At 46.5% G+C, this 143,816-nt stretch overlaps 2 protein-coding genes across 6 annotated transcripts in view; both read left to right on the top strand.

Annotated features, from left to right (window-relative positions):
• The first annotated feature begins 30,247 nt into the window (after nucleotides 1-30,247).
• SYT17 (synaptotagmin 17) lies at nucleotides 30,248-115,483 on the top strand. 4 transcript variants are annotated; one of them, XM_020879062.2, is made up of 8 exons: nucleotides 30,248-30,664; nucleotides 34,213-34,230; nucleotides 34,863-35,011; nucleotides 41,200-41,348; nucleotides 44,592-45,211; nucleotides 80,316-80,436; nucleotides 82,610-82,765; nucleotides 114,015-115,483. In XM_020879062.2, the coding sequence occupies exons 1-8, from the start codon at nucleotides 30,650-30,652 to the stop codon at nucleotides 114,209-114,211; spliced, it is 1,425 nt and encodes a 474-aa protein (XP_020734721.1). In that variant the 5' UTR covers nucleotides 30,248-30,649; the 3' UTR covers nucleotides 114,212-115,483. The 4 variants fall into 4 exon arrangements, with proteins under 4 accessions (XP_020734721.1, XP_070317040.1, XP_020734720.1 ...); XM_020879061.2 differs by lacking the exon at nucleotides 30,248-30,664 and adding an exon at nucleotides 33,775-34,061 and having other exon boundaries at nucleotides 34,208-34,230; XM_020879063.2 differs by lacking the exon at nucleotides 30,248-30,664 and adding an exon at nucleotides 33,971-34,061.
• A 5,856-nt stretch (nucleotides 115,484-121,339) lies between these two features.
• The window catches only part of CLEC19A (C-type lectin domain containing 19A), a 23,732-nt gene continuing 1,255 nt past the window's right edge, over nucleotides 121,340-143,816 (top strand). Inside the window, exons 1-4 of one of the 2 annotated variants that reach the window (XM_020879048.2) lie at nucleotides 121,340-121,776; nucleotides 134,148-134,313; nucleotides 139,822-139,915; nucleotides 143,120-143,252. In XM_020879048.2, coding sequence (XP_020734707.1) covers nucleotides 121,689-121,776; nucleotides 134,148-134,313; nucleotides 139,822-139,915; nucleotides 143,120-143,252 — 481 coding nt within the window. In that variant the 5' untranslated portion in view covers nucleotides 121,340-121,688. Of the gene's footprint in view, nucleotides 121,777-129,694; nucleotides 129,806-134,147; nucleotides 134,314-139,821; nucleotides 139,916-143,119; nucleotides 143,253-143,816 lie in introns of those variants that run through there. The other variant, XM_070460764.1, reaches the window with a different exon arrangement.

The following is a 143,816-nucleotide window of genomic DNA, read 5'->3' as shown; positions in this document are numbered from 1 at the left end:
ATATGCACATTTTAATAATAAGGTTTATTTCTATGTCTTTATCAATGTTACATCTGGATATCATTGCCAGATATAGCAAAGAAAAATTCAGGTGAATTTGAATTTCAGATGAAAAGAATACTTAAAAAATGTATTTATTGCCCCATGCAATGTTTGGGGGCATATTTATACTAAAAATCAGTGCTTTACTGAAATTAAAGTTTAGCTGAGCTTCCTGCATTTTTTTTTTTTTCTCGCTACCCTACACACAGACTCACCTTGCTTTTATCACCTGTAAAATACAAACCTGGGGAAACATCACTTGTTTTAAAAAATCTTTTGTAATAATTGTATATTTATGGAAAGCTGCAAAGGCAGCATAGAAAGTTCCAGTGTACCCCTCACCTAGTTCCCCAGTATTAAATTTTCCAAAACCATAGTGCATTTGTCAAAACTGAAAAATCCACATTGGCACAGTGGTATTCACTAACGTCCAGACTTTATTCAGATTTTACCGAGTTTTCCACTGATGTTCCTTTTCTGTTCCAGGATCCAATCGAGTGTAACACATTATATTTAATAACTCTGATTTTCTTTTAAAGTTGCATGTTTTTTGAATGTGTTTATCTACCTTTACTTATATAAGGGCAACTTTCTATGATTTTAAAAAAATGGTTAAATTTTCACAGGCTGACAAAATGTGTATAGGAGAAGCACAGCAAAGAGAAGGATAGGGGACTTCCCTGGTGGTCCAGTGGCTAAGACTCCCCACTCCCAATGCTTGGGGTCCAGGTTTGATCCCCGGTCAGGAAACTAGATCCAACATGCCGCAACTAAAGATCCTGCATGCCGCAGCTAAGACCTGGTTCAGCCAAATAAATAAATTGTTTTTTCTTTGAAGGAAGAACATAATCTACGGCACAGATTACTTCCTCATACATTTTCATTTGGTTACAATCTGGTCATGCTGGTGGGAGTACATTGTATGAGTGAATCTCTTTACATCTGAACTTCAATTATATTAATAGTAAGAATATTATTTATTGAGCAATTACTATGTGCTCCTTGGAAGAAAAGCTATGACAAAACTAGACAGAATATTAAAAAGCAGAAATATTACTTTGCCAACAAAGATCCGTCTAGTCCAAGCTATGGTTTTTCCAGTAGTCATGTACAGATGTAAGAGTTGGACCATTACGAAGGCTGAGTGCTGAAGAGCTGATACTTTTCAACCGTGGTGCTGGAGAAGACTCTTGAGAGTCCCTTGGATAGCAAGGAGATAAAACCAGTCAATCCTAAAGGAAATAAATCCAAATATTCATTGGAAGGACTGATGCTGAAGCTGAAACTTCAATAATTTGGCCACCTGATGCAAAGAACTGACTCAATGGAAAAGACCCTGAAGCTGGGAAAGATGGAAGGCAGGAGGAAAAAGAGATGACAGAAGATAAGATGGTTGGATGGCATCACTGACTCATTGGACATGAGTTTGAACAAGCTCCAAGAGTTGGTGATGGACAGGGAGGCCTGGCGTGCTGCAGTCCATGGGGTCACAAAGAGTAGGACACGACTGATTGACTGAACAACTGTGATGTTATGATTATGATCAAATCATGAGCCCCACGAGGACAGAGACAATCCTTTACTTGTTTTGGGGACCACGACACAGTATCTGGCATATATTCTGTGCGCTGTAAACATTTACCAAATAAAGGGGGTATATCATGTTCTCCCCAAATCCCTCACCACCAGTTTAGCTGGTTTTAAAGTTTAGATTTTAAATTAATCAAGCGAGGCTGAGTTATGTAGGGGTAATAAGTGAATCCCTGAATCTCAGTAGCTTAAGAAAAAGAGTGTTTCTTTCTCATTCCTGCTCTGTGTCTGAATTAGGGTAGAGGAGGCAGGGGTGTGGCTCTGCTCCATTCAGTCACGCATAGAGGCTCAGGCTGACGATGTTCAGACCTCCATCTCTGCATTCTTGGTCCCCAGGCCAGAGAAGGAGAGAAAGGAAGGTTGCACCTTGTTTCTTAAAGACACTGGTCATTTCTGTTACGTGTTTTGGCTGGAAATAATTACATTGCCTCTCTTAGCTGCAGAGAGGCTGTGAAATGTTAACTTCCTTTATCTGTACAAAAAGAGAGAACAAAGAGACAACTTGGTGGATCTGTGGAAGTATGTGCCATGCGTTTAAATCAGCTTCCTTTAAGCGGAGTATACTTGTCGTATGTAGCTAAGTAGTGCTGAGGTGGAGACAAATTATTCAATTTTACCCACTTGCCTGAACTCCCAGCAGAGGCTGGCACAATGAAAGGTGCATTGTCAGGGCTTGTGGACTGAATAAATATATGAGTAAATCAAACGAATGATCATCTCACTTTTCACCTGGCTTTGGAAGGCACACAATCTGAGTCATACTTAATTCCCTCACACCCAGGCTGAACCCTTTAAAAAGATCCCAGCTAGATTTTTAGAAGAGACAATACCCATCAAACAAACAAATCACAGGAGGTTGCCTGTGGAGCTAAACTCCAGGCTGAGAAAATGTAATAAGAGGGCCTGTCCCTCTGGGAACTAGACAGAAATGAGGGGGAAAGGTCATGTCAATTCATAGCGGGCACCATACCTTTAGGAATCAGCGTCCTACTCACTGCTGGTCTGATGAGGAAGAAGCATCACTTTTATGTGACTGTAGGGACTTTGTTTCTGATAAATTAAACTCCAGAGAGTTCCGGGTTCTTGATGAGGGTGTTTTACAAGCAAAAGGGCTGTATTATGGGCAATATGCGGAAGTCAGAAACATCTCTGCACCACCCTTTGGCCAAGCACCAGGAAGGCCTCCCGGGAAAACATAAGACTCCTTCCCGTGTTGGCCTATTTGTTATTCTCCTGTGTGACAGCACATGGTTTGTCACAGTATCGTAAGGCCTCAGAAGGGGCCTCAAAATCATTCTAGAATGACCAGCTTAATTTACAGATGAAGAAATTGGAGCCCAGATTGAATTTAGCAACATTTAATATCTGTGGCTGGGCAGGCTGTGCACTGCACAACTTAAGAGTGTTAATGATGCAGGCCCCCTGAGTAGCGCCTCCTGGAGGTGTGTGGTCCCATTGTCCTACATCCTTCCATCGTGAGGAAAAAATAGTCTCCTGTTGCTTTGAATGAAAAAATGTAAAAAAAAAAAAAGAAAAAATGTGTGTAAATTTCAAGTATCTTTGAACTGACATGATTTAAAAGTGACTAGAATCTCAAATTTTTAAAGAGTCGCATTATTTTTGTTTTCTTTCTGAAAGTCAGTATCCCATTGCAACTAAGAGCTCAGATTTGGGAATCAAGGGAGAAATGTAATTTGACCGCTAATTAGCTGTGACCTTAGGCAAATCAATTTATGAAAACTTCTCTATTATTAGGCTACTCATTTGTAATATGGGCTAGGTTACCTACAAGTTATCCACCCCTGGACTTTTTTGCCTACTCCGACTTTGTTCCAGGTAGAAGTGGGCTCACCTTAGATTATGGATCACTAAATCAATCAGGAAATGCTACTTTCTGCTGTCCCAGACTCCTTTGCACACAGGGGTATCTGTGTGATTCTGTTTTGGCCGAGGAGAGGGCAGCGTTCATTTCCAGGGGATTTGATGACTCTTGAGCCCCTTTCATTCTTTCACAGACTTGATAGGCCTCGGAGGCTGTGGCCAGCTGGGAAGAGAATCCATCTGCCAAGCTCTGAATCAGAAACCAGAAACCCAGGTTCTCACTCCAGCTGTGCCAGGGGTCCTGTTGTGTGACCCTGGGCTGGCCACCTTTCCTTTGGGGATCTCGGTTTTCTCATGCAATGTGAAGGGGGTTGGGTGGTGCCTAAGAGGTTATTGATTTATTTAAGTCTTCAGAGAACCGGCTTCCCTTGTGGCTCAGCTGGTAAAGAATTCGCCTGCAATGAAGGAGACCTGGGTTCGATCCTAAGGTTGGGAAGATCCCCTGGAGAAGGGAAAGGCTACCCACTCCAGTATTCCTGCCTGGAGAATTCCATGGACTGTATAGCCCGGGGAGATTCGCAAAGAGTCGGACACGACTGAGCAACGTTGACGTCACTTCATTTCAGAGAGCAGTCTTTAGACTTCGTTCCTGGCCCTACTGCCCATCACCCTTTTAGCCCCTCTATGAGGGGAAGGTGCTAGCCAGCTCCCCGAGAATCCAGGCCTGCCTGGGCCACGTGTCACTGGTGGGAGAGGTCACCTTGGGGCAACGGCTGCAGTTCTGCTCTACCCCCACTCCCTGAGGCTGAGCCAGCTCCAAGATTTACATTCATGAATGTGGGTAGGTGATTAAGAAGCCCATTTTATTCTAGAGCTTAAACTGAGTGCTCTAATCTAAATGTTAGAAGGAAATTTTTTATTCCTTTTTTAAAAATTGAAGTACATCATTGATTTACAATGTTGTGTTAATTTCTGCTGTACAAAGTGTTATACACAGATATACATTCTTTTTAATATTCTTTTTCATTACAGTCTATCCCAAGTGATTGGATATAATTCCCTATGCTACACAGTAGGACCTTGTCGCGTATCCATTCCATCTGTAATAGGTTGCATCTACCACCCCCAGACTCTCAGTCCATCCCTCTCCCTCTCCCCTCTCCCCCGCCCTGGCCATCACAAGTCTATTCTCTATGTCTGTGAGTCTGTTTCTCTTTTGTAGGTAGGTTTATTTGTGCCATATTTAAAGGAAATTTTACATTGATGATTACTAGGTCCACGTTCAACTATTGATAAAGAAGTTCTTGTGACTCTCTATAGTAAAGAAGTGCTGGGTTTTCCTGGTGCCTCAAACATTAAATAATCTGTCTGCAATGTGGGAGACCCAGGTTCAGTCCCTGGGTTGGGAAGACCCCCTGGAGAGGGGAATGGGTACCCACTCCAGTAGTCTTGCCTAGAGAATTCCAGGGACAGAGGGGCCTGGTGGGGTACAGTTCATGGGGTCGCAGAGTCGAACATGACTGAGGAGCTAATACTTTCACTGTGGCTCCCTAAGTAACTTTGAGAGGGAGAGGGAGGAGAAGAGGGGTGGTAAAAGGAGACTGACAGGGGGGAGATTTAGGCTTTCCTGCATCCCTGGGTAGCATCTAAAAGATGAGCAAAATCTCAACTCAGGCTGATTCTTACTGTGACCAAGTAGGACCCTATGAGGCCTTCCCAGACTATACCCCTGCCCATCCACTGCCTGTGTTTTGTCTGTAGGGAAACTTTAGTCAAAGAACAACTTCAATCAGAGAAGCGAGAAAATGCAGAAAGAAAGGAAAATTGTCAAGCAAGACAAAATAATAATACTTTAGCCATTAAACCAAGTCAAGGACCTTTAGTTCTCCCTCAAGAACAATAGGTAATATTCTGAGCCACGTCCTTTGAGCTGTTTTCTAGATACTGAATCCCCCACCAGGTGTGGTAAGTTAACCATATGTTGCCCACAGGCACGTAGACTCAAGACTGGTTGGAACCAGAAGGTTGATAATGCTGACTCCTGATGACCTCACCACTAACCAATCAGAAGAATGTCCACGAACTGATCACACCCTGCCCCTTGAACACTGTAACACTCTTCACTACTCCCTCCAGGAGGGGACACACAGTTTTGAGGGCATTAGCCCACTGTGGCCCCCTTTGCCTGGTAATGCAATAAAGCTGTTCTTTTCTACTTCATCCAAAACTCTGTCTCCGCGTTTCTATTCAGCATTGGTAACCAGAGGCTGAGTCTCACAAACACTGCTGAACTTTTAAGAAATATTTCTGAAACACTTGTGTCGTTTCACAGCCAGCTCTGATATTTCAAGATCCTAAAATTCTACTACATTGATTTGAGATCAACACTGAGCCCCAAATAGCTATCCTTCCAATGGTTTGTGGTTTCCAGGGGACAGTGTTATGTATGTGTGTGTGTCTGTGTATTGGGCGGAGTTTAGTTTTTCCCATCCTTCAGTTTCCATCAGTTCACCACTCTTTAATCTGGGCAGTTGACATTTTCTTAATCTGATGTGCTTTTCAACATCCTCATCTTCAAACCTCCTTTCAACCAGAGTCCCAACTCCTCTCCTTACATAAAAATTCTGGGGCTACCTCTGCTGAGTAGTCTCCAAAACTTTTCCCTTCTGAAAATAGCAGAATGGGTTCCATTCTGAAAAACTACTTTCCTCAAAAGCAAACATCCAAGTGGCACAGCTGAGTCTTGCCTTCCAACAACTTTGGTGGAGGTGGGGGCTGGGGAGGGGTGAGCTCCGCAACCAGGGACCCCAGGGCATTGTCATGCTTTTTAAAGTGGAACAGGCTATTGTTGAGGACACAAGTAGATGTTGTAAATTGGCCCTATGATGTGGATTCTTCTTCTCCCCCCCCACCCCCGGCAGGATTTAAAGAAAAAAAAAAAAAGGAAATAGCCACCCCAGGAGGCTCAAGAATCCACCTGTAAGGCAGGAGATGTGGGTTCAGTCCTTGGGTGGCAAAGATTCCCTGGAGAAGGAAATGGCGAACCATTTTCAGTATTCTTGCCTGAAAAATTCTATGGACAGAGGAGCCTGGCAGGGTCCCCTAATCTGAGAGGTCACAAAGCTGGACATGACTGAGCATGCACAATCTACTTAATAGAAAGTAGGTGGGCCCAGCAGTTTACTGTGCCAAGATCTGTAACAGGTGTTCAGGAAACAGAAGTGGGAGAGATGCAGTTTTGTCCTTCCAGGGCTGGTGGCCTAGGGATGAAACAGACATAAAAACAAGTAACTAAGGCATGGACTAGCTTTGGCCAGCACCTCTCATAATTTAACATTCACATGAACTACCTGGGTTCTTCAGAAAATGCAGACGCTGAGAAGTAGATTTGGGAAAGAGCCTGAGGTCTGCATTTCTCACATGCTCCCAGGTGATGTTCCTGCTGCTACCAATCTAAAGACCACACTTTGATTAGCAAGGGGTCAGGCACTTGAAGCATGATGTCTGGAGCCTAATTCAAATGGATTCAAATCCTGACCCCTCCACTTACCAGCTGAGTGAGTTTGGGGAAGTTCTTCTAGCTCTCTGAACCTCAGTTTCCTCTTCTGCATGAAGATGATGCTTCCTACTCAGGGTGTTGTATCAGCGTCAAATGACATAATTCAGGTTAAGTGCACAGCACAGACCTGGTACACAGTAAGCACAGAAAGCAAAGGGGAACTAAAAGAGCCTCTCGATGAAGGTGAAAGAGGAGAGTGAAAGAGTTAGCTTAAAACTCAGCACGCAAAAACTTAAGGTCATGGCATCCATTCCCATCACTTCATGGCAAATAGATGGGAAAAGTAGAAACAGTGACAGATTTTATTTTCTTGGGCTCCAAAATTACTGTGGACAGTGACTGCAGCCATGAAATTTAAAAGACACTTGCTCCTTGGACGAAACACTATGACAAACCTAGACAGCATATTACAAAGCAGAGACATTATTTTGCCAACAAAGGTCCATCTAGTCAAAGCTATGGTTTTTCCAGCAGTGTATATAGATGTGAGAGTTGGGCCTTAAAGAAAACTGAGCACTGAAGAATTGATGTTTTTGTACTGTGGTGCTAGGGAAGACTCTTGAGAGTCCCCGGACTGTAAGGAGATCAAACTAGTCAATCCTAAAGGAAATCAGTCCTGAATATTCATTGGAAGGACTGATGCGGAAGCTCCAATATTTTGGCCACCTGATGCAAAGAGCTGACTCACTGGAAAACACCCTGATGCTGGGGAAGATTGAGGGTTGGAGGAGAAGGGAATGACAGAGCATGAGATGGTTGGATGGCATCATTGACTCAATGGACATGAGTTTGAGCAAACTCTGGGTGATAGTGAGAGACAGGGAAGCCTGGCATGCTGCAGTCTATGGGGTCACAAAGAGTCAGACATGATTGAGCAACTGAACGACAACAAAAAAGCACTCACTAAATTGCAGCTGTTATTGGGAAAGGCGATTAGGAATTCTTCAAGTAATTAATTTTCCATGCATTTTGTAGAATTCTTAATTTTTAAGTCATTTTATTGAAATATAGTTGATTTATTATGTTGCATTAATCTCTGCTATAGAGCAAAGTGACTCAGTTATACATACATATATAGATATCTCATCTTTTTCATTATGGTTTATCACAGAATACTGAGTATAGTTCCCTGCGTTATACAGTAGGACCTTGTCATTTATCCATTCTATATGTAACAGTTTGCATCTGCTAACCCCAGACTCCCAATCCATCCCTCTAGTACCGCTCTTCCCCTTGGCAACCACAAATCTGTCTTCTGTGTCTGTGAGTCTGTTTCTGTTTCATAGATAAGCTAATTTGTGTCATATTTTAGTTTCCACATATATCATTGTATGATATTTGTCTTTGTCTGGCTTATTTCACTTAGTATGATAAAGTCTAGGTCCATACATGTTGCTGCAAAGAGCATTATTCCATTCTTTTTTATGGCTGAGTACTATTCCATGATATATTTGTGCCACATCTTTATCTGTTCATCTGTTGATGGATGTTTAGGTTGTTTCCAGGTCTTGGCTATTGTGAATACTGCTACTTACTATGAGCATATGGGAGCATGTATCTTTTTAAATTATAGTTTTGACTGGATATATGCCCAGGAATGGGATTGCTGGATCATACGGCAACTCTATTTTCAGTTTTTTTGAGGAAACTCCATACTGTTCTCCATAGTGCTTGTACCAATTTGCTTTCCCACCGACAGTATAGGAGGGCTCTGCTCCAGCTCCAGACTTTTTAATAATAACCATTCTGACCAGTGTGAGGTTGTACCTCATTGTAGCTTTGATTTGCATTTCTCTAATAATTAGCAATGTTGAGTGTAATTTTCATGTGCCTGTTGGCCATTTGTATATCTTTAAGAACTGTTTTAGAATTCTGAAGTTAGAGCTACGGGCATTCAAAGAAGGCTTCACAGAGATGGGGACATTTGAGCTGTTGGGCAGAATGGGAAGAAGTATAGGGCAGGGGGATAGCACGAGCAGATGTCTTACGCATGGCAATGTGCTGGGCACAATTGTTCTTTGGTCAAGATTCAGAGTGTTGTAGGATTAGTGGAGGTTCTGCTCTTTCTACTCCCCCTGCTTCTTATTCATTCCTGCTGTCACTGTTGCTCTGGAAGGGACATGTGTAGGGATCAGCATGGAGCTGCTCTGTCTGAAACACTAGCTGTATGTCACTAGTCAACATTTGCAAAGTGCCTAGTGCCACATGTTGAAATGACAACATTTTGGATACACTGGGTTAAAGGAACTATATAAGAAAATATGTAACAAGGTACATTATTAAAATTAATTTCACTGTTTCTTTTTACCATCTTAGAAAATGTGGCTAGGGACTTCCCTGGTGGTCCAGTGGGAAGAATCTGCCTTCCAATGCAAGGGACACAGGTTCAGTCTCTGGTTGGGGAACTGAGATCCCACTTGCAACTAAGCCCAAGTGCCACAGTGAAAAAGCCTGTGCACCCCAATGAAGAGCCCACATGCCACAGCAAAGACCCAGCACAGCCAAAAAAAAAAAAAAAAAATAAAAACTAAAAGTAGGAAAGCATCTATTAGGAAATAGAAAGTTAAGTGTGTCTTATGTTAAATTTTTATTGGTTTGGAGACTCCATCTAGTCCTGATTGATTGCCTTGTTGAGACTGGGGCAGGGTGTGGGGAGGTCTGACTTGGGGTCTAGGATAGGGTATCATCTCAGTGACTGGGGAAGCTAGGAAAATAGGAACAGAAATGAGGGCTGGATTAGGGGAAGTAAGGAGCTCAATCACCTTTCCACCAGAAGATCACAATGTTGTATGTCAGTTAGCTACTGCTGTGTAACAAACAACTCCCAAACCTAGTTGCCTAAAACAAGACCCATTATTAATGCTGACACCTGTTATTATTGTTTGTGGGTCAGTTGGGCAGTTCTGTTGATTTATACCTGGCTGGGCTGATTTTGATCTGGTCTTTTTATAGGCCTGGGATTCAGCTGGCCTGCAGATGGGGCTTAGAGATCCTAATGCAACCAGAATGGAGAACTATTGATTTAGACCCTAAAGTAGTAGTTCTCAGACTCGAGCATGCAGCAGAATTCCCTGGGGGGCTTATTAAAATATAGATTGCTGGGTCCCACTCTCAGAGTTTATGATTTAGAAGGTTTGGATTGGGTCCTAATCACTTGCTTTTTTTTTGTTTTGTTTTGTTTTTTACAAGTTCCTAGATGCTGCTGCTGGTCTGGGACCACAGGAAGAAAACAACTATGAGGTAATGATGAAGAAGATTCCTACCAGACAGAATGGGGAAGTAGAATCGGCTGGGAGGAGGAAGCGACAGAGAGAGAGGAAGTGAGGTAAGAGAACAGAGTCCTCACTCCTCACTTCCTGGAGGAAGTGGCAAAGGCCAGTGAGTTGTTGAGGTCTTCAGACAGGCTGTGGGGGATCTGAGAGAAACCAGCTTTCCGTGACACAGCCTAGGGAGGTAGTAAGTCTCCAAAGAGAAACCTGCTTTGGCACAGGGCATCGAATTCAAGGTGGCTCAGGAATGGTAGATTGACAAAGATTGGGGAGGACCTGGGCTGAAAGTGAACTTGCGGGTGGCCTCCCAGGGTCTGGACCACTGCAGAAACTCCCTCCATTCCAAGGGTTTACAACACCCTCCCCCGCCCACTGTGGCTGACAAAGCTTGGGGCTGTAAAGATGCAATCACAGGGACAGGATGATGGAAACAGAAGCAGAACTCACAGTCATTGGTTCCAGCACAAAATCTAGGAAACAACACGGTCCAGGCCAGTGTAGATGGGCTTTGCCTCGGCGGAGAGCAGCAAGAAGAAAGGCTGATGAGCAAAGCGGGGCTAAGACGAGAGTCAAGCAAGGGGAGGCACTTTAGCATCCAAAGTTCAAGGGTAGTTCAAGTGCAGGGTCAGCGCTCACTGTAACCCCAGTCCCCACACAAACACAAGGGGGAAGGTGAGACCCCTTCTAAACTGAGGTCCCACAGCTGCAGCGTTGTATGTCAATTATGCATGCATGCATGGTTATTTGCTTTAGTCGTGTCCAACTCTTTGGGATGGTATGGACTGTAGCCCGCCAGCCTCCTCTGTCCATGGGATTCTCCAGGAAAGAATACTGGAGTGGGTTGCCATGCCCTCTTCCAGGGGTTCTTCCCCACCCAGGGATTGAACCCGAGTCTCTTACCTTCTCCTGCATTGGCAGGCGGGTTCTTTACCACTAGCGCCAGCTGAGAAACCCAAGTCAACAATACTTCAATTTAAAAAATGTTTTGTAATTGCAAAAACAGGTTTTGACAAATGAAAATTTGTTTGAGGCAAGAAAGAGTTTGATCCTCAGAAGACTTGGGTAAGGGGTTTGCTGGGAGGCTCAGGCATGTCTGAGCAAGGTGGGGCGGTAGGTAGGTGCACGCATCTCTCTGAGAAACTTGCTGAACCGATAGTGTGAGAGCAGGTCTGGGATTAAGCAGACCAGCCCTTTCAGGAATTACTTGATTACTCACTCAGTCAGCAGTATTTTCTTTGGAGAGGGAGGGCCCCTCAGCAGCAGGGACAACCTCTGGGTCTTGCCAGATCCAGGGAAAAGCCTAGGGTTACGGACTGAACATTACTGTTCTTGCTCAGCCTCAAGACTGAAGAAAGAGCCCAGAGTCAGTGACAGAGACCTCAGTGGTTTAATGGATGTGGGATCATACAGGTCTGAAGCAAGGGCCTGGAGTGACAGCCCACCATGTGTGGTGCACAGTGGTCAGGACGTGGCAGCAGCCTTCGCAATGGGGGCGGCGGAGGGGAGGGAGGTATTACCATTATAGAGGGAATCAGAATCAGCTTGGCTCATCAGTTGCCAGGGAAACCGGCAGAGGGGACACGCCTCTTTGATGAACTATCATAGTGGAGACAGCTCTCATCTGAAGATCAGAACGATTACAAGCTGAGGTCAGAGCAAGGATGCTGGCATCTTCTGATTAGGCCCCATGGTTAAGAGGGAAAGTCAGTCCTGTGAGTGGGGTGTAGGTGAAGCCGGGACTGATCAAGCAGGGGATGTAAGGAGAACAGGAGAGTGGCCATCTTGGGTGGCCGGATCATACACACCCAGACGAGGGGTACTTAGGCTTGTGTGTGGACATCATCCACTCTGAGACTGTGATGGGGCATCTGATCTCATCAGGGAGGTCTGTGGCTCTGGTGGTCAGGAATGCAAAAGGTGGTCTCCTGGACAGTGCACAGTTGCGGTGCATGGGTTTAATTGCTCTGCTACATGTGGGATCTTCCTGGATCAGGGATCAAACACATGTCTTTTGCATTGGCAAGGGGATTCTTTACCACTGAGCCACCAGGGAAGCCTGGAAGTAGTTATTAAACATCACCAAGTGGTGACAGCCCTGCTGATTGGGACTCCATTCAGGCAGCTACTCATCTTCAACCTGAGGCCCACAAAAAATCCTAGGGCTGTTTCTGGGCAAGGATGAGGAAAAACACTATAAGACACACACATACTTGGAGGTACTCAGCATGCAAAACTCTTTCTCTTGGCAGAACTCTCTAGCCTCAGAGATACTTGGATTTAAACTTGCTGGGGAGGTGGGTTTTTGGTTTTGTTTTTGTTGTTTTTTTACCATGTTTTCAATACTAGATAACAGTGAGGCTGGGGTAGCAGAGGAGGGGGGTCACAAGTGACTAGGAGGAGTGGGACTGGTGGGGTGGGGCAGTACTGGAGTCTTCTAAAGCAGGACTAGGAAGAAGACATTTATGTCATAAGGACAGGGCCAGCTTTAGTGGCAGTGGCGCAGATCCCGTGCTCAGAAAGACACTGTGCTTGCGTTCATGTTCTGCTGGTCATTGTCTTAAATTGTTAATATTTTTGGTCAAGGGGCCCCTCATTTTCATTTTGCACTGAGCCCTGAAAAGTATGCATAGCCAGTCCTGCATAACTGTAAAGGTGGAAGGGACTCAGCACACTGAGCTGCCTGTTGTGGACCTTGAAAATCTTTGAGATTAAATTATTAAGACAGCAAGTTATTTTTACCAGCAAAGTGACTTTATCTGGGAAGAGCAGAGAATTGTGATTGGGGATGTGCAATCTTCGGTAAACCATAAGCATGTCCAAAAAACAAAAAAAGGGGAAAGGGGGGCAGGGGGAGTTGGAAGGGGCTGTTCTAAGTAAAATTCACTGGAGGAAAAGTAGGAGTTCTGGCAAATCCACTCTAGTATTCTTGCCTGGAGAATCCCATGGACAGAGGAGCCTGGCGGGCCACAGTCTATGGGGTTGCAAAGAGGTGGACACGACGAACACTTTCACTTTAAGGAGTTCAGGGCGGCAATACTTTTCATTAGCTGAGCCGCGACACTTCTCACTGGCTGGGCTGTTGCTGAGCAAGGAGAAATTCTTCCCTGAAGTCTCCTGTTGGCAGAGAGCAAGGTGCCTTCTTCCTGTGGGGCAGGCAATTGACACGCAGCAGCAGGGCATGAGAGCGCCCCCTTCTGGCCTCTCGATTTTATTTTATTTGTTTTTTAAATTTTTAATCGGAGGATAACCGCTTTACAATGTTGTGCTGGCTTCTGCCCTACAATATCATGAATCAGTCATAACTAGGGCCGGGCTCCCCGTGTTCTGTAGCTGCCTCCCACTAGCTGTCTATTTTACACATGGTAGTGTATCTACGTCAGTGCTAATTTCTCAGTAAGTCCCACCCTATTCTGTTTTCGCTAGATTCCTATATATGCTTTAATATGGGTTTCTGTTTTCACACTGCCCGTGTGGATCATCCAGTGACCACCACCTCTGGACCACAGGCTATCCCAGAATCCTCAACACTTGTAAGTCCCTTGAATGGTGAGAGAGGACCTGGGTGCATATGGGACTGGCTCTAAGAAAGGAACATCTAGCCGCCCCTGATAGAGGTGGATCTGAATGTAACCAGGAGGGCATTTCCTAGTGAGCAGCTGTTAGACCTGTGCTCTCTGAAGTCCGCACTGGCTTCCCCGGCCCAGAGGACATCTTGCTCTATTACAATTGTTCTGCACATGGGAGGAATACATTGGCTATATGGTGTTTCTACCTTCTCACCACCTTTATTTCCTTTGTGGGAATGTCCCTGCACTTTTCCATGTTTTTCCAGTGGGGGCTGCCATTCATGGTGAGCCGTCCCCAGGGCAGGCATGGGCACTGGACCCAGGCTGGGCCAGACCTAGGACTACATCCCCCTTGTATCTGCACTTGCTGCCAAAGTCAAAGGTACCTCTGTCCTCTGATTGCATTGAGATGGAAATTGCAGGTCACCGAGACAGACTAATCAGAGTATTTCACTTTCTCATCAATCTCCTGTAATCACAATGCAAGACTTTACTGTACTGTTCCTGTTCCTACATTCAGACCCTTTGAAACAGTTTTCTGGAAACCAGTGACAGGGTCAGCCGACAAAGGGTCTGCACACACGACCAGAAAACCACTTCAAAAGGTCTGAACGTTACGACCTTTTTATTGCCTCAGGGCAGAAACAAGGCCTGATTATTTATTATTTTCATTTATATGACTTAGGACACCAGTGGGGGATTTTCACTGACCTTTCATAGAAACGGTCATCTAAAAAGTGAGGGAAGTATAATTCTCAAAGAGAATTTGAGAGGAGGTCCTTTAGAGAATGAACCAAAAAAAAGATTTTTCTCGAGGGCTTTTCATTTTATTTTCTTTTTAGAAATGGCTTTGCTGGGACTTCCTTGGAGGCCCAGTGGTTGAGAATCCACCTTTCAATACAGGGCACGTGAGTTCCATCCCCACTCGGGGAACGAAGATCCCACATGCCAAGGAGCAGCTAAGACCACGTGCCATAGTGAAGATGCAGTTCAGCCAGAAAAAAAAAAAAGCTTTGTTGATGGACATGCCATAAAATCCATTCATTTTTAAGGATAAGTTCAGTGATTTCTAGGAATTCACTGAGTCATGTAACTATCACCACAATATGGTTTGAGAACATTTCCTTCACGGCTGCCCCGCACGCCCCCCTCATCTGCATTCATTCTCCATGCCCACCGCCAGCCCCAGGCAGCCTCTGATCTCCCTCCTGTCTCTGCAGGTGTGGCCTCTCTGGACATTTCATATAAATGGAGTCGGGCAGTACATGGTCATTTTTGTCTGGCTTCTTTCACTTAGCAAAATGCTTTCGAGGTGACCCATGTTGTAGTTTGCTCTTCTTTTTATTGCCGTAAGGTTAGCCATCATATGGCTAACCCTCACTTGGCTTCTCCATTCGGCCATTAAGGGACATTCAGATGTTCCCACTTTGGGGCAGTTATGAAGAGCGCTGCTCTCAATGTTCACCTACAAGTCTTCGTGCAGGAGAAGGGCCCTGTAGACAAAGCGAGCTCTCCTGCCTCGCCTCAGAGAGGCAAGCCCTTTTTTGGACAAGAACATGCACAGGCCTCTGGGTGAGCCTTGCTCGACAATGATGGGCAGAGTGTTATTATCCCCTGCTTCTGAGAAGGCAGACTGAAACACGGCACATGAGACGTCAGAAGGTCTTAGACACTGTATAGGAGATTCTGTTTCCCTCAACAAGGTGGGACAAAAGCCAGGTGGGTCCAGTTAGTCCTTTCCTGGATCAATACACAGTAGTCCCCTCTTGTCAGCAGGGTGGGGGTACATTCCAAGACCCCGAGTGGATGCCTGAAACCACAGCACCAAATCCTTTGTATACTGTTTTTCCTATGGGTACATATGATAAATAATTTATGAATTAGGCACAGTAAGAGATTAATAACAGTCATAATGAAACAAAAAAGTTTAACAATACAGTATAATGAGTCATATGAATGTGGTTACTCTCTCTCAAAATACCTTATTGTACAAATATAATGCCTTTTCCATCTTAATTAAGCACTTATTATGCATTGTGGTATAACCTTTTTTAGTTTGGGGTGCAACAGCAAAACTAGCAGACTTTTGTTTCCTTCTTTACAATTTCATGGAGAGAAGATTCATTCTTACTGTGGATCTTAGCAGTCTAGCCATACGATTTTTTCTTCTCTCTTGTTAAGTCAAGGATTTTCACCTTTCCTCTTAAAAGAAGCACTTAGATCTGCTCTTTGGCATATCCCAGTCGCCAACATCATGAATTGTTCTTTGGGGATTTGTGGTTGTTGTCCACTTGCTAAGTCATGTCCAACTCTTTGCGGCCCTGTGGACTCCAGCATTCCAGGCTCCCCTGTCCTTCAAATCTCCCAGAGTTTGCACAGATTCATTTTGTTTGAGTCAGTGATGCTATCTAACCATCTCAGCCTCTGCCTTCTCTTTTTGCCCTCAATCTTTCCCAGCATCAGGGTCTTTTCCGATGAGTCAGCACTTTGCATCAGATGGCCAAAGTGTTGGCGCTTCACCTTCAGCAACAGTCCTTCCAATGAATAATCAGGGTTGATTTTCTTTAGGATTGACTAATCTGATCTCTCAAGATCAAGGGACTCTCAAGAGTTTTCTCCAGCACTACAGTTCAAAAGCATGAATTCTTCAGCACTCAGCCTTCTTTATGGTCCAACTCTCACATCTATACATGACTACTGGAAAAACAGCTCTGACTGTACAGATCTTTGTCAGCAATGTGATGTCTCTGCTTTTTAATATGCTGTCTAGGTTTGTCATATCTTTCCTTTCAAGGAGCAAGTGTCTTTGAATTTCATACCTGCAGTCACTGTCCGCAGTGATTCGGGACCCCAACCAAAGAAAATTTGTGACTGCTTCCACTTCTATTAGCCATGAAGTGATGGGACCAGATCAGTTCAGTTCAGTTGCTCAGTGGTATTCGACTCTTTGCGACCCCATGGACTGCAGCACACCAGGCTTCCCTGTCCATCACCAACTCCGGGAGCTTACTCAAGCTCATGTCCATCAAGTCAGTGATGCCATCCAATCATCTCATCCTCTGTCATCCCGTTCTCCTCCTGCCTTCAATCTTTCACAGCATCAGGGTCTTTTCCAATGAGTCAGCTCTTCACATTAGGTGGCCAGAGTATTGGAGTTTCAGCTTCAGCAACAGTCCTTCCAACATTCAGGGTTGACTTCCCTTAGGATTGACTGATTTGATCTCCTTGATACAAGGGACTCTCAAAAGTCTTCTCCAGCACCACAATTCAAAAACATGAATTCTTCAGTGTTCAGCCTTCTTAAATGTCCAACTGTCACATCCATACATGACTATTAGAAAAACCATACCTTTGACTAGACAGAACTTGGTCAACAAAGTAATGTCTCTACTTTGTGATATGCTGTCAAGGTTGGTCATAGCTTTTCTTCCAAGAAGGAAGCGTCTTTTAATTTCATGGCTGCAGTCACCATCTGTAGTGATTTTGGAGCCCCCCAAAATAAAGTCTCTCACTGGTTTCATTGTTTCCCCATCTATTTGCCATGAAGTGATGGGACCAGATGCCAGGATTTTAGTTTTAGTTCAGTTCAGTTGAGTTGCTCAGTCATGTCCGACTCTTTGCGACCCCATGAATCGCAGCACGCCAGGCCTCCCTGTCCATCACCAACTCCCAGAGTTTACTCAAACTCATGTCCATCGAGTTGGTGAGGATTTTAGTTTACTGAATGATGAATTTTAAGCCAGCTCTTTCACGCCCCTCCTTCACTTTCATCAAGAGGCTCTTTAGTTCTTCTTCACTTTCTGCCATAAGGGTGGTGTTATCTGCATATCTAAGGTTATTGATATTTCTCCTAGCAATCTTGACTCCAGCTTGTGCTTCATCCAGCCTGGCTTTTCACATGATGTACTCTGCATATAAGTTAAACAAGCAGGGTGACAATATACAGCCTTGATGTACTCCTTTCCTGATTTGGAAGCAGTCTGTTTTTCCATATCCAGTTCTAACTGTTGCTTCTTGACCTGCATACAGTTTTTCCAGGAGACAGATAATGTGGTCTGGTATTTCCATCTCTTTAAGAATTTTCCACAGTTTGTTGTGATCCACACAGTCAAAGGCTTTAGTGTAGTCAATGAAGCAGCAGTAGATATTTTTTCTGGAATTCTCTTGCTTTTTCTATGATCCATACAGTTTCTATGTTGCCAACTGTACAACCAGTTTGTACATCTAAAAGTTCTCGGTTCACACACTGTTGAAACCTAGCTTGAAGAATTTTGAGCATGACCTTGCTAGCTTGTGAAATGAATGAAATTTCACAGTAGATTGAATATTCTTTGGCATTGCCCTTCTTTGGGATTGGAATGAAAACTGACCTTTTCCAGTCCTATGGCCACTGCTGAGTTTTCCTAATTTGCAGCACTGTCACAGCATCATTTTTTTAGGATTTGAAATTGCTCAGCTGGAATTCCATTGCCTCCACTATCTTTGTTCATAGTAATGCTTCCTAAGGCCCACTTGGCTTCACACTCCAGGATGTCTGGCTCTAGGTGAGTGATCACACCATCATGGTTATTCAGGTCATTAAGACCTTTTTTGTACAGTTCTTCTACATATTCTTGTCACTTCTTCTTAATATCTTCTGCTTCTGTTAGGTCCATGCTGTTTCTGTCCTTTATTATGCTTATCTTTGCATGAAATGTTTCCTTGGTATCTCCAATTTTCTTGAGGAGATCTCTAGTTGTTCCCATTCTATCATTTCCCTCTATTTATTTGCACTATTCATTTAAGAAGACCTTCTCATCACTCCTTGCTATTCTCTGGAACTGTGCATTCATTTGGGTATCAGTTCAGTTCAGTCGCTCAGTCATGTCCAACTCTTTGCAACCCCATGGTTGCACTCCAGGCTTCCCTGTCCATCAGCAACTCCCAGAGCTTGCTCAAACTCATGCCCATCGAGTTGGTGATGCCATCCAACCATCTTATGACAACCACTTTGCATTCTTGTATTTCTTTTACTTTGGGAGGGTTTTGGTCACTGCCTCCTGTACAATGTTGCAAAACTCTGTCCATAGTTCTTCAGGCACTCTGTCTACCAGATCTAATCCCTTGAATCTATTCTTCCCCTCCACTGTATAATCATAAGAGATTTGACTTAGGTCACATCTGAATGACCTTGTGGTTTTCCCTACTTTCTTCAATTTAAGCCAATATTTTGTGATAAGGAGCTCATGGTCTGAGCTATAGTCAGCTCCAGGTCTTGCATTTTACTGACTATACAGAACTTTTCCATCTTCAGCTGCAAAGACATAATCTGATTTTGGTGTTGACCATGTGGTGATGTCTGTGTGTAGAGTCGTCCTGTGTGTTGTTTGAAAATGGTGTTTACTATGACCAGCATGTTCTCTTGACAGAACTCTGTTAGCCTTTGCCCTGCTTCATTTTGTACTCCAAGGCCAACTTCAGCTTCTTTGACATCAGTGGTTGGGGCATAGACTTGGATTACTGTGATGTTGACTGGTTTGCCTTGGAAAGGAACTGAGATGATTCTGTTATTTTTGAGATTGCACCCAAGTACTACATTTCACATTTCAGACTCTCTTGTTGATGATGAGGGCTACTCCATTTCTTCTAAGGGATTCTTGCCTATGGTAGTAGATATAATGGCCATCTGAATTAAATTCGCCCATTCCTATCCATTTTAGTTCACTGTTTCCTAAAATGTTGATATTCAACGTTGCCATTTCCTTCTTGACTATATCATGGACCTAAAATTGATTCATGGACCTAAAATTCAAGGTGCCTATGCAATATTGTTCTTTATAGCATCGGGCTTTACTTTCAGCACCAGACACATCCATAGCTGAGCCTTCTTTCTGCTTTGGCTCAGCCACTTCATTCTTTCTGGAGTTATTAGTAATTGCCCTCCATTCTTTCTCAGTAGCACTGGACATCTTCCAACCTGGGGGCTCATCTGGCATCCTATCTTTTTGCCTTTTCATAGTGTTCTCGGGGTTCTCCAGGCAGGAATACTGGAGTGGGTTGCCACTTCCTCCTCCTGTGGACCACATTTTGTCAGAACTCTTCACTATGATCTGTCTATTTTGGCTGACCCCGCATGGCATGGCTCATCGCTTCACTGAGTTACGCAAGCCCTTTCACCAGGACAGGTCTTTGGGGGCTTGAAGGGGGTTTGGGGGATTATTATTAAGTAAAAGAAGAGTTACTGGAACACAAGCACTGATATACAGTGACAGCCCACCTGATAACTGAGCTGCCACTACGTGACCAGTGGGTGGAACATTCTGGAAAAAGGATGGTTCTTGGCCCAGGAGGACAGAGCGTGACGGCACAGGATTTCATCACGCTTCTCGGAAGAGCACGCAATTGAAAACAGATGCATTGTTTATTTCTGGAATTTTTCATTTAACATTTTTGAAACACAGTTGACCCCTGTAACTGAAACCGCAGATAAGGAAGGACTACTGTGTACAAACATCTGGAAAAACCTCCTTCTTTACCAGGTTGCTATAACGCTCGTGCCCATAAGGGCTACTTACCCAGTGTGTGGAGGAAGACGGTCAGCTGAATTCATTCATTCACTCAACAATATTACTGAGTGCTTTCTACATAGTTGGCACTACTCTAGGTGCCAGGGATATAGGGATACAGGCATGGGAGAAAAAGATAAAAAGCAAACAAAAAACCAACATTGAGATCAGAAAGCTTACTTCCAGTTGGAGAGACAGGCCATAAAAATATGAAAACTATAAGCTATATCACATGGTGATATATATTATGGGGGAAAATTAAGTGGAGAATAGAAATAGGGTGTTCTTGGCAGAAGGTGGAGGTTGCTATTTTAAAGAGGAAAGTCAGGAAGATTCAACTGAAATGAAGACATCTGAGCCAAACCTGAAGGTATCTAATGCAGTCTAACAGATCACCACAGCCTTAAGCTGCTTTCAAACAACATTTATTTTTAATCTCACAGTTTCTGTGTGTCAGGGGGCTGAGCATGGCTTAGCTGGACCCTCTGCTTCAGGGTCTCTTACAAGTCTTTAATCAAAATGTCTCATGGGGTTGGGGGTCTCACTCAAAAGCTCAGCTGGGGAAGGATCTGCTTCAAAGCTCACATGGTTGTTGTCAGAATTTCAGTTCCTCTTCGGCATTCGACTGAGGGTCTTAATTCCTATTTAATCACCCATTATTTCCTTGTCATGTGGGTCTCTCTGACATAGGTTGTTGTCATTGTCCAGTTGATCAGTTTTGTCTGACTCTTTGCGACCCCGTGGACTGCAGCACGCCAGCCTCCCCTGTCCTTCACTATCTTCTGGGATTTGCTCAAACTCATGTCCATTGAGTCAATGTAGTAACATCCAACCATATCATCCTCTGTTGCCCCCTTCTCCTGACCTCAGTCTTTACTAGCATCAGGGTCTTTTCCAACAAGTCTGCTCTTTGTATCAGGTGGGCAAATTATTGGAGTTTCAGCATCAGTCCTCGCATGGGAACTTTTGTCATCAAAGCCAGCAAGGGAAAGCATCTGCTACCAAGGTGGAAATTACTGCTTTATATAACCCAATCACAGAGTTGACATCTCCAGGCCTATGATAGATCCCACTCACACTCAATGGTTAGGAGATGAGGAGAAGGGGTCAATAGCAGGAGGCAGAATAACAATGGACCATCTGAGAAGCTCCCTGTCGTAGAGGTGAAAGAGTGAGCCACGGCGGAGCCCAGGCAGAGGAGTGTTACAGGCAGAAAGAATAAATGCAAAAGTCCTGGGTGGGAGCTTGCTGGGGTGTTCAAGGAGCAGCAAGGAGGCTAGTGTGGCTGAAGTATAGTGAGAAAAGGGTAGGGGAAGAGAGATGAGCAGGGTAGATAATGGGGGCCAGGTTACGTGGGACCTCTTGACTTTTACTTTAAGTGAGAAGGGAATCACTGGAGGATTTGAAGCAGAGCAATGACATGAGCTGGCATTGTTCTGAATCCTCAATACTCAAAACTTTGGTCCAGGGACTAGTAGCATCAGCATCACTTAAAGCTCATTGTATTGTTGTTGTTTAGTCGTTCAGTCATGTCCGACCCCGTGGACTGTAGCCCACCAGGCTCCTCTGTCCATGAGATTTCTCAGGCAGGAATACTGGATCAGGTTGCCATTTCCTTCTCCAGGGGATCTTCCCAACCCAGGGATTGAACCTGAGAGTCCCGCATTGGCAGGCGGGGTCCTTACCCCTGAGCCACCAGGGAAGCCCACTAAAGCTCACTAGCAATGCAGAATCTCAGGCCCCACCCCAGACCAACTGCATCAGAAACTGTATTAAACAAGAGCCCCAGGTGAGTGGAATGCATAGTAAGTGGCATCAGAATCACCTTGAGTGGTTGTTGAACTACAACTTGCTGGTCCCCCTAACTCCCCGAGTTTCTGATTTAGTAGATGGGGGTGGGGTCTGCAATTCTGCACTTGTAGCAAGAACCCAGATGATGCTGATGCTGCCAGGCCAGGGGCCCTTCTTTTTTTTTTTTTTTTTTTCCATTTATTTTTATTAGTTGGAGGCTAATTACTTTACAACATTGCAGTGGTTTTTGTCATGAATTGAAATGAATTAGCCATGGATTTACATGTATTCCCCATCCCGGTCCCCCCTCCCACCTCCCTCTCCACCCCATCCCTCTGGGTCTTCCCAGTGCACCAGGCCTGAGCACTTGTCTCATGCATCCAACCTGGGCTGGTGATCTGTTTCATCCTAGATATACATGTTTCGATGCTGTTCTCTTGAAACATCCCACCCTCGCCTTCTCCCACAGAGTCCACAAGTCTGTTCTATACATCTGAGTCTCTTTTTCTTTTTTTTGCATGTAGGGTTATCGTTACCATCTTTCTAAATTCCATATATATGTGTTAGTATACTGTAATGGTCTTTATCTTTCTGGCTTACTTCGCTCTGTATAATGGGCTCCAGTTTCATCCATCTCATTAGAACTGATTCAAATGAATTCATTTTAATGGCTGAGTAATATTCCATGGTGTATATGTACCACAGCTTCCTCATCCATTCATCTGCTGATGGGCATCTAGGTTGCTTCCATGTCCTGGCTATTATAAACAGTGCTGCGATGAACATTGGGGTGCACGTGTCTCTTTCGGATCTGGTTTCCTCAGTGTGTATGCCTAGAAGTGGTATTGCTGGGTCATATGGCAGATCTATTTCCAGCTTTTTAAGGAATCTCCACACTGTTTTCCATAGTGGCTGTACTAATTTGCATTCCCACCAACAGTGTAAGAGGGCAGGGGCCCTTCTTTAGAACCACTGGTCTACACGTGCCCCATGCCAGGGCCCAGGGCCAAGTAAGAGAAAATCTCTATCTTGACATGGCTCACAGCCTCAGGCCTTTCTCCAGCCTCTGTGGGGGAGATCACACATCAGATCTGAAGCTCCTTCCCTGCCATAAACTCCAGGAAGGTAGGTTTTATATGCTGCCCCTTGAAATCACATCACTGATGTGGTCTCTTGCTTACCCTGGTGTCCTGTTTCATTTCTGTAGTTAAATCCCATCTCTGTGTCTCCTAGTCACAGTGGAGAGAGGGAACAGGTGGTCACCAGCTCCCTGCTAATAACTCTTCATATGTTTGCAGCCCATTATTAAATCGCCCTCAGATTTTCCTTCTTGAAGGCTAAATAATTATCTACCCTTCTCTGAATCACAGGGCGGAGAGGGTTGGGCTGACGATAGCTACCAGCCTCAGTCAGGAGCGTGTGTGGCAGAAATTCTTGAACCTGTGTAGGGGCTGGAGGTGATACAGGGTGGGAGCTTCAGCAGGATTTCAAAGGCTAGACCTTCAGACTCCTTCATGTGAGCAAGAGCCTGAGAAGTGATGCCAGCAGACAGCAGGCAAGATAAGGAGATGTTCAGTGGGATGCAGGGATCAGCTGGAGGTCAAGCATCACTGGTGAGTCAAACATCTTCAGGGCTTATGGGCACCATCAGGCCTCCATGCAACCTCCCATCTGATCCTTTGAAGCCAATGTAACAATACTCCCGGGGTGGCCTGGCTGGTGGTGATCATCTTCCTCGGTGGGAGTGTGTGACCTTCATAAAGATGATGTTCTAGTGTTCAGAGGTCAAGGTCAACATTTGGACCACCTGCATCAGTGTACCCTAGGAGGCTTGTTAGGAAATGCACATTCCCCAGACCCCACTGCACCAGAATTTCGGGTGAGGAGTTTAAGAATGGGGAAATTAACAAGACAGCCCCTCCCCCTTCTGTGCAGTCAGGTTTGAGAATGAATATCCTAATGTGTGATATGGCTCCCTCTCTTCCCTTGCTTGGCCATGAACAGAAAAGGACAATGGTTCAGGGTAAATGAAACATTTACTATAGCAATTAGTAATAATAGAGTGACTTGTTTGGGTGGTGTGTATATATTTTGGAAGTAAAAAGTAGTAATAGCATTTCTTGAGACATTCCTCGGTGGCAGGCACTGTACTAAGGAATGAATAGATGGTGGCCTGCAGAATCCTCATCTCCAGGAACCAGTGACTCTTAGCATCCCATTCACAGAGGAGGGAGTGGAGGTGCTCAGAAGGTGTGAAATCACACAGCTGCTAAGTAGCAGGTGGCATGACTTAGACCCAGGTCCAACTGCCCCCAGAGGTGAGGACTTTAACCTCCAAGTTATCTCTTCCTCCTCCCTAACACACTCTTCCCTTCCAATTGTAAAACAGGAAGAGGCACTATAGTTGCAGATTAAGCATATGCTATGGGGGAAAGAAGCCACTAGCTTTGAATTACATGCTAGTGTTTCACATGCATTTGTCTCATTGGCCTCATCTCATACCTTCCCTGGGAGAGAAGCATTATATCCATTCTGCAGGTGAGGAAAACTAAGGTTCCCTAGGGATTAAATGGCTTGCCTGAGGCCACACAGTTATTTTGTAGGTGAGGTTGGCCTCAAAGCTTTCAGACCATACTGCCCCTTGTGAGGATGGGGATGAAAGAGGTCTGACTCCTACGCAGGGTTCCTTGGAAGGTTACTCTGGGATGTCAGCCCTGGGGCCGCCCTTCCTATTTCCAGACCAGCTGTTTAATTAGCCCAGAGACTTCTTATTTCCACGGTGTTCAGAAACACTGCCCAGGGTTGGCGCTAAATGGCATGCTCTGGAAGCTGTATAATTAAAACTGACTTGGGAGACGATGCTGTCAGCCCATAGAAATAGAAAGTCACCTAACCAGAATGTGTGTTGCCCGTATGGATGCCACCGACTGCTTTTGTTCTGGTGCTTTTGATTATAATAGGTATCCTGAGGTCTGTGGTTTACGGTACTACCTCTCACTACCTTCTTAGGGATCATAAAGAGAAAATCATTATTATGTGCCTGCCTCTGCCATCCAGGGCTGGGTCTCTGAGGGAAGAAGGTGACAGGGCAGGTTCTTTTTAGACCCTGTAGATGGAGATGAGCCCAGGAGTGCCACCAGGAGGTGACTGAAGCCTCATCTCCTGATCTTCAACTCTGTCCTGTGTTAGGAGGGGCTAAACATGAACCATTGACATCTCCTGCCCATTGGCATCTCCATCTGAGTGTTCCACTGCCATATCATTATGGGCATTTTTGGTGGTTGTTTTGTCTCCCAGAACCTTTCTTAGAGAACTGCTTCTCCTCCTCTCTGGGTCCTTGTGAGGTCATGCTGGCTCATGATACCCACATGTATCTGGTCACCTGGCCCAGGCTGACTCAGACACAGCGCTGGATCCTCTGGTGCTTGGTCCAGAGGTAGGCACGTGACCTAAGCAGGACCAATTAGAGTGTTTCCCTATGATTGCGTACAAAGTCTCTCTTCCCTTTGGAGCATAAACTGTCAAAATATAAACTCAAGGCACTAGTGGCCGTTTTTCTGCCATGTGAACCAAACCTACTTCAGGGGGCAAAAAATCCAGTGTTCCGAGAGAACCTGTGAAGAGGTGAGATATGGAGAGAAAGTGATTTCATTGCAGCCCTAAATCCAGCCGTGACTGGGGATTTGCCCTTGGCCTTCCAAGTTAATGAGCCCATAAGTTCTTTTTGGCTCAAGTTGAATTGAACTGGGTTTCTTTCAGGAACCCTAGACAATACATATCTGAGGTTCAACATTTTCAAACACAAAACCTGAATTCCTCTCCCTGCAAACCTGCCCTCCTCCAGCCTCTCCTGCCTTCCACACCCTTATCATTGCTTATTCACTTTCAGCCATCGATACATTGCCATGACCTTGCTTTAGACTCACACTGCTTCTTACCTGGTTTGCTGCATCAGTCTCTCTGCCTTCAGGCTTGTCTACTCCGTGCCCACAGACACACACACACATCCACACTCATGCCAAAATCTTGCTCAGCCTCACTCTACTGATCTTCTACTGGGTAATTTACAAGACTACCAGATATCTGGCCCCTCCTACTTGTTAAATCTCACCTGGCACCTCCCTCCCCTCACTTTAACCTTTAGTTACCTCTAGCTACCTGGAGTTGCCACTCTGACCTCTAAGCAACCTCCAGGGGTTCTTAATCCTTTCTCTGCCAGGGACTTCCTGCCAGTCTTTTGAAGCCTATAGACCCCACCTTGGAATAATGTCTTTTCAACATAGAATAGGATATATAGGAGTATAGTGAAATTATACTGATGTACATTTATCAAAATATTAAAACCAAATTTAAATGTAAATATGGTAATGTATGTGCTTCTTCAGGCTTCGCTGGTAGCTCAGCTGGTAAAGAAGCCACCTGCAATGCAGGAGACCCTGGTTCGATCCCCTGGAGAAGGGACAGGCTACTCACTCCAGCATTCTTGGGCTCCCCTGGTGGCTCAGATGGTAAGGAATCTGCCTGCAATGCAGGAGACCTGGGTTCAATCCCCGGGTTGGGAAGATTCCCTGGAGGAGGGCATGGCAAACCACTCCAGTTTTCTTGCCTGGAGAATCCCATGGACAGAGGAGCCTGGAGGGCTGTAGTCCAGGGGGTCACAAAGAGTCAGACACAACTGAGCGACAAAGCACAGCTTCTTCATTAATGCACTAAACAGAAAGATCTAGCGTGGAGGCCCAATAATGGGTGTAATTTTCAAACAGTAAAGAGTGTCAATGAAATGTCAAGTTATTTGCAACAACTGTAATGTGATAGGAATATACATGATTCCTGGTGGTGACAAAGTCCCAGGTAGGGCTTCCCTGGTAAAGAATCCGCCTGCAATTCAGGAAACCCCAGTTCGATTCCTGGTTTGTGAAGATCCGCTGGAGAAGGGATAGGCTACCCACTCCAGTATTCTTGGGCTTCCCTTGTGGCTCAGCTGGTAAAGAATCCACTTGCAATGTGGGAGACCTGGTTCAATCCCTGGGTTGGGAAGATCCCCTGGAGAAGGGAAAGTCTACCAACTCCAGTATTCTGGCCTGGAAAATTCCATGGACTGGATAGTCCATGGGGTCTCAAAGAGTTGGGCATGACTGAGCGACTTTCACTTTAAAGTGACCATGCAGATGTAACTTTATGCCTTTCTATAAGTTTATGGACTCCCCCACCCCAATTAAGCACCTCTGAGGTCTAGAATAACCTCTCCATTTTCTGTTCTTTGGGATTCAGCTTAAGATCACCCTCAGATGGTAAAGAGTCTGCTGCAATGCAGGAGACCCAGTTCGATCCCTGGGTCGGAAAGATTCCCCCGGAGAAGGAAATGGCACCCACTCCAGTATTCTTGCCTGGAGAATTCCATGCACAGAGGAGCCTGGTGGGCTACAGTCCATGGGGTCGCAAAGAGTCGGACATGATTGAGCGACTAACACTTCACACTTACGGTCACCCCTCAAGAGGAATTCTCTGACTCTCACCACACTAGCTTGGGGCCCCTACTTGGTACCCTGACAGCCCCCTGGACCTCCCTTTATCACACCACAGGTCACATGCAATTCCACACATTTGTCCTGGCCTGGGGCTTCTATCCTGATTTCCGTGAAGGTGCCAGCTGCCTTGTTCAAACAGGCGCAGCCTTGGTCTGAGGCCAGGCTACATCTCAAAGCTGGACTGCGCATGCCCTGTAGGGCAGGGAGAGGCTCGCAGAGCTGGAGACCCTGACGTGACTTCTAGCACTCCCCTGATGAATGACGTAGGACCCATGTCATGTTTCGTCTTTCACTGGAAGCAGGATGGTGAAGCCCTAAAGGGTTGGACCTTTCCAATCAAACGGATCTGCAGTTTTCTCCTGTCTCCATCAATTTCTCCCTATTTACTTTGGGTGACTCCCTTCCCTTCTAGGAACTTCAACTTCTTCACTTGAAAAATGGGGTGATGACAGTACCCACTTTGTAGGGCTCTGGTGAGGATTATACAAGAACATATGTGAATGAATTGGAGGCACCCACATTAGCTAATAATACCATCATGTATTTATTCAACAAGCATTTATTATGCACCCATTGCCTGCCAGCTACTTGATATACATGAAAGAGTTTTATTGATGTAATTCCAGGGGTATGTTCTCTTATCCCCATTTCAAATAACCTTCTTCATTGGAGGAGGGGTGTTTGATATTCTGAGACAGCTTTAAATTTTTACGGATTAAAGAATCAAACTAACCCTAAGGATTTCACCCGCCCTCCCCCCAATATCCAGCAGTGGCTAGGAAAGGATTTGGGTTTAGGGAGTCTAGGCTTGAATTCCAGCTTCTTGACGCTATATGTACAGCCCCTGGGAAACTTCACGGCTCTGCACCTCCTTTTTTTTCTCATCTAAAAGAGTTGAACAGTTACAGTACCCACCACCTCAAGCCTATCAGAGAATTAAAAGATTGAATTTGTTGTGAAAGGTTTTAAAAGGTGTAAAGCCCTGCCTGGCACACAGTCTCAAAAAGTTTAGCTAATCCTCACGGGAACACCTGGGAAACTCCTCCACTTTCCTCAAGCCCCCGGGGGGAGCACCCATCCCAGGAGGAACCCCTCGTCTGTGAAGCCCTCACCCCACCAAGCATCACTTCCCATCACTGCAAAAGAAACATCGTGGATACACACCAGGTTTTGGGAATGCAGACCACGTGGGTTCACATGCCAGAGCCACCAGCTGCCAGCTGTCCTGTCTTGGTAGTGACTGTCCCTCTGTTCATCTCAATGTCCCCATCCGTAAACTGGGGAGAGCTGCTGTGCCCCCCTCAGAAAGCTAAGAGGAGTCAGGCACTCTGCTGGGCTTCCTAGGTGGGTTCAGTGGTAAAGATTCCACCTGCAATGCAGGAGACACAAGAGACCTGGTTCGATCCCTGGGTCTGGAGGATCCCTTGGAGGAGGGAACGCAGCCCACTCCAGTATTCTTGCCTGGAGAATCCCATGGACAGGGGACTGAGCATCCACACTCACTAGCACTCTGCCAGACATAGAGGAGTGAGCAAGGCAGTGGAAGACAAGATGAAATGCTTGAGAGAGATGCCTGCGAAATTATAAGCGCTCGACATATGTTACATGCCATGTGCTACAAATGAAATATTATCGTGCTTAGAAATGTATATGTCTGCTCGATATTTACACGAAATATTTACACATATGTGTATTACACCTTTTGTTCATAACTTCCGCGTTCATTTCCTCATTTACTCCCGCAAAAAACAGTCCTGGAGGATAGGCAGGGCAGAGATTTTATGCTGTTTTTATTGATGAAAAGACAGAGTCGCTGCAAGGTTACATGGTTGGTAAACTGGTACCTGGCAACTGAAGATGTCTGGACATTTAAAAGAGAACCTGCGGAGGGCAATGTTCCACCTCAGGAGAGCCAGCCCCAGCTCTGTGGCCTTGGGGTGGGAGGACCGGCTTGGGGGAAGCCTCGAGGCCCAGGGCGCCCCAGCCACGTGGGCAGGCAAGCTGGCTGGTGGACACGCCCGGGGGCGCACGCTCGCTGGCGCGGAGCTTCCCGCGGGCTGAGACGCGCAGGACGCTGGGCGCGACGCTGGGTGGCGCTGCTGGGCCGCCCCGCGCCAGACCTGTTGCGCCCAGGGCGCAAGTCGAGCAGGTTTGGGGTAAAGGGACGCTCCGGTCTCTCCGCGCGCCCCTGCCGTCTTCGCCAGTGCATCTCCCTCGGGGCGCCCAAGGCCCCATCTTAACTTGAGGCTTCCATTCGCTTGGCCTCTGCGTTCCTCACCGCAACAGTTCTAGGCGCGTCGGGTGGGGCGGGAATAAAGTTTTTCCATCCCGGTCTAGGAAAGGGCTGGATGGGGAGGACCCTCCCGGCTCCAGACTCTGCGGCGGGCTGGACCGTGCCTTTTCAGCTTCACGGCCGCCCCGGGGGCCCTGCTCTCGGTAGGTGCCAGCCCCGGTGCCGACCGGATGGGCTGACCCGCGCACCGCCCCCTCCCACCTCCTTGCCCGTCCCGGTCCCCTCCCCCGCCTCTGGCGCGCCCGGGCCCCAGCGTCTCCGGCCCCGCCTGCGCTGGGGTCGCTGCAGTCCCCGCGGCTGCCCCGGGCTCCCTCCCCAGGCGCCCCGGCCTTAATCCCGCCTGGGGAGCGCCTCGGGGGGAGCGCGGGACGGCGAGGGAGGCCGAGGCGGGGGCCCTGGGCGCCCGAGCTCTCCCAACCTGGGAGGCGGCCCCGACTCCCGGAGCCGGAACGCAGGGGAAGGCAAGGACGGGGCGGCCGGCGGAGGGGCGGGCGCCGCTCATCAGCCACGCCAGTCACGTCTGGGGCCACCCGGCTGCCTTTTTCTTCCTTTCCCCCTTTGCTTTCTCCCCTCTCTCCGGTTGGCGAGGGCAAAGTGGCCGTGGCGGCGCCATGCCCGGGCCGGAGTGAGTGCGCGCGGGCGAAAATGGCGTACATCCAGGTAGGGCTGAGGCCGGGGGGCCAGGTCCGCGATGTGGGGTGAGGGGGGTGCCGCGCCCCCTCCGACTGTGAGCGCGCGGAAGGGAGGGCACACGGCTGGGCTGCCACAAACTTGCCTCGAGAAAAAGGGTGCCCGAGCGCAAGGCAACCTGTGCAGCAGCGGGGGTGCGCCCCAGGAGAAGAGGCTGGGGACCCCCCCACACCCTGGGATGAAGGGCCCCAAGTGGACTCCGCACGAGCGCCCTCGCCTCCTGGGGAAGGAATGGGGGTGGGGCGGACTTTTCTTCCCCCCTCCCCCCACCCCGTCCCTCGGGCACCCCACCCCAGGGGAGGGGCCGCGGGGAGGGCGGCCCGGGGCGCGCCAGCAGCCCGGCCCGCCTGCCGCCGTTGCCTTGGTGACGACTCCGGCTAATTGGCCGGCGGAGCGAGCCGCAGGCAGCTGTTCAGGCCGGGAGGGACAAGGACATCGTCTCTCCCGGGCACTGGGTGCTGAGGGGTGGGGGACACCCCGGAGGCGCGCTGGTGGTGTTGGGGGGCAGCCGATTACTTTGGGCCATTGCCTTGGGAGTTGTGGACCCCCCCTTCATCTTGGGGCCACCCCGCAAGAATCCTTAGGCTGAAATAATTTCCAGGCACCTTTTCTTGGGGAAGGCATGCTTGACTGAGACCTGTCTCCTCACTACGAGGGGGGAAGCGGCGACTGGGCAGCGCCAAGGTCATGCGGTCAGACCCGTTGAGCTGCTTGCTTCTGGCACCGGCTGGCTCCGTTGCCCCTGGCAGTGATACCGACGGGCTCCTACATTCAGGGTGCCTCTGGGCTGGCTTCTGCCCTCGCCCACCACTGGAGGGGCTTCTGGTCCCTCCTCCGCCTTTGGCTCACACACCCCCTCATCCTGTCCTTAGACTTTTCCACCGGCCAGGAGCTCTGCCCTGCCATCTGCCCATAGCCGCCCCATCCCTCTCCTGGCTCAGATTCGCTCCATTGACTTCCCTTTCATGGAATCCTTAGGTCATCTTTTCAAGTTCAATGAAGGTCACATTTACTGTTCACCTACTGTGGGGATGTTGTTGGGGGAAGTGGCCGCTGAACAGGTTCCCGGAACACTTGGGTGACGTGGAATATGTGTGGGCACCGGGAACACAGCTGAGAAGGCGGCATGGTCCCTGCCCACCAGGGACCGCGCACTGAGGCATGAACCATGTTAGAACGGGCTTCTACGGTTCTTAATGACTGTCTTCGGCACCCAGTAATGAAGTGACTTGCCCAAGGCCACCCAGGGGCTAAGAGGTAGTGGTGAGGCCTACAGGGGGGTGGGATGGGGATTGGTGAGGGATTTGTTAAGCATCTGGTATGAGGATGGCCTGGTGATGTTTACTTTTTTTCTAGAACAAGGTGTTTAACTTTTTCTGTAAAGGCCTATATAGTAAATATTTGTTTTTCTTCGAGGGCTGAGTGGTCTGTGTCACACTTCACCTCTTGGTTATGACACTACACAGAGACACCAGTAAATGAATGGGCATGGCTAAGTTTAAATAAAACTTTATTTGTGGACACTGAAACTGAATTTCATATACTTTGTACAAGTCAAGAAGTGTTCATCTTGAAAGTTTTTTCAACCAGTTAAAAATGTACAAACCTTTCCTAGCTGGAGGGCCATAGAAGAACAGGCTGCAGGCTGAATTTGGTCTTTGAGTCATAGCTTGCACCCCCTGTTCTAGAATATCTGGGCTTTCCTTCCTCCTCTTTTTTTTTTTTTCTGGCTTGAATCAGTTCTCCTCCATTGGGTCAAACACATGAGCCGGAGTCCCAGAGACTCAGCACGCTTGGGAGCCTCAGCGCATCTCCCCCTTCCTCTTCATCTTGCTTGGTTTCTCTGCCCCCTAACACTCACCTTGCACATGGGCCTTGTGAAAGCTGCATGGTTGTTCCTAGGCGGGACCCCTAAGGTAGCCTTGCCTCTGCTCATCATGGTTTAAGAAATGGTTCTCTTTTGATCACTATATACTCAGGAAATGCCTTCCTGTGAGCCTGGATCGTTGTGAAAAAAGCATCCCTTTATCCCTGCACTTTACCATAAGCATGTTAAAGTCCTTTCTCATGCAAGCCCCGTGAGGGCTTAGCTGTTTGCTGCTTTCTTCGCCTCACCACTCTGTCGACCAGGACAGTCCCCGGTGCCTGGAAGGATCCAATTGGACTTGACAAACTGTCTGGTTCTCATAAGCCACAGAAAGCATGCAGAATCTAGGCAGCACAGAGCCTTTCCATAGTGTCCTAGCTTAGCCCTTTCGTTAATGGAAAGAGGACTGAGGCTCAGACTCCCAACTTGCCTGAGTCACGTGACTGGCCGCTGGCAAGGCCAGGACTAGGGCCTCCCTCGCCCCTTGTGATTGGTGTCCAAGACTTTTTTCTCCCAAACTGCAGTAAATCCCTTATCACTTCAAGGATTTTGAGTTTTTCACAAGCTATGTACTACCTGTGGTGTTATTTACTTAATTTCTTTTCTATAAATGGACTTGTGCTTTATTTTAACTTTAATATGAAAAGGAAACGTCATGTCACTACCATAATAGAAAACCAGGGTCACCTGATAGAAACTGAAGGCAATAGGAAAAATACAATGAGAATAATGCCACATTCTTGGATTCGAGCAAGATAGTCTGTCTGCAAGGCTCTGAGCTGGGGTCTGCTGTCTGTTTAAAAAGGAAGGCAGGGGTGGAATTTGCAACTGTTAGAAAGATGTTACATACAGTGATACCAAATTAAGACCTTCTTCACCTTGCAAAAGAACTGAGAAAGATGATTAGCTTTCTCCCTCTTGATTCAAAGTTCTGAGTTCCATGGGAGACTCCGCCTAACCTATCTGGTTTACTTGGCCTTTTGGAAAACTGTGAAGATCCTTCCCAGAAAGGGGGTGGGGGGAGCCTGTGCCTTGGGAACTGGTTAGAAGAGGCTGGGGTGGGGGTGGGGCTGAAGATGGAAGGGAGCCCCTCCCTTCTTCCCGGGGACTAGGCTATGGCTTTCTTTTCCGCTCCCTCTATTTGTGGGTGGTCATATGAAGCTCCCCACCATTGGACCAGAATTGGAAGGTAGGGCCTCTGGGAGGGCGGGGGAGCCAAGTGACATCTATGCTGTGCCTGCTTGCAAGTTAGCTAATCATGTCCTTCTGGGTTGGCTTCATGGCTATTTCTGTATAGGAAGGTTTGCTCCTCTCCTGAAGTGTGGCTGCATTGGATAGCATGACTATCTATCCACCCGCTCTGATTCATAACAGCATACGGTGCAAATCAAATCGAAATGCTAAAGTTTCCCATTTATTCGGTGTTGGTTAGCCAGAAGGCTACCAGCAGCCCTGAAGGTAGCAGCACCTTGTTAGGAGGTCAGCTCCCTCCCCAGGATGGTAAGTGGAAAGAAGCAGGGCTTGCTTTTTTTTGTTTGTTTTTTTCTTTTTTTGAGTTGCAGGAATATTGCTAAACTGGTCTTGTCTCTCTCTCTCTGTCACCCCTCGCCCCCTGTGCCCCTTGGCTTCACGTGGATCTCTAAAAGGGCAGTTGGAACCTTTAAATGAGGTGAGTGAATTCGGTGATTTGTTTGGTCTGGCTTCTAATCAAGAAATGCTTGCTTTTCATTTTGGAGCCTTTTGTAGGGCTGTGGGGATGCTGAATATTAAACAACAACCAGATGTTGATAATGGCTCGGTTTCGATGCCATTCTAGGGAAGGGAGATCCCGGTGAAAAGATACTAGTTAATGAGACTAGGTTTCCCTTCCCACCCTCTACTTATTCCATTTGATTATCTCTGTTTACTTTAATGTCATGAAATTATCTTAAAAAAATATTTGTGCTTTGCTTTCAAGAAGACAGAGTAATAATCATTGTGTTTTGCGAACATATTGCATGGCCCTCATGATGTTGAATAAACCACCCACATGTCAGGAAAGACGTTCATATACAAAGGAAAATACCTGCAAACGTTTTGCTTGCTATTAACGGCTCGAGCCGGTTGGTGTTTGCCATCTTTGTACCTGCAGTTGGTAAATAGGAATGGAAAACATTTTGTTCTAAGAGATCAGCCGTGGAGACAGACCTCCTGAATGTCATTATTTCTCATCAGGAATCGGCTGCTTGTAATTGTGGGTGTTTTTCCTCTTCTTCCTCCCCTTCCCATCTCTCCTCTGCCCACCTCCCCCCATGGGCTCAGGGTTTCCTTTCTAGAATCTCCGACCTCCTGCTCTGCAGATGGACTTGCCGGCACTGCTGTCAGAAGTGCTATGAGTCCAGCTGTTGCCAGTCGAGTGAGGATGAAGTTGAGATTCTGGGACCTTTTCCTGCCCAGACTCCACCCTGGCTGTAAGTAAACCTGCTTTGAACTTCCTGGAAAGCCACCTTAAGACTTTTCTTTCCTCTGTTTCTGCGAGGGGTCTGGGACAACTTAGGGGTATGGAGGGGGGAAAGGCTGAGTTTCCATTGACCTCTTAGTTGCTGATGAGATGCACTCTGTGCCTCGTTGCATTTGGCAAGCTGGTGAGACCAGCTGGGGGTGGGGCTTCAGTTCTGCTGGTTTTCACAACCGGCCTTCTGAGATACGAACTGTGTAATGCTAAGCATGTGGGCGCTTTTAATCCTGTTGAGTGTCGTTCCAAGTGGAAAAAGACATCTGTGAGCATCTCTATTCTTCAAGGGATGTCCAGATCTTAAAGGTTTTCCATCCAAGTCAGTATGATGAACCATCCTCGCGCCTGGCCCATGCTAGACACTCTGAGTATTTGGTGTGGATGACATGAACAAATAAGTACCTCTTTGCTGATCTGAGCAAGAACTTCAGAAACAGGGAAGCAGAACACACCTCCAGGCTCCATCGTGTCCTCCAACGCTGTTTATGCTCTCTCTGGCATCTTTCGTTTTATTTCCAATTCGTTTTCCTCCCGCGCCTGCATACAACATCTCCATCTGCCAGTCGCTCAGATATTTTGGGAATGCAGTTTTGAAGCTTTTCAGCCACGTGTCTGGGCCACCTCTCTGTGGCTGGGAGAAGAGCGTGGCCAGAGAGTCTGGGTTGAATCTAGAGGGCCGGGGCCTGGGAATCGTCCAGTGCAGCTTCCCATGATGTAGAGAAGTACGCCCAGGGAGGTAGGAAGACAGTGTGAGGGCCCACAGCTGGAGCCTCAGTGGGGATCCTGTGCTGGCTCAGATAAACCCTTGGGCTAAGATTCCAGAAGCCTCTGGTACCCCATCTTTCCTTGGGGGTCATGCCTCAATCCTCTGATTGTTTTTTGAGAAGAAAGTATCAAATATTTTCATAGCAGAATGGCTCTGGGTCACAATCTGTGAGTTCAAATCCTACTTCTAATTTTTTCCAGTTCTGTGACCTCAGGCAAGTTGCTTGATCTCTCTGTGCCTTGATTTCCCATCTGTCAAATGGGGATGATAAAAAGAATAGTATTTATCTTACAGAGTTGTTATGATGATTGTATGAATTAGTTTATGGAAAAATACCTTGTTGGCAATCATAAACATAAGTGATTCTTTTTACCCTATTTTGGTCTGGGTTTCCTCATCTGTAAAGTAGGGGAAGTAATAGAGCTTATTTTATAAGGTTACTATTAATAATAGTGACATATGCATGTAACATGCTTAGCACAGTTGTAAGTATTCATCTCTATCATTATTAGTTATTGAGAGAGTCTTTAAATTGATGTAAAGACTATGTGGAGGAACCTTCCCTGACTCACAGATTGTAGCCTGAACCCTGAAGTTGTGCGTAGAGTTGAGATGTTTGGTGAAACCAGCTCATTAATGACGGGATTGTTCCATTTTCTAGTGATGGAGGTTGGCTCAGCCTATCTGGTGTCTTTAAAGCCATGCTCAGAAGAATTCCAGTTCTGTGATGGCATGGCTATTATCTGTCTTTTTTCATTCCAAAAAATAGTTATCGACCAGCTGATTAACCTGAAGGCAGAAATTGAGTCCTGAAAGTGTCAATTATGCTGTTGAAAAGTTAAGCTTGGTTTTTTCGGTAGTTATTTCTTGAGGTTGCCCTATGTAGCAGGCACTGTGGGAGGCACAAGACTAGATGGAGTCCTGTTCCCATGCTCAGGGGATTTAATATCTGGTATAGAAGATAAGGGCTTCCCTGGTACCTCAGCTGGTAAAGAATCCACCTGCAATGCAGGAGATCCCAGTTCGATTCCTGGGTCAGGAAGATCTGCTGGAGAAGGGATAGACTACCCACTCCAGTATTCTTGGACTTCCCTTGTGGCTCAGCTGGTAAAGAATCCACATGCAGTGTGGGAGACCTGGGTTGGATCCCTGGGTTGGGAAGATCCCCTGGAGAAGGGAACGGCTACCCACTCCAGTATGCTGGCCTGGAGAATTCCACAGACTGTACAGTCCGTGGGATCACAAAGAGTCAGACACAACAGAGTGACTTTCACTTTCTTTCACTTCACTATAGGAGATAAAGCAGGTAAATAAAATAGTTGTGTATTCACATCCGGCACATACATATGACAGTTCTGCATAGAATTTTGTTATGGAAAAAGTCTGGGAAAATGGCTTCAGGCATAACTGGATCCAGGGGCTCAAATGATGTCATGGGTGTGCGTGTATGTACTCTCTTTCTCTTTCTTTCTATTTCTTCTGTATTGGCCTCATTCTTAAGCCTTCTTTTTTTCTTTGCATTATGTTTGACAGAAGCAAAATATCAGGAAAGGCTCTTATTGCTCTGGTTTGGGTCACATGCCAATCACTTGATCCAATCACTTGCCTGGAGGAAAAAGTGCTGGGATAATGTCTGGGTTTCCTGACCTGAAACCAGGGAAAGGGTTATTCCACCTGAAACACATGAACTAAGCTAGTCGAACAGGGGTTGGCAGACTTCTCCTATAAAGGGCCAGAGAGTAAATATTTTAGCCTCATGGACTAGTTTTTATTGCAGCCACTCACTTCCATCCTTGTAGTGTGAAAGCAACCATAGGCAATTCACTAGTGAATGGGCGTGGCTATGCTCCAATAACACTTCTGCAAAATCAGGCAGTGGGCCTCAAGTTTGCTGACCTGGGTAATCAACAATCTGGATGTTGCGACTGGATCCAGGGTAGACAAACACCACAAAATGGGACACTGCGTCTTGGAAGAGTTGGGGGAATCAGAAAATGAGCCTGCAAGTTCAGGTTGTGTGGGATCTCAAATGCCAGATTAAGGAACTTGGATTTTCTTCTGAACCAGAGGAGACCCCTGATAGACATTGAAAATCACAGCCTGTTTGCCTCAGATGTTGAGTGTTAGAGATGTATGGCCACGAAGCTGGAGGACAGTTGCGTTTTGCTCAGGTCGCTGACCCTTTGTGCAGGGGTTCTTTCTGGGATGGCATTCTCAGGGAAGACACTTGTTTTGGTTATGCTACAAGCCAAGAAGTGAGCTGGAAACTTCCAGCAGCCAGCCCACCACATAGCTTCAGGGGGTGCCCTTCACATGGTGGTCATTATGAACAAGACCACCTAGACTTGTGCAGTGTACCGTCTGAACAGCTGGACATGACCTGTGTGCTTCCCAAGATGACCCAGGTCTTCCTTGAATCTTAGATCGCACTGAGGACATTTTTGATAGTCAACATCATACCAAATGTTAAGAGAAATCTGTAAAGAGGAGGCAGGTTAAATCCTCCAGAAAGAGAATTTACAGCTTGTGCTTTCCCCAGATTTATTTACCAAGAGGGCAGTTGCATGTTATCAAACAGGCAGGGAGCAGAAATGTCAAGTGTACAGGCTTTGCAGTACCATTCCTACTGTGCCATTTGAGCCAGCAACCACAGAATGTGCCTCTCTGTGGGGTGGCATGTGGCAGATGAGCTGGGTCTTTACCTGTGTGATCGGAGGGGACACACCATTAATTGTCACATATGCTTTTGTCACGTGGGTCTGTCTCGCAGCTTTCCTGGGCTGGACTGGGCTGATGAGAGTCAGGAAAACCAGCTCACCACATGATACCATCCGACTGGCTCCTTCTGTGGCCGTGCCAGAAAGACCCCCACCGAAAGTGAATTAACTTATTTCTTTGTCCAAGAAGCATGTGTTGGGTACCTACTATGTGCAAGGTTCTTTCAGGCTTCCTAGGGGATGCCCAGCTCACCAGTGTGGGGCATGTAGTCTGGAGTATGGTACTGCTGGACTCCACTGGGGTTCTGCAATCTAGTGTTGCAGATCCATTCTCCTTCCCTCCCACTACTGACCAGGGCTCCGTTTCCCTGTCTGTAAAAGGGGTAGGGGTGGTTCATAACAACTAACTCCTGGATTGCTTCAAGCCTGAAATGATGGTTCATACAGAGTATTTAGCGCAGTGTCTGGCACATAGTAGGGGCTCAGTAGCTGCTACCTTTGATCTTAATAATCAGATGCCAACATTAAGATTTGTAGCCTCTTATGGGAGGGGTGACAAGTCATGCACTCAAGTGATTGTGACACAAGATAAGTCGGATAAAAGCCACCAGAAATGTATATTCATTCATTCACTGAAAAAATAAGTCAGAGCACCCAACACGTGCCAGGTGCCGTGCAAAGAGGGCAGTGGTGAATGAAGAAGACACTGCCTCCCTCTGCCCGCATGGGCCTCTGGCTTAGTGTCAGATGCAGAGGAGAAGCAGGCAGGCCACACTGGAAAAGAGGCATATGCTGGAGGGGGGGGGAAAAAGGTGCAGGGGTAAGGGCTGACAGGCTGGCAGGAGGCGACTGGATGGGTGGGTCCTCTCTGAGGAGGTGCTGCTGCAGCTGAGATCTGAATGATAAGGAGGAACGAGACAGGTGATGGGGCAGGATGAGCCCCATCCAGGTAGAAGGGACAGGGGGCGTGGAGGCTTGGTGGTGGCAGAGGAGGCAGGGGTGGCCCAGGTATACGCCGGTACTCTGTCTGAGAGGAGGCAGCCAAGGCTTCAGGAAGCGATGGCATTCAAGCTGACCCTTGAAGACTGATGGGAGTTCGCAGCTGGAGGCAGCGGCCGCCACGAGGTGTGACAGCCAGGAAACAGGCCGTGCAGGTGGAGGGCCCCAGTGGGGGCCGCCTTCCTGGGGAGATGCAGCTGCTTTCCTTTACCGGGGAGACAGATTGATCTAGTGTGATCCCGTCTCCCTTCCATCCCCCCGCCGGCCCCTCGTTTCATCTGCTATGTTTTCCTATTCTTGACCAGGAGTGTCAGGCACGGGGCATTGCCCCCGTAACGTGCCTGCTTGTCGCAGCTGTGACCCTAGTTTTGGAAGAACGCCAGATCCGTTTCATGTCATGCACAGGATGCGTCTGACCTCACAGAACTTGCAAGTTGCATTTTTCAAGATTGGTTTCTCCACAGGTTTAAATGTCAACTTGGGGGATGCAGTCTTGGAAAGTATTGGTCTATGGCTGTGATGGCTGAGGGGCTTATTAGCAGCAGCATCAATCTCACGGCCACTTTGCCAGCTCTCTCCCCTGCCCTTACCCCCACTCCCAGCATCCTCACTAGCTGTGTATTGGGGGAACTTAAAGCCGCCTCTGCTATAATATTGCTAACATCAGCTAAAATGTATTGAGCACCTACCTAGAACATACCAAACACTGTTCTAATCATTTATGTTAGCTCAATCTTCAAAGTAACCATGTAAGGCAGGTACTATTAGTCCCATTTTACAGATGGAGAGATGGAGGGAGAGAGAGGGGCTTGCCTTGAGCCAGCCCTTATGTACTACCTTGTACCCCATCCCACAGAGTGTGCTTTCTATTTTTTCAGCATTTCTAATCTTTATTGGGAGAATATTGAGTTGTGGTTGCTGCTATTTTACTGGTGTTTCTACGCATTGAACTGTTGTCCTTAAATCTTTGATTCTCAGAGCCATTTTGTAGCACAGAGTCTTAGCTGCTAGACCACCAGGAAAGTCCCAAGAACCTTTGAGTGACATTGTTACAGGATATTTTTTAAAGATGTTATAGACATGGTGACTGTTGAAATAACAGGGCAATTCTTACCAAAAACTACTTGCAGAAGTTCTAATGCATTTAAACAGCTAGGTGTTTCCTTCCAGACTGAAGACTGACAGGTCCCATCTTGATGGCATCACCAACTCAATGGACATGAGTTTGAGTGAACTCTGGGAGTTGGTGATGGACAGAGAGGCCTGGTGTGCTGCAGTCCATGGGGTCGCAAAGAGTCAGACATGACTGAGCGACTGAACTGAACTGATCTTGGTTTAATCAGGTGGTGCCCGTGTGACAATATCCTGAATAAGTTTACATATCCCTTCCCCCACCCCAGCCTCAGCTTTGAAATTATGCAAATTCTTGGCAGATTGTTCTAATTGGGAAATATATTCATTTATTTCACATCACATTTTGTGCAAAAAGTAAGACATTATTGAGAATTAAGGGCTATTGAGAGTTTATTTCAAATTTGCATTATTTGGAGTTGCATAGACTGGGCCTGAGACCAATTTTGTCCTTGATCTGTCCCCCATGGGACAGAGGTGCCAGCCCCCAGGGATTCTCTGACAGTCACTGAGACCTCTTCCTTCCTACAGGTTGGCCAGCCGGAGCAGTGACAAGGACGGGGATTCTGTACACACAGCCAGTGACGTCCCACTGACCCCACGGACCAACTCTCCAGATCGGAGATGCTCGTCCTCAGACACATCTAAGTCTACATACAGCCTGACCCGGAGGATTTCAAGTAAGCCTCTCTGCTCTGACTGTCGGGGGTCCTGGCTCAAGTCAGCTGCCCCTTGGGGTCCATGAAGTACAACCCTGTTGTCTGGGTCCCCAGGACAAAGGGGAAGAGCTGGCATTCCCAGATGCTCAACAGCACCCCCAGCGAGAGACATGAAGGACAGGGTCACCTCTGGGGAGGGAGTGGAGTGTGGTGTGACAGTCTAGGAGACAGGATGACAGAGAGGGAATGGCAGTGTGACAGAGGAGGGCATCATACCTGATTTCTGCCAAGTCCAGGCAGAAGCAATCATTTTGACTGATTTTTGTTTATACTGATCACAAGTTTCATTGAATTGGCTCCGTTGATGACGATGTCAGCATATATCATTTCAGACCCCGAAAGGCAGGTGTTAGTTACCATGTTACACAGCAGGGCCTGCAAATTCAAGTGACTTGAGGGGCCAGGTGGATTGTGTCAGTGGCTGAGTGCCAAGGGCCGGCGGGAGATAAATATCACCCCAGTGAGTGACGAATGGCAGCCGACTCTTGGCCTGGCACTAGGGCAGGGTGGGGACTGGGGCCAGTGGGGAAGCCAGTGTCTTATTGAAGGGGAGCAGCTGCTACTCAGTGGTAGCCGTGAGGGATTGTATTGCCTGACCTTTCTAAAGAGAAACTGGCAGTCTGGGTTTTTATGTGGAACTTCCTTACTTTTAAACCCAAACAGAATGCATCTCTGGGTTGAATTTGGCCCTTGGCCCGGTCTAGAGTGGGCCGCTCTGCACACACACACACTCTAGCCTGGGTATAGACCAGAGGGCGTGATTTGGGTGGGGAGGAGAAAGGGGGGTAAAGCCTAGAGTCTCCCAGCCTCTTGTCACTAGCCAAGTGTGTCTCCTCTGTCTCATGCAGCTGATGTCTGAAATTCACTTAGCAGAGGGAAAAGGCTTAAATTCATGAAACTAATCCACTCAGCTGGAAATGATTGAGATCTCTGATCTTTTCTGGGAGTGGATGGGGAAGAAGAAAGAAGTAGATTTCAAGAGCTTGAAATAGTGAAACAGAATGGGTGTCTGGCTTCTGTAGCCTCCGTCTTTTCATCTGTAGAATAAGAGGGCCTGTCTGCCCTTTGCAGACTGCTGTCCAATACAGCGGCCGCCACAGGCATGTAGCTGAATTGAGATGCACTGTACGTGTTACATACCCACTGGATTTTGAAGCCAGTATGAAAAAAGAGTTTAGAATGTCTCACTAAAATGTTTTTATATTGATTACATGTTGAAATGATTATATTTTGGATATATTGTTTTAAACAAAATATAAAAATTAATTTCACCTGCTTCTTTGTACTTTTACATAATTGTGGCTACAAGAAAATTTTAAGTTACCTCTGTGGGCTTTGATGGACATAAGTTTGAGCACGCTTGGGGAGTTGGTGATGGACAGGGAAGCCTGGCATGTTGCAGGCCATGGGGTCACAAAAAGTCGGGCACAACTGAGTGACTGAACTGAACTGTGGGCTTGTATGTCTGTAGCTGGTTCACGTTTTATTTTATCTTGGATAGAGCTGGTCTAGATGATTCCTAAATGTTACTTCCAGCTCTATACAGAGATGATGGCATTTAGCACACAGTTATCAGAGTGCAGTCATGCACTGCAAAGGCTCATGGTTTTAGCCAACAGGCAGGTATTTGGGCAGTCAACAAGATGCCATGAAAGAACAAATACTATGTAATTTTCCCAACATGAGGGATCTCATAGTCAGACTCCTGAGCATCTATAGAGTAGGACACGGTTACTGGGGGACCTTGAACCAGGCAGGTGTTGGTTTCACTTATGCCAGATGAGTAAGTTATAGATATCCACTCCAGCAGAGTGTGTAAAATTAACAGTACTATGTGGAGTACTTAAACATTTGCTACGAGAGTAGATCTTACGTTCTTAACAAACACACAAAAGTAGGTAAATAAAGAAGGCAAGAGGAAGCTTTTGAAAGTGATGGATAGTTTATGGCATAGATTGTGGCAATGGATTCACGGGTGCATACTTATCACCCAAGTCAACAAGTTGTGTAGATTGAATATGGACAATTTGTGTGTGTCAGTCATACCTCAATTAAGTGCTTTAAAAGAGAAAAGAATGCCATGAGGTTATTGCTAGAATAGAGAGGTGAGCAAAGATGGCAACAATGAACCTGGGAGCGGTGAACTCTTCTGCTTAACGGGGAGGGGAGAGGCACCCCGAAAGTGATGAGCGGTGAATGTGATCCTTAAAGACGTATAACAGTTGCCATTCAACGCCTCTCACCACATGCACGTTCTGTGCTGAACCCTCTTCATGCATCGCTCAGTGAGTTTTCAACATTGTCTTTGATGTGGTTGCTATGATTGGCTCCATGTTACAGATGGGAAAACCGAGTGTATAAAATGTGCCTGGAGTCACTTGGCTGGTTACTAGGGACTCACATGGTTCACGAGGAAGTAGCTGGGTTGGAATTTGATCCAGACACTGACCCCAGAGCCCACTCTTTGAAAGTGGAGGCAGTGTGGGGGAATGATTAGACTCTGGGGCCAGAGAGGTGGGGCTCGAATCCTGGCTCCTTCTCCTGCTAGTTTTGTGCCCTTTTTACTTAGAGTTTCTGTTTCCTCATCTGTAAAGTGAAGGTAATAGTCACTGGCTAATACCTTGTGAAGGTTGTGAGTGTGAAAGTGTTAGTTGCTCAGTCATGTCCAACTCTTTGCAACCCCATGGACTGTAGCCCGCCAGGCTTCTCTGTCTGTGGAATTCTCCGGGCAAGAATACTGGAATGGGTAGCTGTTCCCTTCTCCAGGGGATCTTCCCGACCCAGGGATCAAACCTGGGTCTCCTGCATTGCAGGCGGATTCTTTACCATCTGAGCTACCAGGGAAGCCCCCCAAAATGTCCAGCTCTTTGCAAGCCCATGGACTGTGGCCTGCCATGCTTCTCTGTCCATGGAATTCTCCAGGCAAGAATACTGGAGTGGGTAGCCATTCCCTTCTCCGTGTATGCAGGGCATTTAGAGCAGTGCCTGGCAATTAGCTGCCGTGGAGATGGGGAGGTTTGTGCCGCTGCCCTTTCTCTCATAGAGTAAATAAGAGGATTTCCAGGAGTGGAGAGCATGTGGAAAGAGCATTATGAAGCAGAGCAAACAATGTGAGAATCCACAAATGGTCCTTGATCTCACGCATGGGCCCAGATCCAGTCCAGTACTTGGTGGTTTTAATTGTTATTCCTGCTGGGCGTGCAGGTCTCGACTCCAGACGGCCCAGCTCCCCACTGATTGATATTAAGCCCATCGAGTTTGGCGTTCTCAGCGCCAAGAAAGAACCCATCCAGCCCTCGGTGCTCAGACGGACCTATACGCCGGATGACTACTTCAGGAAGTTCGAGCCCCGCCTGTACTCCCTGGATTCCAACAGTGACGACGTGGACTTCCTGACGGACGCGGAGATCCTGTCCAAGTACCAGCTGGGCATGCTGCACTTCAGCACGCAATACGACCTGCTGCATAACCACCTGACGGTGCGGGTGATCGAGGCCAGGGACCTGCCGCCCCCCATCTCCCACGACGGCGCGCGCCAGGACATGGCGCACTCCAACCCCTACGTCAAGATCTGCCTCCTGCCGGACCAGAAGAACTCCAAGCAGACCGGAGTCAAACGCAAGACCCAGAAGCCCGTGTTCGAGGAGCGCTACACCTTCGAGATCCCCTTCCTGGAGGCTCAGAGGAGGACCCTGCTCTTGACCGTGCTGGACTTCGATAAGTTCTCACGCCACTGCGTCATCGGCAAGGTGGCTGTGCCTTTGTGCGAGGTCGACCTGGTGAAGGGCGGCCACTGGTGGAAGGCGCTGATCCCCAGTTCTCAGGTAAGGGGTGGGTTGGCAGTGTTGTCTGGGGGAGCTTTGCAAAAAACGATTATGATTATGATTATGATTATGATTAATCTCAGTATTGAAGTTTTGTTTGTGTGGGTTTTTTTTTCCTTTTTAAAAACTTTTGATTTTGAAAGAATTTTTTGACTCCCAAGATGTTGCAAGAACAGTACAGGGAGTCCTGTGTGTTCTTCATCCAGCTGCCTGGATGGTAAATGTCGTAGGATCTGTGTACACTTGGATACCAAGAAACTGCCGTTGGTAGCTAAACTAGACCTTATGCAATTTTCACCAGTTTTTTTTTTTTTTTTAATGTTTATTTATTTATTTGGCTGCACTGGGTGTTAGTTGCGGCACACAAGACATTATGCAGGATCTTTAGTTGTGGCATGTGAGATCTAGTTCCCTGGCCAGGGTCAAACCCAGATCCCCTGCATTGGGAGTGCAGACCTAGCCACTGGACCACCAGGGAAGTCCCTTCACCAGCATCCTCTGTGTCCATGTGCATGCATGTGTGTGTGTGTGTGTGTGTGTGTGTGTGTGTGTGGTTCTATGAAATTATATCACATGTATGGATTCAGGTAACGAGCACTGCCCTGGGAGCTTTTTGTCATTGATGCTGGGTTATTTACTAAGGAGAATTATTGTCCAGAGTATGAAGCTATCTGTCATTTTGACTTTCAGAAATTGATCTGGGAAAAATAAGATGAGGCCTGAAGACCGGGATGATGGATGGTTTGTTTTTCAGGTGAATTGTAAGATTAGCTTCCTTCCCTCTTGCAGCCCAGTGACATGCAGTGGGCTGCCTGGGGAGCTACCCATGGACCAAGCCCTCTCCCCAGTGGGCTTTTAGGGTTCCTTCCTGGGGCATTCTGTGGGTTGCAGGATAGCAGCACACCCACTGTGGGTGAAAAGATGTGGGGGGAGTCCAGGGGGGAAAGACCCAGTTGGAGGCTGGTCAAGTCCATCCGTGACAGACAGTGATCCTTGTAATGCAATTGGGATTACTTTGCATCAAATACACCAAGGTGCTTCTAAAGCTGAGCTCCGTTGGCCAGGGATTTGATGATCCAGCATCACATTTGGGATGCACGTGTTAAACATGAGGACTGGAGGGGCTGCTACACTGTATGTGTGTGTATACACATCTTCAAAGCTATCACTCTCTTAGTACCCTCAGGCAAGGGAGTCATTTAATAGGGAGGTGACACCAGAGGAAATACCAGGAGCAGGTAGGAATGTCACTTAAAAGATGCAGATATCAGGCCAGCCACCGCTGTGGTGACTGGAGCAGAAACCTGCTAGGGAAACCAGGAGGCAGTATCAGACATAGGCGTAAGAGCCTGTCCTCCCAAGAGGCGAGGGAGCTGGGGTATTAACACACCACCTCCGGTCAGTCACTGAACGAGGGCTGGGGGACGGGGAGGTTCATTTCCTGGTATTTCTGGCTTGTGACACTGGTGGGTACAGAGACCCTTGACATCCACAGATGCCAAAGGAAGACCCACCAAACACGATAAATTCCAGATTCCACTCTTTGTGTCAGGGCAGAGCCCTGGAGGTGGAGGATTGGGACGTGCCCACAGGTTGGCCCCTCTAGGTCTTGGCTGAAGTGTTATCTTGGCTGAAATGGAAAAGTTCCTGGTGCGCCTGCCCTGCTGCGGTTCTCCTGAAAGCTGGGGCCAGAGTGTGGGTGTGGGTGCAGGCCGTTAATTTAGGAGGTGATCCCAGGAAGCAAGAGGAAGGGTTGAGGAGGAGACAGAGTAGGGACGTCAAAGCCAGTGGTGGTTCTGAAGGTCGCCATTCTGGCACGGGGGTGGGCGTGGACTCCATCCTGGCCCAGGGGCCAGGTGGGCTGCCCAAACCTCACAGAAGGGCTGGGGCAGAAAAGCGAAGGAGCCCAGGGGTGCTGCTCTCTGCCTGAGCTGAGCCTGGGCTGTGGGAGCATCCGTCGCTTCACCCCCACCTGGATGCTCGCCGTCCCCTTCTTCTGCTTTGATTTTCTCCACGGTGGCACTTACCGTCCCACAGACTGTGTATTCCATGGTCTGTCTCCCCTGCTGGTTGGTGAACCCTGTGAGGGCAGTGACTTTTGTCTGTTTCATTCACTTCTTTCTCCCCTGCTCCTGGAACAGTGACGAGCAGGTGATGGTGCTCAGTAATATTTACCGAATGAGTGGAGGATGGAAGGATCCCCAAAGCGAATTTCCTTCTTCCCTCCCTCCCTCTTTCCTCCCTTCCTGCCTTCTTCTTCTTCCTTCTCTTGTGATGAGAGGCTTGTGGAAATCAAGGCGAGAGTCTCAACTCCCATCTCAAGCTTACTCTGGAGTGTATGCTCTTTGAGTGGGCACATCAGCTGTCTGTTGGGGTGTCTAGAAGCAGAGCTTGAGATAGAATTTCGAGGTGGCTTGGTTTCCTTAGGGTTGCTGTGATAAAGCACCACAAATTGGGTGGCTTAGAGCTGTAGTTTATTGTCTTACAATTTGGAGGTTCTGAGTCCAAGATCAAAGCTCTGGCGGTGCCATGCTTCCTCTGAAGCCTGGAGGGATCCTTCCTTGCCTCTTTCCAGCTTCTAGTGGTTGTTGGCCATCTTGGATTACAGTTGCATCACTCTGATCTCTGCCTCCCTCCTCCCATGGCCTTCTCTCTGTGTGTTTCTGTGTCTTTTCTTATAAGGACATCAGTCATGTTGGATTAGGGGCCACCCTGCTCCAGGATGACCTCATCTAATCACATTTGCAGCAACCCTGTTTTGAAAGGTCACATTCTGAGGTCCTGGGAGCTGGGATGTCAGGTCACCTTTGGGGGACAGAATTCAACCCACAAGGGGATGCAGGAGAAAACCCTGCAAGGCAGGCTGTGAAGTGGTCTAGGTGAGGGTGACTGCCCATCAAGGCTCAGCCTCTGCCTGGTGTGTGGTTGGGAGGGACTCTGGATCCTGGACTTCACTGCAGCATTTCTTCCCTTAGACAAGGGAGTCAGCCAGCCCTGATCACAGGTCTTTGGCGGGGACCAGACTGGGAAATCTGATTTTTAGCTGGGCAGCCCTGGGCCTCCCTGAAGCCTCTGTTTCTTTGAAACAGTGGTTCTAAACAGGGATGGTTTTGGTCCCAGGACATTTGGCAGTGCTGGGAGAAATTTGGGATTTGGTGGATGGGATAATTCTGGTGGGTAGAGATTAGGAATGCTGTTAAACAGCCTGCAATGCCCAAGACAGACCCCACAACACAGAAGATCTAGCCCCAGATGGTCCATAGTGCCAAGGGTAAGAAAGCCTGCTGTGTGGTGAAGGGGAGGGTGGAGGGTGGAGGACAGAACAGGGTCTGCCATGAAAAGGTGAGACAGGAGCTGGGCTGTTCCCTGTTGGAGAAGGAGGGTTTTCCAGGGAGAGATAGTGGTCAGGGTCAGGCCACAGGGCAGAGCTCCAGGGAGCTGCTTTGCTTTTCATTCCAAATGTGGAAAAGGAGATACTGGTTTTGAACAAAAATCCACATCAGGCAAAATAGGCCTGCACTGGAGACAGAAACTAGAATCCACACACAGTGCACCCAGGCAGTCACATGGCCATCACCGCTGATTTCCACTGGAGGTGGGCATCTGTCTTCAACAAAGTGCTCCGAGGATGCAGCTGTGTGTAGGGTGGAAGCAGTTTCTCGGTTTTAACCTGACTTCATAGTTTGTGGGTCAGGGTGACTCCTAGGATCTGTAGTCCTACAGTCTCCACTGTGGAGGCCCCGTGAGGACATAGGTTGCTGGTTGTAGGACTAGCATGTAGGCATCCTGTGGCTCATGGCAGAATGTCTCAGTTGTTTTGTGCCTTTGAACACAAGACATGAGTGTGTCTTTGATCTTGGCATTCAGGAAATCAGCAGCTAATGGAACTTCTGCAGACTGGGCCTCATTGGGGAGGTTGGCTCAAAAGATAGTGGAAATGAAGACATAGGAATATGAAGTGTGTGGGATGATTGATGTGGTATGAAGTTATACTGGACGCCAAGAGAAATTCTCTCATCCTAGTGGATTGAAGTGAATTGATGCTTTGGCCATTTAGAGGTGAAATCCAGGTAGTCTCAACTCTTTTTTAAAAAATTGTTAAGAATTGTGACAAAACACACGTAACATGAAATTAACCATCTTGTCCATTTTTAAGTGTACAGTTCCGTGGTATTGAGTACATACACATACATTGTCATCCCCATTCACATCCAGACTCTCTTCATCTCACAAAGTAAAGCTGTGTCTTCATCAAGCAGCATCTCCCCATACCTCACTGGCCCCAGCCCCTGGCAGCCACCACCCAACTTTCTGTTTCACTCCTCTGAGTTCTTCTTATAAGTGGAATGACACAATATTTTCTGTCTGAGGCTGGTTTATTTCGCTTAGCATAATGTTCGCAAGGTTCATCCATGTTGTCACCTGCAGCAGGATTTCCTTCCTTTTGAAGGCGGAGTAGTATTCCGTTGTGTGGCTAGATCACATATTATTTGCTCATACATCCATTGATGGAAACTTGGTTGTTTCTACCTTTTGGTTACTGTGATTAATGCTCCTATGAACATGGATGTACAGTTGTTTCTTTAATGTTTTTTTTAAGTCAGAAAAAATTCAGGATGAAGGATATTCATTTCTATAGAGATCGTGTTGTTTGGGGAAGGAAGGAGGAGGGAGGTGGAGAGAACAGAGGCCCCGTGGACGTGCTGGGAACTCACAGAGCATTAGGAGGAACCAGAGTTCTTGTTCCAGCCCTTTCACTAGTTCCACTGGGGCTGGCGTCATGTAACCTCATGGATCTTGGTTTGCTCGTGTCAAGTGGAGACTTGGTACCTACTCCCCCCTCCCTTGCAGTGCATCTCTCGGGATGTAAACTCTTCTCAAGAGAAATCAACTTCTGCCTGTGAAAGCCCCTCAAATTAAGGAAAATTATAAATAGACTGTACATTATAAATATGCAGTAAAAATATTGTACCTACACAAACCATCCATATATTTAGTCAATGAGTATTTGTTGGGTGCTTGTCATTTTCTAGGGGCTAGGGCTACTAATTTCACTCTACGCTCGTGAGTGTCTGCTATGAGCTAAGCAATGTTCCACACATGCTCACTTGTTTATTTCACAAGCGTTCATTTTACAGAAGGGGAAAATGGGCTGTGGGTCTCCCAGACCTCAGCAAGTTCTCTCAGCCCCTTAGGGCAGAGAAAAGTTAAGTGATTTGTCCATGCTCAGTAGTAGAACTGAGGCCCTTTGGCTTAAAAAAGGGTGTGTCATAACCAAGACATTAGACTGGTTCTCTGCAGCAAAAGCGAAGCAAAGCTGCTGACCTCAGGGAGCTTACGTTCTAGTGCACGGAGGCGGGCAGTGAGCGAATGAGTTAACACATCATGCCTCTTGTCATTGTCTCTGCCAAGAGGAAAGTAAAGCAGGATTAGGGGCTGGAGAGGGGTGGCCGGGTGGTGAGCGTGGGGAAGCTGTTGCAGGTGGGTGAGGAGATGGCATTTAAGCAGAGAGCCAGGAGGCTGAGGGAGTGAGCCTGGGGGATGTTCAGGGAAGAGCGTTTAAACAGCGAGTATAGAAAGTGCAAAGGCCCTGAGGCGGGGAGTGAGGCTGGCGAGTGAGTGAGGGGAGAGCAGCAGGAGGTGAGGTTGAACTGGGGAAAAAGGCCACATCACATCGACCTTGTAGGCTGAGGTAAAGACTTGGATTTTATTCCTGCGGATGTGAGAAGCCCTGCAGTGTTTTGAGAAGGAGGGGTGACCCAGCCAGGCTGCCTGGAGAGAACTGTCACTGGGGGAGACATCATACTTATTTGCAAAATATATAAAGTACTCCAATGACTCATAAATAGAAGACAAAATTCAGTTTTTAAATGGGCAATAGTTTTGAACAGATGTTTCACAGAAGACACATGCAAATGATCTAAAAGCACATGGAAGAGTGCTCAACTTCATTATCCATTAGAGAAATGCCTGTTAAAACCTTAGGGAGACCACACCTATCAGAATGATGAAAATCACAAAGACTGACAACATCCAGTGTCGGTGAGCACGCGGAGCCACTGGAACTCCCAGTGTTGTGGGTGCATCATGTGACGTCACCCCTTAGGAAGAAATTCTAGTAGTTGCTTGTAAAACTAAACAGAAATCTACCCCATGAACCAGCAGTGCCACTCTGAAGAGAAATGAAAATGTTAACATCTACACAAAAACTTGTACAGGCATATTCAGAAGAACTCTACATGTGATAGCCCCAACCTAGAAATTGCCCAGGTGCTCATCAACAGAGTAAGGGATAACAAATACATTGTTTATTCATATAATGGAACATTATTCAGCAATAAAGGAAAAAGGATACACCCAGGTATTGATACACACAGCATGGATGAATGTCACAAACATTATGCTAAGTAGAACATCCTGCTGACAACCATTATGCAAAATAGAAGCCAGACCCAAGAGAGTATGACTTGCATATATATAAAGTTTAAGAACTGCGTATATATAAAGTTGCATATATATAAAGTTTAAGAATCACAAAATTAATCTATGGTGAAAAATTCAAACCGTGGTTGTGACTGGAGAGGGGATTGACTGGAAAGGAGCCAAAGGGGAATTTCTGGACTCATAGTGACAGGTCATTGGATACACAGGTGTATGCACTTTCAAACTCGTCACTTAAGGTTTGCACACTTCATTGCATATAAATTTTATCTGGAAAATGAAAGAGCCATAAACATTGCATTTTGGTTAATGCTATGCCTGCTGAAGTGTTCAGGGCACTAGTGCCTGCAACTTACTTTAAAATGAACTCAAAAGGATCAATAGATATGCAGTAAAGCAATTACAGCATGCTTTTAAAATGTTAGTTGCAGAATTAACATTAATAACTGTTCATTTTAGGGTCTTGGTGATGTATTTAAATAGGTCCATTGTATAGTTATTTCAGCTTCTCTGTGTTTGATAAAGTTCATAAGAAAATGTTGGGGCGCACCAGTTAGGAGTAATATGCTGCGGGCTTCCAGGCGGGAGGTGGTGCTGGCTGGACCCAGGCAGAGGGAGGAGTAGGCAAGTGGCCAGCTTGGGAGATAGTTTGAAGGCAAAGTCTTTGATGCCCAGAACCAGCCCTTGGACTTTACACTCGAGCCTCAGGGGTGCTGTTACTGAGGGCTGTCAAGCAGAGGAGGGATTTGCAAACAGGAGATGCCACTGTTGTCTTCACAAGCAATTGAATCAGTCAGAAGCTGTGGCCCTGGGGCTCCCAGACCTCAGCCTCCCAGATTCCAGTTTCCTAAGACTTGCGTGAACCTGCTCTTGAGTGAACGTGCTGGGAGATTCTGATGCAGGTGAACTGCGGGCCTCATTCTGGGAAGCACTTGGGTGGCCGGTGGAAGGCAGAAAGGGTTTGGCTGTTGGAGCTGGACTGACATGTCTGACGTGTGGTCTCGCTGGTCAGCTGCTATGATGGTTTAATGAGCCAGTCTGGCTGCTGTTACCATTGTATTTTATGGAGCCATTCGAGCAGGCTCAGGGTGGCGTGCTCTTAGACACTCTTGGGAGATAATTCTGATTCGTGTGGGGTGTGGTATCTTTTATTAGAAAGGCAGATTGCCTGCTGAGGAAGAATGTTTGCTTTGAGCCCAGAAGAAAATGTGCTTAGTGAAAAGTGATATTTGCACACCTGGCCGCTGGGTGTTTATGTTTTGAAAACTACTTTAATATGAGACTTATTTTATCCAAAGGAACGCCTCTTAGATCTTCGATGCCTATAACTCAGAGCCCCATGGCCTTGGAAGTGAAATCTGTGTGTGTTTCCTTTGCTGCAGAAAAGTCAGTTCAGTTCATTTCAGTTCAGGTCAGTTCATTTCAGTCGCTCAGTTGTGTCTGACTCTTTGCGACCCCATGAACTGCAGCATGCCAGGCTTCCCTGTCCGTCACCAACTCCCAGAGCTCGCTCAAATTCGTGTCCATCAAGTCGGTGATGCCATCCAACCATCTCATCCTCTGTCGTCCCTTTCTCCTCCTGCCTTCAATCTTTCCCAGCATCAGGATCTTTTCCAATAAATCAGTTTCATTAGGTGGCCAAAGTATCGGAGCTTAGAAAAGTCAGAGGTGGTAGCAATAAGTGTGTTCTGGTTCTTGCCACATGCCAGACCCTGGGCTCAGTGTGACTCTTATGCTACCCCTCCAGATAGATGCCACTGGCACATGCATGTTATAGATGGGGGCGCTGAGCCTTGGGAGGGCTTCCCTTATTCTTTACCAGGGCTCGGCTGGTAAAGAATCCACCTGCAATGTGGGAGACCTGGGTTTGTTCCCTGGGTTGGGAAGATCCCGTGGAGAAGAGAAAGGCTACCCACTCCAGTATCCTGGCCTGGAGAATTCCATGGACTGTGTAGTCCATGGGGTCACCAAGAGTCGGACATGACTGAGCGACTTCCACTTTCATTTCTCTGGGCCTCGGGGAGATTGAGAAACTTACCCCAAATTGCACAGCTGTAGTAGGGACTTGAACCTGAGACTGACTCGAAGCCCACTTGCATAACCACTACAAATTAATCTATTTAAGGGGAAAATCCTGGCTGAGGACTTTCAAAATTGACTTAACTTGGTAAGTGTAACTTGAATGTGATAAGACTGTATTCCTCATAATATACCCAGATTTTTATCTCAGTATGTATCTGGCTTCTTTCTTAAAGAAATTCTGTGTTTGCTTGGAACCTCTTAAGTGTCTTCAGAGTCTAAGGAGTGAGCTGGTGGCCGTCCTTAGGGGCACCAAACTGATTGGATCTTTGGAAATGGCCTAAGGACAGTCTGATTTGGTAACCGAGAGAAATACTAATGTGGGGACTTCTGTTTCAGTTGAGCAATAGAAGCAAAATTGCATGACTCTGGAGTAAATAAATTTACTTTCTCATGTGGCCCCAAATCTTGGTTACAACTGACAGTACGCCGTCTCAAACTTCCTTCCGCCAAAGACGAAAGTCTGGTTGTGTGAGCTCCAGCTTGCCACTGAGTCTGAGGGGTCTGGTTGTCCTGGGAGCTCTCAGCTGGAATGTTCCTCAGCCTGCTGCCCTTTGATGTCTTTCTTCTCAGGAAGGCGCTTCCCCTGGGGACGCAAAAGTGGCCCTGAGTTGCCCCGGGCTTACCTCCTGCCAGCTGGGCAGTACTTGTGTAAAGTTCCAGAAGTCCCAGGAAGGATTCTCAGGGGCCTGGCTCCCCCCACCCCAACCTACTCATGCACAGTGGAGGCTGGCTCATCACAGCCCTTGGAGGCCTTGAAGTGAGAAGGACTGTGGTTTCAGAGAAGGAGCATGACTGTTTCCTTACTTTGCAACCATGGCCACAGTTTGCTCTTTGTTATTGTTGCCTCTTCTCAGACCGATGTCCCCACTGGAAGACCTTGGCAGTCTGCCCTGATGGCAGGCACTTGTCAGCTGTCTGGAAGGTCCCGGCAGTGGATAGACTCCTAGCCCTGGGAGTGTCTCCCCTGGCCTCTTACTGTTGGGGTCCCTTCTCTAGAAGGGCGGCCCTGGAAGGTGGGCACTGATCAAATGTTCCAATCCCAGCTACCTTCTCTGGGGCTCACTACCCACTATGAGAGTCATCTGTTGGCTAGGTTGGGTTCCCTAGAAGTAGACCCTGCGACCAAGATTTTAAGTGCAAGTATTTTATTTGAGGGGTCCTGTCAGGAAAAACCAATGTTTTCAGGCAAGTTACCACTGTGGGCATCTGGATCATGATCCTTCGTCTCTTGGTATAGGTTGTCCCTGGGGTGGGAGTGGTGGAGCATATGTTCACCAGTGCCCAACAGACACAGGTTGAAGGATGCTTCCAGGAACCCATATACCCAAGCAGAGTGTGTTATTGAACCAAACTAGGGTCCACTTGCCCTCAAGCAGTAAAGCCAGCCTACTAACATCAGGTTGTGGTGAAGGAAAGTACAGCCTTTATTTCAGGACACCAAACAAGGAGAACGGGCAGCTCATGTTCAATAGACCCAAACTTCCCAATGACTTTCAGGGAAGGAGTTTTAAAGGCGTTGTGAAGGAGGGGGCTTCAGGGTACATAATCAGCTTGTGCACAATTCTCAGATAGGTTGGCATCAAGGTGAAGTTTCAAGCATTATCAGGCCTTCTGGTTTCAACCACTCTAGGATCTATGTTCTTGCAGTCAGCTTTTTCCATCTATTGCGGGGAGAGGTCTGCTTCCCACAAAAACAACTTAGGAATATGTGTCAAGTCTTTATCTGTTACATATCTTTCAGGGAACTGGGAGTTTTTTGATCTGTGGATTTTTAGTCTAAATTGTTACCAGTTTCTGAGTCCAGTAGCTATTCTTTGTTTCTACATCTTCAGTTTCCTAATATCAACTTCTGAGCCAGTCTTTAGAGACTCAGGGGAGGCCTGGTAGACTAAAGCAAGAGACTTTGACTTCAGAGGACAAGGACACAGGGTCTTCTGTGTGGTTTCAGTACCTTTTCTTTGATACCCCACCATCTTGAGGGGAGCAGGCTTGGGAAAAGAAAGGAAGTAAAGTTTTGGATAGAGAGGTTAATCATAAACTCAGCAGAGGAACTCAGTTTTAGGGGGAACTCAGTCTCAAGAGGACCCTCGCATCCTGAGACTCCGGGCAGGGAGTCTGAGGGCTGGTCAGGGCTGGAGGCCATGGTGCACCCACAGTATCACCACACTTGACCTTGTCATGTTGAGGGCTCCGAGTGTAGGGTCTTCCACGTTCCCCCTTCCCTCTCCATTCTCCTTTGCCCTGGGCAGGAAGGTGCGAAGCAGGTGAGCAAGACCACTGGGTAAGCAGATGCCCGTGGAGAAAAAGGCTCTGGTCTCCCCTCCTTGAGGAGGCACCTGACCTTTGCAAGTGACCCTCCTGGCAGCCATCTCTCTCCATTTTGAGTGGGTGGGCGGGGACATTCACCGGCCCTCCCCACTTGGCCAGTGTCTCCCCTCTGCTCATAGAGGTGGGGAAGAGGGATGGTTCTGAAAACTGCTGGACTCCGTCTCTGTCTCTTACAAATCCCAAAGGGAGGCACTGGGTCCAGCTGATGCCCCGTCATTGCCTCTCTCTGGTCCCCAGCTTTGAGCCTAGGCAGCCAGCTCTGTGGTCAGCAGGCAAAGTCCACCCACCCCTCACTGCATTCTGTCCATGTACAGCTAAAGGCTTAGCCAGATCCTCTGTAACATCAGCTTTTGTGATTTATTCTTTGTATCTTTGTCACTTTTTAGAAGGAACTTGATAGGTGTTTTTTGGATTGAATAAATATCATTGTGGAAAGAGTACTAGCTTTTGAGTTAGACTGACCTGGTTACAGTCCTGGCTTCACCATTTACCAACTGCATAAACCTGGGTCCTGCTTCTCACCAGTAAATTAGGGATGATAATTCTACTGCGAGGGGAGTTGGGGGCGTATTATGAAGATAAGAGTAATTCGAGTTGACTTCCAGAGCACTCACCATGTGCTAGGCACAGTGCTAAAGCTTCTGTTGTAGTCACTATTATCATCATCCCATTTTATGGATGTGGAAACTGAGGCATGCATTAAGTAACACGCCCAAGGCCAAAGAAATGGGATTTGAGCCCATGCTGGTTCAGCTTCAGAGGCTGTGCTCTGAACTACTCTACTGCGTTGCCTCTTAATAAACCAAGATCTGGCTGGCAAAGCACCTGGCACATATTATTGCACTGGATAGTGGTGACCAGGAACTCAGGCACCAGAAGGCTGGGAGAGGGAACTGGGGAGGGAGGAGGCCAAACAAGAGGGAGAAGAGGTTGGGAAGCAATTGAGATTGAGCTGTGAGGAATTGGCCGTAGAACCCACCTGGTGTTTCAGTATATAATTTACTTTGGTCTTAACCGTGCTCCAGCCAATTTAGCACATCTTTTAATAGCAAAAATGGTGACGATTTAAAGCACCCAGAGTCATGTGTTGATTGGGCCTAGTGCCTGGAATCTGCTTGGGGGCCATGCATGCCCCTGCCTCCCCTGGTTGCATATTGTATTTGGTGATTACTCACCCCCTGATGGGGCTTCCCAGATGGTGTGAGCGGTAAAGAACCCGTCTGCCAATGTGGGAGACATAAAAGACGAGAGTTTGATCCCTGGGTTGGAAAGATCCCCTGGAGGAGGGCATGGCAACCCACTCCAGTATTCTTGCCTGGAGAATCCCATAGACAGAGGAGCCTGGCGGGCTACAGTCCATGGGTTCACAAAGAGTCAGACACCACTGAGCATACACACACACACACACACACACACACACACACACACACACGGCCTGATATCTTAACAGGCAAGGCCCTCAACAAAGCGAATGTCAAGTTTTTAGTGAGAATCCGTCTTTAACTTGCCCGGACACACACACCTGATATCTTAACAGGCAAGGCCCTCAACAAAGCGGATGTCAGGTTTTTAGTGAGAATCCGTCTTTAACTTGCCCGGAGCTATTGTCAGTCTTGATTCTCTTGGCATAATCCTGGCCTCTGTGGGTTTGTTAAAAGGGTTTCCTGCCCAGGTTTGGTGAACAGCTATATTTTGGCAACACTGTGCAGCCACGGCTGGGCCCAGTCCAGAGCCTTACAAGGTAGCATTAACTCGAAGTTTCTATCTATGTGGTCCTTCTTGTTTCTTCCTCCTTAAAGAGGAATGTAGGTTACATTTCAGGCCTTAACATAAACTTTTGATTCCTAGTTATAATGTGAACTAGAAGGGGAGCCAGAGATGATTTGAACCAATCCTAGTTTACGATGAGAAAACTGCAGCCCAGAGAGGTTAAGTGACTTGTCCAAGGTCACACAGCCCTCAGTGACAGAAAGGAGACTGGGGTTAGGTCACTTGATCACCAGGCAGGAGGTCTTACCACCAGCACATACTGCTTTACCCCAAAAGAGAAGAGATGGTAGCTAAGAGTATAGGCCATAAAGCCATACAGACCTGGATTCAAGTCCTATCTTTGCCACCTTCCACAGATAGGGGCCTGGGAAAGTTAACTTATCATTTCTAAGCCTCAGTTTCTTTGTCTATAAAACGGGGATTGTGTGGTATGCTGGAACTAGTCTGCACTGGCTTGTAGAGGAATTTTCAGGAATTTCGCAAGCCAGCTGACTTCATGTTGGTAGATTGAAAATCAGCTATTGTGTATGAAATTGACAAATACTGTAGCATCTTAATCAGAACCTCCACCCTCACACTCCCCTCGCCAAAGAATTAAACATTTACCAGCATACCACTGATCATAGTAATACTTTTATGTTTTAATGGGCAGCCAAAAAGCTAGTTCATGTGAGATTCAAACCACAGAGCCTGACACATGTATACAGTGGTGCCATGTTGTGGTCAAGAGCATGATCCTGCAGTCCCAAAAATCTCCAGGCTGGAGTCAGTCCTGCCACTTCCAGTGGGGTTACCTTGGGCAGTTACTCAGGGTCACTGGTAATGAAATTGTTGACTCTTCCTGAGTGCTTCCCATAGACCAGATACCATTCTAGGGCTTTCCATGTAAGTTTGAAAACCACCACCAGAGACTATCAGTATCCCCATTTAACAGTTAAAGCAAGTAAGACACAGAAAATTTGAGTAACTTGCCCAAGGCCATGCAGTTAGTGAAGAAAGGAGGCCCCGTTCTGATGCCAGCATCTGCTCTTGGCCTCCACCCTGTCTCACTGAGGTTCACCTTCCTTTTTTGGAAAATGGCAGGAACAGCAACCCCGAGCTCAGAGATTGTGGCGTGTGATAATGCCTGTGCTGTCTACACAGGCTCACACTCAGCAGGGCCTCGGTTAATTGGCATTTACTGCTGGTTAACACTGAGTGAATGTCGCTGTCCATTGTGACCATGAGGACTGTGCTAAAACCTTCCCAGCCAAAGGACTGCAACTCAGATTGACCAAGGAAATTAAAGCAACCGTTGCCAACCAAGCAACCCATCGTCTCCAGCTGGCGCTGAGAAGATGAGGCTCTCACTCTGAGTGGCCAGCAGGGTGCGTGATCCAGGCGTCTGGTGGTGAGCTCCAGAGAGGATGCGTGAGGATGCTGGGGCTCTGTTCAAAGCGGGAGAGGCTGAAAATTTCCATGACTGTCCCAATTGGTTGAACGCATCTGGATGTCAGGTTCTAGGGCTACCAATGTGAGTGAGACCTGGTCCCTGCTTTTAAGACTCCATACAGTGAACTCTCCGTATACAGGAATTCCGAATCCAGATCCACTTGGTTGAATCTGTGGATGAGAAGCCATGGATAAGGAAGGCCAGCTGTGCTGCACCATTTGATATAAGGGGATGCTCAGCCGCCCCCAGAAGGCATGGTCCTGTTTGATCTGGAAAGTTACTCCTGGCGTTGGCCTAAGATGTGTGTCATCCCAGTGCTGGGGGAGAAGGAGAGATGGGACACATGATTCACTTCCTGAAGCATTTCTGCCTATGCTGGTAACTCCAGCTCCTTTGGCTCTGTACTGGCAGGCAGATGGGTCAGTTTGTGGAGGCTGAAGGTCAGATCAGCTCGCAAACACATCTGGAAGAAAGGCCGCACATCCCAGTGGGGGAACCCACTGGAGAAGAGCTCTGACTCCCACCATCCAGGGCTCCCTCGTTGGCCCCACCCGTGTTCTCAAGGCCCATGGCAGAGGTCCCCTTTAGCATCAGGCCCACCGTGGCCCTGACCACCCCTGGATGATCCAGGTGACCATACAACCTGCACTTCAAGCTTGCGTGAAACGGGAAATTGGTTTCTGGCTGGCAACACAGTGCTCACGGAGGCTGCTTATCTGCAGCACAGAGAGACCAGCCACCCGTCATCTTCTGGCAGGAATGGGGGCTGGGACTTGCCTGCTGTGACATTGTTGGAGTGTGTTGAGACCTTTTGGACCACCAGGGACACAATCCCAACTCAGGTGTCCTTTCTAGGAGATGAGAGGAGAGATTCTGGTTCAGGGAACTAAGAACCCCAGGAGTCTCCTGAGCTTCAGGCACAACTGGATGCAAGGACTCAAGCCTTGTCTCAGGCTGCTTTCTCACTTTCTACATCACTCAGATAGACTCTTACTATTGTTAGACAACCACTCACCAGCTCACCGCCTGGTACCCATTATTCGTTTTCTGTTACTCCATTGCTGTTGTTCAGCCGCTAAGTCCTGTCCAGCTTTTTGTGACCCCATGGACTGCAGCATGCCAGGCTTCCTTGTCCTTCACTGTCTCCTGGAGTTTGTTCAAACTCATGTCCGTTGAGTCAGTGATGCCAGCCATCTCATCTTCTGTCGTTCCCTTCTCCTGCTGCGTTCAATCTTTCCCAGCATCAGAGTCTTTTCCAGTGAATTGGCTCCTCGAATCAGGTGGCCAAAATATTGGAGCTTCAGCTTTAGCATCAGTCCTTCCAATGAATACTCTGGTTTGATTTCCTGTAGGATTGACTGGTTTAATCTTGCTGTCCAAGGGACTCTCAAAAGTCTTTTCCAGCATCACATTTCAAAAACATGAATTCTTCGGGGTTCAGCCTATTTTAATGTCCAACTGTCACATCCATACATAACTACTGGAAAAACCATAGCTTAGACTATACAGATCTTTGTCGGCAAAGTAATGCCTCTGCTTTTTAATATTCTGTCTAGGTTTGTCATAGCTTTTCTTCCGAGGAGCAAGCGTCTTTTAATTTCATGGCTGGAGGCACCATCTGCAGTGATTTTTGAAGCGCAAGAGAAGAAAATCTGTGACTGCTTCGAATTTTCCTCATCTTTTTGCCATGAAATGATGAGGCTGGATGTCACGATCTTAGTTTTTTGAATGCTAAGTTTTAAGCCAACTTTTTCACTCTCCTCTTTCATCCATATCAGGAGGCTCTTTAGTTTCTCTTCACTTTCTGCCTTTAGAGCAGTATCATCTGCATATCTGAGGTTGTTGATATTTTTCCTGGTGATCTTAATTCCAGCCTGTGATTCATCCAGCCCAGCATTTCTCTTGATGTACTCCACATATAAGTTAAATAAACAGGGTGACAGTTTACAGCCTTGACATATTCCTTTCCCAATTTTGAACGAGTCTGTTGTTCCATGTCCGGTTCTAACTGTTGCTTCTTGACCTGCATACAGGTTTCTCAGGAGACAGATAAGGTGGTCAGGTATTCCCATCTCTTTAAGAATTTTCCAGTTTGTTGTGATCCGCATAGTCAAAGGCTTTAGCATAGCCAGTGAAGCAGAAGTAGATGTTTTTCTGGAATTCCCTTGCTTTCTCTATGATCCAGCGAGTGTTGGCAATTTGATTTCTGGTCCCTCTGCCTTTTCTAAACCCAGCTTGTACGTCTAGAAGTTCTCAGTTCACATACTACTAAAGCCTATCTTGAAGATTTTGGAGCATAACGTTAGTAACATGTGAAATAAGTGCGATTATATAGTAGATTGAACATTCTTTGGCATTGCCCTTCTTTGGGATTGGAATGAAAACTGACCTTTTCTAGTTCTGTGTCTACTGCTGAGTTTTCCAAATTTGCTGACATATTAAGCTCAGCACTTTAAGAGAATCGTCTTACTCAGCCATTAAAAAGAATTCATTTGAATCAGTTCTAATGAGATGGATGAAACTGGAGCCCATTATACAGAGCGAAGTAAGCCAGAAAGATAAAGACCATTACAGTATACTAACACCTATATATGGACTTTAGAAAGATGGTAACGATAACCCTATATGCAAAACAGAAAAAGAGACTCAGATGTATGGAACAGACTTGTGGACTCTGGGAGAAGGAGAGGGTGGGATGTTTCAGGAGAACAGCATTGAAACATGTATATTATCTAGGGTGAAACGGATAACCAGCTCAGGTTGGGTACATGAGACAAGTGCTCGGGCCTGGTGCACTGGGAAGACCCAGAGGGATCGGGTGGAGAGGGAGGTGGGAGGGGGGACTGGGATGGGGAATACATGTAAATCCATGGCTAATTCATATCAATGTATAACAAAAACTACTGTAATGATGTAAAGTAATTAGCCTCCAACTAATAAAAATTAAAAAAAAAAAAAAAAGAAAAAAAAAAAAGAGAGAATCATCTTTTAGGATTTTAAATAGCTCAGCTGGAATTCCATTATTACCTTCACTAGCTTTGTACATAGTAATGCTTCCTAAGGCCCAGTTGACTTCACACTCCAGGAATTCTGATTCTAGGTGAGTGACCATGGCTTCGTGGTTATTCTGGTCATTAGGGCCTTATTTTGTAAAGTTCTCCTGTGTATTCTTGCTACCTCTTTTTAATCTCTTCTGCTTCTGTTAGGTCCTTGATATTTCTGTCCGTTACTGTGTCCATTCTTGCATGTAATATTCCCTTGATACTCCAGTTTTCTTCAAGAGATCTCTAGTCTTTCCCTTTCTATCATTTTCCTCTATTTCTTTGCATTGTTATTTTAAAAACCTTCTTATCTCTCCTTGCTATTCTCTGAAACTCTGCATTCAGTTGGGTATATCTTTTCCTTTCTTCTTTGTTTTTCACGTCTCTTCTTTCCTCAGCTATTTGTAAAGCCTCAATAGACAACCTCTTCACCTTCTTGCATTTCTTTTCCTTTGGGAGGGTTTTGGTCACCGCCTCCTGTACAATGTTATGAACCTCTGTCCATATTTCTTCACGTACTCTGTCTACCAGATCTAATCCCTTGAATCGATTTGTCGCCTCCACTGTATAATCGTAAGAGATTTGATTTAGGTCTGATCCCATCACTAGAAATACCCATGTTATCGGCTTTTCTTGAGCACTTGTTTAAAATGTGAATTCCCAGTCTCCTCCTCTGAAGAATCTGATCAAGTAGGGTTCAGGAGGCCCCACATATCTGTGTTTTATAAGCATCCTCAGAGATGCTTCTGAGGAGGGTGGCTATGGAAACATGGCAATTTATAAGCCTAGGCCTGTCCCCTGCCTGGATGGTGGCTGGTGCCTCACTCAGAACACATTTAAGATTGAACTGTTGATTTCTCCCCAAGTTGCTCTGCCTACATGTTCTCCATATCCATCAGTGATGTCACCATTTACTGTCAAACCTAGAAGTCTTATCTTCTACCCATCAGCAAACCATGCTAGCCCTCCCCAGCACTCCAGTCCCCTCCACTCTGACCGCCTGGTCCAAGCCACCATCGCCTGTCACTGGGTTATCATAACTCTCCTTATGGGTTTTTCTGCTTCACCCCTTTGCCTTCCTCAATATATTCACACCACAGCAGCCAGGAGAAGCTAGTAAAATGAGTATCAGCTTAGGTCTTTCTCCTTCTAATTTTCCTGTGGTGTCCCATCTCATTGAAGATAAAAATGTAAACAAGACCCAGTCCCTTCTCCCTCCAACCTTTTTACCCTGTTGGCGGCCTCCTTCACTCTGCTCCAGCCATACCAACTTGGTTGGGTTTCTCAAGCACACCAAGCATGAGCCTGCCTCAGGGCCTTTGCACTTGCTGTCTCTGCCTGGAATGCGCTCCCTGCAGATACCTGCATGGCTCCCTCCTTTCTTCATTCAGTTTGGGCCTCAGTGTCACCATCTCAGAGAGGCCGTCGTTGACTTCCCTCTTTAGGAGCAGCCTTGTCACTTTCTATCCCCTTAGGCAGCTTTATTTTTCTTCATAGTACCTGCCACTAGCAGACATTACCAGTTGGTTTCTTTACTGTCTCTTTTTCTACTACAATGTGAGGATCAAGAGGATGGGGATTGTTTTTTTTCTGTCTTGTTCACTGCTGGTTCTTCAGTGCCTGGTACATAATGTTCAATAAAAGCATTTATGGAAGAGAATCAAGTAAGGGAGAAAGAAAAGGAGGAGGAAAGAAAACATATAAGGCTTAGGCAGGACTAGAGCTTTAAAGAAATCGGCATGTTTGAAACACACAGAAAGTATGATAGTTGAAACCCTAGGCATCAACAGTATTCTTATATAAGAAACACTATATATATAACGTGAGAAGAAAAGGGGACCAGAAGTTGAATTCTTGGAAAAACTGCATTTGCAGGCAGGGGAAAAGGATTAGGAACGACGAGGACCAGGAGACAGAAGCTAGACTGCGAGGGAAGGTGGGCGAGAACCCTGTCATGCATGGCAACAGAAGTGCAAGAAGAGCTGGTCTCTATACTCCAATAGAAACTTTAAAAAATAAAAATAAAAGATGTGAGTCATCAAGGTTAAAAATATAAGGACAATTTGTAAGAACTTAAACAGCCCAAAAAAAGCTAGATTGAAATTTAATGATCACAAGCTTATGTCAGTTACTCAAAATACATTTCAAATGAGAATTTGTTGGAGTGACTGATTAACTCCATCAGGTTGACTTCTCTAAAACAAAACAACAACAAAAAGAAAGTTTATAAGAAAAGGAAAAAAAAGAAGAGCTGGTCTCCCTAGAACTTTGTGGTTTGTCCCGCCATTTTCCCCAGGAGGGAAGGAAATGAGGCTCAGAGGGGTTCAGCAGCGTGTCCAAGGTCACACAGTGAGTCCATGATGGAGCTGGCGTTGGGATGTAGGGCTGTGACCCAGTCCTGCTTAGCGCACCACGGCATCAGTCTCCTGAGGCTGCTGTGACAAATGACAGCAACTCATGTGGCTTAAAACAAGAGGAATGTGTTCTCTCCTGGTTCTGGAGGCTGGAAGTCCAAAGTCAAGGTGTCGGCAGAGTCAGATTGCTTCTGGAGGCCTTGAGGGAGATTTGGTTCCGTGATCTTTTTGAGGGATACAGTTAAACGTGTTACAATCCTCCTACCTCCAGATACTGAAGTAGGAAAGAGAAGTAACTGAGAACATAGAAGGTGTAGTCTTGCGCTGGAGAAATGATAGCAGATGAAAAGTAAAAGAGCCTCATAAGAGAGTTTGTTACCGAGATGCAGAGAAATAACTAATTACAGCATAAGTGGAAACGGAAGTCAGAAGGAGAAACAGCTTCTATTGGAAGAGGCAGGAAGTGCAGCCAGAGAGAACTTGTATTTTATTTTATTATTATTATTATTATTATTTTGACCATACCTTGGGGCATGTAAACCCATGCCCTACAGTGAAAATATGGAGTCTTAACCACTGGATCACCGGAGAAGCTCCCCAGAGAGACCTTTTTAAAAGTGAAAGTGAAGTCGCTCAGTCGTGTCTGACTCTTTGTGACCCCATGGACTGTAGCCTACCAGGCTCCTCTGTCCATGGAATTTTCCAGGCAAGAATACTGGAGTGGGTTGCCATGTCCTTCTCCAGGAAATCTTCCATCTAATTAGCTGACTGTCTAAAGCCTTCCGTGGCTCCCTATTTCTTGGAATAAGTCCAGACTCGTTACCTGGCTGCAAGGCATGAGCTGACCTGTTTTTGCCCCAGCTCCTGGACCCCCTTCACTTGTCCATGCTGGCCTTCTCCTCTGTTCAGTGGGCCTGCCCCTTGGCCCTCTGTCTGCTTCTGCCAGAGAGTTTTAGGAAGGTTGGTTCCCACAGCACCTTGTTATTCTTCATGACACACACCACACTGCTAATTAAATCATCTTATAATGAATTAGTTCTACATAATAATTCGTTGAAGAATGTTTACTATCAGGAACTACATTACAGTGACCTTAATGTCTTGCTTACTGCTGTGTCCCTTGTGTTTAGCACAACTGCCCAGTCAACAGGTCATTACTGAGCACCTACTGTATGCTCGCCCTGTGCCCGACACTATAAATATCTGTGGACTGGATGGTTGGGTAAGGGGTGGTCTAATCAGGTGACTAAGATGCAGAGAAGCCGAAGGGGGGCTTTCTATGCAGAAGTGGGATGAACTCACGGAAGACAGGTCTCGGGGCTGGACCCTGCTGAGTCGGAGGCCCTCCCCTAGCTGGCAGAGCCACTTCCTTCTAAGTGTCCTGGCCTATCCTGGCTGCTTCTACTACAGGCCATTCTCCCTAACTGTCCACTGTTGGTCCTTCATTATAGACACTGGGTAGCCTCATGCCTGCCATTCAGGTTTGGGTTGATAGTGTTACATATTCTGGAACCATCTCTGCTAGAATAGCTGTCCCTGCTACAAGACGCTCACTGGGGGCCCAATTTAGAAGAAAGTCAGTATCTCATTCTTTCAAGATGCCTGAATGGATCTGAAGTAGGTTGATCTAATCTGGATGGCCATTGAGCCTTAAATTCTTCAGACATCAAAAGATTAAGCCTCTCTCCCATCTTCCCTGAAAGGTTTAACTTCACACACAGGATATAAACAGATGTTTCTCTTGGCTCACATTCACCCAGGGTCTGTTCTGTACCTGGGGCGATGACTGGAGGTAACATAAAATCACTGCCTTCGAGGAACTTACAGCCTCATAGGAAGAGAGAGAGGAGAAAAAAGGGGCAGTCCCTCAGAAATGAAAACAGAGCCTTACCTCACACCACACACCAAAACCAAGTCCAGGTGGTCCCAGCACTTACTTCTGAAAAGCCAAACTTCAAATTTTAGAAGAAAAAAAAGGAGAGTATCTTTATGACCTCATAGAGCAAAGCATTTCTGAAAAGGTCCTAGAGTGTAAACCATAGAAGGAAAGGGTGACTGCATTCTGCCACTTGAGAGCTGTGAACTTCTGCTCATCAGAAAATGTGGTAGAAAAAAATTTAAAAACAAACCACAAACTGGGAGAACTATACACATGCATTAGTTGGCTAAGGCTGTTGTAACAAAGTGCCACGCACTGGCTTAAACAATAGAAATTTACAATAGCACGGTTCTCAGGATCCAGAGATCAACAGGGTCACTCCCTCTGAAGGTTCTAGGAAGGATCTCCTCCAGATCTCTCTCCTGGCTCATGGTAGTTCCTTGAGAATCGTGGTGTTCTCCCTGTGTGCATATCAGTGTCCAGACTTTCCCCTCCTTGTAAGAACACCAGTCATATTGGGTTAAAGGCCCACCCTACTCCTGTTCAACTTCATCTTAACTAATGACTTCTGCAGTGACCATGTTCTCCTCTTGTGATTCAGATGGTAAAGAATCTGCCTGCAGCACAAGAGACCTGGGTTCGATTTCTGGGTTGGGAGGATCCTCTGGAGAAGGGAATGGCTTCCCACTCCAGTATTCTTGCCTGGAGAGTTCCATGGAGGGAGGAGCATGGCAGGGTCCAGGTCATAGGGTTACAAAGAGTTGGACATGGCTGAGAGACTAACACTTTCACACTTTATTCTCAAATACTGTCACATTCTCAGGCTCTCAGAAGTGGAACTTAAGCATATGAATTTGGGAAGGGACACGGTTCAACCCATAACTGGTGAATAATTTTGTAATCATAATATGTGAAGTTCAGTTGCTCAATCATGTCTGACTCTTTGCGACCCCATGGACTGCAGCATGCCAGATTCCCTGTCCATCACCAATTCCTGGAGCTTGTTCAAACTCATGTCCATCAAGTCGCTGATGCCATCCAACCACCTCATCCTCTGTTGTCCCCTTCTTCTCCTGCCTTCAATCTTTCCCAGCGTCAGGGTCTTTTCAAATGAGTCAGTTCTTCACATCAGGTGGCCAAAGTATGGAGCTTCAGTTTCAGCATCAGTCCTTCCAATGAGTATTCAGGACTGATTTCCTTTGGGATTGACTGATTTGCTCTCCTTGCAGTACAAGGGACTTTCAAGAGACTTCTACAATACCACAATTCAAAAGCATCAATTCTTCGGCACTCAGCTTTCTTTATGGTCCAACTCTCACATCCGTACATGATTACTGGAACAACCATAGCTTTGACTAGATGGACCTTTGTTGGCAAAGTAATGTCTTTGCTTTTTAATATGTTGTCTATGTTGGTCATAACTTTTCTTCCAAGGAGCAAGCGTCTTTTAATTTCATGGCTGCAGTCACCATCTGCAGTGATTTTGGAGCCCAAGAAAATAAAGTCTGTCACTATTTCCATTGTTTCCCCATCTATTTGCCATGAAGTGATGGGACCAGATGCCATGATCTTAGTTTTTTTAATGTTGAGTTTTAAGCCAGCTTTTTCACTCTCCTCTTTCACCGTCATCAAGAGGCTCTTTAGTTCCTCTCTGCTTTCTGCCATAAGGGTGGTGTCATCTGCACATCTGAGGTTATTGATATTTCTCCCGGCAATCTTGATTCCAGCTGTGCTTCAGCCAGCCCAGCATTTCACATGATGTACTCTGCATAGAAGTTAAATAAGCAGGCTGACAGTATACAGACTTGACGTACTCCTTTCCCAATTTGGAACCAGTCCGCTACTCCATGTCTCATTCTAACTGTTGCTTCTTGACCTGCATACAGATTTCTCAGGAGGCAGGTAAAGTGATCTGGTATTCCCTTCTCTTGAAGAATTTTCCACAATTTGTTGTGATCCACATAGTCAAAGGCTTTGGTGTAGTCAATAAAGCAGATGTAGATGTTTTTCTGGAACTCTCTTTCTTGCTTTTTCTATGATCAAACAGATGTTGGCAATTTGATCTCTGGTTCCTCTGTCTTTTCCAAATCCAGCTTGAACATCTGGAAGTTTACGGTTCACATACTGTTGAAGCCTGTCTTGGAGAATTTTGAGCATTACTTTGCTAACGTGTGAGATGAGTGTAATTGTGTGGTAGTTTGAACATTCTTTGGCATTGCCTTTCTTTGGGATTGGAATGAAAGCTGACCTTTTCCATTCCTGCGGCCACTACTGAGTTTTCCAAATATTTGAAGGCCTTCTTATAAATCAGTAGGTGGCCAATAGAAAAATGGGCCAAAAGAAATGAACAGAGTCTTCATAGAAGAGGAAAAAAAAGATGACTAGCTGATGAACATGAAAAGATGCTCAGTCCTTTTAGCAGGCAGAGAAATACAGACCGAATCCATCATCAGCTATCCCGTGGACAGGAATAATTAGGAAGCCTGACAGTAACAGATGCAATCCAGTGTAAAATGTGTGCTGTCAATCATGCCATGAACGTATCAAGGAGGAGCATTGAACTCACACAGAAAGAAAGTCAGCGTTTCCATGCAGAGAAGGAAATGTAATTCAGTATGTGGCTAGATATTCATTCAAAGAAACACAAATAAAAAGTGTTTTAGCCCCACACTGATCCTGCACACTACTGTCGCATGTTAATACCCGGTTCTGGTGATGCTGTGGAGACACTTCTGTCCTCCCCCTTTCCCGGTGGCTGTGAAGTTAGTTCAGCCCTTTTGACAAACGGTCTGGTGGTTCATACTGAATAGCAGACAAATATCTGGATGTTTTTTCATGTTTTAATATATTCTTTGACCCAGTGATATCACCCTTGGGTTTTATTAGAGGGATGTAATCTAAAAGAGGAAAAGTGCCAAAGTGCCCTATTTTAGGTCGTTAAAAATAACCTAAGTACCTAGCCATAGAAAATGGTTAAAGTAAATTACAGTGTTTCAGCCTAATGGAATATTCTAAGTAGACATTACAAAGGATATTTGTGATGTCTAGGTAGTAACTTGGAAAACGTGTGTGTCTATTTAAATTTTAAAAAGGCCAGGGACGATATTTCAGAATTCACCTGTGTTGTCAATGCAACTATGCAAATATTGTTTTGATTATTGACAGCGACTGGAAGAAGAATCTGAAAGGGTGGCGGTGGAGGAAAGAAAGCTTTTGATGAAATGTGTAATGTGCTGGGATTGTGGCTGAATTTTGCTTTTTAAAAAAAATCCATTCCTAATTTAATATTGTTCGTGCAGTAAATTAAGAGACAAAAGGTTTCTCTGACTCATGGAAACAAAGGCATGAGCACACAGCAGCTGTGTTTGGGCATCATTAAAAGTGTGTGCACACATCTGAAACCCTCTGCTAGGTGAGCGAGAGCAAGGGTACCCTCAAAGCACTTCAAAGGAAGTCTGTCAGGAGGAGAGCCTGCTGTTTTCTTCCCAGAAAGTGTCTTTTGTCCCAAATGGTTTTCTTTGATTTCCCTTTTATTGATGAAGACTTAGCTGTGTTCAGAGGTTGCAGGCAGGCAGAGTTTTTCTCTGGGTGGAAAGCAGGGCTGCTGGGGGGCTGGCAGGGTGGCTTCTGGATTCATTTGAGTAATTTGCAGATGAACTATTTCTGTTTTCCTAAGCCCACCCCACATGGTTCAACCAAATGAAGTTCATCAGGCCCTTTAAAAAGGAAATGAGACCTGTTTGTGATGTTGCCCTGAAACGGGAGAAGGCAGGTGTGGTGCCAGTCACCGGTCCTTCTCCCACCTCAGCTTCAGTTTTCTTGGGTAGGGCCGGTGACAGATGCTGTGACGATGACCCCTCTTGTCCCGGATGTGGTGCAGGGGGCCTCCCCGTTGGGGCCACATAGCTTGTTCTCATGGCCTCCGGCCTGAAGTTCTTCCTGGTGCTCTGCAGATAGCGATGGAGAGGGTCATGGGCAAGTGCCATGAAGAACAAGGTGATGTGCTGGAAAGTGATGGAGGCAGGGGCTCTTGTCCACTGGGTGGTCGTGGAAAGCCTAGAGGAGGAGGTGACATTTGAGTTGAGATTCCCAGGCTGAGGGAACAGCAAGCCTTGGGGTAGGAATGGCCTTGTGTTTTCAAGGAATAGAGCAGAGGCAGTCATGGCAGCTGGATGAGGTCTGAGATGGAAGCAGGGGTCGGATTATTTAGATCCTGTTAGACAAGTAGTCCTCAACTGGGTGATTTTTGCCCCAAGGGAACCTTTGGCAACATCTAGAGACATTCCAGGTTGTCACAGTTAGGGGTGGTGCCACTGGCATCTAGAGCATAGGGACCAGGGATGCTGATAAACATCCTGCAGTCACCAGGACAGCCCCACAACACAGAATGTTGTTGTTGTTGAATCACTAAGTTGCATCCAATGCTTTGCGACCCCATGGATGCAGCATGCCAGACTTCCGTGTCCTTCACCATCTCCCAGAGTTTGCTCACACTCGTGTCCTTTGAGTCGATGATGCCATCCATCTATCTCATCCTCTTCTCCTCCTGTTCTCGATCTTTGCCAGCATCAGGGTCTTTCCCAATGAGTCGGCTTTTTGCATGCAGTGGCCAAAGTATTGGAAATCAACACAGAATGATCCTTCCCCACATGGCAGTAGTGCCAAGGTTGACAAATCATGTTGAAGACTAGGCTAAGGGTTTTGAATTTCATTTTAAGAGTAATGGAGGGTATTAAGCAGGGAAGTGAGAGAATGGCCTGGCTCTTTTCTTTTATAAACCTAGAATACTGAATCCAGTTCTTCCAGCTCTGACATGCCACCCTCATCAGATGAAATTTGGGTTGGAGAAAGAAGACTCCACAGCCTTGGAAATCCCCTCACAGTAAGCAATCCATTCTCCTTGGGCTGGTTGAACACATCTCCCAGAAGGAGTTTGTGTCTGGTGCTTGGGTTTCTGCTTGCAGTGAAGAAAAGGATGGGAATTGTAGCTTGATCTTTGACTTAGAGCTGGTGCTGTGGCGTCTTCCAGTCTGGAGAGACTGCCCAAGACAAATTCAGTGAAGACAGTGAATGGACTTTCCTCCTAGTCGTTGGAGTAAAATGCAAAGTCTTTAGTTGCTGTTAACATTTGTTCAGGCTAGAATCACATATAAGAGAAGAATCTGAACCAGTACAAGGTTCATAGGTTTTATTACGATTTCTCAACCTCAGCACTATTGATACTTTGGGCCAGATCATTCTGTGTTGTGTGTGTGTGTTTGTTGGGGGGTGGGGGAGGTGTCTTTTTGTTGTTGTTGTTGTTGTTGTTGTTTGAGGTGTCTTGTGTTATGTGGGATATTTAGCTGCATCCCTGGCCTCGACCCACTAGGTTTCAGTAGCAACCCCTTCCCCAATTGTGATAACCAAAAATGTCTCCAGACACTGCCAATGTCTCCGGAGGTTGTGGGGATGGCAGAATTAGGTTGCAGGGAAGGCATAATTGCCCAAGATTGATGAAAGTTTAATGAGTCAGTATGTCGTGGGTGTCCGCAAAGATCACTATAAATTCCGTGACCCTTTGGGGCAGGGGTCAGGTTGGGGAGCTACTGAAGTAGGTGCTCCTGCTTTTTCTGTGGCCATGTTCTGAGCTCCTTACCAGCTGTGCTGGTCAGCTTTTAAATTTAGCACCAGGTACTTAGTCAAGGCTATGGTTTTTCCAGTATTCATGTATGGATGTGAGAGTTGGACTATAAAGAAAGCTGAGTGCAGAGGAATTGATGCTTTTGAACTGTGGTGTTGGAGAAGACTCTTGAGAGTCCTTGGACTGCAAGGAGTTACAACCAGTCCATCCTAAAGGAAATCATTCCTGGGTGTTCATTGGAAGGACTGATGCTGAAGCTGAAACTCCAGTATTTTGGCCACCTGATGCGAAGAGCTGACTCATTTGAAAATACCCTGATGCTGGGAAAGATTGAGGGCAGGAGGAGAAGGAGACGACAGAGGATGAGATGGTTAGATGGCATCACCGACTCAATGGACACAGGTTTGGGTGGACTCCGGGAGTTGGTGATGGACAGGGAGGCCTGGTGTGCTGTGGTTCATGGGGTCGCAAAGAGTCAGACACAACTAAGTGACTGAACTGACTGACTGACTGACTTATTCTTCTAGGGAAGAGGGACTAAGGGGACACTGGCTTCAGGAACCCTCCAAGAACATTCCGCCCCTGGGCTTGACGTCCAGTACGTGTTGTCCATATGTGGGCACATTCATGGGCAGAGGCCCCCAGGCTAGTGAAGACCCTCCACTTTCAGGGCTGGGTTAAGGCTTGACCTTGAGATAATGACAGAGCCTCTCATCATTTGTTGTTCAAGATGGTTATTCTCAACTGTTTATCCCAGCAGTGGTCTAAATTCCCCACAAGGGGCACTTCAGGATAACTTCTGAAATATCAAATTCTTGCCAAAAAATATATTTCTGTCTTTTTTATTTGGAGTGGAGATGGGGGGCATTCCCCACTTGTAGGGGCTCAAAGCATACCTCTTCTGCCAGCATTGTCTTTCCCGCTTAAAAAACAGAAACAGACAGACAAAAACCAAGAATGCAAATGAGTGAAGATAATATTACCTGTAATGAGCCCTAACAAATGCTCATTTGCTTTAGTCGTGTTCAACTCTTTGTGACCCCATGGGCTGTAGCCCGCCAGGCTCCTCTGTCCATGAGATTTTCCAGGCAAGAACACTGGATTGGTTTGCAATTTCATTCTCCAAGCATCTTCCCAACCCAGGGATCAAACCCGCATCTTCTGTGTCTCCTGCATTGCAGGTGGATTCTTTACCCACTGAGCCACCTGGGAAGCCCTTGTTTGTAAAGAGAATCCTCACTAATTTATTCCAGAAATATAAATTATTAGTCCTCATTGGCTACTTTGTTATTAATAGCAAGTTACTTGGAAATGGAAGGACAGAGGAGCCTGGTGGGCCACAGTCCATGGGGTTGCAAAAGAGTTCGACACTTTTTAACAACGAAACCACAGCAACAACTCAGGACTTTATGTTAGTAACATCAAGATTGTTCAGGGCCCGAGCAGCAAAGGGTGCCACAGCTGCAGTGAAGGATTCCTTCCTTCTGTTTTATCTGCAAGAGGTGCCCCTTCCTGCAACATTTGCTGGACAAAACCCTACTTCTCTTTCTTTTTTTCTAACTTTATTAAGATATAATTGACATCTAACACTGTGTAAGTTTAAGGTATACAATGTGATGACATATATAGAATTTTGTATGTATTTTGTATGTGTTTTGAAGTGACTGCCATGATCAGCTGAATCAACACATTCTACCTGTCTGTTAGGGATTAATTCAAATGCATCCTGAGTGAAGAACTCTTCCCTGATCACACCCCTTCCCAGAGTGGATTGTGCATCAGTCTTGTACTCGGTCTGGTTCATATGCTTATTAACACCTAGGACATATTATATTTTTTTGATTGAGGTGAAATTCACATAACATCAATTTAGCCATCTAAAAGTGTACATTTCAGTGGCACTTAGTACATTCTCGGTGTTGTAAGACCGTCACCTTTCATTCCAAAACATTTCTGTCTCCAGGGGAGACCCGGGACCCACTCAACAGTCACTCCCATCTTCCCTTGCTCCCAGATCCTGGCAACCACTAATCTGATTTTTGTCTCTATGGATTTACTGATTCTGGGTATCTCATAAATGGAACCACACAGTAAGTGATGTTGTGTCTGGCTTCTTTCACCTAGCATCATGTTTCTGAGGCTCATCTACACAATACTGAAGCACGTACCACTACTTCATTCGTTTTCATGACTGAATAACAGCATTGTATGAACATATCATATTTTGTTAATCCATTCATCCATTGATGAACATTTGAACTGTTTCCCCCTTTGGCTACTATGGATAGTGCAACTGTGAAATTCATGTGCACATTTTTCTGTTCTCTTGGGTATATACCTAGGAGCGAAATTGCTGGGTCATACCATATCTGTATGTTTCATAGAATGGCCAAACTCTTTAGTAGAAGAGCGACTATAGCGTTTTATGTGCCCAGCAGCAGTGTACAGGGTTCCAATGTCTCCACATCTGTGCCAGCACTTATACTTTTCTTTTTTTTTTTTCATATTTTCCCTAGTCTTCCCCAGCCGACTGACTTGTTGATGGCTGGGATCATGCTTTAATCAGCAGCAACACGACGTGAGAGTTGATACAGGGACTGAGCTTGCCTCCTGTCCTTCCTCATTGGTGTCCCTGAGCTAGAAGAATCTCTTCATCTGTGAAATGGAAATCTCTAGGCTATTAGGGGAAGAAATGAGATTGAGCCTTAGCTTGCCAGGATCAGTGCCTGGTCCAGGGTGCTTTCTTCGTAAAGGTTTGCTCTAATTACCGTGTTCATGACTTCCCAGGCCCAGGCCCCGGTAACTGTTGAATAAATGTTTGTTAAATAAATCAAGCCTTCGATATTGCTCAGTTAGTCTCCTTTTTTATTTCTACCAGCTGTTCCCCCAATTCCAGACAACTGTCTTGCAAGTTGATCACTCCTGAGACAGAAAGCACGGCTAGATCAATGGACCTGCTTTCCTGGAAAAACAGCGCGTGAAAACCTTGATGTGCTTGTGTAGGGTGGGGGTGGGGGCACCGAGAGAGGCTGCTAGCTTGTATCCTACTAATGGAGTGAAGGCTAAAAGAGCTTCACTTTTTTTCCCCTTTAGATGAAAAACAACCTTCTCAGAAAGGTGATGACACCGGGAAGCTGCCTTGTTGAGGGTTCAGTCAATGGCCCCGGGGAGGAGGCAAGCAGCCCTCTCTAGGAAGCACTCTACTTAGAGAGGGCTTGAGGGCCTCTCCTTAGAGGCTGAGGGCTGGGAGCTGGCCTCGGGTCCCTCTCTCTTCATCCATCTCTTTGCACTGGCAGCTGGGGCATGAGCAGGCTTCCACTAGGTCAGCCACGGGGCAGCTTTCTCTGGCTTCATGACCCTTCCAGAATCCACCTCCTCTCACCCTCCCTGGCCTTCCCTCTGCTCTCAAACCCACTGGCTTTGTTTTTCCCTCTTTTCACTTGTTCTTCTCTCTGCCTGGCGTGTCCCCCTCCACACTTAACTTGCCTCCAGTTTCCCCTCAGTGGAAACAGTGGCTGACTTTATTTTTGGGGGGCTCCAAAATCACTGCAGATGGTGATTGCATGAAATTAAAAGACGTTTACTCCTTGGAAGGAAAGTTATGACCAAGCTAGATAGCATATTAAAAAACAGAGACATTACTTTGTCAACAAACGTCCGTCTAGTAAAGGCTATGGTTTTTCCAGTGGTCATGTATGGATGTGAGAGTTGGACTATAAAGAAAGCTGAGCACCGAAGAACTGATGTTTTTGAACTGTGGTGTTGGAGAAGACTCTTGAGACTCCCTTGGACTGCAAGGAGATCCAACCAGTCCACCCTAAAGGAGCTCAGTCCTGGGTGTTCATTGGAAGGACTGATGTTGAAGCTGAAACTCCAATGCTTTGGCCACCTCATGCAAAGAGCTGACTCATTTGAAAAGACCCTGATGCTGGGAAAGACTGAAGGCAGGAGGAGAAGGAGACGACAGAGGAAGAGTTGGTTGGATGGCATCACTGACTCAATGGACATGGGTTTGAGTAAACTGCGGGAGTTGGTGATGGACAGGGAGGCTTGGCGTTCTGTGGTTCATGGGGTCGCAAAGAGCTGGACACGACTGAGCAACTGAACTGAGCTGAACTGAACAATCTCCCCTCACAGAGAGGCCTTGCCCACCAGCTACCCTGGCTGATGTGGCAGCCCCCATGTGTGCCCCATCAGTCACCACTCTCTGCCTGATTTTCTTGCTTTCTTTTTCACTATTTATTTTTATTTGTGTTTTTAAATGAAATATTTCTAACAGAAAACAATACAACAATACCCACCTGCCCATCTCCCAGGCTTGACAAGAGCTAATATTCTGTTCTGCATGCTTGCTTTAGATTTCCACCCCCTACTTTACTGAGGTATAATTTATATGCAATAAATGAAAAGTGGAAGTGTTGGTCACTCAGTTGTGTCCAATTCTTTGTGGCCCCATGGACTGTAGCCCACCAGGCTCCTCTGTCCATGCAATTCTCCAGGCTGAAATACTAGAATGGGTTGCCATTTCCTTCTCCAGGGGATCTTCCTAACCCAGGGACTGAACCCCGGCCTCCTGCATTGCAGGCAGATTCGTTACCATCTGAGCCCGCCAGGGAAGCCCATATGCCGTAAACACGTACATTTAAAATATATAGTTTATTAATTTGGGGGCAAGTGCACCTGTGAAACAACTACCACAATCAAGATATAGAATATTTCTGTCTTCCCCAGAAAGGCCCTGCATCTTCCTTGCCCTGCTGGAGTCTTCTTCCTTGTACTCAGCATTATCTGAAATCACCTCATTCATGACTTTTTTTTAGTCTGTTTACTGTCTCTGCTTCCAGAATGTATATTCCATGATGCAGGCATCATATCTCATTTCAGTCCAGGCACATAGTAGGCCCACAGGCAATCAATGGAAGCCACTCGGTACCCTTGTGTGCTCACAGCCTGGCACATTTTGTGGGATGATGTCTGTAGGGTCTGCTGGAGATGGAGCTGTTGGGTTAAAGAATATTTACTCTCTTTTTTTATCACAGAGGAGACTACTGTCTCCCTTTCTCTCGTCTGTCCAGTGTTTCTCAACCTCAGCACTGTTGCCATTTGAGGTTGCGTCATTCTTTATGTGGGGTGGTGGCTGTCCACTAGATCTGGGTGTTCTACAAAGGGAGGGGTACCAGGACACCCCCCACCGTAGCTGTGACAACCAAAGATGTCTTCAGACATTGGCAAATGTGCCCTGGGGACAAAATTGTCCCCAGTTGAGAACCACTGGTCTGTGTATATAGGCTCATTTCTTGCCAACCTAAATTGTTCCTCAGTTGAGCCCATCTCTAAACAAACTACCCTCGATGACTAGATTAGTTGAATCTGTTTTTTTTTTTTGTCCTCTTTATGCAGCTCAGCTGACTGAATTACAAATTCTGATCCCTGTTTATACAGTTGCATTATGAGATGAGACGCTGGTTCATTTTAGAAGCAGGGAAGGCATCACTCTGACTTACAAACCTGGGAGAAACGAAGCCCATGGGACTTTCGGATGGCTTCTCCCTGGCCTGGGCACCAGCATGATACACAGCATTCCTTGCCTGAGGACAAACGTGCATTCCAGGCCTTCGAGAACAAGAAGGAAACCCTTAGCAAATGTGTAAAGGGCTCTGAACGTCTCTGATTACTCAAGACACTGAGTTGGCCATTTCTTTCTTGACAAATCTGCAAGCTTGTGTGCCCAGAGCTGGACAGCAAGAATATAAAGGGTGAAGGAGGACAAGTGGGGAGCCCGTGACATGAAGAGACAGATCCTGTCTGGGGGGCACTGCATTGCAGCCAGATGTTGCCAGGTGGGGATGCAGGCTCAGCCTTGCCAGACCTTCCTGTTTTTCAAGAAAGGCAAGATATCTAGGCTTTTTTGTGTGTGAAAAATCTTGATTCTTGAATTTTATAAATATTAGCAAGTAATTATCTGTTTAAACATGATGTAAACCAAACAAAACGTATCTACAGGCTGCCGGTCAGCATCCTCTGAGTTGATTTCCAAGGTTGTTTCATGTTTGGTGACTAACTCAGTGGGTTCAGAAATATTTTGGTTTGACTCTTCATTCAGTCAACAAATGTTTATTGAGTATCTGCATGAACCAAGCATTGTTCTTAGAGTTGTCACTTGCTATTGACTCATTCAAATGACTGACAGCAGAAGAGATAGAGATTATGGGTGGGAGAGTGTGTGGGTGGACAAAGGATGGACAGATGGATAGAGAGATCAATCTCATCATTTAGAGATACGTGCTAGACTATTACAGATAAAATAATATGATGTTTGGGAATTACTTCAGAATAAGATGAGGAGTTGGATGAGGGTTTAGGTGACTCAAGATTGGCCATGTGATGGTAATTGTTGAAGCTGATTGATGGTGCTATGAGGAAGCTCCTTATATGCTTCTGCTTTCTTTTGAATGTGATTGGAAATTTCCCATACTGAAAATGCTTGGGCTTTTATTTATTTATTTCTGGCTGTGCAGGGTCATCGTTGCTGCTCGTGGGCTTTCTCTAGTTTAGACAGACGGGGGCTACTCTTCATTGCAGTGCATGGGCTTTTCATTGCGATGTCTTTTGTTGTGGAGCCCAGGCTCTAGGGTGCAGGCTTCAGCAGTTGTGGTGCTCGGGCTTAGTTGCTCTGTGGCATGTGGAATCTTTCTGGACTAGGGATGGAACCCGTGTCCCCTGCATGAGCAGGCAGATTCTCAATCATGAATCACCATGGAAGTCCGAAATATTTGTTTTAATGTCCTTATCAGAAAGGCACTCTAAAAGATACATAGGGAAAATAACATCATGTCTGGGACTTGGTTTAAAATATGCAGCTAAAGTTTCTTACAAGTCCGGGTATAGATGTGCTATGGTTTGAATGTTTGTGGTCCACTCCCCCACCCCCTGGGAAGTTTCCATGTTGGAATCCTCACATGCAATGTAATGGTGTTAGAATGTGCAGCCTGTGGGAAGTGGATATGTGGATAGATGGCTGTCATGAAGGTGGAGCCCCCCAAGAATGGGATTAGTGCCCTTATTAAAACTCAGAGAGCTTCCCAGCCCTCTGCTAAGGAGTCTGCAACCCTGAAGAGGGCCCTCACCCAACGATGCAGGCATCCTGATCTTCCAGTGTCCAAAACTGTGAGAGAGAAATTTCTATTGTTTATAAGGTCCCCAGTCTGTGGTATTTTTGTTACAGCAGCCTGTATGGTCTCAGACAAGATGAAACATGTTGCAACATGTTGATAATTGGTATAATTGGGTGATAGGTATATGGAGATTAATGAAACTGGACTATTTAATTTGTATTTGATGTTTACAGAGATAAAGAAGTGGGGGCCTTGTTTCTAGGTACTGTTGGAAGGATGGAGTCATGCACTGGGTGCGTATGTGAGCTTCCCACAATTTGATTGTATTAACAGCAAAGGAACAGATACTCTTCAGCAAGGGATGCCACAGTCCCAGCTTTGTGGTGAGGCTAGAAACACAGGCTTTGCACAGGCTTTTTGTGGGCTCAGCCTGCAAGTTGAGAACAGATTTCTCAACCTGCTAAAATATTACAGATAAAATAATATAATGTCTGGGAATTACTTCAGAACAATATGAGAGCCTGCAGGATGGTTTCCCTGCAGGGTGGGCTGCCTCCCCAGTATCCTGCTGGAAGGCAGAATCGCACAGTGGTCAGAGAGTCTGGAATCAGCCTCCCTAGGTCCAAGTGTCAGCACTACCACTTTCTAGCTGTGTGGCCTTGAACATGTTTCTCAGCCTCTGTCTCCTCCAAGCCTCAGTTTCCTCTTCTGTTAAATGTGAAGACTGAACTAATAATTTCATGTAAAGTACTTAGCACAGTATTTGGCATGTGGCATTTATTTCATATCATTATTGATGCTTTTGTTCTTACTATGTTGTTGCTGCTCTTACACATTCTAAAAGCAGAACAAACCTTCTGAGATGGAAGGAAGAAAATGACTGGGGAAAGAGGCTAAAAGAAGTCAGAAAAAGAGGTGTCCTCTGTCTGCTGATCCACCCATAGAAGTCTGTTTGTGAGCTGCTGGAATCAATTTCCTGCATGAGAGGTGCAAAAGAAATACAAGAAAAATGCAACTTCCTGATTATATCCTTTCTCCACAGAATGAGGTAGAACTCGGGGAGCTGCTTCTGTCACTGAATTATCTCCCGAGTGCTGGGAGGCTGAACGTTGACGTCATTCGAGCCAAGCAGCTTCTTCAGACAGATGTGAGCCAAGGTTCAGGTACTGTGTGGCCCCTCCTTCTGTCATTGCTTTAGCAAGGCATCTGTGTTTGTTCGACACAAGGGACCTGATTTTTTTTTTCTACATCCTGGATGCTGTTAACTCATAGGACCTTCTGAGGATAAAATAGTATCCAGATCTAGTCTGTTAGTTCAAGAGATAATGATCAGATGTCTCTTAGGATGAAGCAGGTAAATGATACCATTCCCTCTGAATTGGGGGTTTGATCGAGACCAGGTGTGATAACTATTGAAATCTAAATCCTCCTTGTACACATGCGGCCTGGAGAAAGTTACTTGCATGTCCAGATGCTATGCTTCCCTGGTAGCTCAGCTGGTAAAGAATTCGCCTGCGATGCAGCAGACCCCGGTTCAATTCCTGGGTCAAGAAGATCCTCTGAAAAAGGGATAGGCTGCCCACTCCAGTATTCATGGGCTTCCCTGGTGGCTCAGCTGGTAAAGAATTTGCCTGTAATGTGGAGACCTGGGTTCGATCCCTGGGTTGGGAAGATCCCCTGGAGAAGGGAATGGCTACCCACTCCAGTATTCTTGCCTGTAGAATTCCATGGACTGCATAGTCCATGGGGTCTCAAAGACTCGGACATGAGTGAGTGACTTTCACTTTCACTTTCCAGATGCTATGCCTGCAATGGAGACACCACGCTCCAGGTGGCAGTAGTGTGCACTGATGATGCTTTCTAGTTGTAAGACCAGTGGACACCCTCTGAGGTTCTTTTTCTAGCTCATTTCAAGTGTAGCATCAGTTCAGTTCAGTCGTTCAGTCGTGTCCGACTCTTTGTGACCCCATGAATCGCAGCATGCCAGGTCTCCCTGTCCATCACTAACTCTCGGAGTTTACTCAAACTCATGCCCATCGAGTCGGTGATGCCATCCAGCCATCTCATCCTCTGTCTCCCCCTTCTCCCCCTGCCCCCAATCCCTCCCAGCATCAGGGTCTTTTCCAATGAGTCAACTCTTCGCATGAGGTGGCCAAAGTATTGGAGTTTCAGCTTCAGCATCAGTCCTTCCAATGAACACCCAGGACTGATCTCCTTTAGGATGGACTGGTTGTAACTCCTTGCAGTCCAAGGGACTCTCAAGAGTCTTCTCCAACACCATAGTTCAAAAGCATCAATTTTTTGTAGCATACATCTTTATAAATCCCAGCTCTGAAAACCCTGCTGTATTTCAAGTGTCTATAGCACAATTTGAACGTGACTTTTAATGAAATAGAACAGATTACATTCCCTCCTTATGTAGCTTTCCCATGACAGCAAAGGATATTATCATGAAAGTAGTCGTGGTTGCTGGGATCTCTTCAGCTCAGTGGTAGAAATATAGTCTTTTCTAAGTGCAATAGCTAAAATAAATTACTTTTGCTATAAAGTGACAGCTGAATTTAGAAGACAACTTGTATTCTCAAAAACCACATATTAAAAACAGATTTTGAAGGGACCAGTGGAGGGAATGGTATTAAAGCTGGAGAGTTTCAGATTCACTGCAGTGGGAGAGTCAATATGATAGGATGATTAAGGGCTCCTGAGTAAAACTGCCTGGAACCAAATCCTAGTTCTGCTTCTTATAAATGATGTGGTCTTGGGGAAGTTACTTAACCTCTATAAACCTCAATTCTCTGTCTGAAAAATTGAGATAACAGTATTTATCTCATTGAGTTGTTTAGATGAACATAAAATTAGGTAATGTACATGAATTTCTTTGTAAGCTGTAAAGTGATCTAAGAATAATAGTTATAATTCTGCCATCTCTATTTCCCCCTATATGGGCTTTGGGCTCACTGACATGGTGATGGGCCTCTAAGGGCAGAAAAACTGGGACAGGCTCTGGGTCTAGCTATTCTTTCACTAGCCTTATCTTAAAGCAAATCATTTCCCATTTGAGTTCTCAGTTTCTTCATCTGTAAAATTAACACAATGCCTGACACATGTGGGGAGCTCAGTAAATCTTGCGTGGCTAGAGAGAGAAAGGGTAAGCAGAGAAGAAGCTAGATGGGAAAAAGAAAAAAATATGTGGATAGATAGGGAAATGGATGAATGAAAAAAGGAGTGAAAACCTGGAATAGATGGACTGATGAAAGATGAAAGAATGGTCAAATGGTTGGAAAGTTAGATGAACAGATGGATTGGGTTTCATGATCTCCAACACTCTATTCTCAGACCCATTTGTGAAAATTCAGCTGGTACATGGACTCAAGCTTGTGAAAACAAAGAAGACATCCTTCTTAAGAGGCACAATCGATCCCTTTTACAATGAATCCTTCAGCTTCAAAGTTCCCCAAGAAGAACTGGAAAATGCCAGCCTAGTGTTTACAGGTAGGTAGTGTTCCAGACATTGAGAACTACAGGTGAGACATATTCAATGTATTGTCCTAGGGATAGAAGGTGATCTCGAGAGGGTGATATTTAAGAACATCATGTCTGGTATTTAGCTACCTGGGTTTGGACTTAGCATTTGTGAATTTGGAAAAGATTTATAGAACCAAAAAGTATAATCATTACAAATGCAAATTTTGAAGCCAGATGTCCCGGCACTTCCACATAATTACTAAAGTCTTAGGCAAGTTACTTAGCCACTCTGAGTTTCAGTTTCTGTCATCTGCAAAATGTGGGCAGTAAGAGTACTTGTTTCATAGGTCTGTTGTGAAGATGAAGTGACTTATGACTTTGAGATAATCCTAAGTACTATGTGAGCTTTGATGATATGATGATTCAACTAGCTTATGGTCTAATAGGGAAACATAAGAAAATGCGATCACCTAACTCAGAGAGGAGGATTTTGAAAGTCTTCCCAGAGGACATGGTATTTAAGTAAAGACTTCAGGTGCCACACTCTGGCTGAATCTATTGTTTCCAAAGTATAATTTAATCTACTGTTTCCAGGAAGTATTGGTTACCTATTGCTGCAAAATCACCCCAAACTTTAGTAGTTCGAAACAATCAGTATTTATTCTCATATTTGCTATGGGTCAAGAATTTAGGCATAGCTTTGCTAGGTGCTTCTGGCTGAGGTTCTCTGACAGGGCTGCAGTTAAGGTATTGGCTGGGGCTGCAGTCTCATCTGAAGGCTCACCTGAAGGTTGGGTGGGGATCTGTTTTTAATCTTCTTCACATAGTTGTTGGCAGGATTCAGTTCCTTGCAGAACGTTGGCTTGGGGCCTCTGGTCCTTCCTGGATGTTGGCCAGTGACCTTGCCCAATTACTTATCACATGGACTGCTTCATAGGGCAACTTACAGTATGGCAACTGGCTTAAAGTGGGCAAATGAGGGGGTAAGAGAGAGTGAGCAAGAGGGAAGCTATAGTCCTTTTGCAACCTAGTCTTGGAAGTGACAACCTATCACTTTTGTCACATTCCATTCATTAGAAGCAACTCACTAGGTCCAGCTCACATTCAAGAGGAGGGGATTAAACAAGGATGTAGATACTGGGAGGTAAGGATCACTGAAGCCATTTTTTGAGCTGCCCTCATCTACCACCACAACATAGAGTTAATAGAACTAATGGTTACTATTTCCTGTGTCCTTTTCATAGACTTCACCTGTATTATTGCTAATTTTCATCATAGCCCACCCTGTCAAGTTAATATCCTTGTCAATTTACAGGGCAAGGGGCTGAGGCTTAAAACATGAGCAATTGATCTTGGGGCTCCAGCTGGTACACAGGATTCAAGATCTGGTCTTGCTAGCTCCTAAGATCAAGAGATCTGTATTTCCTCAAGCACCAAGGTCATGATGGCGTTAGGGATCTGACCCCATATTTTGAGGAGTCTTGCTCCAGAGTAATTGGAAACCATCATCTGTTTAGATCCAGTCTAGAATCCTTGGCTTACAGGTCTCCTAGGAAAACAGGCCGTAACTGAAAAATCCTTGCATGCACTCCTTCCACTGCATACCTTATTGCCTCTCATCCACAAGATTGCAGATGTGCCATGCTCCAAGACCCCTCCAGGCAGACTGGTCTGGGGTTTCTCAAGACCTGTCACCCTGAGAGTCTGCATCCAATCAGGGCCACCTGCCCTAGCAGAGGTAATGATTTCTGATAGAACATATGATGGCTTCTGTCCAGGTTGAGTTACCAGCAGACAGGGACCCTGCTCACCACAGTGTTGAAGACAGAGATTCCATTGGCTCTGTAAAGGTGGCTGGCAGGCAGTGGGAGCCTTATTGAACCAAGACTGGATCCAAGCATGGAATACGATTCCTACCTCCCTCCTGAGAATAAAGGACTTATTGCATGTTTAGACCAGGAAGGGATTGGGGGAGGGGGGCACTGAGAGAGCCCATGCGGAAAGTCCTGACACTTTTATATTTTACTTAAAATTTTATGACCGAAGTGTCACATGCTTGTGAGTGATACAACTGAAGGAAGTGTATGATTGGAGAATCAGAAGAACAGAGGGGTTCACTGCATAGCCTGGGCCCTAACTTTGTGGCCTTGGGCAAGATCCATGTGCTTCAGTTCTCTGGTCTGTGTACCAGGGAAGCCCTACAAGGAGACCTCAAAGGACTGTTACCTCGGTTAAAAGAGATCCATTCATAATTGGTGCTGAACACTGTGTCAAGCACAGAGCAAGCCCCCAGCCCTCAGGAAATTACACTCTCTTCCTCACCTCCTTCCAGGCCCTTCTCCCTGAAGTCACCACCTTGAATGCCCTGGTGTGTCCCACTCCACACTTTTCTCCTTGTTCACACAAATGTCATCCACATGTGGAAGAGTCAGTTCTTTTAAAAGAGTTATTCATTAATTCTAAAACTGTGTATGTAGCAATCCCTGCTCTCTTGTGGAGGTTTCTGGACCATTCTGTGGACGTCATTCTGAAACTTGCTCCTGTTTCAGGAACAGTGAATGTGTTCAGTCCCTCCAGGTCAATGCAGATATGGATGGATCTAAGTCCTTATTTTTAGTAACTGCATCATATACCATCATGTGGCAGACTATGATAAAAAGCCAAGGGGCAGGGGTGGAAGTGTGTGACAGAGCATCAGAGCCCATGATAACTCTGGAGGACCTTCCCCGGAAAAATACACAGGACAGAAAATATTGCATAGAGTTCTGAGTTTATTTATTTATTTTTTGAACCACTTTGGATCCCACATGTGAAACCCATATGGCCAAAGTCTCAAACCGTAGCAGCACTCCCATCCTCCACCCCAGCTCACACCCTGCATTCCTCTTTTGACACCCCCCACCCCCAGCTCCAGGGGTCAGTTGTCGGCTAGCGCCATCAGACAAGGTCTGTGCTCTCCATTCGTGGAAGACCTGCTTCTTTCCTTTAAAGGCCTTAGCTCAGGTTTTTCAGGTTAAAAGCCCATTGAAAATGTTCTTTGTAGAGTAGGAAGGATTGCAGACTTCTGTGTCCCCCTAAGCGAGGAAGTCTCAAGCCTGGCTGCACTTTGGAATCAGCTGGGAGTTTTCACCTGCTGCCAGTGGCCAGATCCCACCACAGAGACTCTGGTTCAGCTAGGTTAGCCAGGGTCCTGGGCTCTTTAGAAATATCTGTATTTTAAAGCACCCCAGAGATTTCTAATGCTCAGTCAGGGTTCCGAACTACAGCTTTGAGTGAAAATCCCCGCTGGGGTGGCATTTGCAGAAAGACCACTGGCTGGAATAATAGAGAAATGTGGGCTGAGCTGGGAGCTATCTCAGCAAAACTGTGACTCTCCTCTGAATTCAAATCCTTGAGGTTCTAACTTGCTTTATTTATATGCTGGGGGAAAGAGCTGTGACCTCCAGGCTAAGGATCTGAAACCCAGCCCATTAGCATGTTTCCAAACACTTCCTAACAAAGGGAAGGTTGATCTGCAATTTAAGTGTTTGCTGAGAATCCTGGTAAAAGCCTGTAATTAGCCGGTGGGCTGGGCTTTCTGAGCAGTTCATTCCTGTGTGGGATGAGGTTCTTCAGCAGTTTTCAACCAGGTAATTTTTGCAGCTGAAGTTTAAAAGAAAAGAGGGGGGAAATGGCTTTTTGATTCCTGAGACAGCAGCGTGCGGTCCAGAGACCTTCTAGAAAGTAAAGTAGAGTTGGCCACTGAGGTTATTGGGCTGTTATTGGAAGTAGGTGCTAAAAAGAAAGGAAAGAAAAAAAGAAATGTAGCTTGATAACAGCTCTTTGAAAAATTAAAAATAGAATTGCCATATGATCCAGCATTTCTGCTTCTGGGTATATGCCCAAAAGAATTGAAAGCAGAATTCAAGACATTTGCACACTCGTGTTCATAGGAGCCTTATTCACAACAGCTAAAACGAGTGGAGGAGGAAGGGTGGGAGTTGAGTGGGCAACCTAAGTGTCCACTGATGGATGCATAAATGGATAAACAAAACGTGGTGTATACATACAATGGCATGTTGCTCGGCCTTAAAAGAAAGGAAACTGATACATGCTCCAACCTGGATGAGCCTAGAGGACATTATGCTAAGTAATAAGCCAGATACAAAAGGACAAATACTGTATCATTCCCCTTATATGAGGGAATGGCAACCCACTCCAGTATTCTTGCCTGGAGAATCCCGTGGACAGAGGAGGCTGCTGGGCTGCAGTCCATAGGGTTGCACAGAGTCAGACTTGACTGAAACAACTGTGCATGCACGCATACCTTAAAATGGTTAAAATGGTAAGTTTTATGTCACATGCATTTTACCACAATTTTAAAAAGCAAGGGAAAGAGAAGAAATGCAGCTTAAGCTACATAGAACCCGAGGGTTTCCGAATAGTTCCTGGAGGCTGAGGCTGGACGCTCGCAGACTGTCCTCTCTGAGGGGTTAAGAACAGTGGCTAGGGGCCAGATCCTTGAGCAAGATTCCCAGGGTTCACTCCGTGATCTTGGCACTTTTCTCAGCTTCTCTTTGCCTCCGCTTCCTTATCTGTAAAATGGGGACAGTGTTCCTGACTTCAGTAGATTGTGGTCAAGCCGAAAATGAATTAATATATATGAAGGCTTAGAATGGTTCTCGGCTCAGAGAAAGTGCTCCTTAAGTATTGGCTACTATTATTACTACTGACAGACACCAAATTTATGCAGCTAGATGCCATCTTAAAACTTCTGAAAGAAGATGGGTTATTATATATAAATAAATACTTTGTTCTAGCCACTTTGTCAGTTTGTAGTGTGAGATTTTGTGGAAAGCACGAAAAGGGAGGGAAGCACTAATTTTATAGACTTGCCTGGGTGGGGTATTTTCTCCTGTTCCAGTCACTCTCCTTCCTGGTGTCAGAAGAAGACCATCTGTCTGCTTGGAGGTGAAGTTTTAGGGCGCTTGCTAGATTAGAAGGAACTGAATGAAGTTCATGTCCTGATCCTCTGACCTGAGGATCCTGGGCGTCCTGGCCTTCTGAAAAGCATTCAAAGCTCGGCCTCATCTGGTGACCATAGTCAAGAGGCAGTTAGCTTAGAAAAGGTTCCCCGCACCTGGGAGCAACAGGAGTGGGAACCATTGCTTACAGGTGGCCTCTGATGGCTAGAGCTGGGGGCGGGCAGGGTCCAGCTCCCTGGTCCAGGAGCCAACTAGGCATCAGTCCCCACTGAATGACTTTTTTTGAGCAAATACTATGTGCTGTTGTTCAGTCGGTACGTCACGTCCGACTCTTTGTGACCCCATGGACTGCAGCATGCCAGGCTTCCCTGCCTTTCACTATCTTCCGGAATTTGCTCAGATTCATGTCCACTGAGTCGGTGATGCCATCCAGCCATCTCATCCTCTGCCGCTAGATGCTCCTTACTCAGTAGACCACCAGACGTTCATGAAACGTGTTCTCACGGAGCTTACTTCTAGCAGAGGGACACCGATCAAATTCCACAGCAGTAACAAACTAATTGTGAATTGGTCTGAGGGTTATGAGGCGGAGAGCAGGGCCTGTTGCAGAGTGGGGAGTGAGAGGAGGCCATGTGGGGGCTGGGAACTGAAGGGTGTAGGCAGGGAGGTGAGGTCAGGCAGGGCTGGAGGTAACACCGAGCCTGATTTCAGACTTCAGCCTGGTGCTCACGGGCTGCCAGGGGTCAGCAGGGAAGACCTGTGCCCTGCTGAGCCCCCCAAACCTGCTAGAATTTCTCAAGGCAGCTGCTGCAAGAACTGACCTGTGCATAGGCTTAGAAAGGGAGCCTTCAGTGATAACCAGCTCTGAGCAGCTGCCGAGCACCGGGAAGGGAAACCAGGCAATGACTGACACTCCTAGCTTTTCCCAACTCTCAGCATCTCTCGTTAGAACTAGAAAACTTGGTGCCTCAAACTTTCACATGCACATGCACCCGTGGCATCCCCCAGGGGTTTGTTAAGATGCAGATTCTGACTCAGTCTGGGTTGGGGCCTGGAATTCCACACTTCTGACAACACCCAAGTGGCGCAGATGCTGAGGTCTGCAGACCACGCTTTGGGGAACGGATACCTAGAGACCCAGGATGAGTGACACCAAGGGTGAGTGACAGTCTTTCTGCCTGTGTTTGAAAGATTCAAACTCTCCAGCAGTGATCCTAACCTCTACACATCATTAGATTTCCTGATCCCATCTGTACGTTAGTATTACATGGGTCTTAAAAATATCCTGATGCCCAGGCTCGGAGCAATTACATCAGCCGGAGCACCTGTATCTTGGAGGGGGTGGGTGTATCTTTCAAAGCGCCCCAAGTGGATCTCTTGTGCAGTCTGGACTGGCAAGCATTTGCCTTCCTGTTCTGCCTCCCTCCCCATCCCGCTGTCTGCTTGGAGGCCTCCCAGACCCCTCCCTGAGAGTGAGTTCCAAGGCACCTGGTCTGTTTTCCATAATTGCTTGGCTTTCTGCGGCTGTAGCATCAAATTGGTTAATTGAATCTGCTGGTGAGATGAGAGGGGTAGAGAGGCATGGAGGAGAATGAGAAGGGAGGTCTGGGGCACAGTGTGCCGCCCTCTTGCCTGGAAAGACCCCAGAGTTGAATGGGCACCGGAGGACATGCTGGAAAAGTGTCAGGGTTTGGGACGTGGAATAGCAGTTTTCCAGCGGAGAAGAGGAGGGCAAGCCAGTCTGAGAGGGGCATAACCAGTCTGTTAGAGCCAGAAACTCCCTTGGGATCAAGATGCTGTGGATTTGTTCCAGGGTACAGATGTTCCCCAGCATCTGGCCTTGGCCCACCTATGCTCTGCCTCCTCTCTGCAGCCTCCTGCATGCTCTGACTTCTCCCCTCCCAGACCTGCTCACTGGGCAGCAGGCTCATCTCTGCCTCCTAGAGAGATAGTTGCTCAGAGTATGGATTGAAGTGTGCAATTGGGTTCAGATGTCACCTTTACCAGTCAGCAAGTGCGTGTGACCTTGGGTGACTGAGATCTCTCTTCTGAGCCTCAGGTTCCTCCTGTTTCTTCCAGTCTCAACAATTCAGGTAAAAAGCTCTGGAAAGTGCCTTGTTCATAGTTGGTGCTCAATAAATACTGGATTGATTATGATAATGATGGTGAGATAGATGGACCCGCCATAGAGGAGTGGACCCTGGAATGACCCAGGTCATTTGGGTTTGAACCTTGGGCCCACTGTGAACCAGCTGTGTGAATCCAGAGAATTATTCCACCTCTTTGAATTCCAGCTTTCTCTTGTGCAAAACCTAGCAAATCATTCCTATTACAGGAATTAAACACAGGTCAGCTTGTGGACCTGTCTATCCAGAAATGAACACTTAGAAATTCATACCTGCTGTTCTAATCATTGCAAAGTGCATGAGAATCAAAACGCTGACAGTTTTGAGGTTAGCCGCTCAGCCCAGCATCTGACTCCTCATTTACAAACCATCATCCACCATCTGCCAGCTGCTGCAGTGTCTGGGAGCCAGGGCTGGACACTAAAGCTGTGTGGACTCAGCACCAGAACCAGGCCGGCTTGTGCTGCCTGCGGTGCCCTGAGGGTGGAAGCATGTGAGGAACTGGCAGTGGGCACTGGGCTCCATCCAGACCCGGTCATGGGCAGTGAGCAGCAGAGTGGGGAAACTGGAGCCTCGGCTTTCCAGCCAGAGGGCATGAAAGTGCATCCCTGGGAGCCAGAGTGGGAAAGATGCAGAGAGGACGCAGCTCCAGAAGGGATCCAGTGAGCTTGTGTGCAAACTCCTAAACTCATCCTCAGGCTGTGCAGGAGTGGAGATGACCCCACACAGTGTATCAGAGACTGAAACCAGAACCGCAGGGTAGACCACCACCCAGGTCCTAAGCTGGCCCCTGGGGGACGTATGTGATGGGCAGATAGTAATAACACTGCCAAGACTTTGAAAACTGACCTGTCATTGGAGTAACAGCACATGAAGGCAGGTTAGAACTTGTGCTCTGAGCCTAACCTGTGATCAGTTACCTGCTACAAGTAAAAAAGATCAACATATTGAGTAGAATTAGGACAACACCTATGCTGTCATAAGATTTGAAATTCCCAGGTTGCAATCCCAAATTATCTGATGTATGAAGACTGAGCAAAATTTGACAGATTCCTAGAGTTAATATAATCAACAAACATTAACCACAAGATGACCCAGTTATTGAAATTATCAGACAAAGACATTAAAACAGCTATTATAACCATGCTTCAGAAAGTAAGGGTGAACCATCTTGAAAAGAACGATAAGATAGAGACGATCGGCAGACCAGCAGATACAGGAATAGAAGGTATAAAAAAGAACCAAATGGAAAATTTAGAGCTGAAAAGTACAATAACTGAAATGAAATATTCATTGGATGGACTCGGTAGCAGAATGGAAATAAGAGAGGGAAGAGTTTGTGAACTTGAAGCAAGATCAGGAGAAATTAGGCAATCTGAACAACAGAGAATAAAAAATTCTCTGAGTGGTGGCAGGGGAGAGGGAAAGAATAGAAAAAAGACCTATGGAGAAATATTAGAAAGTCTAATATTCATGTCACATGAATCTCAGGAGAGAAGAGAAGCAGTGGGGAGCATTGGGATGGGGGTGAATGACTCCAGCTCAATAGAACCAGTCCTGTCCTTCCCTTCCCAGAAATCACCAACACATCATGAGTAAGACAGCATTGCATGCGGACAAGGTCAGCTAGATCTAGCTTCACACTCGGTGTGACTGCAGGCAAGTTGCTTTACCTCTCCGAGCCTTAGTTTTCTTGTCTGAACAATGGGAACAGTAATATTTGTAGTTACCGTGAGCCTCCTATGTACTTATTATCTCACTTATCTTTCAACACTGTATAAAGTATGCTCTCTTTGATGGCTATTTTTCATTTGGGGAAACTGAAGCTCAGAGAAGGGAAATGCAATGAGTTGAATCAACTGCAAAGACTGAGAGAGCATCCCCACAAAGCTGTCTTGGATTCAGATACCCAGCTCGGGGATCCCCAGAACCACCTTCACTTCAGGCCAGTTGGCTACAAACTCACAAGCCCTGTGACCACACTCAGGTTTAATAATTTACCGGAGCAACACACAGGACTCAGGAAAACACTACTTATGACTACAGTTTTATGATAGTGAAAGGACAAATTAAAATCCGTCCAGGAAAGAGACGCTCAGGGCAGAGTCCAGAGGGTCGGGTCATCCTCTTCCTGTGGAGTCATGGGCGGCAGTACCTCCTCCTGGTCACAAGGGGGTGACAGTGGGCACAGAGCCTTTGATATCTGGAGTTAGGACTGGGGCTTGATCCCGCTCTGTCCAATGGCCAACCTTCCGTCTCCAGTGCCGCCTGGAGGTCCAACTTGTGCCTCAATCATCAGGGGTCTGAACTGACCTGAGTGACTGAAAGCTCCCATCAGTAATCACATTGTCAGTCCCACGGCTAGAGGCCCCAGGCACACAAAGGCATGCCTGCCAGACATTCCAGGGTCTTGGAGATCACCTCCCGGGATCCAAGGGTATCCACCAGACCTCGCTTTGGGTAAGTGAATTCTTCACTGCACAGCAAGTAACTAGTCATTTGTGCCAAGTCACCCAGCTGGTGAGTGGCTGAGCCAAGCTTCCCACTCAGACTGTTTGGTTCCAACTGACTCTTCAGCATGCACTTATGTGTGTATGAATCAGCTGGGGGAATCTTGTTAAAATGCAGGTTCCCACTCAGCCTGCGATGGCACTTGAGCATCTATATTTCTCATATGCTGGATGGCACCAGTGTTGGTATGAGGACCACAGTTTGCATAGCAAGAAGACCCTCCTCTGTTCTGCTGTGTTACTCCAATACTTGGAGAAGCAGCAGGGGGCAGATCAAATAGAACCTGTGGGGCCAGAAGCTTGCAACTTTTTCAAGGTGCTTTGCGACACTTTGGGGGCGGGGGCGGGGTTTGACCAGGAAGTGATGGGATTTGGATAATATTCTAAAGTTCCATTGCAGCTGTTGAGTGGAGAATGGGCTGTCAGGGAGCTGGTAGGGGAGTCAGAAGTCCATGTGTGAGGCTGTATGCTGGTGATCCAGGGCAGAGATGAAGGTGGCTTAGGCCAGGGAGGTGGCAGAAGGGTTTCAGAGAAATGATGCAATGGGATATAATTATGTTGGCAGAGACAACAAAACATGCTGGTGGATTAGATGTAAAGGACAATTCCCTATCTTGGCAAGTTACTTGACTCTGACCTGGGATTTCCTTATTTGTAGATCTCAGCGGCCACCTCACAGGGTGTTGCGGGGACCAAAGGAAATCGTGTTTGTAGCATGCTTGGCACAGCGTTTGGTGGGGGTTTTGTGGCTTGTGACTTTGACTGTGCACGCAGGCAGAGGCCAAGTCATCAGGAGGTGGAGGTGGAGACCTGTCATAGTGGGGCTCCCCGGGCAGAATAATGAGCCCCCAGCAGCACCCCCACCTCACCTCTTCTCCAGGGAGCTCCTTAGGCTGCCAGAGTCCACTCAGGGGGTAAAACTTGGCTGGATCTTAAACATTCATTTTGGGTTGCAGTGGCAGCCTTTGAAGACCAGGCCAGCTACCCGGGGTCCTGAGGACCTTTATTCCACTTGCCTGGCTGTTTAATGATGTTGGTGCCTTTGGATGAAGCCTCATTCTGGGCGAGTCCCCATGAGGACCACTATCAGGGGGCTGGAGATTTATCCAGCCATCCGTGTCCGTCAGGGCCCAAGCTACGTGGAGTGAGAAAAGGGAGCCAGTGGAGGCCAGGTTCGGCCTTGCCTGTACATCAGTGCTGGCTGCAAGCGGTCAGCCTCGGCAGCCGAGACCAGCAACTGGGAAAGGGGGCAGGCTTGAGTGTGGAGTAAAGGCAGAAATCAAGAGTACCCTTTCCAGACATCCGTTCTGTCCATTGCCTCGTCCTGGCCCTGCCAATCCAGAGCTGCCAGTCAGCTGGAGAAGGCTTAACCTTTAAAATGCCAGGGCCTGCAGGGCACAAGCTGGAGTGTTCCCTGTCTCTATATTTCAAGGAAAGCCTTTGCTGTAGTGGAGATAGCTGTGTCTTCAAAATCAGAAAACCAGATTCCAGAGTTTGGTCGCTGTATCACTTTTAATATCTTTGAGGCTCCATCCTTCATTTTCCAGACGCATATAGAAACCATCTTGGAGTTGTTCATTTTTCCCCTCTGGTTTCTTTTTTTAAATTTCTTTTTTTTTCCCAGTTTTATTGGGAAGTAATTGACATATATCAGTGCGCGTGTTTAAGAGGTACAGCAGGATGGTTTGATTTACATATAAATTGTGAAACGATCACCACAATAGGCTTCTAACATCTATCATCTCCTACAGATACAATTTTATAAAAGAAAAAAAGTTTCCCCCTGTGAAGAGAACTCTTAACTTTCCTGTGTATCACACTGTGTTAACTGTAGTCTCATGTTGTCCGTTGCATGCCCAGTACTTATTTATCTTACAGCTGGAAGTTTGTACCTTTTGACTGCCTTCTTCCTCGCTCCCTCCCGTCCCCCACCCTGTTCGTTCAGTTTTTAACAAGGATAATGGCATATATGGCATCTCCTATATGCCAGGAGCTACTCCAACTGTTTCCACATGAGTTAACTTATTTGGTCCTCACGGTAACACTGTGACGTGGGTGTCGTCATCATGCTAATGAGGAGACTGAATGATAGGATGGACACCGGGTTCAAGACCCTGGAGCCAGCATGCAGAGTCGGGGTGTCTGGAAACAGAATCTGGGCTCTCCACTGCCGGCTCATAGAGCCTCAAATATTTATCAAGCCCCTACGGTGCTGTGGTGCTGTACTTAAGTTACTAGAGAAATAACAGAAGGATAGAAATAGTCCATCCTTTCATGGCTGGCATTCTAGTTGGGGTGAGATAAGCAAGAAAAAAACACCTAAAGAAGAGTAAAGGAAGGCAACAGAGGGGACCTGGAGCATTACTTTATTATTATTTTTTTCATATTTCTTTTTATTTAGTTGGCTGAGCTGGATCTTAGTTCCAGCAAGTGGGATCTTTAGTTGTGACATGTGGGATCTAGTTCCCTGACCAGGTTTGAACCTGGACTCCCTGTTTTGGGAGCCACAGAGTCTTAGCCACTAGACCACCAGGGAAGCTGAGAGAGGACCAGCCCTGCAGAGATGGGAGAAGGGGACATGTTAGGCAGAAGAAACGGCATATGCAAAGGCCCTGGGGTAATAATGACCTTGCTCAAGGAAAAGAAGGAAGGTAAAGTGACCAGAGCACATTAATGAGGGGAGTAACTCAGGCAGTGAGGTCAGTGATAAGTAGGGGCCATGGGAGGGGGCTTAGGGGATAAGTACTTACTGACCAACTCCCGCCTGCCCAAGACTGTGTAGCACTGGAGACAGAGGTGAGCAAGGCAGATATGGCTCTTGCCTTCACGAAGGATGGGTGAGCTGACATGAGTGCAGGACACGTAGCACACAGCAGATGCACAGTGGGTGTAATCGTCTTTCCCTGTTTGTAAGTTGACATGAAAACTGCCGCCCTGGGTGTCTGCCTGACTCCCACCCCCTGCATTAAATCAGGACAGAATGTAGTTGACTTATAATGGCAATTATGTCTAGAGATGGCCTTAGGCAAGGACATTATTTACAGGGAGAAAAAAAATCACACAAGTGGGTGAAGAATAGGCAGAGTGGGCGGAAGGGCTCAGCCTTCCCTCTGTCTCCAGGAGCTGGTGTCTACACTGGCTGGAGAGGGGGAGGAGCAGGGTGGGGAGGGGTGTCTTTGGGGCTTAACTCTCAGCCACTCCCCTTAGGATCCCGAGTTACAGACATCCAGGAAGGGTGTCCGTTGGCTTGGTGCCAAAGATCCCATTATGTGTGTGCTTTCAGATTTTATTCTGCCTCATTTTGCTGGGGCTGGAGAAGCAGAGGAGAGACATCCTGTGGATGATTCATGGGTGGGGTCCTCTTCCATCCTTGTTCAGCGTCGTGTTGACTTCTCAGTGGCCCCTTTGGTACATAAGGGATAAGATGCTTAGGAAATGCCTGGACAACCACGGGATAAAATGAGGGCCCCAGCCTCATTATACGGAGACGGTGATGGCACCCCACTCCAGTACTCTTGCCTGGAAAATCCCATGGACAAGGAGCCTGGTGGGCTGCAGGCCATAGGGTCCGTAAGAGTCAGACACGACTGAGCGACTTCACTTTCACTTTTCACTTTCATGCATTGGAGAAGGAAATGGCAACCCACTCCAGTGTTCTTCCCTGGAGAATCCCAGGGACCGGGGAGCCTGGTGGGCTGCCATCTCTGGGGTCACACAGAGTTGGACATGACTGACGTGACTTAGCAACAGCAGCAGCCTCATTACAAGAAAAGTGAAACTGAAAGTCGCTTAGTCATGTCCAACTCTTTGTGACCCCATGGACTATACAGTCCATTGAATTCTCCAGGCCAGGATACTGGAGTAGGTAGCCTTCCCCTTCTCCCAGGGGTCTTCCCAACCCAAGGATTGAACCCAGGTCTCCTGCATTACAGGCAGATTCTTTACCAGCTGGGTCACAAGGGAAGCCCAAGGATTGTCCCTAAAATGCCAAAGTGTCCCTAAAGTGTTTGAAGATGGGGCAGATCATTCTCCAGTGACCTGGAGTGTGACTTGGAAAAGAATTCCTGGAAGGGGTAATGCAAGGGGCAAGAGTTCAGTTGTGGCTCTTCTCCGCACTCATCATTAGGCTCAGGCTTCCCAGGTGGCTTAGTGGTAGAGAATTCACTTGCCAATGCAGGAGCCACAGGAGACATAGGTTTGATCGCTGGATTGGGAATATCCCCTGGAGGAGGGCATGGCAGCCCACTGTGGTATTCTTGCCTGGGAAATCCCCATGAACAGAGGAGCCTGGCGGGCTACAGTCCATGGGGTTGCAAAGAATCGGACATGACTGAGCACACACCCATCAAGGCTTACTGTGCTCCAGGCACTGCCCCAAGTGCTGTCTCAGCTGATCTTCACAACAACCAGATGAGGAAGGTACTGGTATTACCCACCTTTTACAGAGGAGGAAACTGAAGCTTGGAGAGCTCAAGTGACCTGCTCAAAAGGCGCCATTATTACTTAAGGGTAACAGCTGCAATAGATCAGCCGCCAAGGTTTTGTGGTCCTTATTTCTCGCTTGCAAGTCCTTTGTGGGTCTTCTCTCACGTGGCCTTCCATGCAGTGATTCAGCAACCCAGACCCCTTCCATCTTGTGGCTCTGCCATCTCCTCAGGCCTTGGAGGGTTTCATCTCCAGCTGGTGGTCGGGGGAGAGAGAGTTGAGGATTGCGCTTTGCGTGGGACGTTTTTTATGAGGCTGACCTGGAAGTTACAACTATCACTTCCGCTTCCATTCAGACTCTTTTGGCTGCAGCTCCCTGCAGAGGAGTCTGGGAAATGTAGTCCAGTTGCTTGTCCAGGCAGAAAAGGTTTTGGAGACCACATGGCTGTCTCTGCCACAGGCGCCCAAGAGGCAAACACCAGAGTGAGCCAGACCCCGAACCAGCTGTTCCTCTGCCTCCCTAAGCATTCTAGGTTCAGGGTCAGTGTCAGCGGGAGATCTCACCACCAGGTTCCAGCCTTGGGGATTCAGCCTAACAAGAGCAGCAGTTCTTGCACTGAATTCACCAAATACATTTTGGTTGGCTAGCCCTGGGCACCTGCTGACATAGAAAAGCAGTTAGATTGGTGGTTCTCAGCTGAGCTAATTTTTGTCACTGAAGGGACTTCTGGCGCTGTCCAGAGGCCGTTTTGGCAGTCATAACTTGGGGGAAGCTCTTGGCATCTAGGGGGCAGAGGCCATGGATTCTGCTCAACATCCTAGAATGCACAGAACAGAGGAAGACATCACGGGTGCTGAGGTTGGGACACCCTGAGCGGGGGGCAGTGACCCTGCGGGTCTCCTTGGGGTTTGTGGGTGGGGTCGTGGCCTCCAGGAGCTGTGAAGGGCAGGTTGGCATGGACTCAGAGCCGGTCCACTCCTGTAATGCACCTGTTTGGGGCGTGTTTCTTCTCCTTACGGCCTTGTGGCCTCCCATCATTCTTAGAGGTTTTGCTTTAGCCATCTGAGTGTGAAGCGTGCCGAGGCAGAGCTTGTTGGCTGAATTCATGTTCATCTGTGCAGTTGCAAACGGCTTTCCTGTTTTACCCATCAGCATTGGGTCAGACAGAAATATCTCTCTCTGCAAACAAGCCCCATGCCACAGGTGGTGTGGCCTGACTCAGTGGGAGGTGGGGCCAGGTGACCCTCCTGGGAAGATGAGCACAGTACTTTCACTCTGGTCTCTACTCCACCCCACATTGTGGTTTATGGGTCCATGTCACCTGCACGTGGTGATGTGACAGGGTCACACGGGACATGCAGTGTTGTTGGTTGTTGTTCATTCGCTAAGTTGAGTACAACTCGTTGCGACCCCATGGACTGCAGTATGCCAGGCTCCTTTATATCCTGGAGTTTGCGCAAATTCATGTCTATTGAGTCGGTGATGCTATCTAACCATCTCCTCTTCTGCTGCCCCTTCTCCTTTTGTCTTCAGTCTTTCCCAGCATCAGGGTCTTTTCTGGTGAATTAGCTCTTCGCATCAGGTGGCCAAAGTATTAGAGCTTCAGCATCAGTCCTTCCAATGAATATTCAGAGTTGATTTCCTTTAGGATTGACTGATTTGATCTCTGTGCAGTCCAAGGAACTCTCCAGAGTCTCCTCCAGCACCACAATTCAAAAGCATCAATTCTTCAGCACTCAGCCTTCTTTATAGTCCAACTCTCACATCCATACATGACTACTGGAAAAACCATAGCTTTGACTACACAGACCTTTGTCAGTAAGGTGATGTCTCTGCTTTTTAATACACTGTCTAGGTTTGTCATAGCTTTCCTTCCAAGTACCAAGCATCTTTTAATTTCATGGCTGCAGTCACCATCCACAGTGATTTTAGAGCCCAAGAAAAGAAACTCTGTCACTGCTTCCACTTTTTCCCCTTCTATTTGCCATGGAGTGATGGAACCAGAGGCCATGATCTTAGTTTTTTGAATGTTGAGTTTCAAGCCAGCTTTTTCACTCTCTTCTTTCACCCTCATCAAGAAGCTCTTTAGTTCTTCTTCACTTTCTGCCATTAGGGTGGTTTTATCTGCATATCTAAGGTTGTTGATATGTCTCCTGGCAGTCTTGATTCCAGCTTATAATTCATCCAACCCAGCATTTCTCATGATGTACTCTGCATATAAGTTAAATAAGCAGGGTAACAATATACAATGTATTAACTGCTTTCCCAATTCTGAACCAGTCACTTGTTCCATGTCTGGTTCTAACTGTTGCTTCTTGTCCTACATACAGGGTTCTCAGGGGCAGGTAAGGTATCTGGTATTCCCATCACTTTAAGAATTTTCCACAGTTTGTTATGATCCACACAGTCAAAGGATTTAGTGTGGTCAATGAAGCAGAAGTAGCTATTTTTCTGGAAATCCCTTACTTTCTCCATGATCCAGTGAATTTTGGCAGTTTGATCTCTGGTTCCCCTACCTTTTCTAAACCCAGCTTGTACTCCTGGAAGTTCTCTATTCATACACTGTTTTAGCCCAGCTTGAAGGATTTTGAGCAAACCTAGCTAGCGTGTGAAATGAGTGCAGTTGTATGGTCTTTCCAAAGAAAGTCTGGACTTTCTTTGGGATTGGAATGAAAACTGACCTTTTCCAGCCCTGTGACCATTGCTGAGTTTTCCAAATTTGCTGGCATATTAACTACAGCACGTTAACAGCATCATCTTTTAGGATTTGAAATAGTTCAGCTGGAATTCTGTCACCTCCAATAGCTTTGTTCGTTGTAATGCTTCCTAAGGCCCACTTGACTTCACACTCAAGGATGTCTGCCTCTAGGTGAGTTACCACACCACTGTGATTATCTGGGTCTTTAAGGCCCTTATTGCATAGTTCTTCTGTGTATTCTTGCCACCTCTTCTTAATCTCTTCTGCTTCTGCTAGGTCCTTATCATTTCTGTCCTTTACCATGCCCATCCTTACATGAAATACTCCCTTGAAAGCTCCAATTTTCTTGGAAGAGATCTCTAGTCTTTCCCATTCTATTGTTTTCCTGTACTTCTTTGCATTGTTCATTTAAGAAGGCCTTCTTGTCTCTTCTTTCTAGTCTCTGGAACTCTGCATTCATTTGGGTACATCTTTCCCTTTCTCCCTTGCCAATACAGGAGGTTTTTTTATCTTGTTATTATATGTATGTATAAATGTATATACATATATGTATGTATAATATGTATGTGTATATAATACAAACATATAGGAGAGAATAGGATAAAAAGTGAAAATCTCTCAGTCCCCCTACTTAAAGGTCACAACTCTTAACAACTTATTGTAGCCTTCTTTCCAGGAATATGTGCACCTATGTGTGTGTATGTGATATGTGTGCACGTGTGTGTGTATAGATCTCCATCCTCCATTGTTAACATCCAAAATATATAAATGTATTTTTCTTCAACTTGCTCCTTTAAGGTAATATATCTTGGACATCTTCCATATTAATGTATATATTCATTCAGCAAATATTCATGGGGTATCTCTTGTGAGCCAGGTGCTGGACTTGCAACAATGAACAAATTGGACAAAAATCTGAGTTTCACCAGGTGAATGCTTGAATGTTGTAAACAAAACAGGCAGTAAACAAAATGTCTGAATTATGCCAAGTAGAAATGATGTTAAGTGCTAGGGAGAAAACTTGACATACTTAAAATGGATGGATTTTATTCTACGTAGGTAAGTTTTTTGAATGAAACAAGTGGCTGTGATTTTAATTTGCAGTTCCCCAGTGACGCAAGGTGTGGATCAGCTTTTCATGTGGAAGGAGGAGGACACTGAAGGCAGGGGTGTGCCCCGTGGTCAGTGGTCCAGAGTCGACCTGAATTTTGTTTGGTGGTTTGAGCGGACAAATCCTCAGGGGGTGAGACCCTCAGTTCAGGCGCAGGACAGTGTTTCTGGCAGAGTGTGGTCTGGTTACTGTGGTCTTTGGGACGAGCTGGCAGGACCCACTGGGGGCTCTTCGCCGCCTCCCCAGGGAGTCTTGTTCTGCTCCCTCCTGTGTCCCCACTGAGTCACCACGCTGCCTTCCTGCTGCAGGATCCAAGGCCCTGTGACCAGCCTGGGAACTGCATGGCCATACAGACCTGGAAGTTGATATTTCTTTGCTATAAGGAAGCAAGTAAAGGCTATGAAATGTAAAAGTAGGACAATTGAGCTGTTTGTGTGTTTGGGTTTTTTTTTTATTATTTTGTAAATTTTTTTATTTATTTGGCTGTACCAGGTCTTAGTTGTGTCATGTGGGATCTTAGTTCCCTGACCAGGGATCAAACCCAGGCTCCCTGCTCTGAGAGCATGGAGTCTTAGCCACTGGACCATCAGGAAAGTCCCTGGTTTTTTTTTTTTTAATCTCAACATTTTGTTAAGAAGCTTTAAAAATTTTGGAAGAATGTTTCAGTCAACATCCATATTCCCACCACCTAGATTTCTGCTTGCTTTATCATCGCATATCTCCATCTCTCTGTCTCTTGATTCATTTTCTTTCATGCATTTCAAGATCACTTATGGACGTTAGTCCCATTTTTTGTTTTTTAAAATTGACTTTGTTGCAGTGTAATATGCATATAGAAAAGTGCATCAGTCTTAAGAATACAATTCATGAATTTTTGTAAAATGAACACACCCATGTGACTGGCACTCAGATCAAGAAAGAGAATGTTCCCAGAAATTTTCTTGGGCCCCTTTCAGTTACTGCTTCCTCCCCCAGGGGAACCACTGTGCTGACTTCTCTTGCCATACATTCATTTTGCTTCTTTTTGACGTTTACGGAAATGGAATCATACCACTTCTTTCACTCAACGTTATCCTTATGAAATTTATTCATATAATTATGTGTACGTATAGCTTTTCATCACATTTTTAATATAGTATTTCAGTGTGTAACTATACAACAATTTATGTATTTATTCTAAAAGTAGAGTGATATTTAAACATACTAGAATGTGCCCTTAGGACTTCCCTGGTGGTCCAGTGGTTAAGACTCTTTGCTTCCAATGTAGGGGGTGTGTGTTCGATCCCTAGTCAGAAAACTTAAGATCCTACATGCCAGGATGTGGCAAAAAAATGAATGTGCCCATTCAAATTAATGTCATGGCTTTCAAAGCATAATTTGAGATGTTGTTTAAGTGCCAAGAGAAGTTAAGAGTAGAGACCCAGGAGGTCATCAGGATCTGAGTTCACCCCCAGCTCTACCACAGTCATGCTGGCTGGATCCCACCTGGGCCTCTGCCTGTCACTAGGATTTGATACCTTGTCTTGCTCTAGGATTCAAGACACATGCTGCGTTGACCCACATTGCAGGTTAAGGAAGAGTGCCTGTTGGGAAATAAGAAAAATTATATAGGACAAGGGTCTGATGCAGTAGATCCATGATGGGGCCTGAGAACTTGCATTTTTAACAGGCTCCAGGTGATGATGAAGCTGCTGGCCCGGGGACCATACTTTGAGCAACGCTGCTTCATATAGATCAGGGATGGGCAAATCACAGCCCCTAGGTCAAATCTGGCCTACTTCCTGCTCTTATAAATAAAGTTTTATCGGAACACTGTGAAAACAAAAATCTGTCTTTCCCTACTTACAGCATTTCTGACACCAAACATGTGGGATTTTTTTTTCCCAGTTCAGCTACCAATCCAATGGATATTTTGATCTGCTTCTAATGCAGATGGTCTAATCTGACCACACATGAGAATCCCCTGGGGAGCAGTTCTAGAACATTGGCATCCAGTCTCCTACCCCTGAACCAGTCAACAGAATCTCTTGGGGTGAGGCCCAGGCACTGGTCTCTTTAAAAGTCTTCCAAGTGATTACCATGTTCATGGTATTTCTCCTTTATTTCCTCGATTATTTTAGAAGACAAGGGGCATCTTCTAAAGCTTTAACAGGTGTCTTGTAACTAGCTCAGAAGACAGTTTGCCGAGAACATTTTCTCCCAAAGCAGGGCCAGCATCTCTGAGACAAATGTACAAAAATGATCCTCATTCAGATGTGTAAGTTTTGGTTGTTCTTGTAAAAACAAGCACATTACATTATAGTCACACTTTTAAATGCTTCCTCCTAGATGGTGTGATTCACACACAGATCTGAATGTGATTCTTCAACCCATATGTTGTCCCTGTAAATGCAGACTCCGCATGGCTCAGTTTCCACATAGGCACAAAGAAGTGGTCCGGCTGTGGTCGGAAGGAATTGTAAAACAAGTCTCAATCTTGACTTCTTTCTCTTGGGAAAGGAGGATGATCTGATTCATAAGCCACGGCGACATTCCCAGCAGCCCCTTCCCTTTCACCCCAGTTTCCTCTTTCCCTGAATTTACTCTGAAATTTCTTCCCTGCTGAGCTCCCAAACCCTCTTGAGCTCAGTGAGGTGGCTTCTCTCCCTCCATCTCCCCTCCCAGCTGTTTTTCCCTGCAGATCTCTGTAGCTTCTTGGGTCTCAGTGACTTTCCTTTGATGTCGATGGATTCAGTCTTAAAGAAAGGAAACCCAAAACACATGCTTTTCCCTTAAGGCAAAGTTTCTTAACCCCTGCACTTGCTGACATTTTGGGCCAGTTTCTGGCCCAAAATTCTTTGTTGGGGGGTTGTCCTGTGTGTGCACTGTAGGATGGTTAGGAGCATCCCTGGCTTCTCCCCCCTAGATGCCAGTGGCTACCCCTCACCCCTAATTGTGACAACCGGATGTCTCCTGACAGTGCCAAATTTGGGGGACAGAATTGGCCTCAGCTGAGAACCGCTGCATTAAAGGAATCCAACGCTTCAAGCCAGCATCGCCTGCAGACCTGGGCAAAAGGAGCCTCTCTCCTAGGCCTTGTACTTTAAATGGGGTGACAGGTATGAAGGCAAGGAGTCCGAGAAGTCCAGGAGATGTCCCCACCTGGTATCTACATCTCCCTTTCTAGATCAATTCAGAGTACTGGTATCCCCGAATTTTGCACTCAAATGACCCAAGCCTGCTTAAGGCTTTCTCCAGGTCCATCTTCTGGGAGGCAGGCCATGATGCCAGTGTGTGACCTCTAGACCCGAGGAGATAATAATAGTCCTCTCCTTGTAACTAGAGTTATGTGGACAAAATAATTTAGTGTACCAATAGTCTGTAGAACAGGGTTGGCACATGATAAGCTCTATATAAGCGTTAACTGCTATTATACTTTTCAGTAGTCCCTAAACATGAGACAACTTCCTTGGCTTCTGTGCCCCTGAAGAAGCAGCCATCCATTCAGATGTTGGAGATGAACCTGGCCCTGCTGGGCCTCAGAGAGGTGGTGTGAAGATCTCCAACCAGGCACCATCATGAGGGGATTTAGGGCCATTCTGACTCTCAGCACCTCTGGCCTTGACTTGCTGGCTTGAGGACCTGTTGTGAATATTTTTACTCCTCATCTTGTGTTTGTCTTGTGTCAGGGTCCGTGGAAGGGAGGAATGGGTGAGACGTCTCTTCTTTCTGAGATGGGAGGAGAAGAAATGAGCTTTGAGTTTCACTTCCCTCTGTGCCCATGTTTGGACACTCAACCTCCTAAGCCCTCTGAGCCTCTAATTCCCCATCTGTAAGATGGGGGTATAAATAGCACCTTCCCTAACAGCATGGTGGTGTTAAGTCAGAAATGTCAGTAAGGTATTGATATTTACTCAGTGCCTAGTAAAAAGAAGTCAGGATTCAGCGTTGCTGATTTTAAATTACTGTAATACTGTTATCTAAATTGTCATGATGATGTTAGAAGGGAAAACATGGAGAAAAAGTTCTGTCCGAGCAGCTGCCATGAATCACAGAATGAGCCAAGAAAGGATAAAAAACATCATCCTTAAGTCATTGATGAAACGTCTTCAAACCAAAGACATCTCAAAGCTGAAAGGGACCTTAAACCCCGACTTATTGTGTGAATGGAGAAACCAAAGCCCTGGAAGAGAATATGATCTACCTGATTTTAAAGAAAAACCTGAAACAGCTTCTAGGTCTCAGGGAGAAGAAAAAAGAGGTATTTGCAGGCTGTTGGTTCCAGGTTCACTTCCAATCCCAAACTGTGTGGATGCTCAGACCCCTTATACCAAATGGTGGGGTACGCTTAGCCTCCATGTCCACAAACGCAGGGGACCAACTGAAGTTTGAGGAGGTTTTGCAGAAGTTGAATGGGTACCACATTTGGGGCGTGTCAGTGCTGACCCGTGAGGAGGGGGGAGGAGAGGAAGCAGGGACATGTAGACTGCTTTGGGTTCCCCCAAGAGCTAAGTCACATCAGCCTGATGAAGCGTGGGGATCCCTCTCCAGTGAAGAGTTTGGGAGGACTGTGGAACAGTGAGGATGGGTTTTGGTCGCTTAGTGCAGTTTTTTCAGAAACGGGGGAGCAGCTCCACTCAGCACCCAAGAGGTGGCTTTCAGGGAACAGTGACAAGGTGAGGTTCCATGAGTGGGGCCCTCCCAGCTTATGGGGGCATCACCTTGTGAACCAAGCATGCAAAGTGGGGAGCAGCCAAGTCTGCTCCTGCTGGTAAAAGATAAAAAAAAAAATTTTTTTTTTTCCATTTGCAGTGTTTATCACACCCACACTCTTAAGTCATCCAGCTTCCCTTCCAGAATCATCTGCCTTGGCAAACTAAATTAGCAACCAAGAGTTTAGCTCTTTCAGGAAAGAACAAAATCATTTTTATAGCAAATATCAACATGTGCAAGCCTCATCTTGCCCCTGACTCACTCGGGGCACCTAGATGTTGATTGGAGCAGGAATCTCCCTGCACTTCTGGGCCTCGGTCTCCCCAGCTGTAAAATGGGCCGATGACAGCAGCTGCCTTAGTTGCAGTGGTTCTCAGTGGAAGGGGAGGGGGTGGATTACGTTTGGCCGTGTCTGGAGTTGCTTTGGGTTGTCACACCTGGGAGAGGACTGCTAGTGGTGTCCAGTGGGCAGAGGCCGGGGCGCTCCAGGGCATCCTGCCATGCTCAGAACAGCCCCCATCACAGAGAGTGATCTGGCCCCAAATGTCAGCAGTGCAAAGGGTGAGAAATGCCACCCTAGCGGGTTGGTGTGAAGCTTAAGTGAGTTGATCCGGGTGATGTGCTTAGTCCTGGGCCGTATACATAGTAGGTGCTTCGTAGAGGAGTGGTGCTCTCCACGCTCCTTTAAAGCCTTGAGCCTCTCATCCTGCTTTGGTTTTGCCAGTTGGGACTTCCTCACCTGCATGGCCATGGTGACTGGCACCACAGAGGCACATGTGTTGGTGATTTTCTAGAGAGAAATTCCAGAAAGTGTAATGTGCCGTTTGTGTCCACTCCCCATCTGAGGATGGAGAGAGATGGACTTGAGTGACTCACTGGTCCACACAGAGGGCGATGCTTGGAGACTGTGGCTGTCAGGGTGTTGGAGAGGGCGATGCTCGGAGACTGTGGCTGTCAGGGTGTTGGAGGTCTGTCGAGGTTAGAGGGAGAGAAGTGTGACAGCTCAGAGCGTGTTCCTGGCACATCTGGTGCTCTCCTGTAATTAGGCAGGGAAGAAAAGTAAAGGGGTTTGAGTAAATTTTCTACTTCCCAAATGCTTTCCACTTACACTTTAAAAAAGGCTTTAAAATTTTAACTGTTTGATAGAAAACTGTTTGTACTTCATTTGACCCATTAACCCGGACTCAGCTTTCTTACAGATTCAGAATCTTAAATTATAAAAATAAATGATCACGTGATGCTTAACATCTTTAAAACAAATAACCCACTCAGAAAGTGGGCAGAAGACATAAACAGATATTTCTCCAAAGAAGACATACAGATGACCAATAGGCACATGAAAAAAATGTTAACATCGCTAATTATTAGAGAAATGCAAATCAGAACTACAATGAGATATCACCTCACTCAAGCGGGAGTAGCTAACATAAAAAAAGCCACAAATTATAAATGCTGGAGAGGGTGTGGACAGAAGGGAACCCTCCTTCACTGTTGGTGGGAGTGTAAATTGGTACAGCCACTATGGAGAACAGAATGAAGGTATCTTAAAAAACTAAAAACAGAGCGACCATACTCCTGGGCATATGTCAGAGAAAAACATGATCTGAAAGGATACATGCATCTCAATGCTCATTGCAGCACTGTTTACAATAGCCAAGACATGGAAGCAGCCTAAATGTCCATCAACAGAGGGATGGGTAAAGACGATGTAGCACATATATATACAGTGGAATATTTGTTGTTCAGTTGCTCAGTCGTGTCCAACTGTTTGTGACCCCATGGACTACAGCATGCCAGGCTTCCCTGTCCTTCATCATGTCCTGGAGCTTGCTCAAACTCTTGTCCATTGAGTCGGTGATGCCATCCAACCATCTCATCCTCTGTCGTCCTCTTCTCCTCCTGCCCTCAATCTTTCCGAGCATCAGGGTCTTTTCAAAAGAGTCAGCTCTTCGCATGAGGTGGCCAAAGTATTGGAGTTTCAGATTCAGCATCAGTCCTTCCAATGAACACCCAGGACTGATCTCCTTTAGGATGGACTGGTTGGATCTCCTTGCAGTCCAAGGGACTCTCAAGACTCTTCTCCAACACCACAGTTCAAAAGCATCAATTCTTCGGTGTTCAGCCTTCTTTATGGTTCATACATGACTACTGGAAAAACCGTAGCTTGCACTATATGGACTTTTATTGGCAAAGTAACATCTCTGCCTTTTAATGTGCTGTCTAGGAATGTCATAGCTTTTCTTCCAAGGAACAAGCGTCTTTTAATCTCATGGCTGCAGTCACCACCCGCAGTGATTTTGGAGCCCAAGAAAATAAAGTCTCTCACTGTTTTCATTGTTTCCCCATCTATTTGCCATGAAGTGATGGAACCAGATGCCATGATCTTAGTTTTCTGAATGTTGAGTTTTAAGCCAACTTTTTCACTCTCCTCTTTCACTTTCCTCAAGAGGCTCTTAAGTTCCTCTTGCTTTCTGCCACAGGGTGGTGTCATCTGCATATCTGAGCTTATTGATATTTCTCCCAGAAATCTTGATTCCAGCTTGTGCTTCATCCAGCCCAGCATTTTGCAAAATGTACTATGCATGTAAGTTAAATAAACAGGGTGACAATATACAGCCTTAATGTACTTCTTTCCCAGTTTGAACTAGTTTGCTGTTCCATGTTCGGTTCTAACTGTTGCTTCTTAACCTGCATACAGGTTTCTCAGGAGACAGATAAAGTGGTCTAGTACTCCCATCTCTTGGAGAATTTTCCACAGTTTGTTGTGATTCACACCATTAAAGGCTTTAGCACAGTCAATGAAGCAGATGTTTTTCTGGAACCTCTTGCTTTTTCTATGATCCAACAGATGTTGGCAGTTTGATCTCTGGTTCCTCCGCCTTTTCTAAACCCAGCTTGTACATCTGGAATTTCTCTGTTCACGTACTGTTGAAGCCTGGCTTGAAGGATTTTGAGCATGACCTTGCTAGCATGTGAAATAAGTGCAATTGTGCAGTAGTTTGAACATTCTTTGGCATTGCCTTTCTTTGATATTGGATTGAAAACTGACCTTTTCCAGTCCTGTGGCTACTGCTGAGTTTTCCAAATTTGCTGACATATTAACTACAGCACTTTAAAAGAATCATCTTTTAGGATTCTGGAATAGCTCAGCTGGAATTCCATCACCTCCATTAGCTTTGTTCATAGTGATGCTTCCTAAGGCCTAATGTGACTTCACACTCCAGGATGTCTGGCTTTAGGTGAGTGATCACACCACCGTGGTTATCTGGGTCATTAAGATCTTTTTTGTATAGTTCTTCTGGGTATCCTTGCCACCTCTTCTTAATATCTTTTGCTTCTGTTAGGTCCATACCATTTTTGTCCTTTATTGTGCACATTTTTGTGTGAAGTGTTCCCTTGGTACCTCTAATTTCCTTGATGAGATCTCTAGTCCTTCCCATTCTATTGTTTTCCTCTATTTCTTTGCATTGTTCTCTTAGGAAGGCTTTCAATGGAATATTACTTAGCCATTAAAAGGAATGAAATAACACCATTTGCAGCAACATGGATGGCCCTAGGGGCTCAGAGCAGCCCCCCATAATAACGAACCATCAGAGAGCGTCATACTGAGTGAAGTAAGTCAAACAGAGAAGGAGAAATATCACAGGACATCCCTTATCTGTGGAATCTAAAAAGTGATACAAATGAACTCACAGAAAATGAAACAGAAATAGACTCACAAACTTAGAAAATGAACCTACAGTTTCCAGGTGGAAGGGATGGTTAGAGAGTCTGGGATGGACATGTACACACAGCTGTATTTAAAATGGATAACCAACAAGGACATATTATATTAATATAGCACATGGAACTCTGCTTAGTGTTATGTGGCAGCCTGGATGGGAGGTGGGTTTGGGGGAGAATGGATACATCTGTATGTATGACTAAGTCTATTCCTTATTCACCTGAAACTGTTTAATTGGCTGTACCCCAATACAAAATAAAAAGTTCGAATAAATAAATAAATGATCACACAGTGACTATCCCCAGGCTCTATGAAGGAGGAAAGGATTGTTTGTGCCTTCACCAAATGGCCTTGTTCTGTACTTTTTTAAGTTCTGGTATCTGTCTGATAGTCACAGTCCACTAAATTGATTAAAATTACTCCAGATGGGGAAAGCAGATGACCAAGTATATTTGAATTATGTCTAAATTCATGAATAGTAAATAAGATCTAAGAGAAAACGTGAGGCTCCGCTCTGCACAGGTTTTGTGCAAGGACTTTGTGACATCTATACCTTTTTAAAAATTGAATATAGTTAATTTGCAATGTTGTGTTAATTTCAAGTGTATAGCAAAATGATTCAGTTATACACATTCTTTTCGATTATTTTCTGTTATAGGTTATTACAAGATGTTGAGTATAGTTCCCTGTGCTATACAATAGGTCCTTGTTGACATCTGTGCCTTTCTGTCACTCTCTGGATTATTCAGGTTGTTCAGAAAATCCCTCCAGACGATGAGGATAAATTAGACCATATACATTGTGCAGATATATACTAATGATGGCAGTAAAAATGAGTCCCCCATAACAGTCAGTGGGGATATTTGGGGTGCCTCACAATAAAATTTCTAGATGTTATTGTTTCTGAAAAGGAGAAATATAGGGATCTAGTTATGAGGAATTCACTTCACGTACAGAGTTTTTTGTTTTTGTTTTTGTTTGTTTTTTGTTTTTTGCACTGCAAATACTGCATGTTACCACCAGCTCACTCAGTGACTTGGCTTCCTTATGTACAGGGCGGAGGGGGGCAGGGATATCTAGCCTCCTGTCTCTGAGCTGCTCTCTGGATTTAGTCAATATCCAGTGTAATTCCCTATGCTGTCCACCAACATGATCCCTAGATTGACGGAGATGGCAAACTTGATGTTCTCCCAGGCAGCGTTTATGATAGAAGTCATTAGTTTTATTCAGGGTATTATAATTTGCATTTTAAATGTTTGGCTTTTAAAAGACTGTTAAGATTGCCATAACTTTTCCAAGTGATTTGCAAGTCCCGAAGGCTGCCAATTAGCTCAGATGGCCGAAGCAGCGACTGCTTCCCGTCAGAAAGGCTGAATCACTGAGGAACGACCACCCTTCTGGAGCTAAATGATTCACCAAGCCAAGCTACTTCGCACATTGGGATAAGAAGCGTAGGCTATCAGATTTCCGTTCATACTTCTGCCCCTTCTGCTGATTTTGCTGTAGATTCTCTAATAGAGGCTTATTTTTTCCTTTATTTTTTTCCCCAAAATTATATATTCTTGTTAGAAGCTCAAACTGTACATACTTATATAATAAATACAGAAAGTAGAAAGTTCTGTTTCCCCTCCCTAGAGAGAGCTACTCTTAACAATTTTGTGAATAGTCTTCCAGATATTGTTTTCTAGTCTGTATATTGGGTTGACCAAAATGTTCATTTGGGTTTTTCCATACGATCTTATGGAAAAAACTGAAAGAACTTTTTGGCGAACCCAATATCACCTTTTTTTTTTTTTTAAGCAAAAAGAGATTGTGTTTATATATACTGTTTTGCAACTAGGTTTTGTCTCCTAGCAATATGTCTTGGAGATGTTTCCATCTTGTATATATAGGTCTATCTCATTTTTAACCATGGTGCTCGTTTCCATGGTATTGTCACATCAGAAACTATTTAGTTAGTCTTCTCCATTCTTCGTCTGGGTGCTCCCAAAGCTGATCCTAAGACAAGACTTGGATGCAAGCAGGCTACTAGGAAGGTGATCCCAGGAAATACTGTAAGAGATTGGGCAAGTGAGACCAGAAAGGGAGGCAGGCCAGTGAAGGATGATCCATGAGTGGGTAACTGGAGCTTGGGAGGCAGGACCACCATCAGGTTCACTGATTCTCCAGGACTCACAGAACTCGGAAAGGCTGTTATACTCATGGTTACAGTTCATTGCAGTGGAAAGATACAGATGCAAATCAGCAAAAGGCAGAGTCCAGGAGAGACCAGGCATGAGTTACAAATGTCACGTGGACAGCATTTCATCCTCCCAATAATGACATGTGGCAACATGCTCGGAGGATCACCAACCAGGGAAGCTCACCGAAGCCTCTGTGTCTAGAATTTGGATTAGGGCTCAGTCGTGCAATCATGGCTGACAGTCTGGGTGGCTGACCCTAGTCCCCAGCCTTTTCTGAGGTCAAGTTGCTCTTGTGTGGCCCAAGGCCCCTATGAAAGTCATGTGGTCAGCATATACTGGCATGTCCCAGGCAGAGAGCAGTGGGTGCTTACGGCAGGATGCCAGCAACAAAGGCTACGGGTAGCCTCCAGGGTGGGCAGGATATTAACAGCCTCAGTCATATTTCCTCATGAAGTGTTTCTGTTGTTTCCATTTTTCATGCTCACAAATGATGTTCTAGAAGAGGGGTTGGCAAACATCTTTGTAAAGGACCGGATAGTAAGTATTTTCAGCTTTGAAGGCCACACAGTCCCTCTTGCAGCTACTTAACTCTGCTGCGAAAGCACAAAAGCAGCTGCAGGCATTGTGTGAACAAACAGATTTGACTGGGTTCCAGTAAAACTTTATTTACAAAAAACAGGTACAGACCAGGTTTGGCTTGAGGGCTCCTACGGTGGATAATTCTTTTACGTGTGTCTTTATCCCTTCATGCAGGTAATTCTACAGGACAGATCTCTGGAGGTAGAATTGCTGGGTCTTAAGCAATGACATTCTTATTTTGAGCAGATACTCTGCCCAAAAGATGAAACTGCTTCCTCTTTCACCAACAGTACCTGAGAACATTTGAGATTTCTTTTCTTAAAACCACTTCCCAAAGAAGCAAAACCAATACTCACTTACTAGGCTGTTTCTCCATTTTCATTCTTAAGTTTTGGAGAGGCAGAGGAAGATAGAACATTTTATCCCCAAGGAGAAATTCCAAATGGGGTCTGAAATGGTCTCCTGATATCTTGCTTTAGATGTGAGACCTCCAGGGAAAGGGACACTGGTAACGTGTTTTCATTTGGTGAAAATTTAACCTTCCATTCCCCACGAGGTGTGGTTCAAGAGTCCTGCATGTTGCCTCTTCAAAAAAGTTGTGCTTCTTTGTTTATTCAGATGCATCAGAGAGCTTCTCAGCAATTTCCTTTATTAAGCAAAGATTCTATTCCTAATTTTTCTCATCTGTAGGGGATTTCCCTATAAATAAGGTCTACCTATGCATAGTGACCACTTTATCAGATGTACAAAAAATGAACACGGTCCAGTTTTGTTCACGGAGCTGATAGGTATGGGACACTGTTGATGGAGAGGTCACTTAACCCAGTTCACTCTTGGTCTTTTGGGGCTTAAAACAATGGATAGAGTTTTTGTTTTTCCACTTTTCTTTTTTTCCCCTTATTTTTATCATTTGAAATTCTTGATGTGAATCCCACAGAGGAGAACAGAGATTTGTTAGTATTCAGTCTCTGTTTTGGGGTTGCATATTTTAGCTGGTTTGTTTGATAATGGGCACCCCTTCTGGGATCTGCTCGCCTGCGCTCTGCTCACGCTGGGTGAATCTTTGATAGTCCCCATTCTGTAGTCCTTCATTTATAACACAGACAAACACAGCCTGCTTTCCCGTCAGCGAGATGGCATGCCCTGACTCCCCACATGCAGATAAGGAATTAGGCAGAACTCGGCTGGGAAGATAAATCAAGCTATCTCATTAGGCTTGAAAGACACGAATTAAGCGTGCATGGGAATTAGCAGCCTTCTGAAGGGACATTCAGTGCAGCAAAGGGAGAAGAAATTGCCAGAGCCCTTTCTTTCAGGAACCTGGTCTCTGCAGCCTCTTTCATAAAGGTCGGCAGGTAGAAACTGAGGATTGAAAGAGCAGTGTAGTGTTTGTTGAGCACTTATTAAGTGCCAAGGCTGCACTTACTAAGAAGAGGGTGGCAGAGGATGAGGGGCTTGTCTCAGGGGTTCCAGGGCTGTCGAATGACAGAGCCAGGATTCACTCTTGGCAACCCCATGGACTGTATAGTCCATGGAATTCTCCAGGCCAGAATTCTAGAGTGGGTAGCCTTTCCCTTCTCCAGGGGATCTTCCTGACCCAGGGATCGAACCCAGGTCTCCCACATTGCAGGCGGATTCTTTACCAGCTGAGCCACAAGGGAAGCCCAAGAATACTGGAGTGGGTAGCCTATCCCTTCTCCAGGGGATCTTCCCAACCCAGGGATCGAACCAGGGTCTCCTGCATTGCAGGCTGACTCTTTACCGACTGAGCTATGAGGGAAGCCCTAGGATTCACCTAGGATATCTGTTCTCATGGCCTACAGCTTAACCAGGTGGTCCTTATCTGGGGTGAATTGAGCCCCCGGAGATACTGGGCCATGTGTGGAGATTTGGGGATTGTGACCGCTGGGCTGGGGGTGCAAATGGCAGCTGGTGGGTAGAGGCCTGAGGTGCTGCTGGACAGCCTCCAGCGCACAGGCTGCCCCCACAGAGAATTAGCCAGCCCCCCCGCGTCAGCAGTGCGGCCTTCAGAACCTGGTTCTAGCACTCAGCCGGACCCCAGTGGCTGTCGTGCCCTGAGGGCAGCTTGGTGAGGCTGCAGGGTCAGAGGTCAAAAGCTGCAGCCGAGGGACCTCGTGGGAGGGGGAGGAGGGAATCGGGGACTTCTCGGGTTAAAGGAAACAGTGGCCTGGAAGCAAGGGCTCGCTCCTGCCGTGGAGGCGTGTGGAGATTAACGCCTCTGTCCTGCCCCCCGCCCCTCTAGTGTTCGGCCACAACATGAAGAGCAGCAACGACTTCATCGGGAGGGTCGTCATCGGCCAGTACTCCTCCGGGCCCTCGGAATCGAACCACTGGCGGCGGATGCTCAGCGCCCACCGCACGGCCGTGGAGCAGTGGCACAGCCTGCGGTCCCGGGCCGAGTGCGACCGCGTGTCCCCTGCCTCGCTGGAGGTGACCTGAGGGCCATGGGGATGGCAGCTGTCGTCTATGGAAAAAAGGAAGAAAACTTAGGACAAAAAAAACATGCCCGATGTGTATACTGTTCCATCCACACACACACACACACACACACACACATACACACCCATACACACCCAACTCCTCTCAGAACTGAGAGGACGTGGACTGTTGATCACATACTGGCCGCCCTTGAGGAGCGAGGCCTGAGAACTTTCCAGAAGCCCCATCCATCCATCAGCTGCGAGCTGAGTGGGCTCTGCCGTGAGACTTATGGGCAGTGCTTGCTCTCGTGGACCCTCCCGCCCCAAAATGCACTTTCAACCCTCAGGCCAGAGAAAAGACCTCCCCGAGGGTGCCAGCCTCCACTGAGATGAAATTTTCCAAGAGTCTGGCCAGTGTCTCGGAGTCGGACACGACTGAGTGACTGACACTTTCACTTCACTTTCACTTTGGCCGGTGTGGGGAGGCCTGACCCCCCCAAACCCAAAATGCGCACCCACTGGGTGACTCCCGAACCATCTGCTGTTCCCAGAGGTTCCTCAGACCTGCTACCTTTCCCCCAACGTGTAAGTACTTCGTCTTCTCTTTAGTGGGTGTGATACATAGATTAGACTATTTGAGGAAACCAAATGGCAACAAAAAATACTCCAGTGTCAGAAGCCGCTCCTGGCCTCACTGAAGCCGTCCTTGTGTTAGCTTCTCCCTGCGGGCTCCCCGTGGGGGTGTGTGTGGATGTTCTGGCATGCGTGCCCTCACGTGAGCGTGCGTGTGTGCCTCTGTGTCCCCTTGGTGAGCAAGGCGCTGGCCGGGCCCTCAGGCCCGAGCACTCCTGTCTGCCTTGCCTGTCAGTGAAGTTTCACCCACCGCCCTCTTGTGTGTCAAGACCCCACCCTCAGTAACAGTAGCGTGTGTGAATAGCAAGTTAATAGAATACGATAGAGCAGAAGTAACATTTTTTGACCGAATCATGGCGACTGTGACTCCCAGAAGATCTGCAGAAGACGGTTACATGGAATAAAATGGCCACCACGCCCACCACGCCCCCCTCCAAGAGCCTCCCTCCTTGTCACACTCTGAGGGTCTCGCTGTGTTTCGTGTGTGAACCAAAGTCACTTCTCTCGTGCTAAGAAATTAGTGTAGTTAGAATAGATCTCTTTCTCTCTCTCTCTCTCTCTCTCTGTTGGATGCTTCTGTATCTTTTCCCACAGTGTATTGTCTGGTATAATGGGGAGCTATTTATTGAAATTAAAGATTATTTATTTGTGCCATGCATTTGAGTTATCTTTTTCTTCATGAGCACGGGCATGCAGGGTAGGAGGGTATTTCAGTTACTATCTCTGTGTAAAAACTCAAAGCACTGGTGTTTATTATGCTCACAGGTCTCATGGGTCCAGAATTCAAACCAGGCACAGGGATGGCTTGTCCCGGCCCCATGATACCTACGGTCTGAGCTACAACACTCAAGGGCCACAGTGGGTATAACCAGACAGCCAGTCATGCTGGACATTGTTGGTAAGACTCGTGTGTGGTCTGGGCAGGAAGAACAGTTAAAATGTTAAGGTATATTCATCTGACAACTGACAGGAGAACTTGTGTAAAAGAAGATAAGGATTTATGTTAGGTCCCTCCTGTTAACAAGCAACAGGAAATTAACACCAAATTGTTTAAACAACAAAGGAAGTCCTGGCTTTAGGCATAGCTGGATCCAGGGGCTCAAATGAGTAATCAGGGCTGTTTATCACTCTGTCTCCTGGACAGGCTCTCCCCATTCAGGGAGCATCATGGTTACCAGCACCTTAATAATTCCAACTCGTACTCATCATTAAGACCCAGCTTCAATTGCCAAGACAGAAATAACAGCTCCTTCCTGTCCTCCCCACAAGAAGCTTTTATTTCTGTTTAACTTTTATAACAACAACTACCTCTAATTGAAGCCTTACTGCGTGCCAAGCCCAATGCCGGCATAGCCTTATTTAATTCTCACAACAACCTCTTGACAAAGGAGCTATTATTATCCCCATTTTCCAGGTGTGGAAAGTATGAGGTTTTTTTTTTTTTTTTTTTTTTTTAATAAAACTGTTGAGGACAAGAGCCATGTCTCCTTAGCTTTCTATTAGCCATGCTCAGTAAAAGGGGCTTGACCTAGGTAAACCTCGTGGACTGAGATGGATCCACTCCTGGCCTTATTGGGCTTTCCAGGGTCCCCTCGTGGGTCCTCTGGTGCCTCCCACTCTGGAGTGGAGGTGGCGTGAAGGTCAAGGAGGAAAGATAGGGAGGTTGCCTTAGGTTATGTTTCTAAGGAGAGAAAAGGAGAAGCTTTTCCTACTTTATAAAACAACCTCCTGCCCATGATTGCACAGAAGAGGAGAGAAATATGAGAGAATAAACAGAATGAGGGAAGACAGGACTAGAGATGAGGCTACATGGTGATTGGTCTGGGCCCCAGTTTCCTCATTATCTTACGTGGGGCACTTCAGAGGCTGATGTTGAGGCAACGACTTGGGTTCAGTTCAGTGCAGTTCAATTGCTCAGTCGTGTCTGACTCTGCAATCCCACGGACTGCAGCACGCCAGGCTTCCCTGTCCATCACCAATTCCCGGAGCTTACTCAAACTCATGTCCATTGAGTCGGTGATGCCATCCAACCATCTAGTCCTCTGTCATCCCCTTTTCCTCCTGCCTTCAACCTTCCCCAGCATCAGGGTCTTTTCAAACGAGGCAGCTCTTCCCATTAGGTGACCAGAGTATTGGAGTTTCAGCTTCAGCATCAGTCCTTCCAGTGAATATTCAGGACTGATTTCTTTTAGGATTGACTTGGGTGCAAGGACTTGGGTGTGATGGTTTATTTGGGAGGTGACCCCAGAAATCATAAATGGAAGGATAAGTCAGGGGCAGGAGGAACACCATCAAAGCCTGCTTTAACTGGCATTGTGGGCAGCTAGGGCTCAGTCATGCTGGGGACCCACATATTAATAGAATACACTTGAGAGTGATCACTACAGGGAAACTGGACTTTTTAGCTATTCTATCTTATTGCTCAGGGCCTGAGGCGTGCCCCCATTGGCATCCACTGTTGGACACTTTAGCACTCACTGTCCTTTTGGGCTGAGTTGGGTAGCATAGAGAACTCCCCGGGCAGAGAACAAGGGTGTGCTCGAGCAGGTAAGCTGTCCCCATGTGCAGTCCAGCCCACAGCAGCCTCGTGGGCACTCGGGTGACTGAGGGTTGCAAGTGGGGCATCCCCAGAACCTGCTGCCCTCGTTCCCAATAACCAGAGGGCTGACCAAGCACCGTGCCAAGTGCTAAATGTCTCATTTCATCCTCCTGCAGCAACCCACGTGGGAGATGTTGTCAGTTCCTTCTTATAAATGAGGAAGCTGGGGCTTCATGAGATTAAGTGGTGAGTAAGCAGTGGCACTAGAATGCCAGCCCAGGCCTGGCTGACTCTAAAGCCTGGTGTGAGCTAAACTGCATCTCCCCCAAGCTCGTGTACTGAAGCCTTAACCCCCACGACCTCAGCATGTGGCTGTGTTGAGAGATGGGGCTCCTTAAAGGTGATTCAGGTTAAATGAAGTCATCAGGGTGGGCCCTGATCCAATACAACTGGTGTCCTTACATTAAGGGGAGGGGAGGACACTGAGACAGACACGCATTGAGGGAAGACGACATGCGAAGATGTGGGGAGAAGACGGCATCTACAAGTCAAGGAGAGAGGCCTGGAGACCCAGGCTGAGGACAGCGCCTTCCCAGGAACCGCTTCTTCCAACACCTGGAATTGGGACTTCCTGCCTCCAGATCTGTGAGGCAGTGAAACTGTGCTATTTGAGCCACCCCATCTCTGGAACTTTGCTGCAGCAGCCTTAACACACTTATTCAGAGCCGGTGTGGCTGACCACTGTGCTGGACTGTCTTATCTGAAAATAGGATGACCGTTTCTACCCCGCAAGGCTGCAGGTGGTGTGAGGATGAGCCAGGATAATGCCAGCAAGGTTTTAACACACTGCGCTTGCTGGCTGTTCCTACTGGACACGCGTCGGGCAGTGTTTGCTGGTTATAGACAAAACAGCAGAAGCAAAGTGTCACAGCTGTCCACGTCTCCTGATTCCTTTCCTTTCTGGATGCCCTGTCTTCCAGTGCCAGGGGGATCGCTTTCCTTTTTTCAGGGTCAAAACTACCATTTAAAATAATTAGGAATGAGCACCACTAAGCAAAAATTTTAAACTTATGCCTAGAAAAAAGACTGGAAGACATTGCCCTGAAGGTCGCAGGGGTTCTCTCTTGGGAAGTCATTTTGCTACTCAATTTTATACCTTCCAATTCAGCGTTTTTGAGGGTCCTATAGTGATCTCATGGTAGTTTAACATATGTCATGCATTTAAATGTCAGGCATTGTTCTAAGCACTTGTATGAGGGAAGGTATTGATTTGTTCCCATTTTTCAGATGAGGAAACTGGAGTTAAGAGGGATTAAATAATCAGTGTGTGGTCACACAGAAGCAGGTCTGAAATTTGAACACAGATACAGATATGCCTGAATTGGAAAGTATGAAATAAACTAGCCACTACTGTCCCTTTTATAATAGTGGTAAGGGACAGGGAACTTTATTTTACTTACTAGTAAATAAATGACAATTTTTAAAAGGTAAGAAACTAAAGGAGATGATAGATAGATGATAGGAAGAAAAAATAGATCTTTGCTGAACCCACAGGCCACCATGAGCACAGTGGCTGTCTGTGTGCATGTATAGGGTCGAGGGGAGAGTAATGTCTCTAAGAAACCAGAAAATATATATTGTGTTACAAAGAGACCTCTACAACCTCCAAATGGCAGCAAAGATCCTATATGTTAAGTAAATAAATTGTCTATGTTCTAAACAGGAAACTTGAAGTCTGGAGCAGGGGGTGCAAACTATAGCCTGCAGGTCAAATCCAGCCCACTGCTCTTTTTTGTAAATACAGTTTTACTGGAGCCCAGTCAGGCTCATTCCTAAGATTAAGAGTTGTGGCCTGCAAAGCCACTACTATCTGGCTCTTTACAGAAAAAAATTAAGTTGCAGTTATGTAGGATGAAAAAGTCTAGAGATCAAAGGTACAGCATGATAATTATAATTAATAACACAGTATTGAATGCTGGAAATTTGCAAAGGGTAGATTTCAGGTGCACTCAGCACACACAAAAGGAGATGATACGTTAATTAGTTTGCCATATCATTTCACTATATATATATGTGTATATATATATATCACATCATCATGTTGTACACCTTAAATATATTCTTCTTAAAAGAATTCTTAATTCTTCTTAAAAAATGGGATTTTTAAGAAAGTTTGCTTACCCCTGTCTAGAGCAAGGTAACGTGAATGTACATATGATTCCCTGGGGATCTAGTCAAAATGCAGATTCCAATTCAGCAGGTCAGGGCTGGGGCCTGAGATTATGCACTTGTAGTGAACTCCCAGGAGATGCCGCCGCTGCTTGTCCATGAACCACACTCTGGACTGAGCATGTCACAAATACTTGTCGTGTTTCCATCAGAGCGGGGTCATGATCTCATTTACCAAAATCTCCAGCCATCACCTATTATCAACACGGATCATCTAGGAGGTTTATTTGCCAAATCAAAGGACCCTCCACTTTTCAAAAGCATTTCCAGTGGCCTATGTCTGATGACCCTCCTTCTCCACCTGGTCCATTCACACAGAGGGTGTTTGACACGACAGCAGGGGTCCCTGAAAGACAGTCAGCGCACCAGATGATGGAGAGTGGGAAGAAAGCATCCCAACTGTCTTCCATTTTTATATTTTCTGTATGAACTTTTTAAATAAGTCAATTTGGGGGAGGGCTGTTTTATAACAGACATGGTATATTAGTCCAGTAAGTTGTCGGTGCATATCACATATAATAAACATGTCATTTCTAAATGAATAAATGTTCATGCTCTGGGGCACACCCCCACAAAGCTTTGAGGCAAGGGGTAGAGCTCTGCTGTGGCTGAAAATGGGCCTGGGCTGTGCTCCGAGCATGAGTCAGGCCTTGGCAGGCTTTCAGCCCTGCGTGGGCTGGCAAAGCACGCTATGTGGGCACGAGTTAAGTTATTCCTCGCAGGCACAGCCGGCTGTTGCAGAGAGAAAGTGAGCGATTGGGACACGTTTTTGCCCCGTGAATGCCAGCCACATGAAGTGTCAAGGCACCTGGCTGAGCATTTCAGGAGAGAAAGGGTGGAGTGTTCAAAGAAGGCCAGGTAAAGACCTGCAAAGGAGCAATGACAATCACAGCAAAATCTGCTATCATGCATTCAACACCTGCTATTTGCCAGCTTCTATGCTGACTATTACAGACAAATGATTACATTTAAACTTGGTGAGGTAGGCAGTTATTGGGGGCTTCCCTGGTAGCTCAGACGGTCAAGATTATCTGCCTGCAGTGGAGGAGACCTGGGTTTGATCCCTGGGGAATCCAGGGCTCAGTGCCGCGCAGACGAGGTGGGGACCGGCTGAGCCCAAGTGCTGAGGCCCTGCCTGAAGGGGGCGCCCTCTCTCAGTTCAGTTCAGTTCAGTCGCTCAGTCGTGTCCGACTCTTTGTGACCCCATGGACTGCAGCACGCCAGACCTCCCTGTCCATCACCAACTCCCGGAGTTTACTCAAACTCATGTCCATTGAGCTCCGCAAAATTGTTCCCGTGAGCAAATGAGGCTTAAGTCTTGTCTTGTTAGATCTTCAGATTCTCAACAGAGCGCAGAAATCTGGACTTACACTTCAAATCTCCTGATTGTATACCCTGACAACAAATTTTTAGAAATTTTAAAACACTGCACGTGCGAGCATGCTAAGTCGATTCAGTTGTGTCCCACCCTTTGCGACCCCGTGGACTATAGCCCGCCGGGCCCCTCTGTCCATGGGATTCTCCAGGCAAGAAAACTGGAGGGGCTTGCCATGCCTTCCTCCAGGGGATCTTCTTTGCTGACCCAGGGATCAAACCTCATCTCTTACGTCTCCTGCATTGGCAGGCGGGTTCTTTACCACTAGTGCTGCCCACGCAGCACGGATCCAACAAATCACATCCACGGGTGAGTTGCCCCAGGAGACAGCTCTAGATGCGGGCTTATATTTTCACTTTGTCCAAGGGCACCAAGATGCTTTGTCTCCTGTGCCAGACTGGGATGGGCATGCTGCTATTGTCCCATCTTACAGTCCCAAGGGATGCAAACCCACGCCCAAGGTCACTCGTGGCTTGGAAGCAGGACTGTGCTTCCTCTTAGTTCTCCGAAGAGGGCCAGCCAGGGGCCGCCTTCCAGCAGTCACTCTGAGCTGACCGCGGTGTGCGGAGAGGAGGGAGGTGGGAGAAGGAGGGGAGGGGAGAGGGCGGAGACTGGGGTCTCTCTACCCCGTCCTCCTGAGATCCGGGCAGGAGAGCCGTTGGACCCGGCAGGGCCTCTTTCCCCTGCTCAGGCCTGGAGGTGGCTTTCTCAGGGCCCAGAATGCAGAAGTCGGGGCTGTGGACCGCAGCCGTCCTGACCCTTCTCTCCGCACAGGCCTTTCCGCAAACGGACATCAACATCAGCCCAGGTGAGCACTGGGGCCAGGGTCGGGAGCAGGTGGAGAGGAGGACATCTGCAAATACTTGAGTTGTCACTGAGGCCTCACTGACTAGGCTGCAGGCCTGCCTGACCCAAGGAATGCTGGGGGACCAAGCCGAGCTTCCTGACAGCCCCCCGCCAGCTCCTCTCCCTCCAGCTGATGGACATTATCCTAGGGCCAGACCCAAAGAGACCTGGTGATAAAGCCCAGCATTGCATCTTGAAAGCTGTGTGACCTGGCACAAGTTTCTTGACCTCTCTGAGCCTCAGTTGCCTTTAGAAAACAGTGGTCACAATGGCCCTCTCTGGGGCTACTGTTCAAGGGAGATGAGATAATGTGAGGAAAATGCCTGGCACTGTAAGAAGATCTGAAAATAATGTTTTTGTTAGGGATTTGGCATCTGAGCTCCCCACCCTCACCTTGGCTCTGATAGCTGTTCCCAGGGAGCTTTGAGACTCGCTGCTGTGCTGTAGCATTGAGCATGCAGGAGGACATAGGGGTCCCTCTAGTGACCTCCCTGGCGCCTGGCCTAGTGACACTCAGCTCTGCAAATTTTCTGGATCCCCTGGGATTGGGACCCATCAGACACAGGCCTGTGGCCTCCCAGTGTCCTACTTGAAGGACATTGGGCTTCAACTCAATAGGGAGGTCAGGGTGCTGACTCTGGGGTAGGAAGGGTCCTGAGTCCTTTAATCCCTTCAAGGCAGAGGATCTTGCCTGTCACCTCTACCAGGAGGGTGCTTTCCAAACATCGTTTTAAAACTATTAATAATACCAATAACAACAACTGATGCTTGTGTAGCCCTCACTATATGCCAGGCACTGTTTTAAGCACTTTTTATATATGGATTTATTTAATCCTCACAATAACTCTATGGCATAGATACTATTTCTGTCCCTATTAAAATAGAACTAATACTGTAATAAAACATCCGTAAGGTCCCCATAAAACCATATTATTGAGCTATTACAGTGTTGGGGTGAATTTAAATAGAAAGATGATAGGATCACCAGATAGATGTCCAGGTAAACTTGAATTTTAGATAAACAATAAATCCTTTTTTAGTGTGTCTCAAATATTGCGTGGGACATACCTTATGCTAAAAATTACTTGTTTATCTAAAATTAAAATTTTACTGGGCATTTTTTAATCTAGCACCCCTAGTGATGGGGGATGTAAAGGGTGGTCAGTTCATTCGGGCAATCATCAGGGGCTCTGGTCTGCCATAAACCCTCTGAGTGTTTGTATTAGTCAGTTCAGGCTGCCATAACAAAATACCACAGGCTGGGTGGCTTCAACTACAAGAAGCATTCTGGAAGCTTCGTGTCCAAGATCAAGATGCCACCTGATCTGTTACCTCGAGAGGGCCTTCTTCCTGGCTTGCAAGTGGCCACATGGTAGAGAGAGAGTGCTGTGGTCTCTTGTCCTCTTCTTATAAGGCCACTAATCCCATCCTGGGGACCCCATGACTCCATCTAACCCTTATCATCTTCCAAAGGCTCCACCTGCAAACACCATCACACTGGGGGTTTAGGGCTTTGACATGTGAATTTGGGAGGGCATGCAGACATTCAGTCCATAATGGTGTCTTTGCATCCTTGTTCTTGTGCCTCAATTTCCTCATCTGTGCAATGGGTGAACAGGAGAGAAATTGGACAGAATATCTTCAAAGGATATTTGTGTGTTCCAAGATCTTGCCTTTCTGCCCAGCATTAAGTGGAAAGGCCTGAGGCTGAGTGTGAGAGTGAGAGCAACTAGGGAAGTCCTCCTCTCTCACCGGCTTGTGCCCGTGGGACCTTTCTCGGAGCTTCAAGTTTCCTCCTCTGGAAAGTGGGGATAATAATGGTTTTGCAGAATCTTCAATGAGATCATGCAAGTAAAGAGTTTAGCACATAATAAGCACTTGAAAAATGGCTTATTACCTTACCACTTCTGCCACGGTGGTTGTTGATGTTATGAGAGAATTGGCCTGAAGACACCGTTTTCTGCTGTGACAAAAATGCCTTCTAAAAGGCACTTTCAGATATCTAGCTCCGTGCCTCAGCCCCACTCTATAGATGGGGAGACTGAGATCCCTGCCAACCCAGCAACTTTAGAGACCTCAGAGTTGGAGCTGGAAGGACGGGTCCCAGAAGTCCACTCAGCCTGATCCTTCCACATTACAGTTGTGCTCACTGAGGCCTATGGAAGGCAAATAATCTGGCCAAGGTCCTCATCCATCCAGCCCAGCGGAAAGCCCAATTCAAGCCTGAGTGGACAAATCCACTAGAGCAAAGTGATTTCAGAAGAGAATGTGTGAGCTAAGTGTTTGGGTTTGTAAGTATGAGTGTGTGTGTATGTTGATGTGGGACTAGAGAGCGCTTAGCTGGGGTCTTGGTGAGCCTGTGCAGACCATGAAGGTGGGCACACAGCCAAAACCCATCCTTACTGAGAGTGGGCCTGGTTCGTCTTCTTCTGCACCAGGAATATTCCCAGCTCCAGGAATATTCCAGGGCTGAGGCTGTCCCTGCTGTAATATCATCTCATGTTTACTAGAACGCCTACTAGGAGTCAGGCACTGGCTTACCTGTGAAGTAGGCACTATCATCATGCCCATTTTACAGAGAAGAAAACTGAGGCACAAAGAGCTGAGTTTCTAACTAGAGTAATCTAACTCCAGAGTCCAAGCTCTGAGGCTGGAGCACAGAGGCTTGGGCAATGGAGAGTCGCCCTCTAGTCTGGATCATAGAGTTGGATCCTAGAGTAACCCCCCTGACCTGGACACTCTAGCCTATTCCCTACCCCTCCTGTATGGTCACAAGAGCCCTCTACACACTTCTAGAATGTTCCTTGGCATGTAAGGACTCGTGGTCAGGTGTGTTATCTGTTCCTCCCTCCAGCCTGTGACTTGAGGGCACAGACCCCAAGCCAAATAAGCACCCAGGAAACACTGAATTATTTGCTTAATCATGATGCTCTTAGTCAGCTCAGGCTGCTATCACAAAATATTGGGCTGGCCAAAAAAGTTCATTCATGTTTTTCCATAAGACATTTTGGAAAAACCTGAAAGAACTTTCTGGCAACCTAGTACCATAGACTGGGAGGCTTAAACCCCTGGGATTTATTTCTCACAGTTCTAAAACCTGGGAACTCCGAAACTGAGGTGTTGACCAGTTCACTTCCCGGTGAGAGCTCTTTTCCTGTTTTGCAAATAGCCACAGAGAGGAGAGAGCTCTCCTCTTCTCATAAGGGCACTAACCCCATCATGGGGGTCCACCCTTATGACATCTTATGACCCTAATTTCTTCCTGGAGGCCCCCGGCTCCAAATACCATCACACTGGGGGTAGGATTTCAACATATGAACCTGAGGGTGGGGCGCAAACATTCAGTCCATTACACTGTTAAATTTGTTGTTTAATATGTTTGTCTTACAAATGAGAAAACAAGACCAAAAAAAGATATTTTCTGGAGGCACTGGAGTGCTTCAGACCTGAGTCTCATCCTGACACTGACACTTTTTAGCTGTGGGAGCTTAACCTCTTTGAGCCTCAGTTTCTGCATCTGTAAAGGGGGGATGAATCAGGTACCCACTTCCAGTTTGGTCTCAACAGGTATACTTAGCATGCAATGAACGGCCACTGTTACGAGCAAAATAAAAAACCACCCAGTGCTGTCTCCTCTGTATCATAAGGCCACAAGAGCAGCCCTGGAGAAGGGAAAGCAATGCTCAGGCATGAGCGGCCTGGGACCAGTAGTTCTGCACGCCACAGCCGGGGCTCAGTGGGAAGACCCCCAGGGGTGGGGTATATGGGCCAAGGAGGTGCTGCAGGTGACTCAGCTCTCCCAGGGGCCACCTTCCAGGTGGGAGACACTTCTGATCGCCTGGGACATCTGGGGCCCAGTAGTGATGTGGAAGGGGGCACACATGGCCCCCAGAACCCCCTTCTCTCCCCGCTGGCTCCCAAGGCTCATCTGGGTAGCAGGCAGCAGGGTAGTGTGTTTGTGGGAGGCTGGATTGGGGCCAGGGGAGTGAACAGCCAGATCGTGTGGGAAGGTGACAATTTATTCTTAAAAAAAAAAGAGAGAGCGAGATTAAAAAAATGAGCCCCAAACGCTTCTGGCGTGTCCTCTTTCCTTAACAAGCTCAAAGCTTCCAAAAGCTTTGACTCCCACCCCAGCTGGGAGACCTTGGGGGCCTTTGGTGCTGCTAATTGAGGTAAAACACCATGTAGTTTGGCCTCTTGGTTTCCAGAGCAACAAGCTTCTTTGTGCATCCCTCCCCCACATCCCACCCCTCCTCTCCATCACCTCCAGCTTCATCCCTCTCTCAAATTCCCAGCCAGGCTGAACCATTTGCAATTCTCCAAATGCTCCCTTCTCTCTCATACCTTCGGGCCTTTGCACATGCTATGCCCTCCACTTGGAACACTCTTCTGCTGACTCTTCCTCATCCTTCAGATCTCAGTAGGGGTCTCACATCACCCCCTCCAGGAAGCTCTCTAGGTCCCTGAATCGGGTTATGTACCACTTCCAGGTGCTCCTGTATCCTGTATAACGGGTGTTATACAACACCCTGCATTTTCCCCATCTGGGAACGGGACTCACTCTGGTGTCATCGTAATCACCAGTGGGCACCCTGCAGGCAGGGTGGGGGTGGCCCCCAGTTCAACCAGGGAGAGAAAAGGGGCAAACAAATGACAAGTTTCTGAAATAATTAGGAGCTGCTCCCTCAAGTTTTTGCCTGCATGACACAAAGCCATATTAACTGCCTATTAATGACATTTTATTTCTGTGCTTATTTTTCTTAATGCCAGTCTCCATAGAGTGTAAGATCCATCAGGCCAGAGGTCACCTGTGTATAAGATGCCACAGTATCTCTAGTACATACCAACTACCTAAGACCAAACAGGTGCTCAAATAAGACTTCCTGAACAAATAAGGGAACTTGTGAATGACCAGACCATCAAGTTTGAGACAGAGAAATAGGCTTCAATATAGCAGGAATCTCTAAATTAGGTCTGGAGCCATGCAGGTCTGCCACTTAGGTGTTGTGTGACCTCAGGCAAGTTATTCAAATTCTCTGTGTTTTGATTTCTTCATCTATATAGGCGGGGGGTGGGGGGGAGTGGGGGCTGGGGAATCATGATACTTACCTTATAAGATGTATGAAGACTAAATGAATTGTTATGTACAAAACACCGGACACATTGCGTGGCTCAGATGGAAGCTCAGTAGGTGCTGCCATCACTACCTGTCAAGCGATAAAGCTATAGACATCTCTTCACAAAAGAGACACAGCTTAGCTGAGTTTACTCTGAGCTCCAGGTTGATGCAAGTCCTCTCAGATCCTTCTAATGCTTGTTTCTAAAATCCCAAAGGTAAAGGAGGTGGAGGGGGCGTGGGGGGAGTGGGATGCCGGGCAGGGTGGAGTTTATTACCATCCCAGTGCAGGCAAGCAGCTCCTTTTTGCCTCCCAGGTCCTCCCAATTAAAGGCCTTTGCCTGTCCAGGTGGAAAGGGGATTAATTGAGCAGTGACCTGTCACAGCCCCATTTTCTGGTAGGTTTCACCCCAGGCATCCATAACCACCACTTGCTCAGTGGAGAAAATCAAAGGGACCAGGAGTGGGGAGGAGGGTGGGAAGGTGGGGGCTGAGGCTCTCCATTGCTCATGAGCTTCCTGGTGATGCTGATACCGCTTCTCACAGCAGCCATTGTGCTGAACAATATGGAAACCCAGGGTCAGTCAATGCCCTCAGTGTTCAGCTGGAAAAGTCCCGGCATGCCATCCTAGAGGATGGCATGAGAGACCAGTTTGGAGGCATCAGGACACGAGTGGTGCCCACACCCTTCTCACCACTGTCCTGCCCCCTCCTCAAAGGGGCAGTTGACCCAAAGGAGCAGTGTTTGATTCCCTGGCATGCATTTAGTCATTCAAAACTAGCTACTGTGCACCTACTATGTGCCAGGCACCGGGGAGAGGGGTGATCACAGAAGACCTTGAGCAATGGGAGGCCAGACTGAACAAGAATTCACGGGGACTCATGAGCGGTGGGTGTGCAGGCTCTAGGGGCTCTCAGAGAGGCTCCTACCTCGTCTTCCCTAAAGAAGACTGCACAGTCAAGACTCAAGGAGGAAACTCAGATCAGCTGAAGACAGGCCAAGGCAAGTGTCTGCAGAACTGAACACACAAGAGCTAAAGCAAATCTGGAACATGTTGTGAGCGATGGGATAAGCTGCAGGGGCGGGAGGGAGCGCTGTTCCCAAAGGCGACGGGCATTCCTGGAGGGCGTCTGTGAGGACCAGCTCAGGGCATTGGAAGGATCTCTCTGGATCTGCAAGGCGAGATAAGGCAGAAAGAACAGCCAAGAGGCAATTGGGAGCTTTCTGTGAGAGACTACGGGGAAAGGAAGAATGTGGAAGGGAGAGACACAGATAGAGAGGAGGAAGGAAGGAGGAGGGAGGAAGACAGGAAAGAAGGAAGGAAGGGAGGAAGGAAGAAAAAGAAGGAGAGAGAAAGGAATTGCAGAGGTACTGGGAGGTGGAATAAACAAGACTTAAAAATTGATTGGATACAAGGAGCGGGAAGGAGAAGAGATAAAGATGATTTGGGGAAAATATCCAACAACGCCAGACAATTCTGGCCAGTTCCAGCCAATTCTTGTCAGTTTTGTCTAATCAAAAGTGTGTGTGTATAGTACTTGCCTGGGAGTCCAGTGGTTAACACTCCTTGCTTTCACTGAGGAGGCAAGGGTTCAATGCCTGGTCAGGAACTAAGATCCCGCATCCCACACAGTGAGGCCAAAAATAATGGGGGGAGAGTATGTGTGTCTGTGTGTATGTGTATACACATCATTGTGCATTTTCTAGGGAAAGAAATAAACAATTGCTTAATCAAGACAGTGATAGTATTTGATATCAAAGATAGTTGATATCAAATAAAACACTAAGGTAGAGTGAATATAATGGGGTTTCCTAGGCTGGATTTGGGAACAAGTAAGGAAAAAACTGGAGAAATCTGAATAAAACCCGTAGTTTAGTGAAGAGTGCATGCGTGCTAAGTTGCTTCAGTCACATCTGACTCTTTTTCACGCTATGGACCGTAGCCCGCCAGGTTCCTCTGTCCATGAATTCTCCAGGCAAGAATACTGGAGCCAGTTGCCAGAGCCCTCCTCCAGGGGATCCTCTCCACCCAGGGATCGAACCCTAGTCTCTCATGTCTCCTGCATTGGCAGGCAGGTTCTTTACCACTAGCACCACCTGGGAAGCCCCGAAGAGTATGTACCTATACTAATTTCTTAGCTGTGACAAATGTACCATAGAAATGGTAAGATGGTAACATTAGGGGAAACAGTGAAGTAGATTCAAGGACTCTGTACACCATTTTTGCAACTTACCCATAAAGTTAAATTTATTCCAAAATTAAAAGTTGTGGTTTTTTTAAATGAAGGAAAAGAAAAGAGAGGACAACGAGGGGAGAAACTTCCAGATCAGAACTTCTGGTAAATTGGAGAGCAGAAAATGGCTCCACTATAGACATCTAGAAATGCAGATAAACTTTTACAGACATCCACTGAAAAGTAGCGGCTTCCCTGGTGTCTCAGATGGTAAAGCACCCGCCTGCAATGTGGGAGACCCAGGTTCGATCCCTGGGTTGGGAAGATCCTCTGGAGAAGGGAATGACACTCTTGCCTGGAAAATTCCATGGACGGAGAAGCCTGGTAGGCTACAGTCCATGGGGTTGCAAAGAGTCGGACACGACTGAGCGACTTCACTTAAACTTAAAATAACTGAAAAGTAAGCAGGGCTTCCAAGAAAGTGTTGGGGGCGCCCAGGGTCAGGAAACAAAAGAAAGAAACCAAAGCGGTGGGCACATGCGCAGCAGCGCTCTGGATGCGGAGTCAGCCTCCCTAATACGGAAGCTCGGGTTTTACATCCACCCGGGGTTGGGGGGGATGACGGCTGAGCCATTTGAAGCAGAGCATTGAGAGCGGGATCCCCTCATAGAGCACAGACCTCTCATGGAGCAGAGAGAAGGTAAAAAGTTCCACCTTCTGGGGAAGATTACACCGGATGAGGAGCGGGGAATCCTCCCTTCGTGGGAGAGATGAGAAAGAAGTTGGTCTGCTTTATCTCAGACTGGGGGTGAAAAGCAAGACTTGCCCTCTGCACCATCCTTCCGTGAAGTCTGTACAGTTAAATTTAACCACGGTGTTCTAGCCCCGGGGCTTTTAAGCCACGGGTTTGTGACAGCTTTACATTTTAACTCTAAAATTAGAGAAAGAACCCGAACTCTACTTCTGATCAGTTTTCTGGTGCAATTTTTGTGAAGAAACTACAGATGGGTTGAGAAACGTGGACATTTGCTGTGATGTTTTGTGTTGTGGCTCCGTGGGGTTATTTTATGTTTTGGAATTCAGCTTTCCATCTAGGGCAGGAATTCTACTGACATTTTGTTGTTGGTTTGGGTTTTTTTTTAATGTTTGTTTATTTATTTGACAGCCCCAGCTCTAGGTTGCAGCATGCAAGGTCTTGCTCTTGCTTGCGTCATGCAGGATATTTAGTTGCGGCATGTGGGGATTGAACCCAGGCTCCCTGCATTAGGGGTGTGGCGTCTTAGCCCCTGGACCACCAGGAAGTCCCCCATTGACATTTCAGGTCAGAAAATACTTTGTTGTGGGGGCTGTCCTGGGCATTGTAGGATGTTTAGCAGCATTTCTGGCCTCTACCCATTGGATGCCAATAGGCCCACCACCAAGAATGTCTCTGGGCATTGCTTCCTGTCCCCTGGGAATTTAAATCACCCCCTGGTTGAGAACCACTGCTCCAGGAGATCAGCTAAGGGGTGGGAGTGGGGGGCTGGGATGTGCCACTTTCAGATTTAGAACTGGGACAGTCCTGGGCAAACTGGGGTGATTATATCCCCCACTTCCATCTCTAGTATGAACAATTCAGTCACTCAGTCATGTCCGATTCTTTGCAACCCCATCAGCTGCAGCACCCCAGGCCTCCCTGTCCATCACCAACTCCCAGAGTCCACCCAAACCCATGTCTATTGAGTCAGTGATGCCATCCAACCATCTCATCCTCTGTCATCCCCTTCTCCTCCTGCCCTCAATCTTTCCCAGCATCAGGGTCTTTTCAAATGAGTCAACTCTTCACATGAGGTGGCCAAAGTATTGGAGTTTCAGCTTCAACATCAGTCCTTCCAGTGAACACCCAGGTTTGATCTCCTTTAGGATGGACTAGTTGGATCTCCTTGCAGTCCAAGGGACTCTCAAGAGTCTTCTCCAACACCACAGTACAAAAGCATCAATTCTTTCGCACTCAACTTTCTTTATAGTCCAACTCTCACATCCATACATGACCACTGGAAAAACCATAGCCTTGACTAGACGGACCTTTGTTGACAAAGTGATGTCTCTGCTTTTTAATATGCTATCTAGGTTGGTCATAACTTTCCTTCCAAGGAGTAAGTGTCTTTTAATTTCATGGCTGCAGTCACCATCTGCAGTGATTTTGGAGCTCAGAAAAATAAAGTCAGCCACTGTTTCCCCACCTATTTGCCATGAAGTGATGAAACTGGATGCAATGATCTTAGTTTTCTGAATGTTGAGCTTTAAGCCAACTTTTCACTCTCCTCTTTCACTTTCATTAAGAGGCCCTTTAGTTCTTCTTCACTTTCTGCCATAAGGGTGGTTTCATCTGCATATCTGAGGTTATTGATATTTCTCCCAGCAATCTTGATTCCAGCTTGTGCTTCCTCCAGCCCAGCATTTCTCATGATGTACTCTGAATGTAAATTAAATAAGCAGGGTGATAATATACAGCCTTGACGTCCTCCTTTTCCTATTTGGAACCAGTCTGTTGTTTCATGTCCAGTTCTAACTGTTGCTTCCTGACCTGCATACAGGTTTCTCAAGAGGCAGGTCAGGTGGTCTGGTATTCCCATCTCTTTCAGAATTTTCCACAGTTTATTGTGATCCACACAGTCAAGGGCTTTGGCATAGTCAGATGTAAAATAATTGTAGCATGGGTAAGAATGGGGAAAGTTGTTTAGCACCAGCAAATATCATCGTCTTGGGTCAGTTGTTCCAGTTAATTCCTGCACAGACGTGGCCAAGTTCTCACCAACGTGTGTCCTTGGTTATAAGTGATGGGTGGAAAGCAGATGGAAATGACTTGCTGCTTCTCATTCATGCAAAGGGGGAAGTGCTCCAAAAGGAGACCCCTCGGAGTGATTCTGCTGCCTCTCTCTGTGAGGAAGGCACTGGCAAAGTCCCCACAGGGAGCTCAGCAACATCCAGCCTCACAAGGGGTCCTTCAGCCCTCTCAGCATCGAGGCAATGCCTTCTAGACCAGTGCTCTCGGCTGAGAAAGGAGGAGACAGGGGTCCAGAGGGGAGCAGGGAAGGGCCAGAGGTACTGAGCTCACTAACCTCATAACTCCTTTTGCATATAAGGGAGGGTTAAGAGAGCAGATTTTGGATCAGCTGACCCCAATTTGGATACTAGCACTCTTTGAAAGACGATTGGCCAGGACTGGCGGGGAGGGGTGGGACACACAGGATTGACCAGCACAGCAGCCTGGGGTGGGAAGAGGGCTGGTTCTGGTCAAACAGAAAAGCCCAGTGGCTTTCATCAGGGACAGATAGCCCCCAGCTGGAAGCTCCCTGCTTACATGTGTGTGGGTTAGTGGCTCAGTCGTGTCCAACCCTTTGCAACCCCATGGACTATATAGCCCACCAGGCTCCTCCATCCATGGGATTTTCCAGGCAAGAATACTGGAGTGGGTTGCCATTGCCTTCTCCAGGGGATCTTCCTGACCCAGGGTTGAACGGGGCCTCCTGAATTGTGGGCATACTCTTTACTCTCTGAGCCACCAGGGAAACTCAGCTCTGTTGATTAAAGCAACTGTCCCTTTCCTCCCCCAGAAAAATCCATAGAGTTGTATGTGTACAGACATCATGCTTGGGCTCATTAGCTTCAGTCATGTCCAGCTCTTTGTGACCCCATGGACTGTAGCCCACCAGGCTCCTCTGTCCCTGGTATTTCCCAGGCAAGACTACTGGACTAGCTTGCCAGTTCCTTCTCGGGGGGATCTTCGCCACCCAGAGATCGAACCTGCATCTCCTACATTGGCAGGCGGGTTCTTCACCACTGAGCCACCAGGGAAGCCCCAGCAAGTCTCTGGCACATCATAAATGCTCGGTAAACGTGGTCCACTACTTCTTATTCATGAGCCCAGCCAGCTAATAGAGTGGTTTTGAAGGCAAAGATCCACACCCCAGATACCACAAGAGGTGCTAGCCCGACCGCTGAGAAGGAAAGGAAGGTGCCAGCATTGCATAGCATGTGAGACGCAGAGCTGGGACTGGGACCCAGGCTTCTGGACTCCAGTCTAACAATTTCACCACCGCCTGGTACCTGCTCTCACAGCTGAGCCACACATCCAAGTTCCAGGCAGGTTCTCAGCACGCCTTTCTCCCCAGCTTGGTCTTCTTCAATCGTGGTTTTCCAAACTACACTAAGAGGCCCCCCAGAGGGGCTGAGACTTTGGAGAACTTTACTGTCTCAAACATGTGCCTATCATTTGTCCCCTTTCAGAATTAAGAACACATCCTGAACCCCAGTAGTCATGGACTAAAGATATAAATAGTCTTGGCTGTTGTTTGTCATTAAACATGTAGGGAAATATCCGCTTTCGCCAGAGAGCCCAGAATTGCAGATTGAAATAAGATACCATTTTTTTGCCTATAAAATTTGCGAAGATTGCCATTAAAGTGGTAACAGTGCCTGCAAGGGCGGGTTGAGATGGGCATTCTCAGACATCACCGTGGGAGTAGAAATTGCTTTCAGGAGGCAATTTAGCAAATTGTATCAAAGCCTTAAAAATCTCTCCCCAGAAAATCAGAAATGTTGCAAAAGCTTGGTGCACAAGGCTCTTCATCTCAGCACTTTTTCTAATTGTTTTTTTAAAAACAGGAAACAATCTAATTAGACCAAAATAGGGGAATGATTAAATAAACTCTGGTGGGGGAGAGGGGTCCAGCCACTCAGGGGAGTATTCAATAGCTGTTTGAAACAATGTTTACAAAAATTTATAATAATATGAGGGAAAATGCTTATACTCTAATTTTTAGAAATCAGAATACTGATAGGGGTTTATGGACATGACAAGAAGAAAAACACTAAGGCAGTAACATTTTCCAAGGATTCTATAATGAGTACATATTACTTTTATTATTTTGTAAATTTTAGGCATGTGTTAATCATACTGGGATCACTTTTTACTTTTGTACTTTAAAAGATGTCATAAGCCATAGCATCAGTGTTTGCATGGCCAGCCTTCTTCCCAGCCCGTTTCTCTCTGTCCCCAGCCATGCCAGAGCTGCCCCAGGCTTCCCTGTGCCCTCTCTTCTGGATGGAGTTCAAAGGCCACTGCTACAGATTTTTCCCTCTCAATAAGACCTGGGCTGAGGCTGACTTCTACTGCTCGGAGTTCTCCATCGGCAGGAAGTCCGCCAAACTGGCCTCCATCCACAGGTGAGTGGACTCCTCTGTCCTTTGTAGCCCAGTCAAGCACCCCTGTGGAAAGGGATGTAGAGAATGGTGTCTTCCAGTGGTGTTTTTCTTTGGTAATTTCAGCTGTTACTGTCATTGAAACTGGCCTTGGTGGTAGAGGACAAAGCATTTAGCAAGGGTTGCAAACTGCAGGCTGGAAGGTCCATTTTTCATAAGTGCCAAACTTAAGCCATGCCTTGTTCAGTATCACAGGGGGTTTGAACCAATGAAACAACTCATAACATACATGTAACTCACATAACATAAGGCATAATAACTGACATTTATATGCTAAGAGTTGGGCTTCCCAGGTGGCGCTAGTGGTAAAGAATCTGCCTGCTAATGCAGGAGACACAAGAGATGTGGAATCGATCCCTGGGTCGAGAAGATCCCCTGGAGGAGGGCATAGCAACCCACTCTAGTATTCTTGCCTGGAGAATCCCATGGACAGAAGAGCCTGGCAGGCTACAGTCCATGGGGTTGCAGAGAGTCAGAAGCAACTGAAGTGACTTGGCATGCATCATGTATAAGCATCAAGTTCCTGCAAACCATATTAGGTTGGTACCCTCATGTCACAGACAGGAACCTAAGGCTCCAAGAAGGTATCTTGCTATGAAGTGGTGGAGCCAGGATTTGAACCTGAGCAGGTGGCTTCCATAGCCCACCCACCAAGCCTCCTTCAACATTACTCCATGCCTCCCAAGCCCCAGCCACGCTGACCATCTTGACATTCTCCAATGTGGTCCAGCCCATTTACTCTTGCATATTTGCACATTCTGTTCCCTCCACTGGGAACTCCCATCCCGTCTTCTCCAGGTAGACTCTTTCTTAACCTTCCAGACCCAGCTCTGCCATCTCTGCGTTGAAGTCACTCCAGACTTGGTGGCACCTGACTGCACATATCCACCTCCCAAGGAGCACTTTCTTCATCACGTTAGTAACTTCTTTTCACATCTGATTTCCTTGCTGATTTGTGAGTTCTTTGAAGCCAGGTGTGATGTGTTCCGTTGCCCCTAAGCTACAAATTTACAGTCTTTCCTGATTTTTCAAGGATCTCAGAGACTTGAAGTTAGGACGCTGGTTGGTTCTTTACGCTTTAGAGTTGCTGAGTTTTGTTACAAATGGGGAAGGGGTCCTCAATCTTAGTTAAAAACAACAACAACAACTCTTGAATCCTCACATTGATTCATCTAGCAATGTATCCACTGTATCCTTGGTGGTGCTGAAGAATATAGTGATGCAATCAACGTCTAACCAGGAAAACAGGAATCACTACAAGTGTTTAACACGGAGTTTCATACATATGCAAGGGATGGACTCTGAGAACTTAAAGACGCAGTAGATTTTCTAGAGATTCACACCAGCAGGAAGCCAGCTCTACCCCTAACTGGAGGGCAGGTTAGTCTGATGGGAGCTGGAGCCACAGAAGCCAGGCAGCCCCTGCCAGCACCTCCCCAGGTAGAGAGGGAAAGAAGCACCCTGGTTTCCCTCACCTTCCCAGCCTCCATCAGTTGCCTCCCCTTGCATGGAGGGCAGCTGATGTGGAAGCCTGGGCAAGGCAGTCTTCAGAGTCAAATCCCCTGTGATACAGAGCTCAACACAGCATATGACTGGCACATATAAAGATGGATAAAATAAGTTCTCAAAAACTCCCAGCCTATAGAGGAAAATTAAATATATGTAATAAAGAGGAAATTTAAAGGTGATTCCACATGAAGATTTCCCTTTGGCGGTCCATGGGAAGGACAGCCCAGCCTCCCCCATGGAGCCCTTGGTTTAATAGGCACTAAGAAGGATTCCAGGTAGATTTGGGGGCTTTCCAGCAGCCCCTGACTCAAATTCTATTCTTTTCTGCCTCAACTTACCTCCTTTCTCTTCTCAACTCCTGACATCCCTCTTTTTTCTCTCTTATACAAATGTTCCCCAAATGTTATGCTAGCATCTCCTCTCTTATACAGGTATTTTTCCACTCTGGCGTGTGATACTTTCCCGAAAACTTGTAGGAAAGTTGAATTTACACAACACATTCATCTGTTATAAACCAAGTTCAGTTCCCATAAAGCTAGACAATATTATAAAATCTCTAATTACATCTTGTCCCTGAGACACAATCCAATTCTCTAATTCTGGCATTTTTTTCATGCTTTGTAATTTTGTTCTTTTCCTTCATAATTAAACGCACAATCAACTTATGTTCATGGAGCATCTAATTAAAGTTTAAGTTTCTCAGCCTTTCCGCTTACCTAATAATTTCCATCTTTGCTTCAAGTGACAGTTGAATTGAATTAAGTTCATTTGATTTTCGCTCCTTATTACTTACAGTAGCACCTCGGGCATTTCTATCTCCCAGTTATTTTGACCACATATGGGGAAAACACAATGAAATATTGAAATGGTTTTCCAAGCAGGTGCCATTGAACAAAGGTGGCTATAGTGCCATTTTAATGGCAGGGCAGCCACTCCCCTAGACGACCGCACACCATGCATGTTCAGCAGTTAATCTAGGACATTCCGAATTGTGCATGAGGGGGCACATGGGAATGCCAGTGCTTCGCTGGATAAGACCAACAGCAAAGACACATTGGACTGGAGAATACTTTGCCCCCCCCCCAAATCATACCACTCTAATGTTAGATAAAACAGATGGTCTTGGGACATCAACACTGAACAGAGCCTGGTGATGGTGTGAGATAAGATGCCACATAGAAATAAGGTGTGAGGTTGGTCCATGTGGTCCTTGAAGCCCATTTGGAGAGAAGAGACCTTGAGAAATGGCTTCCCAGGTGGCGCTAGAGATAAAGAACCCGCCTGCCAATGCAGGAGACATAAGAGGCACAGTCTGATCCCTGCTTTGGGAAGCTCCCCTGGAGGAAGCCGTGGCAACCCACTCCAGTATTCTTGCCTGGAGAACCCTATGGACCGAGGAGCCTGGCAGGTTATAGTCCACAGTGTCACAAAGAGTCAGTCAGGACTGAAGTGACTTAGCCTGCACACACAACCTTGAGAAGCAGAAAATGAAGCCTAGCAGCCCACCCTGGGGAGCATGGAAACTTTCTGTTACAGGTGTTCAGGGATTATATAGAGGGTGCTCACTGAATGTTTCCTGGAAGAACTAGTCCTGGATCAGGATCTTGAAGGTTTGGGAAGCTTAGGGGATGGGGATAGCAGATGTTATAAAGGAGGAAATTAAGAGGGCTTTAGAGTCAGGCAGCCATAGGCTAGTCCCCACTCCACCACTTCCTACCTGGTGATCTTACCCAAGTCACATAAACTCTCCGAGTCAGAGTCCTCAGCTGGGAAACATCAATAGTTACCCTGGGCTTTTAAGACTGAGGATTTTAGAGGAGATAACGGATCTGAAGTTCTTACACAAGCACTCAGGTAACATAATGCTTCATAGTGAGAGTTCTTAATTATTTTTATTAATTATAATCATGGGTGTCTCAAGAGGTCAGCACTCACTTAGTTTACCCACGTCAGATCTTCTTTCTGAGGGCAAGTAAGACTTGCCCCACCCACCATCTTTCCTCTCCACTGCTTCTAATAATATCTATCTTGGTCCATTTAGGCTGCTGTTACAAAAATGTCACAGACTGAGTGGCTGATATACAACAGAAATGTGTTTCTCACAGTTCTGGAGCCCGAGATCAGAGCACCTTGTGTTGTCAAGTTCTGCTGAGGGCTCACTCCCCAGTCTGCAGATGGTCATCTTCACGCTGTATCCTCACAAGGCAGAAGGGGCAAGGGTGCTCTCTAGGGCCTCTTTTATAAGGGCACTAATCCCATTCATGAGGGCTTCACCCTCATGAACTAATCACCTCCCAAGGGCCCCACCTCTTAATACAGTGACATCAGGAGTTAGCATTTCAATATATGAATTTGGGGGAGGGGCACAAGCATTCAATTTATAACAATTTTGATTAGCAACTCCTAGTGCATGACTGCCTAGAGCACTGTGTTGAGAAAGATTCTGAGAACCAGAATTCTGAGTGCTTCTGGGATGGATTGGTAACGTCTTCCACAAACACATAGTTAAGGAGAGTTATTATGTGTGCTTAGGGCTTCCTTTATAGCTCAGTCAGTAAAGAGTCTGCCTGCAATGTAGGAGACCCGGGTTCAATTCCTGGGTCAGGAAGATCCCCTGGAGGAGGGCACGACAACCCACTCCAGTATTCTTGCCTGGAGAATCCCATGGACAGAGGAGCCTGGCGGGCTACAGTCTATGGGGTTGCAAGAGTCGGACATGACTTAGCACACGCAGCATGGCACAGCATTATGTGTGCTTTGACTTGCTACCAACAGCTTAAGCAAAATGAAATTGATGGGCAGGCGTTCTAGACAAGGTGGCAGTCTATAGAGTGGTCATTTAGAAGAAGCCATCAGGAGCAGATGCAATCTGTTGCAACATAAAGGATACCTCAACATAATCCTGTTTTGAAAGGAGTTATGGATTAAGTGTTCTTTTAGGCAGCAGACTACTTCCAGGGCCCTCCACCAGTTTCTTTTGTTAGGTAAATTACTTTATAAGCTCTTTGAAATAGGAGGTGAGAATCCCACTAATGCTTTCTGCTGTGTTTTGAATGTTTTTGTCCCCACAAGATTCATATGTTGAAATTCTAATGCCCCATGTGATGGTGATAGGAAGTGGGGTCTTTGGGAGATGCTTAAGCTCTGAGGGTGATGCCCTCATGAACAGGATTAGTGCCTTTATAAAAGGAGCTCCACAGAGCTCCCCTGCCCCCTGCTGCCATGTGAGGGCACAGCAAGAAGTATGCACCCAGAAGGTGCACTCACCTGGCCATGCTGGCACCCTGATCTTGCATTTCCCAGCCTCCAGAACTGTGAGAAATAAATTGCTATAGTTCATAAACCACCCAGACTGTGGTATTTTGTTGTAGCAGCCTGCATGGCCTAAGACACCTGTTGAAGAGGGTAGGTAGTTAGTTTCAGGATTTGGTTTTGCTGAGTTGACTATGCAAGTTCAAGCCTCTAGTTGAGTTTTCCAGCAAAGCCAAAGATTTTGAAGATGTTCTGTGAGAAAAAAAATTAGGAGAGAGGAGGCTATATAAGGACTAGCACTGTAAGGGGGGTGGGGGGCTTTTGAGAAAGAGCAAGAACATCCAGTGGAGATTTTTGTTATTTGATGTATGCAATACAATGTCAATTCCTTTTCTTTTTCTTTTTTTCTTTTTTGTCTCTTCAATATAATCCACCTTATTTGCTAGTGTTTTTGAGATAGACTTAGTTTATAGGATAAATAGCAGTGCTGAGTCCTGCTTTGCACTGACATGGCAAAAATGCAGAAATGCCCCTGACAGGACAGCCCATGTGGGTGCCCTAGGTAAAAAAGAAAAAGGAGAAAGCCAGATTGCATCACATTCTGTATTTACTTTGATCCAGGAGGATTAACAAAGGTTGCTGTTGATTTGCAACTTAATCCTGCGCCAAGAGGCAAGGAGTAACATGCACCTGGGTTTCTTACCTTTGCAGCTGGGAGGAGAATGTCTTTGTGTACGATCTTGTAAACAGCTGTGTTCCTGGGATTCCAGCTGACATCTGGACAGGGCTTCACGATCACAGGCAGGTGAGCAAGTGCTGGCCATCACACCCTCTTGGAAGCTCCAGCCAAGGTTCCACTTTGATTTAACCAGCTTTTCACATGGAACCTATGTGCCAGGTCCCTGCCACATGCCCAGCATACAGAGAAATCAGACACCAAGACACCCCAGTTAGAATATGATAAATGTTGTGAAAGAGACGAGGATGGAAACATATCAGATGGCCAGTGATGGGCTCTGTTTAGGTTTGGATTCTCAAAAAAAAAAAAAAAAGACACAAAAACTTGATTAGATGGGTAAGAGGCTTTTGAGGGAAAATATCTGCAAAGGAAAAAAAGAAGGCAGGTATATATGGCAGGAGGGAAGACCTTCAGCCCATGATGAGCCCAGAGAAAGGAGATGGGGGTGGGTGGGATGGGGAGAGCCTCAGATTGCAGAACACTCTGGAAAGTCTTGGCTAAGCCAATGGGGCATCCCCTGGCAGAGGATGCCCATTCCAGGACTCCCACTTGAGCAGGAGTGGGCCAGCACTAATACCGGTGATCAAGAAGGAAGCATGTTCTCCCTGTGAATGCAGTTCTGGGTCCAAGGAGCTGTCAGTCAGCCCTGCTCCCCCAGCAGGTCCTGATGAAGGAGCTCTGAGCAGGGCACATCTACAGCTGCCGCAGCCTCCCCAAGTAAAAGACATTTAAGCTGATGTCCAGTGGACAAATAGGAGTCAGTCAGAGGAAGAACATTCCAGGCAGAGAGCACAGCGTGGGCAAAGGCCTTGAGGCGGGAGAGTCACAGCACACTCAAGGACACTAGAGACCAGTGTGTCTGGGAGGCAGTGAGGAGGAGTTGGTGGAATGATGGTGGGAGAACAAGGCCAAAGAGGGCTGGCTTGGGCCAGATCTCATTCCTGGCAGTATCTCAGCAGACTCTACCTGGTGATTTTGTCTGCTGACTTACCCCAGGCAAGCTGCATCCGGAGCATCTCTCCTATATGTACACCTCCAACCCTGCCTCAGAGCACCGCAGGGAATAGAGTTCCATTTCCAGCACCTCTTCTACCATTTACTTTACAGTAGCTGACTCTGGGGCCTTCCCAGGTGGCGCTAGTGGTAAAGAACCCACCTGCCAATGCAGGAGATGTAAGAGACACGGGCTCAATGCCTGGATTGGGAAGACCCCCTGGAGGAGGGCATGACCACCCACTCCAATATTATTGCCTGGAGAATCCCATGGACAGAAGAGCCTGGTGAGTTAGAGTCCACAGCATCACAAAGAGTCAGACATGACTAAAGCAACTTAGCACACACACAGGTGACTCTGAGACAATTTTCTTTTTTTTTAACATCTCTGGGCTTCAGTTTTCTCAGCTGTGAAATGGAGTGATCATAATGCTGCCTGGTTGTACAAAGTAAATGAGCCAATATATGTGAAGGATTTAGCCTGTGCTTGGCGCACGGTGAGAGCTCATTTAGCGTGGTCGAACTTGCTATTAGTGAAGCAGAAGTAACAATAGTGGCCAGGCTCAGTAAAGATAGTTTAACAACAATCAGCAGAATTCATCTGGCAAGAACTTATATAGAAGCTGTAACTTAAAAAAAGAATCAAAATGTCCCATTATAGTAGTAATTTTAAAATTGGCTTATGAATACACTTAGAGTTAAGGAACTTATAAGACTTGAGAATAATAATAACAAATGATACAGTAAAAGGACTTGCTTTTATACTTTTCTTTTCAATCCTAGGTACCACATGCAAGGCAAGTCTGCTAGTGCTTTCAACTCATTCAATTCTCACAATAATTCTTCTGAGGGAAATATTCACTCCATTTTACAGGTGTGGAAACTGAGGCTCAGAGAAGTTAAGTAAGTTGTCTAGATTCCAGAGCTAGGAAGTGAGAGGAGCTGGAATCCCAGGCTCTAGTCTCCCAGAAGGTGCATGCAATTTCCATTATACAACGTGGCTTCCGTAATCATCGATGCTTCCAGAGAGACTCTTCTAAAAACTTGAATAAATGGAGAAATGACTTCTGTTCCAGGGCATTGCAAAGAAGTCATTCTTTCCGCAGTTAATTTGCACATTTATTGCAACACCAATCAAATTCCCAACAGGACTTTTCTTGTAATTGGTCAGAGTGGTTCCACAGCAGGCAAGAAAAATACACACTACTTGGACAGATAGAAAAAAGATGAAGAATGATTTCCACTCACTGGTAGGAAAAAATTTTTTAATGTAATAGTTAGGGTCTTGAGTACTGGAGTCAGATAGACCTGGGTTTAAATCCTGGCACTAATGCTTTATTAACTGTGTGAATTTGGGTAGACTAATCTGAGTCTCAGTTTTTTCATCTATAAAATGGAGATGACAATTTCTGCTTTGCAGGATGGTGAGGACAAAATGCCCACCTGGCATGATATATAATAAGCCCTCAACAAACAACAGATAGTAATATTACCAGCCAGAGCTGGAACCAAACTCAAAAGACAGTGTTTGAGAGACAGGGTTGATGGAATAAGAAAGATGCTGCATTTTGAAAACCTGGGGAGATGGCGGATGGGTCCCCCAAACTGTCTCCCAGTTGCTGGTTAGGAGGCAAAGGTTTTAAAGGGGAGTTTCAGGGGTGCACAGGCAGGGGGATATATGCAGAAGAGCACAGCCAGCTCCCACAGTCGTTATGAAACTTGTCATGAGGTGGTCAGATCAGCATCATCTTGGTTCTTCAACTCCAGGATCAGTTTGTCCTCATTTCCTTGAAGACAGTTCTGGGTACTGTGCTAGCACAGATCCAGTGCTGCACAAGATGGAGCAGCTTATGTCAGGGATGCAGTCTGGTCATTCATGCAGTCAGCTTTTTCCCTCTGTGCCAATCACAGTAGTCGCAAAACAACTCAGGAATGTGCATGGGACACTGTCGTCGATATCTTTAGGGAGGAACTACAGAGTCTGTGATTCCAGTGTCCTAATCATTAACTGTTTGAACCTGCTCTTTTGTGACTCACGGGAGGCCTCGGAGACTGCAGGTTTTCTACAAGCAAGAGGCAGGGGACATGGAGGGGCTTTGTGTCCACAGGGTTTCTCCTTTACCAGTTATGGTGGTAATAATAGTATATCAGATAAAAGTGAGGGCTTCTGCACTGTTAGGTATGAAGGCATTAGATGTTACTCCAAGCTGGAGATGGCTTGAATGTCTGATCTTTCTCTCCTGGGCTTGCTCCTTGCCTCTGGATGCGACCCCCCAGGAAGGGAAGTTTGAATGGACAGATGGCTCACCCTATGACTACAGCTACTGGGATGGGAGCCAGCCGGACGACGGCGTCCATGCAGACCCAGAAGAGGAGGACTGCGTGCAGATATGGTACCGGCCCACCAGCGGTGGGTGCCCCTGAGGCCAGGGCTCTTGCAGGGGTGCTGGGAGGCACCAGGGATGGTTAAGGCACTGTGAGTTATTCAACACCTTGGAGGGTGGCCAGAGACCCCTTGGAGGTGTTAGGGACGTGGCCATTCTCTGTGGTGGATGCATTTTAAATAATATTTAATGGTGTGTTGTTGACATGCAAACTGTGATTTGGATGAAAAGACATTAGAGACAGAAGCATGAAAAGAAAGAAAGCAAGAAACTTGTATAGAGACCAAAGGATGGTGCTTTTATGTCAGCTCAGCAACACACTAAAAGTGGCTCATGCTTGTGTACATTAGAACAAAAGTAAGCCAGGAAGAGTGTGTAGGCACAGTAGTGAAAAGAATACCCAGCCAGGTTGAAGTCCCAGCCCTGTTGCATTCTAACTGTGTCCTGAGGCAATAGCTTATTCTCTCTTTCCTCATCTATAATCATCAGTCCCACCCACAGGGCTGTTCTGAGCCCTGAAGGAGATAGAGCTGATATGCCCTGTGGCAAGAGCATGGACTCTGGAGTTGACTATCCTTGTCTGAACTGCA

Source organism: Odocoileus virginianus, chromosome 33 (genome assembly GCF_023699985.2).
Source record: "Odocoileus virginianus isolate 20LAN1187 ecotype Illinois chromosome 33, Ovbor_1.2, whole genome shotgun sequence".
Taxonomy (NCBI): domain Eukaryota; kingdom Metazoa; phylum Chordata; class Mammalia; order Artiodactyla; family Cervidae; genus Odocoileus; species Odocoileus virginianus.
The sequence above is the reverse complement of the archived record's forward strand: the minus strand, read 5'-3'. Positions and strand labels throughout refer to the sequence as shown.

Bases quoted from the DNA above. Each gene is read 5' to 3' on its own strand.
- SYT17 (XM_020879061.2), top strand. From the start codon at position 33,959: ATGCTAAAGTTTCCCATTTATTCGGTGTTGGTTAGCCAGAAGGCTACC. The intron at 45,212-80,315 runs GTAAGGGGTGGG...CTTTCTCCACAG, and splicing joins CGCTGATCCCCAGTTCTCAG to AATGAGGTAGAACTCGGGGA. The intron at 80,437-82,609 runs GTACTGTGTGGC...CTCTATTCTCAG, and splicing joins AGATGTGAGCCAAGGTTCAG to ACCCATTTGTGAAAATTCAG.